At 46.4% G+C, this 144,179-nt stretch overlaps 3 protein-coding genes across 4 annotated transcripts; 1 reads left to right on the top strand and 2 right to left on the bottom strand.

Annotated features, from left to right (window-relative positions):
* The first annotated feature begins 41,866 nt into the window (after positions 1-41,866).
* ZNF598 (zinc finger protein 598, E3 ubiquitin ligase) lies at positions 41,867-54,953 on the top strand. 2 transcript variants are annotated; one of them, XM_040439713.1, is made up of 12 exons: positions 41,867-42,906; positions 46,235-46,347; positions 47,080-47,209; positions 47,803-48,014; positions 48,636-48,853; positions 49,859-49,976; positions 50,111-50,322; positions 50,414-50,510; positions 50,857-51,617; positions 53,281-53,374; positions 53,514-53,658; positions 54,438-54,953. In XM_040439713.1, the coding sequence occupies exons 1-12, from the start codon at positions 42,727-42,729 to the stop codon at positions 54,786-54,788; spliced, it is 2,631 nt and encodes an 876-aa protein (XP_040295647.1). In that variant the 5' UTR covers positions 41,867-42,726; the 3' UTR covers positions 54,789-54,953. The 2 variants fall into 2 exon arrangements, with proteins under 2 accessions (XP_040295647.1, XP_040295646.1); XM_040439712.1 differs by having other exon boundaries at positions 53,236-53,374.
* An 18,750-nt stretch (positions 54,954-73,703) lies between these two features.
* Positions 73,704-114,270, bottom strand: SYNGR3 (synaptogyrin 3). The gene is made up of 4 exons (XM_040440074.1): positions 113,973-114,270; positions 83,309-83,543; positions 82,053-82,195; positions 73,704-77,510 (listed from the first exon to the last, which is right to left on the bottom strand). Exons 1-4 carry the CDS (start codon positions 114,069-114,071, stop codon positions 77,301-77,303), a joined length of 687 nt encoding a protein of 228 aa, XP_040296008.1. The 5' UTR covers positions 114,072-114,270; the 3' UTR covers positions 73,704-77,300.
* An 18,757-nt stretch (positions 114,271-133,027) lies between these two features.
* Positions 133,028-136,374, bottom strand: GFER (growth factor, augmenter of liver regeneration). The gene is made up of 3 exons (XM_040440655.1): positions 136,018-136,374; positions 135,086-135,288; positions 133,028-134,095 (listed from the first exon to the last, which is right to left on the bottom strand). Exons 1-3 carry the CDS (start codon positions 136,219-136,221, stop codon positions 133,933-133,935), a joined length of 570 nt encoding a protein of 189 aa, XP_040296589.1. The 5' UTR covers positions 136,222-136,374; the 3' UTR covers positions 133,028-133,932.
* Positions 136,375-144,179: the final 7,805 nt, after the last annotated feature.

The following is a 144,179-nucleotide window of genomic DNA, read 5'->3' as shown; positions in this document are numbered from 1 at the left end:
AAACAAAAAGGTGATGAACAGCATTTTTTATTCTTTTTTTTTTTCTTAAAAAATTCAATACGTGCATTCTGCCGAACAAACAACAAAACGACTTTATTGTCTAAATAGGGAACATTCATTAAAAGCCAATACAATACACAAGTTCCAATCTGCTGGTAACTTAGTGACCAGGATCAGTTTTGGAATGTAAGAATGTACATATGGAGCGTTGGATGTGGACTTCGAGGAATTGGTGATAGCCAGCAGCAATGGTCTGTCATAGGTGACTGAAGGAAAGTCCATATGAGCTTTGAAGTCTGAATCTTTCTTGGTCTAAGTTCATAAATCAGCGTTGGGGTCTTTGGCCTCGATCCTGAGTCTGCCGGGCCGTAGCTGTGAACGGGACAGGAACTGTAGTGCGGCTCTGCAGAGGACTTTATAGGAGATCTGTCTGAAGTCTTCGCAGCCTATCCATTCAGACATCCTGGGCTTCAAATAAAATGGCTGCGGAGACAGATGGGGTCAAATTGAAATATTGGCATACTTTCTACTTAAAGGGCATCTGTCAGCAGTTTTGCTGAGAAAAATTAAGTTCCGAATCATGCAAATGAGCCTCTAGGAGCAACGGGGGCGTTGCCATTACACCTAGAGGCTCTGCTCTTTCTGCAACTGCCGCGCCCTCTCTACTTTGACAGGGCCAGGTGTGATGATGTTTTTCAGTGCCTGGTCCTGTCAATCATAATGTAGAGGGTGCGGCAGCTGCAGAGAGATCAGAGCCTCTAGGTGTAATGGTAACGCCCCCGTTGCTCCTAGAGGCTCATTTGCAAATATTAAAACTTCATTTTTCTCAGCAATGCGGGCACATGTGAACATGGGACCAACACAGATGCCTTCAGCTGCCAAGCGCACATGTAACAGGTCAGCCAGTGTCATAGGTACAAAACTGCTGACAGATGCCCTTTAACTTCATTGAAAGGGGCTAAACCACAAGCAGGTGCGCCGCTTTCAAAATGAAAAACCATGGCAGTAGCCAGAGTGGTTTCTGCCACTAAATACACAGTGGATCTTGCCTTTGCAATATCACTGTGCGAACAGGGCCTTAGGTTTCTAAACATTTTCAGCTTCTGCAAGTAACATAACGTATGACATGAGTAATATAATGAGTAGTAAGGTATTAGACAATATCGTGGTGGGGGCTCATCTTTGTCAAAAATCCCAGCATGCTCTCCTACAAACGGCGGTTGTCAGATTATTTATAATAGTAGTCGTCACGGTGTGACTAGAGAATATGATGATCGCTGTGAGTAAAGAGAAATGGTTTAATGTTATACTATATCCTAATCATTTCATCATCTCACAGACAATTCCCCAGCGATAGCGGCAGCTCATTACAGCACTCAGTCTGAAGAGGCCATCAATTACTATGTCAGGCATATCCAGAGCTCCCTGGTGCATCATCCAGAGCTCCCTGGTGCATCATCCAGTGCTCCCTGGTGCATCATCCAGTGCTCCCTGGTGCATCATCCAGAGCTCCCTGGTGCTATCCGACATGAAGGTTATTAAAATAAATCTATTAAATAGATTGTGCCTATATTATGGCAGCTCTGCCAGCAAGGGAGCTTTACAATGCAGGGGGCAGAGATCTAATCATTAGCAATTCTATGAGAATTTAACTGATGCCTGTTATTTGGACTCTTCCTCACTGCACAAACATTACTATTTCTCACTGTTCCACTATTACAGGTGCTCTTCAATTCATCTCCATACCACTATTATGGGTTCTGCTTCACACTGGCCTCATCCCCATTGCACCACTATTATAGGTACCCTTCCTCACTGAACTACTATTATGGGGCTCTTCCTTACTACACCAATGTAACAGGGGCTCTTCCTCTCTACACCACTAGTATAGGTTCTGCTTTTCACTGGGCATACATCATTGGCACTCATCCCACTGCTTCACTATTACAGGTGCTCTTCCTCACTGAACTACTATTATGGGTGCTCTTCCTTACTACACCAATTTAATAGGTGCCCTTCCTCTCTACACCTCTAGTGTTCTCACTGAACCAACATTATTGGTACTCATCCCCATTGCACCACTATTATGAGTGCTCTTCCTCCCTGAACTACTATTATGGGTGCTCTTCCTCACTGCTTCCTTCTTATAGCTACTCTTCCATACTGAACTACTATTATGGGTAATTTTTCTTACTGTTATCACTGTTATCACTATTATATACACTTTTCCTCTTTAAACCACTCTTATAGATTCTGTTTATTACTGTGCTAATATTATTGGTACTCTTCACCACTGGATTGCTATTATAGATGCTCTTTCTCATTAAACCACTATTACAGGTGCTCTTCCTTACTTTATCACTATTATAGGTACTCTTCCTCACTGTAACAACATCACTGCTTTAATCTACTACTACAGGGTGGGCCATTTATATGGATACATCTTAATAAAATGGGAATGGTCGGTGATATTAACTTCCTGTTTGTGGTACATTAGTATATGTGAGGGGGGAAACTTTTCAAGATGGGTGGTGACCATGGCGGCCATTTTGAAGTCGGCCATTTTGAATCCAACTTTTGTTTTTTCAATAGGAAGAGGGTCATGTAATACATTTAACTTATTGGGAATTTCACAATAAAAACAATGGTGTGCTTGGTTTTAACGTAACTTTATTCTTTCATGAGTTATTTACACGTTTCTGACCACTTACAAAATGTGTTCAATGTGCTGCCCATTGTGTTGGATTGTCAATGCAACCCTCTTCTCCCACTCTTCACACACTGATAGCAACACCGCAGGAGAAATGCTAGCACAGGCTTCCAGTATCCGTAGTTTCAGGTGCTGCACTTCTCGTATCATCTGAAGGCAATCGTCTATGCTGTGAAGATACGAGATGTGCAGCACCTGAAACTACGGATACTGGAAGCCTGTGCTAGCATTTCTCCTGCGGTGTTGCTATCAGTGTGTGAAGAGTGGGAGAAGAGGGTTGCATTGACAATCCAACACAATGGGCAGCACATTGAACACATTTTGTAAGTGGTCAGAAACGTGTAAATAACTCATGAAAGAATAAAGTTACGTTAAAACCAAGCACACCGTTGTTTTTCTTGTGAAATTCCCAATAAGTTTGATGTGTCAAATGACCCTCTTCCTATTGAAAAAACAAAAGTTGGATTCAAAATGGCCGACTTCAAAATGGCCGCCATGGTCACCACCCATCTTGAAAAGTTTCCCCCCTCACATATACTAATGTGCCACAAACAGGAAGTTAATATCACCAACCATTCCCATTTTATTAAGGTGTATCCATATAAATGGCCCACCCTGTATAATGGTTGCTTTTACTCACTGGGTCACTGAAATAGGTATTCTTTCTGATGGGGCCACTATTCTAGGCACTCTTCTTCACTGAATCACTATTACGGGTACTCTTATTTACTGTACCAATATCAATGCTCACCCTAACTGTACAACGTTTATGGCTACTCTTTTTTACTGATCAATCATTCTAGGTACTGCATGTCGCAGTACAAACATTGCTGCTCTTCCTCACTGCACCACTATTGCAGGTACTTTTCCTCAGTATTTATTTAATGGTACTCTATCATATGTACTCTGCTTTTTATTATACCACTGTACCCGTATGATGAGTTCTCTTTCTTACCAGATCACCATGACACATTTTCATCACTGAACCACTCGTCTACATTTCATCTCTTCCTCATTGTTCCAATATCAATACAAATATCATAAGAAGAAACATAGTTCATTTCTAAATTTTCTCCTTGGCTACCCTTCTCGCTGTACCACGGTTAGAACCTCTCTCTCACCGGGCCTTTATTAAACAAACTCTTCCTCACTGTACCCATATCTAAACGGAAAGCAGTATTATATATCACCATTGCACATTCTCACTGCGTCATCATTGGCACAGCTTTTTTTTTCTCTTTCTTTTGGTCTTCCTTCTCACTGCACCGATATCATTCTCCTTTCTACCAATATCTTGGTTGCTTTTTCTCACTGCACCAATAAAATGACTGCTCTTACTCAGCATTCCAACTGCATCCCTGTCCTTCCTTACTACCTCAGTATCACTAGTAGCTTTATTATTTTCACTCTGCTTCATTGTACCAGTATCACCTGCGCTCTTGCTCACTGAGCCCCTTTACCTGTTGCTTTACTTTGCTAATATACTGTAACTTCGCTACATTCTCTCATATTGTATTATGCATTTTTATGCCGCTGGTTCTATGTAGTTTATATATACGGAATTATCAATTATATGACATGAGATACTTTGATATGAAGCGGACGCAATTGATTTAGCAGGACCGAGTTTATTTAACTCTTTGTGGGCCTCATCTACATGTTAAGGCCACATGCACACGACCGTTGTTTTGGTCCGCATCTGAGCCGCAGTTTTTGGGGCTTGGACGCGGACCCATTCACTTCAATGGGGCCGCAAAAGATGCGGACAGCACTCCGTATGCTGTCCGCATCGGTTGCTCCGTTCCGTGGTCCGCAAAAAATATATAACCTGTCCTATTCTTGTCCGTTTTGTGGACAAGAATAGGCAGTTATATTTATGGCTGTCCGTGCCATTCCGCAAATTGCGGAACGCACACGGACGCCATCCGTGTTTTGCGGATCCGCAACTTGCAGACCGCAAAACACACAACGGTTGTGTGCATGTAGCCTAACTTCCTTCTAGGACAGGTTATAATTTTTTGGCGGACCACGGAACAGAGCAACGGATGCGGACAGCACACGGAGGGCTGTCCGCATCTTTCGCGGCCCCATTAAAGTGAATGGGTCCGCATCCGAGCCGCAAAAACTGCGTCTCAGATGCAGACCAAAACAACGGTGGTGTGCATGTAGCCTAACTCTTGAACAAACAGCTTTGCTATATCCGATATGCTCAGCTCTGGCTGCATATAGATCTACCACTGGTTCAGCTCCTAGAACAATATGGTTGCCCTGTGGTGGGCACTGAACAGTGCTGGCATCTGCGGGCATTGCGCGCCCACCTATCAAGGGCTACATATTGATTTTTACAGTGACCTCTGCTTCCACCCAACTTTGCAAGAAACTAATCTTAGATGAGACTGAATCCATTCTTTTTGTGCAGGCAGCACCACCCTTGTCTATAGGTTGAGTCTGGTATTGCAGCTCAATCTAATGATGCAATACCAGGCACAGCCTATGGACTGAGCCGCATTGTGTGGTCATCTTATTGTGGACATATTGGTTGTCACCCAGCTTTGTCAACCCCTTTAAACAAATGTTACCTGCTTGTCTGTAGTAGTGGGTGTTCTCCATGGCTGGGGATATGACCTGTTCTCCTCCTGCAGATGAAGGAACATGGACAAGATATCATCTCCACTGGGTCTTCTCTCCTGTGCGGACTCTTCAGAACTCCTTAAATGTCTATCTTGGTTCCTCGTCTTCCTCTGCCCATCTTCCAGGCTCCTCACTACTTCTCCTGGCTCTTTTGTGATCCAAGTCTCTTCTGGGCTCCTTTTTCCTTCTCCTGGCTTCATTCTGAACTCCATGTTCTCCTCAAGATCCCGTCTTTCCTTCTCCTCTGTGTTCCTGGTCATCTGGCTCTGGACTTCCGGACTTCCCTCTTCTCCCAGGTCATTGTACAGGTCTTTTTCTAGCCTCTTCTCATCTTGGACTTCATTGAAATTTCTCTCCTCTTCAAAGCTCCTCAGCCTGTTCTCTTCCATCAATTTCTGTATTAACCTCTTCTCTCCTGGATCTGGGGATAACTGAGGTCCTGTACCTTCCCCAATCCAGGGTGTTTTTAATAACCCTGTGTTCTCTTCTTCCCTCTGCTGGATGACCGCCCAGGGGTTTACTTTAGCATCTCTTTTCCATAAGTAAGGTGAGCGGCGGACCCCTATGAGGAGTCCTGAGGCTCTGCCCACGGTGTGGTACCTGGGACCGGCAGAGTGCTTGTACCAGGATGCCCCTGGACAGGGTGCAACTAGAAGTAGGGTCCCTAAAAACCAACAGCTGACAGAGCTCATCAACCAGCCCATAGTGTACCTGTCCAAGACGGGAAGAGAGGAGTTTATTCTGAGTGTCCTCCTGGACTGGTCAAACTGGTATGAGATGAGGAGAAGTACAGGCAGATGTGTTCTCAGGTTCTGTATGGAAGAATGAGGTCTAAGCCTGCTGTAGTCCTCTGTAGTCAGCCTGGAGATGTATCGGATCTGTAACGGAGTCCCTTGTTCCTCCTTATATACAGAGACATATGGGGGGGGAGTCATCACATCATCACTGAGATAGCACTTCAAGGGGAGGGGGAGGTCGCCCAGTGCAGAACGTTCGTTCCTGTTATCCCAAAAATATTGCAACTGTGCAGGACATGGTGGGGGCTGCTACATAGAATATTTCATGGTCAAAGCTCCTGAAAAATCTCCTGCAACTGAACCAGCACCCCAAGTGTGTCCCCTGCACTCCAAGTGTCAGTGTGTCCCCTGTACTCCAAGTGTCAGTGTGTCCCCTGCACTCCAAGTGTCGGTGTGTCCCCTGTACTCCAAGTGTCAGTGTGTCCCCTGCACTCCAAGTGTCCCCTGCACTCCAAGTGTCAGTGTGTCCCCTGCACTCCAAGTGTCAGTGTGTCCCCTGTACTCCAAGTGTCAGTGTGTCCCCTGTACTCCAAGTGTCCCCTGCACTCCAAGTGTCAGTGTGTCCCCTGCACTCCAAGTGTCAGTGTGTCCCCTGTACTCCAAGTGTCAGTGTGTCCCCTGTACTCCAAGTGTCAGTGTGTCCCCTGTACTCCAAGTGTCAGTGTGTCCCCTGTACTCCAAGTGTCAGTGTGTCCCCTGTACTCCAAGTGTCAGTGTGTCCCCTGTACTCCAAGTGTCAGTGTGTCCCCTGTACTCCAAGTGTCAATGTGTCCCCTGTACTCCAAGTGTCAGTGTGTCCCCTGTACTCCAAGTGTCAATGTGTCCCCTGTACTCCAAGTGTCAGTGTGTCCCCTGTACTCCAAGTGTCGGTGTGTCCCCTGTACTCCAAGTGTCAGTGTGTCCCCTGCACTCCAAGTGTCATTGTGTCCCCTGTACTCCAAGTGCCAGTGTGTCCCCTGTACTCCAAGTGTCAATGTGTCCCCTGTACTCCAAGTGTCAGTGTGTCCCCTGTACTCCAAGTGTCGGTGTGTCCCCTGTACTCCAAGTGTCAGTGTGTCCCCTGCACTACAAGTGTCATTGTGTCCCCTGCACTACAAGTGTCATTGTGTCCCCTGTACTCCAAGTGCCAGTGTGTCCCCTGCACTACAAGTGTCATTGTGTCCCCTGTACTCCAAGTGTCGGTGTGTCCCCTGTACTCCAAGTGCCAGTGTGTCCCCTGCACTCCAAGTGTCAGTGTGTCCCCTGCACTCCAAGTGTCAGTGTGTCCCCTGCACTCCAAGTGTCAGTGTGTCCCCTGTACTCCAAGTGTCAGTGTGTCCCCTGTACCCCAAGTGTCAGTGTGTCCCCTGTACTCCAAGTGCCAGTGTGTCCCCTGTACTCCAAGTGTCGGTGTGTCCCCTGTACTCCAAGTGCTGGTGTGTCCCCTGTACTCCAAGTGTCGGTGTGTCCCCTGTACTCCAAGTGCCAGTGTGTCCCCTGTACTCCAAGTGTCGGTGTGTCCCCTGTACTCCAAGTGCTGGTGTGTCCCCTGTACTCCAAGTGTCGGTGTGTCCCCTGTACTCCAAGTGCCAGTGTGTCCCCTGTACTCCAAGTGTCGGTGTGTCCCCTGTACTCCAAGTGTCGGTGTGTCCCCTGTACTCCAAGTGTCGGTGTGTCCCCTGTACTCCAAGTGCTGGTGTGTCCCCTGTACTCCAAGTGTCGGTGTGTCCCCTGTACCCCAAGTGTCAGTGTGTCCCCTGCACTCCAAGTGTCAGTGTGTCCCCTGTACTCCAAGTGCCAGTGTGTCCCCTGTACCCCAAGTGTCAGTGTGTCCCCTGCACCCCAAGTGTCAGTGTGTCCCCTGTACTCCAAATGTCAGTGTGTCCCCTGTACTCCAAATGTCAGTGTGTCCCCTGCACCCCAAGTGTCAGTGTGTCCCCTGTACTCCAAGTGTCGGTGTGTCCCCTGTACTCCAAGTGCCAGTGTGTCCCCTGTACTCCAAGTGTCGGTGTGTCCCCTGTACTCCAAGTGCCAGTGTGTCCCCTGCACTCCAAGTGTCGGTGTGTCCCCTGTACTCCAAGTGTCAGTGTGTCCCCTGTACTCCAAGTGTCAGTGTGTCCCCTGCACTCCAAGTGCCAGTGTGTCCCCTGCACTCCAAGTGCCAGTGTGTCCCCTGTACTCCAAGTGTCAGTGTGTCCCCTGCACTCCAAGTGTCGGTGTGTCCCCTGCACTCCAAGTGTCAGTGTGTCCCCTGCACTCCAAGTGTCAGTGTGTCCCCTGTACTCCAAGTGCTGGTGTGTCCCCTGTACTCCAAGTGCCAGTGTGTCCCCTGTACCCCAAGTGTCAGTGTGTCCCCTGCACTCCAAGTGTCAGTGTGTCCCCTGCACTCCAAGTGCCAGTGTGTCCCCTGTACCCCAAGTGCCAGTGTGTCCCCTGTACCCCAAGTGTCAGTGTGTCCCCTGTACTCCAAGTGTCAGTGTGTCCTCTGCACTCCAAGTATCAGTGTGTCCCCTGTACCCCAAGTGTCAGTGTGTCCTCTGCACTCCAAGTGTCAGTGTGTCCCCTGCACTCCAAGTGCCAGTGTCATTATCCTGTACTCCAAGTGTCAGTGTGTCCCCTGCACTCCAAGTGTTAGTGTCATTATCCTGTACCCCAAGTGTCAGCGTCATTATCCTGTACCCCAAGTGTCAGCGTCATTATCCTGTACCCCAAGTGTCAGCGTCATTATCCTGTACCCCAAGTGTCAGCGTCATTATCCTGTACCCCAAGTGTCAGCGTCATTATCCTGTACCCCAAGTGTCAGTGTCATTATCCTGCACCCCAAGTGTCAGTGTCATTATCCTGCACCCCAAGTGTCAGTGTCATTATCCTGTACCCCAAGTGTCAGTGTCACTATCCTGCACCTTGAGGGTCACTTTCTCATTGCTCTGGAGCACAGACATCAGTGCCCACGGTCTTGTCATCCTCCCTACAGACATCTATATGGCGGTGACTGGTTATGTCTGTCCACGTTCTTCGGATCACTTATGTCCTCCGTACAGTAGATGACAAACCCCATGGCTTGTCAGCTGTGAACAATGACTTCCAGAAGATGTAGCAGTGTGCACTCGGCGCAGGCTTCAATGCGTTCCTCTAGACAATACCACTCGGTAATTACACAGGTTGATTTGTAATTCCTTCTATTGTGGTTGACAATCTGAACACATGTAGAAAACCTCATTATGCTGCAAACAAATAGGTCTGCGCCTCTCTATCTAATAAGAGAAATTATCTCTGAACGTTAAACTTTACAGCGAGACAAAAGATGGCAAATCCAGGCAATAAAACGCCTCTAATTACTCATGGTAATGAAGCCGGATTGTTCGAAATGTCAGCCACATAATACCAGATCATTTACTACATCACAGACAGCTCAGGCTAAATAATACCCAACAGGAAAGAAGACGCTGCGAAGAGTTCTACAACTTTCTAACATACTTTGTGCTTCCATCTGGCACTGTTTTCAAGATCTCTGCTTGCTGTCTGCCTGACCCCCCATCTTTCCTGACTCGCCTGATTTATGTAATAACAATCCTGGAGCATCTGAATTCTGCACTATGCTGTTCCTCTGTTACTCCTCCTCGAAGTGTATGACTAAGTGATGACTGCAGCACTGATATGACAAGGCCAGATTGTGCAGGGCCACTCTCCATTGACAATGGGAATGGTAACCCCCAGTTGGAGGTCTAGTCATACGCTTCCAAGAGGAATAACAGAGGAACTGCTCAATGCAGAATCTTGAATTGCTATTTCATGGGAAACACACGTGTTTACTAAATCTGGCAGGGTCATTCAATAGACTGCTGTCCTGACCATGTCCTGCTCATACAGCTGCTGTCTGTTACAATGTATCAGCCTACGGACAAATATTATACATACTTAGGGCTCATGCACACGAACGTATGTTCTTTCCGTGTCCGTTCAGTTGTTTTTTTTTGCGGACCGTATACGGAACCATTCATTTCAATGGGTCCGCAAAAATAAAATGGAAGTTTCTCCGTGTGCATTCCGTTTCCGTATGTCCGTATTTCCGTTCCGCAAAAAAATAGAACATGTCCTATTATTGTCCGCATTATGGAGAAGGATAGGACTGGTCTATTAGGGGCCAGCTGTTCCCGTCACCCGTATTTTTTGCGGATCCGTTTTTTGCGGACCGCAAAATACATACGGTCGTGTGCATGAGGCCTCATATAGACAAAATACAACCGTAAATCTCTGTGTATGATTTCTGTCTCTATATGAGACTCTACTGAGGTCCACATGTCATCAAAGTTCTCATGGTCTCCTATATTGTACTTAAAGGGGTGGCCCGTTTTAGACAACCCCTTTTAGTTACAAGAGTCCCCAGATAAGCCAATCACAGGGTGTCCACTGCTGGGACCTTAAGTGATCGATCACCTGTAATCCGTTAAAGAACCCAGCAAATAAGTGTTATTCTCCTGCAGTGCCACCACTGGTGAAATGAAGTATTACAAGTTTCTCTTTGATACACAGCACTGTGGGGTCCTCCAGCGTGGATGATAGATGAGGATCCTGAACAGTGACCTCTACCCCTTTATTACATCAAAATACCCTTACAGAATATTTGAAAAATGTTTTTTTTCTGAATCAGACAACCCCTTTAAGGCAGGCTCTAATGTAAACTTACTACATGAATGTACATTTACAGAGCTAGTATAAGGCCTCATGCAGACGACCGTTTTTCGGGTCCGCATTCGAGCCGCAGTATTTGCGTCTCGGGTGCGGACCCATTCACTTCAATGGGGCCGCAAAAGATGCGGACAGCGATCCGTGAGCTGAGACAAAAATAGGCATGTCTACAATGGGCCGCCCGTTCTGTTCTGCAAATTGCGGAAGGCACATGGGCGGCTTCCGTTTTTTGCGGATCCGCGGTTTGCGGACCGCAAAAAACGGCACTGTCGTGTGCATGTAGCCTAAGTGTGTGCTTCTTCCTTGCTCAGAGGCATCTAAAACAATAAATCAGTCAACTTTGACTATGGTCTGTATTACACATTTGCCGCCGTTTTGTGCATACAGCCCCCCTTGTATTATAGCCCCCCTGTCATGTCTATACAGACATGATTGTGGGCTATAATCAAAAACAGCATAGCCTGATCATGTGTTACTCATCTACAGTCTGTAGTTTGCAAGTAGAGGAACCTGAAGGAACAAAAGTAACACAGAACTGCAGGACCAGACTACACAGGATGTGTTTGTAGTCTGTAGCCATGGAGACACAGCTCTTTATACAAGCTATAGACACAAAGGGGGTCATTTATCAACCAATATATGCCACTTTTGGCGTATATTAGGTGCAGATTTTGTCGCAAAGGTGTTTTGCAGCAGAATCTCCTTCTTTCACCCCTTTCATGCTGCTCACACCCTTCCCGAGAAAAGGTAGCGTGGTGTGGGCATGTAAGAGGGCGGACCAGCAGGTCCCTCTCATTTATCATTTTCTACGCCGGTTTTTGGCATAGAAATGGCTTAAACCTACGCTGGCAAGGGAGCTGGCTTAGGTGTAAGCTTGTTGTATGCTGGCGGAACATGCGCCTAAGTTATGTAGCGGCCGGCGCCGGTCTTAATAAATGACCCCAAAAAAGTATTTTTTAATCAAGATTATTTGAAATGTTGCTTCATTTTTTCATTTTAGAGGCAATGAATGGAGCAATCAATCAATCAAACTTATTTGCAAAAGTCTACATACCCTTTAACATTAAAAGCGTATTCCCATCTGAGACAATGAAGGAATATCGCTAGGATATGCCCCCATTGTCTGATAGGTGCGGGTCCCACCGCCTGAGAACGGAGCGGGCAAAGTGGTGGCTGTAGGACTCTGGTCCGGTCTCCGCCAAGCGCTCTCCCCATAGAAGTGAATGGGGGCGCACCGCGCACGACCGGCCACCGCTCCCATTCACTTCTATGGGCCTGACGGAAATAGCCAAGCCAGCCCTTGGCTATTTTCGTCGCCCCCCATAGAAATGAATGGAGGGTGGGTACTCATGCGCAGTTCGCCCTCCACTACTTTCAGGACTCCGTTTAGGAGATAGGTGCGGGTCCCAGCGGTCGGACCCGCACCTATCAGACAATGGGGGCATATCCTAGCGATATTCCCTCATTGTCTGAGATGACGTAACCCCTTTAAAATAGTTTTCCAAGATTCGTTTACTGATGACCTATCCTCAGCATAGGTCATTAGTATCTGATTCGTGAGGGTCCAACACACACCCAGGACCCCCGCTGATCAGCTGGTTGAGAAGGCCCCACGGCCTTTTCTCAGTTTAGCCTAGGCCACGTGATGTCACGATCATCGGTCATATGACCTAGGCGCAGCTCAGCCCCATTGAAGTAAATGCGATAGCAAGCACAGCCACTATACAGTGTACGGTAAGCTGAGAGAAGGCCGCGGCGCTACTGCAAGTGCCAGTACCTTTTCAAAGAGATGATCGCGGGGGGTCACATACTGATTGGTCACTGGTAAAAAAGTCTCGAAAAATCCCTTTAAAGTTTTACAGATGCAGACCCCCACTCTAGAGCCTGCATCTATGTGGCCCCCCGCGACCCGCCTGGTGAAGCAGCCGTTGACCGACACATCCGAGAAAATGATGGTGGCGGTATATGTGAGCGACTCACTCCATTCACTTCTCTTGCTCGCTTGTTTCTGTAGCTCCCATAGAAGTAAATGGAGAGAGCCACGCACATGCACAGCCACCTCTCCATTTATTTTCCATCCCGGGTGGGGGGAATATTGGTGGTCTGACCAGGCGGGTCGGGAGACCCCCACCCCCTTGTCTATTCAGGTGGGAGTGCTAGAGGTGGGACCCACATGCATCAGTCATTGATGGCATATCCTGTGGAGGGTCCTATAGTGTTAGTAGAAACTGAATTAATTTCGGGCATATTTATGGTAAATTAATTAGTTATGAAAAAGTAATATAAATCCTGCTATAATAACGGTCATTCCTAATAGAATGAAATATGGGATCATTAGAAACATCTCCATTTCTCGTCTTTTGGTATTTTTTTCTTCATCCTCTGCTATGAATCATCCTTTGTTCTTTTGTGGTAAATCGGCAGGAATATCGGAGATCTGCTGAAGCTTTTTTAGGCCCCCTGCACACGACCGTTTTTTTCCCCCGTTTACTGGCCGTTTTTTGCGTTCCGTATACGGTCCGTATACGGAACCATTCATTTTAATGGTTCTGCAAAAAAAAACGGAATGTACTCCGCATGCATTCCGTTTCCGTTTTTCCGTCCCGTTTAAAGATAGAACATGTCCTATTATTGCCCGCAAATCACGTTCCGTGGCTCCATTCAAGTCAATGGGTCCGCAAAAAAACTGAGCACATACGGAAATGCATCCGTATGTCTTCCGTTTCCATTCCGTTTTTTGCGGAACCATTTATTGAAAATGTTATGCCCAGCCCAATTTTATCTATGTAATTATTGTATACTGTATATGCCATACGGAAAAACGGAATGGAAAAAACGGAACAGAAACGGAACCACAACGGAAACAAAAAACGAAACAACGGATCCGTGAAAAACGGACCGCAAAACACTGAAAAAGCCATACGGTCGTGTGCAGGAGGCCTAAGGCCTAGTTCACACGAACGTATGGCTTTTATAGTTTTTCGCCGTCCGTTTTTCACGGATCCATTGTTCCGTTTTTGAGTTCCGTTGTGTTTCCGTTTCCTTTCCGTTTTTCCGGTCCGTTTTTCCGTATGCCATGCACAGTATACAGTAATTACATAGAAAAAATTGGGCTGGGCATAACATTTTCAATAGATGGCTCAGAAAAAACGGAACGGATACGGAAGACATACGGATGCATTTCCGTATGTGTTCCATTTTTTTGCGGACCTATTGACTTGAATGGAGCCACGGAACGTGATTTGCGGGCAATAATAGGACATGTTCTATCTTAACGGAACGGAAATACGGAAACGGAATGCATACGGAGTATATTCCGTTTTTTTTGCGGAACCATTGAAATGAATGGTTCCGTATACGGACCTTATTCGGAACACAAAAAAACGGCCCGTACACTCGCAAAAAAAACGTTTGTGTGAACTAGGCCTAAGGCTCCATTCACACGTCCGCAAATGGGTCCGCATCCGTTCCGCAATTTTGCGGAACGGGTGCGGACCCATTTATTTTCTATGGGGACGGAATGGATGCGGACAGCACACAGTGTGCTGTCAGCATCCGCTTTTGCGGAGCGCGGCCCCGATCTTCAGGTCCGCAAAAGATAGAACATGTCCTATTCTTGTCCGCAGCTGCTGGGCGGGTGTGTTGCGGATCCGCAACACACCACGGACGTGTGAATGGAGCCTAATGCTGTGATGCTGGGTTTCTGGAACTCCCCTTAAAGGGGGGAGGGGTGAATCATTATGACAACTTCTGCTTGTAAGCCTTTTTAGGACATATGGATGTCACAGAGTAGCGCTTCCGTTCTGTAGGACCCAACCCGTCCATGAATTACATGGTTGGCTATGCATCTGAATGGGCCTGTGTAATTCTACCTTTCCCCTCTAGTGGCCGCTGCAGGGAAACTGTGTGGTTTAAGGGAAATTCCGCTGAGGTGAAGAGGTTGGCGGAATGTGTATGCCCATTGCCATGGAGGACAGAGGAGAGGTATGTTGGCCCTGCTTATTGCTAAGTGTAGGAGGACTCAGTTCGCTAAGGCCTCATGCATGCCACCGTATTACCGCATTTTTTCTAGATCCCTTGCAGACAGCCTTTCTGCTGCCTGAGGCGAAAACTGAAATGGCGCCCCCCTTCCCAAAGCCAATTTTTTAACCTAATCCCTTCCCTTCAGCCCATGGCCCTTCGGCTGCCCCCAGCTTGGCCCTACCTGGTGCTGTCTGAGGAGATCGCCTCACCTGGCCTCATTGGTGTTACCCCCCTGCTTGCAGACCGCCAACAGCACACGGATCTTATCCTTGTGCTGTCCGCATCTGTGTGGCTGTTCCGCAAATCATAGAACATGTCCTATTCTTGTCTGTTTTGCACACACACACACACACGGCCGGTACCCACATTTTGATGATCCTCAGTTTGCGGACCGCAACATACATAGTGTCGTGTGCAGGAGGCCCTAGACAGTTTAGACAGTCATTACTTCCGTACAAACGCCACATAACCCAACCATTCCCTGTCCAAATTATACCGACATACTTAAAGGGATTGTCCAGGATTGGACAGACGTGGCTGCTTTCTTCCAAAAAACAGTGCCACCTCCTGTCCACGGGCTGAGTATGGTCAGTTGCACTTCAATGGAGCTGAGCTGCAAGACCGGACACAAAACATAGACTGGTGTGGTGCTGTTTTTGGATGAAAGCAGCCATGTTTTTTTAATCCTGGACAACCCCTTTAAAGGGAATGTGTATATATATATACACAGTATACACACATACAGAAAAAGAAGTATATATAGAAAAAGGCAGCACAACTGCAAATCTATCGGTGGTGGGTGGCAATGTAAATGCCCTTGATGTGGGGTCCACAAATCCATATATATATATATATATATATATATATATATATATATATATATAGGCGATCCAGGCATACAGGTTGGGCATCCCTGCTTTAGATCAGCCACATGAATTCAATGCAAGAGTGATGCAAGAGGCATGCTCTGTGACCTGTGTCATTGTGCAGGGAGGGGAAGGAGTTGAGCTGTGGCATCACCTATTGACAACAGTGTGATCCTGTATTATATATATATATATATATATATATAACCTGTTGTTGTAATACTGCCTGATGCCTGAGATGATCATGAGAAGTGTCAGTGTATTATGCAAGTAGGGAGAAATCCGTTAATAAAGCATATCCAGGGGATATGTGGGGAGAAGTCAGTGGGATGCTGCCCGACAACCACTTCTCCCTGTGCCTGGCTTTTATTAAAACTCTCTTCTCTGAAATAATGCAGGATTTGAGAATGGAACACAGCTCTTTGTAAAGCCTGTCAGTAGTTCATGCTTCCTATGGTTGGGGTGGCACGAAATTGCCGACAGGCTCCCTTTAAATACCACCATAAAGTTTACTAAATAAGACTACCATATAGTACCCGCATAACACTGCCATGTATTTCCCACACATAACCGCCACTCAGTGCCCAAATAAAATTGTCATAGATGCCTAAATACCTGTATACCGCCACACAGTACCAACATGGCCAAATTTACTGTTTCCAAGTTTGGTTGGAGGAGGGTGTCTGAAGTCCCTGCACCCCAAAAATTGGGGTCGGCAAGAGAGAGAAGCGGTCTGTGTATGTCGGGTTTAGACACATCAGAGAGTGACTGAGACCCCTGATGAAGCCGAGTTATTACAGTACGTGGTGTAGCACTCGGGGGTGTGGGCTAGTGTTTGTGCACATGATAGTACACGATTGGGATGACTAAGATGATGTCAGGAGCTTCCAAGAATTCTATGTATTTTTGGAGAGGTAGGAACCCTTTCATTGCCGGACACACAGGAAGTCTATCGCTCCTTCCCCGTGGCGCTGATCCTCCCACGGGTTAATGTGCCGCCAATTACCCCATTCAGTGTTCTGACTATTATTGTAAAGGTGACGGCGTGCACCCGGCAAAGTGCACTCTCACAGCTTGTTCCCTGCTATCTGCGGCTCCCCAGCACAACGCCCACTTGATGAATTTCATCGGAGCCATTTCACACCAGTTAATACGATTGTTATGTAATTGACCCGTCTTTTTAGGGAAGGGGGTGGGGGGGGGGGGGGGAAGGTGAAGAGGCTTGCAATAAAGAGATAGGAGTCTACGGGGAAAAACATGGCTGCAAACAGCACCACACCTGTCCGCAGGTTTGGTTGGCTATTGCAGCTTATCTCCATAGAAGTGAATTGGGCTGAACTGCAAAACCAAACGTAACCTGTGATCAGGTGTGGCGCTGTTTTGGGCTAAAATCTGTAGTGTTTTACTAATCCTGGACATCCCCAACTTTACACCACTACTATTAAATATTGTTTTGCAGGTGCAAAAAAAATCATCATATACGAAATAAAATAGTGTCAAAAACTGTGCATTCTGAAATTTGCATCCAAAGTCAGGGTGGAAAACTCACAGATTTTGGAGGCAGATTCAGCAACTGATTTTTCTGACTGTACTGTGTGAACATGATCGATTAGTCAGAGCCTAGTTCACTCTGGAGGACCCAGCATGTCAGTGCATTACACAGCCAGCCCATTGATTTCAATGGAAGCTGTGTAATACTTCATCTCACCTGTGGAGGTGCTGTAGGGAGATGTAACACTTGCTTTTAGGTGACCAATTGCTATGGGTTCTATGTATGCCGTGGTTTAAAAACACAACAGTGACTGAGACCCTGTAATACTTTATCTCACCTGTGGAGGTGCTGTAGGGAAATGTAACACTTGCTTCAGCAGGTTACCAATTGCTATGGGTTCCGTGTATGTTGGGTTTAGACACATCAGAGTCTGACTGAGACCCTGTATTACTTCATTTCACCTGTGGAGGTGCTGTAGGGAAATGTAACACTTGCTTCTCCAGCAGGTTACCGATTGCTATGAGTTCCAGCAGCAGGGCCACCTATGATCAGCTAAAAGGGATAGTCCAAATTAAACTACCCCTTTAAGCAATAGTCTAATGCAGGGATGCTCAACCGGCGGCCCTCCAGCTGTTGCAAAACTACAACTGCCAGCATGCCCTAATTGCTGTAGGCTGTCCAAGAATGCTGGGAGTTGTAGTTTTGTAACAGCCAAAGGGCCGCAGGTTGGGCATCCCTGATGCATTGTTAAAGGGGTAGTCCCAAAATATAAATGCAGCCTCTCCGATCCCTGTTTCCTTCCCGTTCACAAGTGCCACTGACCATAAGACTCTATGGTTTTCCTAAAGGCAGGGGTCTCATACTTGGGACTCTAGTTTGTGCAAACTACAACTCCCAGCAGGCCCTGATAGCCGCAGGCAAGTTTTGGAACAACTGGAGAGTGCAAGCTGAAAATCGCTGCTTTAGAGCATTAAAGGGGTAGAAAACATGGCTCCTTTTTTCCAAAAACAGCACCACTCCAGTCCATGGATTGCGTCTGGAATTGCAGCTTGGCTCAATTGGAGTCAATGACACAGAGCTGCAATACCGCACACAACCTGTGGGCAGGGGTGGTGCTGTTTTTGGAAAAAAAGCCGCCATGTTTTTCTAATCCTGGACAACCCCTTTAAGGGTAAGTTTCATCCTGCAGCAATCCTGCCCCCAGTGGACAGGCTTATTTTCCACTATATAAACAGCATGTTTTTTCCCATGTGCACCAGGTGAGATGTGTCATCGCTTCCTTACGATCGTAGCCGCTTCTTCCAACCATTTTCCACTTCGAGGGCTCTTCAGACATGAATCCCAGCTGCGTCAATAACACATCGGCCGAGGAGGACCCTCCACATTCCTGGATAATGGACAGAAGCTCCTCATATACTTAGGCCTCTTGTACACGAACGTTGTGCATCTGTTCCGTGCATTGGGGACTGCAATTTGCTGCCACACAGTGCAAAATCAGTACCATACAGTGCCCCCAAGGCAATACTAAGAAATTGCCCAAAAAGGCAATTTCCAAATGTTGGAGGGTAACCATAAGACAGTACGGCCCCTTACACACGGGCGAGTTTTCCGCGTGGGTGCAATGCGTGAGGTGAACGCATTGCACCCGCACTGAATCCAGACCCATTCATTTCTATGGGGCTGTGCACATGAGCAGTGATTTTCACGCATCACTTGTGCGTTGCGTGAAAATCGCAGCATGCTCTATGTTGTGCATTTTTCACGCAACACAGGCCCCATAGAAGTGAATGGGGCTGCGTGAAAATCGCAAGCATCCGCAAGCAAGTGCGGATGCGGTGCGATTTTCACGCATGGTTTCTAGGTGATGATCGGGATGGAGACCCAATCATTATTATTTTCCCTTATAACATGGTTATAAGGGAAAATAATAGCATTCTTAATTAGGGATGGAGGGGTTAAAAAATAAAAATAAAAAATTTAACTCACCTCATCCACTTGTTCGCGCTGCCCGGCTCGTCTTCTTTCCTCTTCTTTGATGACCTGGGAGGAAAAGGACCTTTGGTGATGTCACTGCGCTCATCACATGGTCCATCACCATGGCGATGGACCATGTGACAGACCATGTGATGAGCGCTGTGACGTCACCAAAGGTCCTTTTCTCCCAGGTCCTCAAAGAAATTGAAAGAAGAGAAGCCGAGCTGCGCAAACAAGTGGATGAGGTGAGCTTAATAATTTATTTTTATTTTTTAACCGCTCCATCCCTAATTTACTAAGCATTCTGTATTAAGAATGCTATTATTTTCTCTTATAACCATGATATAAGGGAAAATATTAAAATCTACAAAATATCTAACAAAACCCGAACTTCTGTGAAGAAGTCCGGGTTTGGGTCTGGGTACCAAATTCAGTTTTTTCTCACGCGTGTGCAAAATGCATTGCACTTGTGCGAAAAAAACTGAATAACGCAACGCAATCGCATACAAAACTCTCCACACTCGCAGGCAAAATCGCACGATTTTCCCGCGACGCCCCCGGATCCTACCCGGCCCTCACGCGCGACGCCCGTGTGAAAGAGGCCTACCAGGTATGGGGAAAAAAATGTCTGCATGTGGTTTGCCTAGAAGCTAATTTCATCAATCTTTGGGATTCCATATGAAATACAACTGCCCCCCCCCCCCCCTCCTCCTCCATTCCAGCAGCTCAAGGATTAAGGTCGTTCTCCTCATCGCCACCTGCGGCTCTGATAAAAGGCAGACTAAAAACGTACAGATCCCTCTTCAATGCAGCTGGGCCCGCTTCTTCAAGGAACATCATATCCCTACATTACATCAATGTGTAGACATTGCCTCAGAACATTAACCTCTTCAGGACCGGGTACGCTTGGAAGGTAGCATAGCAAATAAATGCCCATCGGACTTAGCCCGGGCATCAAGATACACAAATTGTGGGTGGCACTGCGCTATATATATATATATCATATATGCCAAGCATCTGGGAGGCTTTCGAAATAAAGAAGGAAAGCCTCTTGGACTCCCCGCAGAGATGGCGAATTTCCCAGGTGACGAAGAAACCTCACGGAAAGCGGCGTGTGTCATCAAGCCCATCCCTGGCAACCCCAGGGCTGATGGTATTTCCGTACAGAAGAGGCATGGTTTGTGCTAAAAGGGGTGTGACCTGAAATTAGCACCATGTTCAAAAATTAAAAAATTTCCCCCAGGAAAGTATGGTATATACTGTAGCCGGGGGGCGTCTTTTCGGGTGTGTGAGGTCGGAGTTTGGGGTATGAGCAAAAATTCTGAGAGTGTCTAGTCTGGTTTGGGGTCTGTACTGGTGAGAGGTCTGGTCTAGGGTCTGCAGTCCACACTCGGCTATAATCTGTGGAAGAGGTAAGAAGTGTTCAGTTTCCCTACAGCGCCACCACTGGGGAAAATAAAGCATTACAAAGCTCCTGCTGAAGTCAATGGACTGTCTGTGTAAGGGCTCATTCACACGACCGTGGTTTGGTTACGCTTCCGAGCCGCATTTTTGGCAGCTTGGGTGCGGACTCATTCACTTCAAGGGGGCCGCAAAAGATGCGGACTGGACTCTGTGTGCTGTCCGCATCCGTTGCCCCGCAAAAATTATAGATCATGTCGTATTCTTGTCCGTTTTGCGGACAAGAATAGGCATTTCTATAAAAGGCCGTCTGTTCCGTAAATTGCGGGAAGGCACACGCAATTCGCGAACCGCAAAACACGACACGTTCGTGTGAGCAAGCCCTAAGGAATGGGCATCCCGAGTCCTCCAGAGAGAAGATCCCCACTAATGGTTTAGAGACAAGGATCCGGAACGGAGAGACCCCCCTCACCCATGGTTATACCATGATTGATGTAAAAAAATCTACATCCTATAGGGCAGTACATGACAATCTCTTTCTAACAAAGCTAGAACCAGCCCTGTACCTCACATGGATCCAGAGATCTCCCCATTCATTGCTCCAGTTGCTCTGCTAGATTTATCTTCAGCCTGACAGCTCAGGAAGCGGCGTGTCCTTTCTGCTGCAGCTCTCTCCCTGTAACTGCCAAACATATGGCAGGTGGCAGTTGAAGATTTAAACTGAGCGCGTGTGACCAGCTTAGTGACACGGACAAAAAAATAAGGAAAAGAACAAACAGCAGGTGGCGCTATACAGATACATTTTATTGAATAACTCAGTGGCCGTACTACATTTTTAATTCCATGCAATTACAAAAGTATTCAGATCCAGGTGCTGGTTTTGAAAAAATACAGAATATGTTTTGTGACACAACCCCTTTAATAGGGTTTTCTAAACTAGACACCCCCTATACAGTAGTCACTTGTATACACGGTGTCCAAAATTCTGATTCTATGTTTAGCTCCATTCTCCCTTAGGGCTCATGCACACGACAGTATTTTGCGTTCAGTATACTGGCCGTTTTTTTTGTTCAGTATGCGGTACATATACTGAACCATTCATTTCAATGGTTCGGCAAAAAATACTGAAGTGTCTCCGTGTGCATTCCGTTTCAGTATTTCCGTATTTCCGTACCGTGAAAAGATAGAACATGTCATATTATTGCCCGCAAATCACGGTGCTTGGCTCCATTCAAGTCAATGGGTCCGCAAAAAAAACGGAACACATACGGAAATGCATCCGTATGTCTTCCGTATCTGTTCCGTTTTTGCTGAACCATCTATTGAAAATGTTATGCCCAGCCCAATTTTTTCTATGTAATTACTGTATACTGTATATGGCATACGGAAAAACGGAACGGAAAAACGGAAAGGAAACGGAAACACAACGGAAACAAAAAACTGAACAACGGATCTGTGAAAAACGGACCGCAAAACACTGAAAAAGCCATACTGTCGTGTGCATGAGCCCTTAATCTGAGGATGGGGGGGGTTGTTAATTGCCGGCTGGCAGTGTCTGATACTCAGCCTCTCCATTAGTTCTGCTGGACCTCGGCTCATTTCATGCTAATTGCACTTCGTGACGGCTGATGTGCTCATTTTGACATGAAATCCCATTTTGCATAACTACTATTAGTGGAAGGAGGGGGGGGGGTGATTTCATAGAGTAATTACCTTCGTCACTCCCGACTAATTTGTCCTCTCCGGTGTATTTTCCTGTACGCCTTCACTCAGAGGACACATTACCGTCTATACACAGAGTTTCTCCTATATAAAGCACCATTAACGCCCCCCCCCCCCCCCCCGCTGCTGATAATGGCGGTATCTATCCACCTGCGTCACGTCATGCAGCACTTTTTGAAATTTGACACAATTTGAAGTGGAGGCCGGCCTAGAGATCACTTTGGGAGAGAAATCGTGTCTATACTCTGAATAAGGCTACTTTCACACTTGCAGCAGAGTGATCCGGCAGCAGTTCAGTCGCCGGAACCGCCTGCCGGATCCGGTAAACCGTATGCCAACTGATGGCATTAGTAAGACTGATCAGGATCCTGATCAGTCTTAAAAATGCATTGAAATGCCGGATCCGTCTTTCCGGTGTCGTCCGGCAAAACGGATCCAGCATTTATTTTTTTCACATTTCTTTCGGTCTGACCATGCGCAGACCGGAAGGACGGATCCGGCACTAATACATTCCTATGGAAAAAAATGCCGGATCGGGCATTCAGTTTTTTTGGCCGGAGATGAAACCGTTTTCTCTTTTGCCTGATCAGTCAAAAAGACTGAACTGAAGACATCCTGATGCATCCTGAACGGATTACTCTCCATTCAGAATGCATGGGGATATGCCTGATCAGTTCTTTTCTGGTATTGAGCCCCTAGGACGGAACTCAGTGCCGGAAAAGAATAACGCTAGTGTGAATGTACCAAATTGTGCCATTTCATGAGCCCCCGTGTGTCCTGATGCATTTGGTAAAATCAATGGGGGCGTATCGCTAGGATATGTCCCCATTGTCTTATAGGTGCCGCATCTATATCGAGAACGGAGCCCCGAAAGTGAAGGAGAGCGCACTGCGCATGCGCAGCCGCCCTCTATTTATTTCTATGGGGCTGGCTCGGCTATTGCCGTCTGCCCCATAGAAATGAATGGGAGCATGGGCCGCGCATGCGCAGTGCGCTCTCCTTCACTTCTTTGGAAGAGGCGGGGATTAGTACTTGGTGGTGGACAGACCCCGGAAAATCTGGGGTCCTCCAGCCACAGCGCTCCCCGCTCCGTTCTCAATATAGGTGCGGGTCCCAGCTGTGGGATCCGCACCTATCAGACAAAGGGGGCATATCCTAGCAATATGCCCCCATTGTCTAAGATGGGATAACCCCTTTAAATACAGAAAAGCGTGTGGTGGCTCACCTGTCATGACAGATGGTTTAGGTGCTCTGCTAAAAAGGAGGGTTTTCCCCCAGAAACCCTATAAAGTCAATAGATATGAATAATTTTGTATAGTAGGCACTCTATCATCCAGAACTGTACCCAAATATTGTAATACACCAAAGTATAGTACAAGGATATATCTCCCAGGGGCCAATTGGTTGGATATTTTGGCCACTGGAATATATTCGATAGTATCTGATTTATGTAAAGATTTTTATACATAAAGTTGCTAAAAAGTATATATAATTTATTAGAGTAGTTACCGTATATAAAGGAATTTAAAAAGATGTTTAAAAATATATAAAAACTAGAATATTCCGGATCAGTCAATGAATAATTATGATGCGCTAAGTTCATGTACAGGGATTCAGTTCAGTGATTGTGAGATATAAAAAAGAAAAAATTAGAAAAATGATATTAAAAAAAACGAAGTAAAAAACTATAGGATGAAAAAGTATGTTAAGTCCAGTGCTATAATAATAATAATAATAATAATAATAATAATAATAATAATAATAATAATGATACAAGGTCCAGTGATTGGGATAAATTAATTGTGATACTTTAAAACGTGATGAGAGAGTAGTGGATGCATGGAATAGCCTTCCTGCAGAAGTGGTAGCTGCAAATACAGTGAAGGAGTTTAAGCATGCATGGGATAGGCATAAGGCCATCCTTCATATAAGATAGGGCCGGGGACTATTAATAGGATTCAGTATATTGGGCAGACTGGATGGGCCAAATGGTTCTTATCTGCCGACACATTCTATGTTTCTATGATAAAAATTATAAGGACATGATTTGAATATATAGATATAATCTGCGGGTTGAAAATACTGTTATAGTGATGGTTGGTATTCCAGTAGTGATATAAGCATAAGTAATAATCAAACTGTTTCGCTGTATCAAGTGATAGTGTTTCATGACATTCGAAGTATTTAGTAATGGCTACTATGTAGCTAGATTACCATACAGTTGCTGTGATGCGATCCTCTCCCGGCTCTCTTCTTTCTGCGCTGAATCGGGCTTGGCGTCCCACGTGTTGGCGCGCTTTTACTCCCGGTTATGGCAGTGGACTGTATCGCTTGCCGGATAGTTCAGTTGCTGCAGATTGTGGCTGTGTATAGGGGTTGTAGGAATCTCGCCCCGATTACTTTGCCGAACTATATTCTGCAGCAGGCAATTTACTGTCACTTTTCCTGAAAGAAGAGGCAGCCTTTTTACAGTATGAGAATTGCGTTCATGTATTTTGTAGACGCGTTTCGGGGCTTACATGCCCCTTCCTCAGTGTAATACTTCATTTCTCCTGTGGTGGCGCTGCAGGGAAATTGAACACTTACTGTCATGTTTCCAACAGATTACAGCTGATTGCTGGAGGTTCCAGTAGGAGGACAGTTTATTGTCAAGGGAGCCTTCTAACAAGTAGGGATTGTCTGAAGCTGAAGATCGATGTAGTGTAGACCACGACCTTCATCTTTTGGCTGGAGAGCAAAGAGCATCTCTAGCTCTGGAGGAATGGACACAGTGTAATACTTCATTTCTCCTGTGGTGGCGCTGCAGGGAAATTTAAACACTGCCAGGTTTCCAACAGATTACAGCTGATTGCAGGAGGACACTTTGTGGTCAGCTTCTTGTCAAGGGACAAAGTAGGGATTGTCCAAAGCTGAAGACGGCATCGATGTAGTGTAGACCACGACCTTCATCTTGTGGCTGGAGAGCAAAGAGCGTCTCTTGCTCTGGAGGACCTGTATTACACAATGGATACTGTGTAGGGTTTCCCCCACAGATTACAGCTTATCTCTGGAGGTCTCAGCAGGATGACACTTTCAGGTCAGTTTATTGTCAAGGAAGCCTTAACAAGTAGAGATTTTTTCCAAAGTGGAAAACCCCTTTAAGAAAGCTAAGCGAGGATGTTGCAGAAGATTTGATTGAAAACATGTAAAATGCACCAAATAAACATGACGCAAATCATTCCAATTGCCTGTATGTTTAGATAGGTCATGGTGGACCTTGTGTACACTATGGAGGTGGTCCAGGCCCGATGAATGATGAATAGTCATGACCCAAGAACCACAGAACGAATTACAATGACGTCACAATGAAGGCAATTTGTCATAATGTTTCACTGTTAGACCAGTTAATTAAAATTAATTGGCCTTTGTGCTGTACCGAAGCATTTTTGGTGTCTGTGTAACCTAGTCCTTAAAGGGGTTGCTGGCTTTCGAAATCTCTTTTTTGTTAGAAGGCTTCCCCAACAACAAGCCTGATGAAGGGTATCCCGCTGCTTAGATTCCCAGTGATCTGTTGTGATCTGAGCAGGACCCTGCCAAGAAGTGTTCAAATTCCCTACAGCACCGCCACAGGAGAAGTGGGGAATTACACACAGCCAGCTGAAATGTCTAATTCTATTGTTTCTGTTTCCATTGGAGATAAGTGGCACCAGTAGTGTCTGGCAGCCCCTGCTCTATAAAAAATAACTCCATAGAAGCTGATGTCTATGACGATATTCAGTATTTGTGGGTGATTTAAAATGGGTGTTCAGAATTAGAAGAAAAGGATCCAGAAACAGCGCCATATCTGCCCACCGGCTGTGTCAGGTATTGCAGCTCATCTCTATTCAAATGAATGATGATTGGATGCAGTACCAGACACAGCCAATTGACAAGAGTGGCGCTATATTTGGAACAGAAGCAGATAAGGCTCTGTTCACATCTGCGTCAAAAGATCCACTCATCTGTCGCAGATTCTGATAGTAAGTATAATATCGACGGATGCCACGATGGAACCTGACGGAGCCGATTGGTATCCGGTGTACAATGGATCCGACAGGGCATTGTGGTTTCTGTTATAAGCAGTGCAAGTGTGAACATACACCAGGTCAGGGGACCACTTTAATCTCTTCCTGTCATCCGCCATATATATATAGAGTGGTCAGGAAGGACTGTGGCGTGAGCTCATGGCCGAGCAGTCAGCTGTTGACATCCCACTGGAATTCTGCTGCAACAACCAGGATCGTAGATACGTCCATACCCAGCCATTTACAGTAACTCCCTAGGTGTCAATGGCGACACGATTGTGGGGGTGCCAATTAGTTAATATGGCAACTGGGAGGCTAGCACACCTATTAGGCTCTGCCAGAGGCAGGACTCAACAGAGTGCCTGTCAGTGTTACACAGAATTATTGCAGTGTATTATACCAGCAATCAGCGAGTGGAACAAAAAAAACCGAAAACAAGCTTTAACCCCTTCCCGCCCAGTGCCGTACATGTATGGCACTGCGTGGGTGTTTAAAAACGGTGCCCATTCGTGAGTGCAGCGGGTGCCACAGCTGCTGGGTTCCTGCTGAAGTCTGCGATCGAGGATAACGTCAATCGCAGACATTTTCACCTCCCAGATGCCATGGTCAAATGTGACCACGGCACCTGGGAGCTAAATAACATTGGGAACGCGTGCTCCCAGGCCTGCAAGGGCTACCCCTAGCTGGGATCGGGTGAGCCAGACTGACAGGTATAATACACTGTTGTACAGAAGTATTGCAGTGTATTATACCAGCAATCAGAGAGTGGAACAAAATATAAAGTTAAAAAATATTCAAAACAAAAATCAAAATCAAACACCATTTCCCTATGAAAAATATGTTCTACAATAAAAATAATAATATTTGCTATTACCATCTCCATAACAACCCGATCTATATAATGATCCCATAATTTTACCCACGCAGTGAATTGATTTCTTTTTTAGTTCATCCCACCTCCCAAAAACAGCATAAATATAAAAAAGATCAAAAAGTCAAATGTACTAAGACAGGTCACAGATCAAAAACATCAGCGCCTCATCCAAGGTACAAGCATCACCCAGAAATTTTTTAAAAAAAATTTATGGCAATGCAAAATCTTAAAAAAAAGAAAAATGTAAAAAAAAAATATATATATATAAATCATACCGATCAGCAGACTTGGGCCTCTTGCACACGAACGTGTGCTGCAAATTGCGGTCCGCAATGCAAGGATGCTGCATGCATATCGCGACCCCATTCACTTGAAATGGGGTCCGCGATCCGTCCATCCTGCAAAAAGATAGGACAAGTTCTATCTTTTTGCGGAACGAAAGCACGGAACGGAACCCCACGAAAGCACTCTGTATTGTTTCCGCATCTCCGGAATGCACACGGCCGGTGTCCCGTGTATTGCAGACCCGCCGTATGCGGACCGCAATACGGCCACGGAGGCCTCAAAGTGATCATGTCCTGCATATTGCACATTGGAAGCCGTAACAACTACCCCCCCCCCCCCCCTCATATTTTTTTTTTCCATTCCACTCAAAAAATAAATTTTCCAATACATTATATTTACTCAACACAGCACCAATAAAAATGCAAAAATAAAAATAAAAAAGTTCTTAAAGCAACATCATGCACCATAGAAATTTCCATGACTGCAATAGTAAAAAATGTAAATTTCCCCTCCAGCGGTGCCTCATTTCCATAATTCAGAAATAATAGATGGTATTATCGGCGCAGACGCCCCCGCCATCGATCGTACTGTATGAATAATCCACGTGCCTGTGGGATCCATCTCCGGGGAGGGTCTTTTCATTCGGACTATTATATAGGTCCCATCCCTTAGAAATAGCGACACAGACAATAGATCTCCCATTTTAATTGGATTCGTAGAAGAGACGCTGTCGCTCTCACCACAAAATGACATTTTTACGCTCTGTGACTTCCGCAGCGCCGTCGCCGAGCTCCATTACTTCAGCGCCATCATAAATTCAGTGCGAACGCAAATCATCCCATGAGCCCCCCCCTTCCTCCCCCGGTAATAGACTCGTTTTCCAGTTAGTCCCACTTTACACATGACAGGGCTGTCAGTCTTTCAGGGTGACGCCGCAGCGGAACAATTATCCCAACAGATTGATGTGTCAGGGCTTCGCAGAACATCTCGCGCCGGAGCGCACGTCTTCGTATCGGCGTACTCGAGGGGTTAATTTGTACGGAGAGGATGAAAAAGCAGCAGTCACATGGACGTGTTGGAGACAGAGCGATTCACTCGATGGATAATTCTTCTAATTAGGGCAGGCAAATGCTGCGCTTCAAAGAGCGTCTCCATAGGATATTCAAACGCGGGCGGATAGAAGCGCCGTCAATGTAGAAAAGTTTTGTTTAGTTTTTTTTTTTAACAAAATCACCCATAATACATTTCTCGTGGACTCAAAATTCAGGGTCCTCATGCTCCGTGACAAGGTGGCACCCGGAGGCATCTGCCAAAATGGGCGGGTCTCTGTCTCCAGGCCGGTGAACAACGCACTGCTCCCCCTGCTGGTCAAACTAGGAATAAGAAAACTCTGGCATCATTCATACTGAGCCCACCCATAGGTAATATGGGCAGAGTTCCCCCAGGACTTTATGTAGTTCCACCGGGATGCAGAAATGGTGGACATTCGCAAGAATATGTAAGAGATTGAAAAAAATGTCTGGCAAGACTCTTCTTGACAATGTTTGCCCTGATTAGGCGATCGAAACGCGTAGGTTACATTACTGCACTTTTGCTTACGGAACATAATAAAATCTACCTTCTTTTACAATCCTGGTTTTTATGACTCTTCTTGACAACCCTGAGTAAAAAAAACTGTCAGGTTCCTAGCAACTAGACTGTCCGCCTGGACTCAGGACTTCATCAGGTCCAATATGAGCCCCCGAAAGACGCCTAACTGTGTTTAGTCCATACCAGGGATCAGCAACCTCCAGCTGCTGGGAAACTACAACTCCCAACGTGCACACTTAGGCCTCATGCACACGACCGTTGCTGTGTTCCGTTCCGCAAAATGGGGTTCCGTTGTTCCGTGATCCGTTTCCGTTTTTGTTTCCGTGTGTCTTCCTTTATTTTTGGAGGATCACCAGACATGAAGGAAAGTAAAAAAAAGTCTAAGTCAAGTTTGCCATGCAAATGATAGGAAAAAAACTGACGCGGACGACAATCTTGTGTGCCTCCGCGTTTTTTCACGGTCCCATTGACTTGAATGGGTCCGTGAACCGTTTTCCGTGAAAAAAATAGGACAGGTTATATTTTTTTGACGGACTGGAACCACGGATCACGGACGCGGATGACAAACGGTGCATTAGCCGAGTTTTCAACGGACCCATTGAATGGGTCCTCAGAAAATCACGAAAAACGGACACGAAATAAAACAACGGTCGTGTGCATGAGGCCTTACTCGGCAGTTCTTGCAACTCCCACAGAAGTGAAAGGAGGATTCTGGGGGTTGTAGTTTCAGAACAGCTGGAGCGTGGGAGGTTGCTGATCCCTGGTCTCTAGTGTTTTATAAATCTGCAGAGGGTTTGGTGCCACCTTGTGTTAGAAAGCGGGAACTGCAGTCAAATGCAATTCTTCACCCCCATAAATTTTTATTGCATATTTCAACAATAAAAAACAGTCCCATTATATGAAGACATCACAAATGGCCAGTGTGTAGTACAGTAAATACATATATAAAAGAAAACACAAAGTGGACATAAATATAAAACCCCATTAGCAGTACAGGGGTAGTTAAAAAATGCCATGTGTGACGCTGCAGCTGACATATGACAGATCTGAGGAATGGACCAGATGGGGAAGAGGAGCAGGAGAAAACAGGCGACACACAAAGAGAAAAAATAATATCATAACATGACGATGACCGGCTGTACAGCTAGAGTTGCCACCCGGCCGGTATCTCACTGGCAAGGCCTGTAATTTAGTGGCCCTCCTGGTGCCGGTAAATTTTTTTCTACCGGCCATGTTAATTGCTGGTATTTTCCTGTGCGGACTGCTACTAATGAGCGCGGACCGTGGAGCGGTCATTAGTGCAGCCTTTACCATTACTAGTAATGGGCGCATTATTAATTCTGGGTGGCACTAATGTGGGCATTAATTCTGGGGTGCACTAATGGGGGCATTAATATTACTGGTGGGCATTACTATTACTGGGGGGCACTAATGGGAGCATTAATGTTATTAGGAGCCACAGAATGATTGCGACTTAACACCCCGTGTTAAGCCACGCCCCCACAACCACACCCTCTTTGGGGTGAGGCTTAACTTGGCCAGTATTTTTTATTGGGAAAGGTGGCAACCCTATGTACGGCTCCACAAAAGAGGGGCAAATGTGCGTATATCAACCTTCAGATCCGCTATCCCCAAACCCCAGAGCGCCAGGAGAGGGGTGAATCCTAGAAGCTTGAAGCTGGGATAGGAGTCTAAATAGAGCATCCCAAAAAGGGAGAACTAATGAGTAATACCAAAAGCAAAAAACTCTTGGGCCCTTGTTGGGACCCTCGGGATGAATCAGCAAACACAAATAACGGTCAATTGACCAAAAAAATCTCTTTAGGGGTCCTAACTTAAATATTATAAAACTACATCCTTTATTATTAATTGTTTAAAACAAACCAAAAAGAAAGAAAACACAGAAAAGAAACCAAATGTCTGGTTAAACTGTCGGGGTGTAGCAGGGGACACGTGTCAGTTAGGCCTCGTGCACACGACCGTTGTTTTGGTCCGCATCCGAGCCGCAGTTTTTGCGGCTTGGATGCGGACCCATTCACTTCAATGGGGCCGCAAAAGATGCGGACAGCACTCCGTGTGCGTTCCGCATCCGTTGCTCCGTTCCGTGATCTGCAAAAAAAATATAACCTGTCCTATTCTTGTCCGTTTTGCGGACAAGAGTAGGCAGTTAATGGCTGTCCGTGCCGTTCCGGAACGCACACGGACGCCATCCGTGTTTTGCAGATCCGCAATTTGCGGACCACAAAACACACAACGGTCGTGTGCATGTAGCCTGATACTGATAGTAGCAGCAATAGAGTCAGTGCTTTATGTTATAACTGAGCTCTTTTTTTGGGGGGTGGATTGTGGTGTTGTTGTCTCATCTCCGAACCTCCATTTATTAACACTTTATATACACTGCTTATTCTTTCAGTGTCTAGTGACTTTTTTGGTTTTAAACAATTAATAATAAAGGATGTAGTTTTATAATATTTCAGTGAGTAATGCCGCCACATGTGTGAGGGGGCAACCCTTAACCCGCCTATAGCCAGGGCTCATATGCACAATCCTATAAGGCGTTAAATACAATCTAAGTTGTAATTTCCTACACTGTTCATTGTAGTTAATACAATGGGAGCTCTTAAAGGGGTCCTCTCACTACAGCAAGTGGCATTTGTCATGTAGAGAAAGTTAATACAAGGCACTTACTAATGTATTGTGATTGTCCATGTTGCCCCCTTTGCTGGCTTCATTCATTTTTCCATCACGTTATACACTGCTCGTTTCCATGGTTACGACCACCCTGAAATCCATCAGAGGTGGTCGTGCTTGCACACTATAGGAAAAAGTGCCAACCTCTCTGGTGGCCGGGACCGTGGGAGCGCAGATAGGCTGGTGCTTTTTCCTATAGTGCCCCGTACCCCCTGAAATGATCGGAGAGGCTCGTCGCACATGCGTGCAGCCGCTCCATTCGTTTCTATGAGAGTTCCGGAGATAGCCAAGTACAGCAACTCCCATAGAAATGATTGGAGCGGGCGAGCACCTGTGCAACCGGCCACTTCGGGTATCTCAGGTGGCCTCCAGGGGATACGTGAATGGTGAGGGTCCCAGTGCTAGTACCCCTGTGGACGGGGGATAACTTTTACCTACCGGAATACTCCTTTAAGCATGGAGTTAGGAATATGATACTGTAAAAGAGGAATATCCTGAAAGGACAAGCCTACTATTCTTTTCCATATATCTATCGCTGACCCTTAATAGGCCTGGGTGCTGCTAAGGGAGCGACCTCTCACAAAGAGCTCTCAATATGGAGCCATTGCTGGGTATGCAGATCCCTCCACCATTCTCCGAGGCTAGCGTGATAATAATTCAGATTGGGCACTCCCAAACCTCCCTCTGGAAGAGAAGGGAACATAGCAGCGCCAGAGAGAACTGACCATGAACAGTGCCCGCCAGAAATAACTAAGCATAAACAGTGCCCACCAGAGAGAACTAACCATGAACAGTGCCCACCAGAGAGAACTGACCATGAACAGTGCCCACCAGACAGAACTGACCATAAACAGTGCCCACCAGAGAGAACTGACCATAAACAGTGCCCGCCAGAGAGAACTGACCATAAACAGTGCCCACCAGAGAGAACTGACCATGAACAGTACCCGCCAGAAATAACTAAGCATAAACAGTGCCCACCAGAGAGAACTGACCATGAACAGTGCCCACCAGAGAGAACTGACCATGAACAGTGCCCACCAGAGAGAACTGACCATGAACAGTGCCCACCAGAGAGAACTGACCATGAACAGTGCCCGACAGAGAGAACTGACCATGAACAGTGCCCGCCAGAGAGAACTGACCATGAACAGTGCCCGCCAGAGAGAACTGACCATAAACAGTGCCCACCAGAGAGAACTGACCATGAACAGTGCCCGACAGAGAGAACTGACCATGAACAGTGCCCGCCAGAGAGAACTGACCATAAACAGTGCCCGCCAGAGAGAACTGACCATGAACAGTGCCCACCAGAGAGAACTGACCATGAACAGTGCCCGACAGAGAGAACTGACCATGAACAGTGCCCGCCAGAGAGAACTGACCATGAACAGTGCCCACCAGAGAGAACTGACCATGAACAGTGCCCGCCAGAGAGAACTGATCATGAACAGTGCCCGACAGAGAGAACTGACCATGAACAGTGCCCACCAGAGAGAACTGACCATGAACAGTGCCCACCAGAGAGAACTGACCATGAACAGTGCCCACCAGAGAGAACTGACCATGAACAGTGCCCGACAGAGAGAACTGACCATGAACAGTGCCCGCCAGAGAGAACTGACCATGAACAGTGCCCGACAGAGAGAACTGACCATGAACAGTGCCCGCCAGAGAGAACTGACCATGAACAGTGCCCACCAGAGAGACCTCACCATAAACAGTGCCCACCAGAGAGAACTGACCATGAACAGTGCCCGCCAGAGAGAACTGACCATAAACAGTGCCCGCCAGAGAGAACTGACCATAAACAGTGCCCGCCAGAGAGAACTGACCATGAACAGTGCCCACCAGAGAGAACTGACCATGAACAGTGCCCGCCAGAGAGAACTGACCATAAACAGTGCCCGCCAGAGAGAACTGACCATAAAAAGTGCCCGCCAGAGAGAACTGACCATGAACAGTGCCCACCAGAGAGAACTGACCATGAACAGTACCCGCCAGAGAGAACTGACCAAATACAGGACCCGGCAAAGAGAACTGAGCATAAACAGTGCCCACCAGAGAGAACTGACCATAAACAGTGCCCGCCAGATAGACCTGACCATATACAGTGCCCTCCAGAGAGACCTGACCATATACAGTGCCCGCCAGAGAGACCTGACCATATACAGTGCCCGCCAGAGAGAAGTGACCATATACAGTGTCCGCCAGAGAGACCTCACCATATACAGTGCCCGCCAGAGAGAACTGACCATATACAGTGCCCGCCAGAGAGACCTCACCATAAACAGTGCCCGCCAGAGAGAACTGACCATATACAGTGCCCGCCAGAGAGAACTGACCATATACAGTGTCCGCCAGAGAGACCTCACCATATACAGTGTCCGCCAGAGAGACCTCACCATATACAGTGCCCGCCAGAGAGAACTGACCATATACAGTGCCCGCCAGAGAGAACTGACCATATACAGTGCCCGCCAGAGAGACCTGACCATATACAGTGCCCGCCAGAGAGGACCGACCATATACAGTGCCCGCCAGAGAGAACTGACCATATACAGTGCCCGCCAGAGAGAACTGACCATATACAGTGCCCGCCAGAGAGGACCGACCATATACAGTGCCCGCCAGAGAGACCTCACCATATACAGTGTCCGCCAGAGAGAAGTGACCATATACAGTGTCCGCCAGAGAGAAGTGACCATATACAGTGCCCGCCAGAGAGAAGTGACCATATACAGTGCCCGCCAGAGAGAACTGACCATATACAGTGCCCGCCAGAGAGAACTGACCACATACAGTGTCGGCCAGAGAGACCTCACCATATACAGTGCCCGCCAGAGAGAACTGACCATATACAGTGTCCGCCAGAGAGAAGTGACCATATACAGTGCCCGCCAGAGAGAACTGACCATATACAGTGTCCGCCAGAGAGAACTGACCATATACAGTGCCCGCCAGAGAGACCTCACCATATACAGTGCCCGCCAGAGAGACCTGACCATATACAGTGTCCGCCAGAGAGAACTGACCATATACAGTGCCCGCCAGAGAGAAGTGACCATATACAGTACCCGCCAGAGAGAACTGACCATATACAGTGCCCGCCAGAGAGAACTGACCACATACAGTGCCCGCCAGAGAGAACTGACCATATACAGTGCCCGCCAGAGAGAACTGACCACATACAGTGCCCGCCAGAGAGACCTCACCATATACAGTGTCCGCCAGAGAGACCTCACCATATACAGTGTCCGCCAGAGAGGACCGACCATATACAGTGCCCGCCAGAGAGACCTCACCATATACAGTGTCCGCCAGAGAGACCTCACCATATACAGTGCCCGCCAGAGAGACCTCACCATATACAGTGCCCGCCAGAGAGAACTGACCATATACAGTGCCCGCCAGAGAGACCTGACCATATACAGTGCCCGCCAGAGAGAAGTGACCATATACAGTGCCCGGACAGAGAGACCTCACCATATACAGTGCCCGCCAGAGAGACCTCACCATATACAGTGTCCGCCAGAGAGACCCCACCATATACAGTGTCCGCCAGAGAGAACTGACCATATACAGTGCCCGCCAGAGAGAACTGACCATATACAATGTCCGCCAGAGAGAACTGACCATATACAGTGCCCGCCAGAGAGAACTGACTATATACAGTGCCCACCAGAGAGAACTGACCATATACAGTGCCCGCCAGAGAGACCTCACCATATACAGTGCCCGCCAGAGAGACCTCACCATATACAGTGTCCGCCAGAGAGACCTCACCATATACAGTGTCCGCCAGAGAGAACTGACCATATACAGTGCCCGCCAGAGAGGACCGACCATATACAGTGCCCGCCAGAGAGACTTCACCATATACAGTGCCCGCCAGAGAGAACTGACCATATACAGTGTCGGCCAGAGAGACCTCACCATATACAGTGTCTGCCAGAGAGAACTGACCATATACAGTGTCCGCCAGAGAGAACTGACCATGAACAGTGCCCGCCAGATAGACCTGACCATATACAGTGCCCTCCAGAGAGACCTGACCATATACAGTGCCCGCCAGAGAGACCTGACTATATACAGTGCCCGCCAGAGAGAAGTGACCATATACAGTGTCCGCCAGAGAGACCTCACCATATACAGTGCCCGCCAGAGAGAACTGACCATATACAGTGCCCACCAGAGAGAACTGACCATGAACAGTGCCCGACAGAGAGAACTGACCATGAACAGTGCCCGCCAGAGAGAACTGACCATAAACAGTGCCCGCCAGAGAGAACTGACCATGAACAGTGCCCGACAGAGATAACTGACCATGAACAGTGCCCGACAGAGAGAACTGACCATGAACAGTGCCCGCCAGAGAGAACTGACCATGAACAGTGCCCACCAGAGAGAACTGACCATGAACAGTGCCCGCCAGAGAGAACTGATCATGAACAGTGCCCGACAGAGAGAACTGACCATGAACAGTGCCCACCAGAGAGAACTGACCATGAACAGTGCCCACCAGAGAGAACTGACCATGAACAGTGCCCACCAGAGAGAACTGACCATGAACAGTGCCCGACAGAGAGAACTGACCATGAACAGTGCCCGCCAGAGAGAACTGACCATGAACAGTGCCCGACAGAGAGAACTGACCATGAACAGTGCCCGCCAGAGAGAACTGACCATGAACAGTGCCCACCAGAGAGACCTCACCATAAACAGTGCCCACCAGAGAGAACTGACCATGAACAGTGCCCGCCAGAGAGAACTGACCATAAACAGTGCCCGCCAGAGAGAACTGACCATAAACAGTGCCCGCCAGAGAGAACTGACCATGAACAGTGCCCACCAGAGAGAACTGACCATGAACAGTGCCCGCCAGAGAGAACTGACCATAAACAGTGCCCGCCAGAGAGAACTGACCATAAAAAGTGCCCGCCAGAGAGAACTGACCATGAACAGTGCTCACCAGAGAGAACTGACCATGAACAGTGCCGACAGAGAGAACTGACCATGAACAGTGCCGACAGAGAGAACTGACCATGAACAGTGCCCGCCAGAGAGAACTGACCATGAACAGTGCCCGCCAGATAGACCTGACCATATACAGTGCCCTCCAGAGAGACCTGACCATATACAGTGCCCGCCAGAGAGACCTGACCATATACAGTGCCCGCCAGAGAGAAGTGACCATATACAGTGTCCGCCAGAGAGACCTCACCATATACAGTGCCCGCCAGAGAGAACTGACCATATACAGTGCCCGCCAGAGAGACCTCACCATAAACAGTGCCCGCCAGAGAGAACTGACCATATACAGTGCCCGCCAGAGAGAACTGACCATATACAGTGTCCGCCAGAGAGACCTCACCATATACAGTGTCCGCCAGAGAGACCTCACCATATACAGTGCCCGCCAGAGAGAACTGACCATATACAGTGCCCGCCAGAGAGAACTGACCATATACAGTGCCCGCCAGAGAGACCTGACCATATACAGTGCCCGCCAGAGAGGACCGACCATATACAGTGCCCGCCAGAGAGAACTGACCATATACAGTGCCCGCCAGAGAGAACTGACCATATACAGTGCCGCCAGAGAGGACCGACCATATACAGTGCCCGCCAGAGAGACCTCACCATATACAGTGCCCGCCAGAGAGAACTGACCATATACAGTGCCGCCAGAGAGGACCGACCATATACAGTGTCCGCCAGAGAGACCTCACCATATACAGTGTCCGCCAGAGAGAAGTGACCATATACAGTGCCCGCCAGAGAGAAGTGACCATATACAGTGCCCGCCAGAGAGAACTGACCATATACAGTGCCCGCCAGAGAGAACTGACCACATACAGTGTCGGCCAGAGAGACCTCACCATATACAGTGCCCGCCAGAGAGAACTGACCATATACAGTGTCCGCCAGAGAGACCTCACCATATACAGTGTCCGCCAGAGAGAAGTGACCATATACAGTGCCCGCCAGAGAGAACTGACCATATACAGTGTCCGCCAGAGAGAACTGACCATATACAGTGCCCGCCAGAGAGACCTCACCATATACAGTGCCCGCCAGAGAGACCTGACCATATACAGTGTCCGCCAGAGAGAACTGACCATATACAGTGCCCGCCAGAGAGAAGTCACCATATACAGTACCCGCCAGAGAGAACTGACCATATACAGTGCCCGCCAGAGAGAACTGACCACATACAGTGCCCGCCAGAGAGAACTGACCATATACAGTGCCCGCCAGAGAGAACTGACCACATACAGTGCCCGCCAGAGAGACCTCACCATATACAGTGTCCGCCAGAGAGACCTCACCATATACAGTGTCTGCCAGAGAGACCTCACCATATACAGTGCCCGCCAGAGAGACCTCACCATATACAGTGCCCGCCAGAGAGAACTGACCATATACAGTGTCGGCCAGAGAGACCTCACCATATACAGTGTCCGCCAGAGAGAACTGACCATATACAGTGTCCGCCAGAGAGACCTGACCATATACAGTGCCCGCCAGAGAGGACCGACCATATACAGTGCCCGCCAGAGAGACTTCACCATATACAGTGCCCGCCAGAAAGAACTGACCATATACAGTGTCGGCCAGAGAGACCTCACCATATACAGTGTCCGCCAGAGAGAACCGACCATATACAGTGTCCGCCAGAGAGAACTGACCATATACAGTGCCCGCCAGAGAGACCTCACCATATACAGTGCCCGCCAGAGAGACCTGACCATGAACAGTGCCCGCCAGAGAGACCTGACCATGAACAGTGCCCACCAGAGAGAACTGACCATATACAGTGTCTGCCAGAGAGAACTGACCATATACAGTGCCCGCCAGAGAGACCTGACCATATACAGTGCCCGCCAGAGAGACCTCACCATATACAGTGTCCGCCAGAGAGAACTGACCATATACAGTGCCCGCCAGACAGACCTCACCATATACAGTGCCCACCAGAGAGAAGTGACCATATACAGTGCCCACCAGAGAGACCTCACCATATACAGTGTCCGCCAGAGAGACCTCACCATATACAGTGTCCGCCAGAGAGAAGTGACCATATACAGTGCCCGCCAGAGAGAAGTGACCATATACAGTGCCCGGACAGAGAGACCTCACCATATACAGTGCCCGCCAGAGAGACCTCACCATATACAGTGTCCGCCAGAGAGACCTCACCATATACAGTGTCCGCCAGAGAGACCTCACCATATACAGTGCCCGCCAGAGAGACCTGACCATATACAGTGTCCGCCAGAGAGAACTGACCATATACAGTGCCCGCCAGAGAGAAGTCACCATATACAGTACCCGCCAGAGAGAACTGACCATATACAGTGCCCGCCAGAGAGAACTGACCACATACAGTGCCCGCCAGAGAGAACTGACCATATACAGTGCCCGCCAGAGAGAACTGACCACATACAGTGCCCGCCAGAGAGACCTCACCATATACAGTGTCCGCCAGAGAGACCTCACCATATACAGTGTCCGCCAGAGAGGACCGACCATATACAGTGCCCGCCAGAGAGACCTCACCATATACAGTGTCTGCCAGAGAGACCTCACCATATACAGTGCCCGCCAGAGAGACCTCACCATATACAGTGCCCGCCAGAGAGAACTGACCATATACAGTGTCGGCCAGAGAGACCTCACCATATACAGTGTCCGCCAGAGAGAACTGACCATATACAGTGTCCGCCAGAGAGACCTGACCATATACAGTGCCCGCCAGAGAGGACCGACCATATACAGTGCCCGCCAGAGAGACTTCACCATATACAGTGCCCGCCAGAAAGAACTGACCATATACAGTGTCGGCCAGAGAGACCTCACCATATACAGTGTCCGCCAGAGAGAACCGACCATATACAGTGTCCGCCAGAGAGAACTGACCATATACAGTGCCCGCCAGAGAGACCTCACCATATACAGTGCCCGCCAGAGAGACCTGACCATGAACAGTGCCCGCCAGAGAGACCTGACCATGAACAGTGCCCACCAGAGAGAACTGACCATATACAGTGTCCGCCAGAGAGAACTGACCATATACAGTGCCCGCCAGAGAGAAGTGACCATATACAGTGTCCGCCAGAGAGACCTCACCATATACAGTGTCCGCCAGAGAGAAGTGACCATATACAGTGCCCACCAGAGAGAACTGACCATATACAGTGCCCGCCAGACAGACCTCACCATATACAGTGCCCACCAGAGAGAAGTGACCATATACAGTGCCCACCAGAGAGACCTCACCATATACAGTGTCCGCCAGAGAGACCTCACCATATACAGTGTCCGCCAGAGAGAAGTGACCATATACAGTGCCCGCCAGAGAGAAGTGACCATATACAGTGCCCGGACAGAGAGACCTCACCATATACAGTGTCCGCCAGAGAGACCTCACCATATACAGTGTCCGCCAGAGAGACCTCACCATATACAGTGCCCGCCAGAGAGGACCGACCATATACAGTGCCCGCCAGAGAGAAGTGACCATGTATAAATGTGAATCAGGACAGACGGAGTCTAAAGATGGATCCTATGCACTGCGGTCGCCGTACTGCATTGTGCCCGAGGTTGTATATGTTTGAATAAAGCCCTGACGGGGCCACACGCCGTGTGAAGCAGGTGTAGGTGACACCGAGGAGGGCGGCAGCCATCAGGCGATAAATTGGTTTGTCTTATTTACAGATCTACCGCCACTTTATAGTTTTGTTGTGGCAGCCATTTTTAGCAAAGTAAAAACAGGAGGAACGGCCATTTTTGTTTATTTTGGCATCATGTTCTTCAGTATCAGACTGACCGTCTTACCGTCAGTTACTGAGAGGATAACCCAAAAAGGACAACCACCAATATGGCCACGCTTGCTGGTGTCGCTTTTGTAACTAAATAACAACTTAAATGACCAATGTTTGACTTATTTCTTGAGTCTCTTTTATTGGTATTTGCTGCACAACATTTAATAATCCTTCATCCACCTTATTAGTAAGGTCACAGCATGACAAAATGGCAATTATGCAATGCTCTACCTTCACCAGCAGGGGTCCTCAGAGCACACAGTAGCGTCGAGTCCTCCGGGAGTCAATGAGCGCTGCCTGCAGTGGACACTCTAGACTTGTCTCTAGGACTCTATGGTTCACTTCCTGCGGAATACGTCAGCTGCGTGACGTCTCCTTAGCCGGTAACGTGTGTGCGCTGCTGGGAGCGAGGGGTCGGCTCCGTCTCCACCCGGAGCTTCTGACGTTAGGCGGGGGCTCCTCAACGGCTCCTCCTCCGGTTATCCGTCAACTCAGCGCTCCGTGCTGCTGTCCGGCCCGCACCTCGGCTTCTTCTTCTAACCTGTCCTGTCAGGGTGGCCTCTGCTCCGGGCCTCACTAGAGTGACCTCATCCAGCCACTGGTGCCCCCCAACTGTGGCCTCTCTTGTAAACCCCAGTCACTAGTGTACCCCACTCTCTCTGTGATCACTAGTGTGCCCCACTCCCTGTCTGATCACTAGTGTACCCCACTCTCTCTGTGATCACTAGTGTGCCCCACCCCCTGTCTGATCACTAGTGTGCCCCACTCCCTGTCTGATCACTAGTGTGCCCCACTCCCTGTCTGATCACTAGTGTGCCCCACTCTGTCTGATCACTAGTGTACCCCACTTTCTCTGTGATCACTAGTGTACCCCACTCCCTGTCTGATCACTAGTGTGCCCCACTCTCTCTGTGATCACCAGTGTGCCCCACTCCCTGTCTGATCACCAGTGTGCCCCACTCCCTGTCTGATCACCAGTGTGCCCCACTCCCTGTCTGATCACCAGTGTGCCCCACTCCCTGTCTGATCACCAGTGTGCCCCACTCCCTGTCTGATCACCAGTGTGCCCCACTCTGATCACTAGTGTACCCCACTCTGATCACTAGTGTACCCCACTCTGATCACTAGTGTACCCCACTCTGATCACTAGTGTACCCCACTCTGATCACTAGTGTACCCCACTCTGATCACTAGTGTACCCCACTCTGATCACTAGTGTACCCCACTCTGATCACTAGTGTACCCCACTCTGATCACTAGTGTACCCCTCTGTGATCACCAGTGTACCCCGCTGTCTCTGTGATCACCAGGGCACCCCGCTGTCTCTGTGATCACCAGGGCACCCCGCTGTCTCTGTGATCACCAGGGCACCCCGCTGTCTCTGTGATCACCAGGGCACCCCGCTGTCTCTGTGATCACCAGGGCACCCCGCTGTCTCTGTGATCACCAGGGCACCCCGCTGTCTCTGTGATCACCAGGGCACCCCGCTGTCTCTGTGATCACCAGGGCACCCCGCTGTCTCTGTGATCACCAGGGCACCCCGCTGTCTCTGTGATCACCAGGGCACCCCGCTGTCTCTGTGATCACCAGGGCACCCCGCTGTCTCTGTGATCACCAGGGCACCCCGCTGTCTCTGTGATCACCAGGGCACCCCGCTGTCTCTGTGATCACCAGGGCACCCCGCTGTCTCTGTGATCACCAGGGCACCCCGCTGTCTCTGTGATCACCAGGGCACCCCGCTGTCTCTGTGATCACCAGGGCACCCCGCTGTCTCTGTGATCACCAGGGCACCCCGCTGTCTCTGTGATCACCAGGGCACCCCGCTGTCTCTGTGATCACCAGGGCACCCCGCTGTCTCTGTGATCACCAGGGCACCCCGCTGTCTCTGTGATCACCAGGGCACCCCGCTGTCTCTGTGATCACCAGGGCACCCCGCTGTCTCTGTGATCACCAGGGCACCCCGCTGTCTCTGTGATCACCAGGGCACCCCGCTTTCTGTCTCACTGATCACCAGTGCTCTCCAGCTCTAACTTGAGACCCCCTTACTTGGCCCCCTCTCCCCACCTCCCTTTATCCCTAGTGGGGGTCACCACTGATCAGCAGCGCAGTGTTTGTCTCTCACCCACTGGCCATGGCATCGAAGTCGGGGAAGACGTTGGATCTGGAGGGAAATTGCGTCTTGTGCTGTCAGGAGCTGGATATATTCGCTATTGGGAAATGTGACCACCCCGTGTGCTTCCGCTGCTCCACCAAGATGAGGGTGCTGTGCGAGCAGCGGTATTGTGCTGTGTGCCGGGAGGAGCTGGACAAGGTACGGACAGCTACTGGTTGAGGACTAGAAAATGGTTGTGGTTTACGGTGTCCTGGCTCTTAAAGGGGGACCTTACTGTAGTGTATAAATAGCTACTTTAACATGCCTTTTGTGCTTAGCAGAAGATAGAGGATAAGTGTCCCCCAGTCTCCTGACACCGCTTATCACTTAGAAACCAATGGGATTGACGCGTTAAAAAGTTTGTCCCATTATGACAACTTAAAGGAGTATTCTGGTTGATCAGCGGGGGTCAACTGCTGGGGCTGGAGTCGAATGAAGTGGGGGAAGTGCACACCCATCTGCCAGCTCCAGGAGAACAGGCCCCGTTCTCATGATCAGTTGGGGCCCCAGTGGTTGACTCTCCACTGATCACTTTAAAGGGTATTCAGTTTGGTAAATGTTATCTCCTATGCATAGTATAGGGGATAACTACTAGATCGGTGGGGTTCTACCGCTGGCACCCCCACCAATCAGGAGAACGGGGGCACTGTACCCCCCAAAATGAATGCAGTGGCCGGTCGCACATGTGAATGGCCGCTCCATTCATTTCTATGGGAATTCCGGAGACAGCCAAGTATAGCTCTCCTATATATCCGGAACTCCCATAGGAATGAATGGAGCGCCAAGAAGCATGCCCGACCAGCTGCTCTGTTCATTTCAAGGGGACTGCAGAGCTTACATGGGCCCCCATTCTCGTGATCAGTGGGGGCCCCAGCATTAAGAGATGGGAGATAACTTTTACCAACCGGAATGCCCCTTTAAAGTGATCGGTGGAGATTCGACCACTGGGGCCCCCACCGATCATGAGAACGGGGCCTGTTCTCCCGGGTTGACTGGATGTGGCAGATGTGTGTGTATGTCCCCTACTTCATTAGACTCCAGCCCCAGCAGAAGACCCCCGCTGATCAGACACTTATCAGATAGGGTATAAGTTGTTGTAACGGGACATCCCCTTTAAGAATTCTACCTGTCCAATTGCTGACGGATCGAGCTGTTCTCAAAAATATTTGACACCCCGGCTGATGAAAGAACCCGAACCGTCCTGCACGTCACCGAAATGTTATTAGTGCTTTCTAGGAAGTGGGACGAGGAATGTTCTGCGACACGGGATCGCTATCATGATAGTAGCATGGCTCTTTAAAGGGAACCTCTCAGCAGCACTATGCTGTCCTCACAGAAGGCGGCATAGTGCGGAGACAGGCCGACCGTTTCATGCCCAATCCGGACAGTGACGGACAGGTTTCTTTCCTATGCACAACAGGATAGAAACCTCCCAATCATAGGGTTCATGCACACGACTGTGGTTCTTATCCGAATCTGATCACTTCAGTGGGGCCGCAAAAGATGCAGACAACACACCGTGTACAATGCGAATCCGTATGTCCATCCGCGGCCACGATAAAAAAAAATAGAACCTGTCCTCCTCTTGTCCGTTTTGCTGACAAGAATAGGTAGTTCTAATAGAGGGCAGGACATCCCGTAGTCTGAGGGTCGGGTCAGCGAGCCTCATCGGACTCCTCTCCTTCGCAGTGCGAACGTTTCAGCTTGTCTGTATTGACTGCCATGACAGAAGTGACAGACCGCTTAAATCACTGGGCCTGTCACTACAATACAGCATAGTGCAGGTGAGTGGTTCCCTTTAAGTGGTCACCCAGAGTGCTATAGGCAGCCCGATGTAACGCTGCAGTCGCTGACCCTAGACCCATAGGCAGCCCGATGTAACGCTGCAGTCGCTGACCCTGGACCTATAGGCAGCCCGATGTAACGCTGCAGTCGCTGACCCTAGACCTATAGGCAGCCTGATGTAACGCTGCAGTCGCTGACCCTAGACCTATAGCCACCCCGATGTAACGCTGCAGTCGCTGACCCTAGACCTATAGGCAGCCTGATGTAACGCTGCAGTCGCTGACCCTAGACCTATAGGCAGCCCGATGTAACGCTGCAGTCGCTGACCCTGGACCTATAGCCACCCCGATGTAACGCTGCAGTCGCTGACCCTAGACCTATAGCCACCCTGATGTAACGCTGCAGTCGCTGACCCTAGACCTATAGCCAGCCCGATGTAACGCTGCAGTCGCTGACCCTAGACCCATAGGCAGCCCGATGTAACGCTGCAGTCGCTGACCCTAGACCTATAGCCACCCCGATGTAACGCTGCAGTCGCTGACCCTAGACCTATAGGCAGCCCGATGTAACGCTGCAGTCGCTGACCCTGGACCTATAGGCAGCCTGATGCAACGCTGCAGTCGCTGACACTAGACCTATAGGCAGCCTGATGCAACGCTGCAGTCGCTGACACTAGACCTATAGGCAGCCTGATGTAACGCTGCAGTCGCTGGAGGCAGGAGTTTTGTGCTTGTTCACTTCACATTATATGTATACGGGTTGGTGCTCCATTTTTCTGTCCTCTGAACCCCCTGCTTGCTTACACACGGCCATAGGAATAAAAGGTGCAGCATTAAAACAGTTTTCTGAGACTTATATACTGATGACCTCTCTGTTGGAAAGGTCATCAGTATCTGATTGGCGGAAGTCCTACACCTGCGACCCCCACCAGTCAGCTGTTTTGAAAAAGTAGCGGCGCTCCTCTGAGCGATGTGGCCTTCTCCCTGCTCACCAAGCACAGCGCCCTACATTGTAGAGTGGCCGTGCTTGGTATTGCGTTCATTCAGTTCTATGGGGCTGAGCTGCTTCTAGGCTATGTGACCGATGAGTGTGACGTCACTTTGCCTAGGGAAAGCGGATATTGATGACCTATCTTGAGGAACGGTCATCATTATATAAACCTTGGAAAACCTCATTAACTGTTTCCAGCCACCACCAGAGGATGCTCACTGCATAGGGATTTACATGCCCTCTGAGCTCCCTCTAGTGGCGGCCGCAGTCATCAATTATTTTACCCCATGAAGGGGACCTGTCCCCTCTACTTGCATTCCCCATGCAATAACTTTTTTGGAGCACCTATTCTCATGACTCTGTGTTGTTACTGTTATTCCTGCTTAAAGTTTGTGAATGAATTACTAGCAGTCGGCACTGAATGTCCAGATGGGTGTTACCAGTCTGATACTATCCAATCAGTGCTGCTCATGTCAGGGACACATCTGGTAACACTCATCTGGACCTTCATTACAAACTACTAGTAATTCATAGCTTCTAGCAGGAATAATAGAGACTTGGCACAACATAGCTATAAGAATAGATGCTCCAGAATTATTGTTATACGGGTAATAGAAGTAGTTACTAAATCAGACCTGTCCTTCCCACTGAACGGAATCTGGTTGCATTACTGCGGTATAAACATGTGGCTCCTCTGGCCCTTTCTTCGCAGGTGGTGTTTGTTAAGAAGGTCTCTCCGTTCTTAAGCATCAACACTTCCCAGATGCAGTGCGAGAAGAAACACGACATCTACTTCAGTGATAGCAAACTCTTCTCTCTGTTCAGGTAAGTGAACCGTAAAGGGGATGGCCCACCTCGCTAGGATATTCCCAGAGGTTGGACCCGCACTTACCTCTAGAGTAGCAGTGCGCACCGTGCTCGCCATTCACTGATATCGGATTTACGGAAAGAGCCGCGGGAGCGAGCTCTGCTCCATCCGGAAACTCCCATAGAAGTGAACGTAGAGCACACTGAGCAAGCGCGGCCACCGCTCCATTTACCTCTATGGGAATGCTGGAAATAGCCGGGCCAGCGCTGGACTGTTTTTGGCACTCCCATAGAAGTGAACGGAGGGAGGCTGAGCTTGCGAGGTGTGCCCTCATTCACTTTGGGGACCCACCTCTGACATCGGTGACATTTTCAAGCGGTGTGAGATCGGCTAACCTGTTTAAAGGAACACTCCAAGCAAAACTGACACACTAGTGCAGGGCCTGTGGGGGCGGAACATGGATTCTCTTTGATCTTCTTGGAGTACCTGTGTCATGCTCCTCCCCCTGTACTTTGCCTTTGTTTGAATGGGAATGGCTAGGCTGTTATGAGATTAAAAATAAATGTAAAAAATATGACAGCCGTCTTCCAAAAACTGGGTGGTATTTTATTTTTTTAATTTTTTTTATAAAAATAAAAATCGGACCAGAACACATGGTCTCTGTGACGGCTGTGATCTAGTGATGGGATAATGGCCTCGTGATGTGGTGTTCAGACTGCGTCCTCAGCTTTCTTGTTTCTCCTTTTCAGGCGGTTGCTACAACATGAATGTGACCTGTGCCCTGAGATGAGACCCTTCCACGCCTTTGCTGACCTAGAACAGCACATGAGGAAACATCACGAGCTCTTCTGCTGTAAACTCTGCTTAAGGCACTTGAAGGTGAGCCATCTTCCATCTGGCACCTTACTCAGGTCGGCTTCCGTTTTGAAGCCTGCAAATGTAGGAAAACCGCTCTGGCCAAATTCACACAGGGAGGTTTGATGCATTTTCGTTTAAACCGATGGCAGAAATGAATCCTAAGGCCTCTTTCACACGAGCGAGTTTTCTGTCCGGGTGCGATGCGTGAAGCAAACGCATAGCATCCGGGACTGAATCCTGGCCCATCCATTTCAATGTGGTCTGTGCACATTACGCATTTCACGCATCATTTCTGCTTTCAGGAAAAATGGCAGCATGTTCTATATTTTGCATTTTTCATGCAGCGCTGGTTCCATAGAAGGGAATGGGGCTTCAGTGAAAAACGGATTGAATCTGGATGCAATGCATTTTTTACTGATGGTTGCAGGTAGATGGAGATTTTTTTCCAGTTAGTGAGCACGTCAGGTGTAGCAGCGCGGCCATAGAAATAAATGGGATCGCACTGCAACTTTCATGTTGCCGCGACTTAAGAGGGGAAAAAAACTCAAAAACGGCACCAAACTTCTTTGTATGAACACAGCCTGATAATTACATGTGCTCTTCGCCACTTCCAGAATTTTACTTATGAGAGGAAGTGGTATTCACGCAAGGAACTGGCTCGTCACCGCATCCAAGGCGACCCCGAGGACACGTCCCACCGCGGCCATCCTCTCTGCAAGTTCTGTGACGAACGTTACCTTGACAACGATGAGCTGCTAAAGCATTTACGCAGGGACCACTATTTCTGCCACTTCTGCGACTCTGATGGTGCCCAGGAATACTACAGGTAGGTGAGAGAGAATGAACCTTGCGCATAGTAGGTTATTAGTGGACCCCCTCTGGTCATACAGGAGTATCGTATCCTAGCCATATGCCATCACTGTGGTGGGAAAAGAGATTTATAGGAGTTCTCACTTCCGCAAATGGCATTTATCATGTAGACAAAGTTAAAGGGGTTTTCCAAGACTTTTCTACTGATCGGTAGGGGTCCGACACCCAGGACCCCCGCCTATCAGCTGTTTGAGAAGGCACTGGCACTCAAAGTAGCAGTGCAGCCTTCTCTCAGCTCACCTAGCACAGCATAGTACATCGTATAGCGGCGGTGCTTGGTATTGCCATTCAACCCCATTCACTTCCATGCGGCTGAGCTGCGCCTAGGTCATGTGGCCGATGAAATTGACGTCACCAGCCTAGGCTAAGTGAAGAGAAGGCCACAGCATTACTGCGAGTGCCAGTGACTTCTCAGACAGCTGATTGGCAGGAGTCTCGGGTGTTGGATCACAGCCTATCAGATACCGATGAGCTATCCAGAGGATAGGTCATCAGTACAAAAGTCTTGGAAAACCCCTGGCATCAAGCTGTTTTCTGTATGTTTATGCTGGCGGTATATATTTATTTTCTCTTACAGTGACTACTCTTTCCTGCGGGAACACTTCCGTGAGAGTCACTTTCTGTGTGAGGAGGGACGGTGCAGCACAGAGCAGTTCACACACGCCTTTCGGAGTGACATTGACTACAAGGCCCACAAGACCTCATGCCACAGCAAGAACCGCGCTGAGGCCCGCCAGAACCGCCAGATCGATATTCAGTTCAGCTACGCACCCAGACATAATCGCAGGGCTGAGGGTAACCACTACTGGCTCATACATCTGTGCTGAAAGGGATTGTCCAAGATCTTAGTATTGATGGCCTATCCTCAGGATCATTATCTGTTCGGCAGTGAACGGGGGGCAACATAGCAGTTATCACCTCTGCCCACCACACGGTGGACTGAGCCGCGTAGTTCCAGCTTTGGAGCTACTTGGGAACTGCTGATCAACGGGTACAAGGTGTTGGAGTCTCACCAGTCAGATATTGCCGGCCTAGGATAGCCCATCACTACTAAATATCCTGGACCACCCCTTGACGTTTTAGGGTACTTTCACACTAGCGTTTTTCTTTTCCGGCCCTGAGTTCCGTCCTAGGGGCTCAAATCCGGAAAATAACTGATCAGTTTTATCCTAATGCATTCTGAATGGAGAGTAATCTCTCAGTTCAGTCTTTTTGACTGATCAGGCTTTTCAGAAAACCGTAGCATGTTACCCGGCCAAAAATCCTGAACACTTTGACTGAACGCCGGATCCGGCCTTTTTCCCATTGACTTGCATTAACGCCGGATCCGGCGCTGTGTGTTCCGTCAAACCGGATCCGGCTTTTGCATGTTAAACCCGAAAAATGTGAAAAAAAAGTTAAAGTCCATAAATGGCGGATCCGTTTTTTCCAATGCATTTTTTCATTGTGATCAAAATCCTGATCAGGATTCAAATGTAATCCGTTTTCACATGTTTTTCTGGATTCAAACAACGCTAGTGTGAAAGTAGCCTTACTCTGTTACTTCTATTTTGTTACAGTCAAGCTCCTTTAATCCAGCACCTCTGAGGAAGGTGCCAGATTATCAGACATTCTGGTTTACTGCACGCTTAAAATATACAAGACTCTAACCATGTTATTTAGGGGGGGATTTACTCACTGGTCTTTTGCGCTTGTGAAATTCCACATCATATTAACGTTCTGTGCCAGAGTCTCAAACTTCTTTATTAAAAACTGTTGTATTAAGGAAATATTTGACTGCGTTTCTGTTTTACCATTCAGGTACAGTTGGAGGGGAAGATTATGAAGAGGTGGATCGATTTAACAGGCAGGCAAGAACAACAAGGGGGGTAGCACGTGGAGGTCTGCAGAACCGTAGGGGAAGCTGGAGATATAAAAGGTAAGCAGTGACACTCGATTTTATTTTTTTGCAAAGTTTCTTAATATTTTTTATTTTTTTTTTGAAGCTCTGAAGCAGTACAGGGGGTTGTCATGGCATGCTTACCCTTTAATGGTTGTCTTTCTGCATCGCAGGGAAGAGGAGGATCGTGAAGTTGCTGCTGCAGTGAGAGCATCTGTTGCAGCCAGAAGACAAGAAGAAGTTGGGAGGAAACAAGCACTTGAAAATGGCGATGGATCGAAAAGTAGGATGGAGGACTCCAGGGATCCTGAGGAAGGGCGCAAAGTGAAACCTATCCCCAAACCTATCCCCAAACCCATCCCCAAACCCTCTGGTGATGCCACAGGTGACTGAGTTTTTTTTTATGCAGTTTCAGAGACCAGCGCATTTTCCTTGATCAGGACAGATGCTATAACAATCTGCAAATCCTTCCCTAGGTCCAAAAGAACTGAATATGATGTCAAACGCTTCCAACCGGGTATTGAATCCAGAGGATTTCCCTGCCTTTGGTTCTGCAGTGACGGTACCGATGAGGTATGACGCTGTGTCTTCTCCTGTGGCTCTGCATTCTCTCGACACTTGTACACAGTCTATATGATTCTCTCCCTGCCTACAGCCTGTGTGATCTGTCCACCTTGGATGCTTTTCCCCTTTCTACTCTCTGATCTGATGTGTACAATCTCCTTCCACTCCCTGCTGCTGTCTCTAACATTGAGAGAAGGGAGGGGGAGAGCAGAGAAAGCCTTCAGAAACAGAGCTCTCATGGATTTGTCAGATTCAGCAGTACCAGTAGCTAGGTGAAGGGCATACACACTGGAGGAGCAAAATGGTAGGACTGGTCATTCTCTTTAAACTTCTGTTTATTTCTTTGCATTTGCAGTGCTCCAAAACCAGCTCCTGTTAAACTGAAGGAAGAAGATTTTCCAAGTCTATCCTCCACCTCAAGCTCTTCCTCGGCATCGACCTTCCCTGCTGGGCTGACATACTCTACTCGGTCCACTAATGCCTTCATGGAGGAGGATTTCCCAGCCTTGGTGTCTAACAAGAATCTCTGTAAACCACTGTCTGCTGTCACTTCTGCGTGGGCAGCGTCTTCCTCTAAAAGTGCCCCAAAAACCCCTTCTACTGTTGCTGCTTCAAGCAAAATATCCAAGAAAGCTTCCCAACCACACATCCCAAAGGCCTCCAACAAGAAAGTTCACAAGCCTCCCTCCTTCTCCGAAGATGAAGATGACAGCACAGGGGTAACAGCACAGGAATTCCGTAATGCTCCGACCATGATGGATATCTCTAAGCTGCTGACTGCTCCAAGCGGGAAAGGCAGCAAGAAAAAGCGAATGGGGTCAGAGAAGCCCAGCAGTCCAGCCACGGTTCAGACTATGGAAGACAGGTTAACGAGTTTATCCCTCAAAGAGAATGCCAGCGAGATTGAGCGCACCCCCACACTGCCCGCTACTTCCATCCTCAGTGATAAGTCGAATACAGTGGTTAATGGCGAGAAAAAGGTTCCAGACAAAGGAAGCGGCTATAAAGACCCCCCTGGGTTAAAGAACTTTACTGATTCAGGTCCAAAGTACTCTGCATCAGATGAAGACTTTCCAGCTTTGGTGAACAGTAGCATGCTGAGGAAGCCACCACCAGGTAAAGTGCCTCATTAGTGTCCGGTAACTCATCAGTGGTGGTCTCTCGGGATAAGTCCGAAGACTGGGAGTCTGCAGTGCGGATTAGGGCTGCAGATATCAATTATTTTAGTAATCAAGTATTCTACCGAATTATCCAACGATTAATTGAGTACTCTAATAAGAAAAAAGCTAATTAAAGGAACGTTTTCCCTTATAAAAACTCAGAGGATAGATCATCAGTTAAAACAAACTGTAGAACCCTTCCTATAAACAGATAAATAAAATTAGGTGTAAAAAAAAAAAAATTTTTAAAAAGAAGAATTAGTCCAAGAAACTCCTCCGATAACAAGCTTAGGCTACTTTCACACTGGCGTTTAAGTTTTACAGTATTGAGATCCGTCATAGGGTCTCAATACTGTAAAAAACAACACGTTCAATTTTGCCCCAATTCATTGTCAAGGGGGACAAAACTGAACTGAACAGAACGGAATCCTCCAAAATGCATTCCGTTGCGTTCCCAGACCGGAGAGCAAACCGTATGATCAGGCATGACCCACAATGCAAGTCAATGGGGACGGATCCGACACAATAGAAAACAGATCAGTCCTCCATTGACTTTCAGCGGAGCTAATGACGAATCCATCTTGGCAATGTTAAAGATAATACAACCGGATCCGTTCATAACTGATGCAGACGGTTGTATTATCAGTAACAGAAGCGGTTTTGCTGAACCCTGCCGGATCCAGTAATAACGCTGGTGTGAATGGACCCTTAGGTGGTTTATTGATGTGAAAAGTCAATTTATTTGCGCTTAGTTGCGTAGAGTTCTTGGGTCAAAACAGGACATGGCAAAGTATAAAGACGACTAAATATAGTAATATGTTATAAAATGTGATTATACAACAAATAAATACAAAAAATATATATATATACTTAAGCGGGCAGCACAGCTAATATGTTCACATCCGCACTGCATAGGGACTACCCCTTTAAATGATACATGCCCTACTAATGGCAGACTAGATGGCGCAGTTGCACCTTAGGCTGTAAAATAAACAGTTTGTTAAAGCATTGTTCGCACCTTAGGCATTTATAGCTGGTCTCTTGAATGGAGGTCCCCCTGACACCCACCCTACCAGGTCAGGGCTAATTCATACGACCATGCTTGATCTGGGAAGCACAGACTGACCGTGGTTCCCATGGCCTGACTGCATCGTAATGAATTATTATATTTATGCAGGGCAATTGTACTGTACTCACATGGTGATGTGGCCCGTGATCAGATAAGAACTGACTGAATCATCACTATGGGGACATTCAGTCAACATAAGGCCTGTGTTTCCTGGACTAGGCACGGTCGGGGGCGAATCAGCCCTAAGGCGGCCCCTGCCTCAAGGTAGAGAATGGATGGAGAGCTAGCCATTCCATTCACTTCTATGGGTGCAGTTGAAACGGCTCGATCGGCAGAACGGGGTGTGGGGGACTTCTGCAATATATTTCTAATGTAGGAATGCCCCTTTAAACATTGCTAGCCCTTCCTTAGATTGTTTGATTGGTGGTGTCCAAACATATTACCATCCATTGAACTTGTGAGGAATCGGAATGATTGTTGTTGTTGGTGCTTTTCCTCTTTGTAGGATTTTCTCCGGTAGTGACCGCCGCTCCTTTGCCTCCTCCTCCAGGATTGTCCTCATCTGTTGGGAAACCTCCTCCAGGATTTACCAGTGTCTCATCTATGTCTCCTCCTCCGCAGCCACCCACCAAACCAGTGAAGGAGTAAGTAGAATTCATGTGTGTCCACCCCCCCCCCCCCCCCCCTTCCCCAGCCAGTTACTTGGACAAGGGCACTTGGTGTGAAGCAACCAATTCAGTATTAAACCTGGATAACACGGTCATTGGCTTTTTACTTTCTTAGGGCCTCATTCTGCACCAGGACGTACCTCGTACCTGAAAACTTCCAGCAGAGAAACATTCACCTCATCAACTCCATCAGAGATTACCTGCACAGCGACGAGTCCCAGTTCAATGAATTTAAATCCCATTCTGGCAAGTTTAGACAGGTAAGTACTGAGCCTGTACCGCATGCGGCTACGGAATATTAGGGGCACTTTCCATTGTTCGCCAAGCTTTATAGTTTAGCCACATGTCATGAAATTTAGTTACCAGCATCTGAATTCATTACAGGGATCCTGAGAAGGAAGGGGCCACGTTGCCGGTGTAGTGCTGCACCCCCCTGGCCACCCAGCTCTGCAGGGTACTGCATCCTAATAAGGCTGTGCTCTAGTAACCAGTGAATGGTGGTGGGACGCCGCTGTGGTGTAGTGCTGCCTCCCTTTTTAATGATTTTACCTCCACTGAGGTGTCCTGGGCACCATGCTGTCTGTGGAGTAGCAGTATGGCCCCCATTCAAATGCACAGCTGGGCGGAGGGAGCGCCGCTGTGTGGGAAAAACTTGGTACTGCGGTTCCTTATTCTCAGGATTGGCAGGTGTCCTAGAGGTCAGACCACCACCAGTCATAAAGAGTTGGCATATCTTTGATATAGGAATACCTCTTTAAACCTGGAACAAAGTGTGCTTTAACCTCTGGCTATAGGCTGGCAGGGAATGCTGGGAGTTGTAGTTTCCCCAAATATTGGCTAACCAATTCCTGATATTACCCATACCAGTAACAGAGAGACAGTAATAAGTTGGGGTCTGCCTTTCTCTGGATCCACATTGCAGGATATTAGCCTGAACTGGATGGACTTTTACAAACCGTAGCTGTGTGATCAGATTTGGCGACGTTTTAGTTTTTCATTGGTTTAAAACCTCACGTATCTTCTCGTTATGTTCTTCAAGGGACTGATCTCCGCCTCCGAGTATTACAGAAGCTGCCGTCAACTTCTCGGGGAGAACTTCAGCCTGATCTTCAACGAGCTGCTGGTGCTTCTTCCGGACAACGGTAAACAGCAGGAGCTGCTCGCTGCCCACCAAGAGCTCCGACTGGAGCAGAAGCAAAGTTCCAATAAGTCCAAGAAGAGCAAGAAAGCCGCCTGGAAAACGGACTCCAGCTCCCCCGAACTGGATTACTCCACCTGTCCCTCCTGCAGCCAGGTGCTGGCCCCCCAGGACGTTGCCCATCACAAGACGTTGCACCTTGAAGACAATGACTTCCCCTCGCTCCAGGCCATCAGCCGGATCATCAGTTAGGCTCTGGAGCACCTACCCCAGGTTTTGGGTGTGCACTTAAAAGGAAAGAGGAAAAAATATATATATAAATGCACCAAAAATACCAGTAATAGTAAAAGTGGAAATGTGGGCAACGCCAGACAGCAATATGGCCGCCCGGTGATAATAAAGTAAATTATTACGGTACTGAGTGGCCGAATCAGTGATATGATGACGGTGGTGTATGTGGAGGGCTCAGAGTTGGTGCTACCCTCTGAAAAGAGTGACCGTGCCAGCCGGAGGCCGAACTGCAGCAACTAGTGACTACCACGTCCGATGGCACAAGGCGCGGCTTATTTTACGTTGCAGAGTCTGCCAAGAGTCGCTGTTGAATAGGCGGGATCATGTTTTGCTTCACCGTATGCATCTTGTTTCTTTTTGGGCCCATTTCTACATAATCAGGTTTTTGTTCATTGATGCATAATTGGTTTTACGGCCCGCCATCCAGTGATTATTATAATTTTTTTGTGGACGCCGGTGCCTTCTGGCCACTGGATTGATATTTTGTGTGTTAAAGGGACCCTAGGCCCCGTAATCTGTATTATCTACAATTGTTGGGGGGTTAAATGCAGTCTGCTGCTACCTGTTATCCGCCATTACTAGCTGGCGAGAGGCTGACCGCACTGTGCCTCCGATAAGGAGAAGTCCAGAGTAACTCCTGCCCCTATGGCTTCATGCACACGGCTGTTGTGCGGCCGTTCTGTACATTGGGGACCGCATTTGCGGTACCCAATGCACGGGCAACATCCGTGCAGCGGGCCGGACCCATTCAACTTGAATGGGTCCGCACCACAAAAAAATATGACATGTCATATTTATTTGCGGTGCGGAACAACGGAAAGAAACACCACGGAAGCACTCCATAGTGCTTCCGGTGTTCCGTTCCGCATCTCCGGACCCATTCCGTGATGCGTGGTGCACGTGGCCGTGGATTGCAGATCCTCCATTTGCGGGCTGCAATACGGCCGCACAACGGCTGTGTGCATGAGGCCTATGGGTGAGGCTGCGGCCAGCGGCTCATCTTATTACGCTCCTGCACCTTTATCCGTTAGTTCTGTGACGTGAAGCCGTTTTCATCACCGTGTCATATTGAGAACCACAGCCCTGGGCAAAGGGAGCTGCCTAGGGGGTTATTCACACAGCAATAAAGCCTGATTGTCTACTGAAACAATATGCAACTTGTATGTTCACTGACGACAAGCAAAATGAGGAAGCAAAATTATATATACAGGGAGTGCAGAATTATTAGACAAGTTGTATTTTTGAGGATTCATTTTATTATTGAACAACAACCATGTTCTCAATGAACCCAAAAAACTCATTAATATCAAAGCTGAATATTTTTGGAAGTAGTTTTTAGTTTGTTTTTAGTTTTAGCTATTTTAGGGGGATATCTGTGTGTGCAGGTGACTATTACTGTGCATAATTATTAGGCAACTTAACAAAAAACAAATATATACCCATTTCAATTATTTATTTTTACCAGTGAAACCAATATAACATCTCAACATTCACAAATATACATTTCTGACATTCAAAAACAAAACAAAAACAAATCAGTGACCAATTTAGCCACCTTTCTTTGCAAGGACACTCAAAAGCCTGCCATCCATGGATTCTGTTTTGATCTGTTCACCATCAACATTGCGTGCAGCAGCAACCACAGCCTCCCAGACACTGTTCAGAGAGGTGTACTGTTTTCCCTCCTTGTAAATCTCACATTTGATGATGGACCACAGGTTCTCAATGGGGTTCAGATCAGGTGAACAAGGAGGCCATGTCATTAGATTTTCTTCTTTTATACCCTTTCTTGCCAGCCACGCTGTGGAGTACTTGGACGCGTGTGATGGAGCATTGTCCTGCATGAAAATCATGTTTTTCTTGAAGGATGCAGACTTCTTCCTGTACCACTGCTTGAAGAAGGTGTCTTCCAGAAACTGGCAGTAGGACTGGGAGTTGAGCTTGACTCCATCCTCAACCCGAAAAGGCCCCACAAGCTCATCTTTGATGATACCAGCCCAAACCAGTACTCCACCTCCACCTTGCTGGCGTCTGAGTCGGACTGGAGCTCTCTGCCCTTTACCAATCCAGCCACGGACCCATCCATCTGGCCCATCAAGACTCACTCTCATTTCATCAGTCCATAAAACCTTGAGATATTTCTTGGCCCAGTCTTGACGTTTCAGCTTGTGTGTCTTGTTCAGTGGTGGTCGTCTTTCAGCCTTTCTTACCTTGGCCATGTCTCTGAGTATTGCACACCTTGTGCTTTTGGGCACTCCAGTGATGTTGCAGCTCTGAAATATGGCCAAACTGGTGGCAAGTGGCATCTTGGCAGCTGCACGCTTGACTTTTCTCAGTTCATGGGCAGTTATTTTGCGCCTTGGTTTTTCCACACGCTTCTTGCGACCCTGTTGACTATTTTGAATGAAACGCTTGATTGTTCGATGATCACGCTTCAGAAGCTTTGCAATTTTAAGAGTGCTGCATCCCTCTGCAAGATATCTCACTATTTTTGACTTTTCTGAGCCTGTCAAGTCCTTCTTTTGACCCATTTTGCCAAAGGAAAGGAAGTTGCCTAATAATTATGCACACCTGATATAGGGTGTTGATGTCATTAGACCACACCCCTTCTCATTACAGAGATGCACATCACCTAATATGCTTAATTGGTAATAGGCTTTCGAGCCTATACAGCTTGGAGTAAGACAACATGCATAAAGAGGATGATGTGGTCAAAATACTCATTTGCCTAATAATTCTGCACGCAGTGTGTGTATGTATGTGTATATATATATATATATATATATATATATATATATATATATATATATATATATATATATATATATATATATATATATATACACATTTTATTATCTATCTTAGGGCTGATTCACATTCGCCTTTTAAAAGGGTTTTCCAAGATTTTCATACTGATGACCTGTCCGACAGCTGCCGAGGGATTTTGGAGCAGATATTGTTATCCCAAATTTTTATTTTTTTTAAAAAAAATTGGTTTATTTTCTCCTGTGGGGGCAGTGTCACAAACTGTAATATGGTTTCCAAATGTTTGCCTCAGCCTGCCTAGCTGCAATGCATGGGTTGGGATGATGGTATCATGTGCTCCAAATCCCCTGTTACCTACTGTGTTATATACTTGTGTTATATCCTGTGTAAGAAGGTACAAGGAATCATCGTGGATGATAGTTACGTGTCACCGAGGTTCCTGGCCTCGGTGGAGTAAGAGCTGGTTTTTATGTGTCAGCAGCAGTTGCTGTTTGACACTTGGAACTTAGTATGGCTGTAATAGCTGATCCGGGACGGCTCTTACTGGGAGTAGTCAAAGTGCTGGGTGGGTGACTACTCCCCGCGTTCCAGGCCGGGTTTTGCCGGGCATAAACCAGCCCCCCAGCACATTTTCCGCAGTCCCTTGGTACCTCTCCCGATCATCGAGGTACGTTTTAGCGTATCGCTATGGACCTCATAGGCCCAGTACCGAAATCCGCTAGAGGACACAACACATCTTGGTCGTCCTAGACTACGCCACTCGGTACCTGTAGGCGGTGCCACTGCGACATACATCGGCTAAACTGATAGCTAAGGAGCTAATGGAGATGTTCTCCCGAGTTGGGCTACCTAAAGAGCTTCTGACTGACCAGGGGACCCTTTTTATGTCCAAGGTGATGAGGGAACTCTGTAAGTTGCTCCACATAAAACAGCTACGGATGTCCGTTTACCATCCGCAAACAGACAGTCTGGTAGAATGGTTTAACCAAACATTAAAAAATATGTTGAAAAGGTAGTGTCTAAAGATGAGAAAGGGCAGAAGGAGGTCCCAGTCCATCTCATGATCGCAGTGCGAGATGTACCCCAGACCTCTACTGGGTTCTCGCCCTTCGAACTGCTATATGGCAGACACCCTCCGGTCTCTTGGACGTGGCCAAAGAGGCGTGGGAACAACAAACAACCCACTCCACATAAAAGTGTAATTGACTACGTTACCCAGATGCAAGATCGGATAGAGATAGTGTTGCGTCTTGTTAGGGAGCATATGGAGGCAGCTCAGCGAGCCCAGAGTCTGGTCTATAATCGGCAGGCTCGGGTCCAGATCTTTAACCCGGGTGATTGGGTTTTGGTTCTGGTACCGACCATGGACAGTAAGTTCCTGGCTAGGTGGCAGGGGCACTACAAGGTACTCGAGAAAGTTGGAGATGTGAACTACAATATTCACCAGCCAGGGCGGCGAAAGCCAGAGCAGATCTACCATGTTAATTTACTTAAGCCGTGGAAGGATAGGGAGACCTCTACGGAAGACAGCCCGCGTCCCGGTTTTCTAGGGGAAGCGGTACCGACCCTTCTGTCTGATGCAAGGGAAGCGGTTGCCGCTGTAAAAGTTGCTGACAGCCTCTCCTCTAAACAGACTCAGGAGGCCAGGGAGTTCGTTAGTCGGAACACGGATGTGTTCTCGGACCTCCCTGGACGCACTTCCATAATCCAGCATGACACGGTCACTGAGCCTCAGGCAAAAGTCAGATGAAAACCATACCAGGTGCCCGAGGCTCGGCGACAGGCCATATCTGAGGAAGTGCAGTTAATGCTGCAACTAGATGTCATTGAGAAGTCCAAAAGTGAGTGGGTCAGTCTTATAGTATTGATACCCAAGCCGGACGGGACGTTGCTGTTTTGTATCGATTTTTGTAAACTGAACGAGATTTCCAAATTCGATGCGTATCCCATGCCCCGGGTAGATGAGCTTATCAAGAGGTTAGGACAAACCCGATATTTTTCTGTTTTGGACCTCACCAATGGGTACTGGGAGGTGCCCTTAACGGAGGCTGCCAAAGAGAAAACTGCCTTCATCACACCTGAAGGGCTGTATTAGTACAAGGTATTATCCTTTGGTCTGCATAGCGCGCCCGCTAATTTTCAACGGCTTATGGACATTGTGTTTCGTCCACATCGTTGGAACGCCTCGGCTTACCTGGACGATATTGTCATCCACAGTACCGATTGGGAAAGTCACCTACCCAAAGTGCAGGCTGTAGTGGACTCCCTTCGGAAGGCGGGACTAACCGCTGACCCAAAAAAATGTGCAATAGGGTTAGAGGAGACTAAGTACCTGGGGTATGTCATTGGTTGGGCATGGAGTCATCAAACCCCAAGTGAACAAAATAGAGACTATACAGGGGGGGGACGTAGCTAAAACAGCGATTTTACATGCCAAACCATGGGCAAACTGAGCAAAGAGAGAAGCAAGGACCCGGAGAGTACCCCACGGGTCAAGAATCCCAAGGGGATATGAATAAATACTTCCAGAAGAAGTTGTCTTTAGCGGCCGAGCGCTGTAAAATGGCGGCTGCAGACTACAGTGAAGCAGCTCACGAGGAAGAAGACTCAGATGGCGCGAGCTCGTGCACCCACTCTGAAGCGCATGGTGGGGAAGACCCGATGCCCATCACCAGATCCTTCCTGAAGCACACGCTGGCGCAAGCCTTAACCCCAGTAATGAAGGAGCTGGCCGATATAAAGTCAGAGGTAAAGCACATGGGGCACAGAGTGGAGGCTTTGGAAGAATCTCAAGCTGCAATAGTCCAGCATAGCAAAGGGATGCAATCTCAAGTGCAATCACTTCGCTCGCAGATTAACAACGCTTACCTATATCTTGAAGATCAAGAGAATCGGAGAAGGAGAAAAAATGTGAGGTTGAGGGGCATACCCAAATCTATTTCAGCTGAAGAGCTGACGGAAGCGGTCCGACGCATATTCGCCATGTTGCTGGGGCCGGATCGTGCAGACACTATCACGATAGAAAGAGCCCACAGGGCACTGAGACTGAAACCTCTGGCGGGTGATCCTCCCAGGGACACTGTCTGCGCATTGCTAAACTATTTGGACACTGCGAAAGTCCTAAAAGCAGCAAGAGATCGGGAAGAAATCCTGCTTGACGACCATAAGATTCTGCTATTCCAAGATTTGGCCGCAAGCACTCTGGCAGAGTCCTTCGCCCGCTCACGTCGGAGCAGAGATCCAGGAAGCACCCCATTAGATGGCTGTTCCCTTTCGGTTTGAGCACTACCATCAACGGGAGACAGATCCTTGTGAGACACCCTGATGATCTACCCAAGATATGGGAAGCACTAGATATCGCACCTTGGCTCTTGGTCGCAGACTTAGAAGAACTTCCCCAGCTGACCATCCCTTCTCCATGGCATCGGTTGACAAAGTTCAAGTCTCCAAAGAAGAGAGCGGATCCAGCAGACTGAGGTTCCACACGTGAGACTCTTGTGAAAATGCTTTAACATCTTGCATTTTAGGTCCGATTGGAGGGACTCAAAAGCACAGTTACTGGTTTTCAGATGTAATTAACGTAATGTTTGTGATTGCATCAATTTCCTATAGTGGCATTTAGAAGTTTGCCCAGTTTATGGTTTACCATTATTCTCATAACTGACTATATAATTGGCTTGGTTATTCTTTCTTAGAATTGTATAGATCTTTGAGGGCTCTGGTGTGGAACCTTGGGGGTAGATCGGGCAATGTAACCTCCGAGTCCGTATGAAGCTGTCTTGGCCCGTCCCCTGGGGCGATACCCCAGAGCCTTCAATACAGACCTGTATTAAGTAGCCTTAGGCAGGTTACACTCATCCTAAGCCGCGGTCGTGGTGCTCCGAATATGACCTTGGCTCACACCACTAAGTTACCACCCCCAACATTCTTTTCTCTTTATCTTGCCTCGTTCATACGCAGATTTGCGTCTCGGAGGTGTCTACACCTCTATTTTAGGTTGACACTTGTATATGGTTTACTTTTAGTTTTTAAGTCGGTTAGGATCTTTATACTATTGCTAGCCTCTAACATCAAACAACTCTCAAATGGCTAAGGTCACAGTAGTGACACTTAATGTGAACGGGATGAACATACAGCAAACCCGTATAGTCAGATATATCATATGCTTAGGAAGGAGAAAGCAGATATAGCTTTTCTTCAAGAAACTCACTTCAGACATCTCCATGTACCCAGCCTGTTGAACAAACATTTCACTGACTGGCACCATGCTACATACTCATCAGCAGCGAGGGGAGTATCAATAGGGATAGGTAAAAATGTCCCTTTAATTATGTCGGCTAAACTAGTAGATCCAGAAGGAAGATACATGTTTATTAAGGGTAAGATCCTGAACTCTGAACTTGTATGCTCCTAACACTAAGCAGGTTATTTGGTTGACCCAGACATTAGATATCCTGAAATCTTTCACTGAGGGAACACTCATCATGGTCGGAGACTTCAACCTGGCCTTAGATTTTTCTAAGGACTCCACCTCCAAGTCTGTCTCCGTATCTCTAAAACAAATTTGCAAGCTCCAAATAGGGTTAGCGGAATTGGGAGTATCTGATGTATTGAGAGTTTTTAATCCAGGGGACAGGGATTATACTTACCATTCCCGAGTCCACAAGTCTTATCAACGGCTGGATTATTTATTCCTCTCAAATAATGCTCTCCCTTCAGTCATAAGCACTTCAATAGGCTCTATAACAGTATCGGACCATGCCCCAGTAAGTTTGCAAATGAGGCTTCAGAATATAGCATGGTCTTGGAGGCTAAATACCACTCTAATCGAAAATGCGCTTAATAAGGAACATATAAAGGAGAGGATTTTTGAATACTTTAGAAATAATGATACCCCCCAACCTATCCAGAACAATATTATGGGAGGCCCAAAAAACTGTTATTAGGGGAGAAAGGATTAGCCGAGGTACCAAGGTAAAAAGACAAAAAACAAAAAAAAATTGATTCCCTTCTTCTACGGATCTCCACCTTAGAAAAAGAACATAAGTCTACTTTGTCAGAAGATACACAAAATGCTCTTAAAGGGAACCTGTCATCAATTTTGTGCTGCCCATACTAACGGCAGTATAAAGTAGAGACCGGTGAGTTGATTTCAGCGCTCTGTCATTTATAAGTAAAAAGTAAGTGGTTGCCGAGAACCAACATCACAATCATTGCAGACCGGGCCTGGAAAAGAGTCATGGCCACCTGAGAAGAGTCATGAATTCCTGCTCTCCTGCCCACCTGCTGATGACTGACCACCTTCTACCTAGTTTTCTACCTAGGAGAGAACTGCCAATCATCAGCAGATGGGTGAGAGAGCAGGAGATTATAATAACCAGGACTCTTCTCAGGTAGATCTGACTCTTCTCAAGGCCTGGGCTGCAATGATTATGATGCTGGTTCTCGGCAACCACTTACTTTTAGCTCATGAGTGACACGTCGCTGACATCAGCATTTCTGTCACTATTTTATGCCGCCCTCAGTGAGGTCAGCATAAAGTTGATGACAGGTTCACTTTAACCTTTTACGTTCCCAATTGAAAGACACGTTAAATGTCATATCAGCTAAGACCTTACAGTCATTGCGTTTGAAATATTACTCACATGGTGACAAAGGTTCTAAATTAATGTCCTCCCTTCTGAAAGCTCAGAGAAATAAAACCTTTTATTAGTGCTATTAAATCTAAGGAAGGCAATAGATTGACCACGACCCCTGCCGTAGAAGAGGAATTTTGTAGATTTTATAAATAACTATATAACCTTGAGGAACACTCGTATGTACCTGGGAATAACCCCCCTCCTTTACAAAAACATATCAACTCCTTCCTTCAATCTATCAAAATCCTAACTATTTCTGAGGAAGGGAAGAATAGCCTTTTATCACCCTTCACGGAATTGGAGGTGGAGAAAATACTTAATACTATACCGTCTGGGAAAAGTCCTGGCCCTGATGGGTTTCCTATCACTTACTATAAAAAAAATTCAAGGAAGTTTTGATCCCACACTTCACTAAAATGTGCAACTCTCTGATGTCGGGCTCCACCCTCAGTCCACAGGCTCAATCGGCTCACATCACCATTACACATAAAGAAGGGAAGGACCCTGAGGAGTGTGGTAGCTATCGACCCATTTCGCTTCTTAACACGGATTTGAAATGGTGGGCGAAGCTGTGGAGTCAACGCATCTCTAAATGACTCCCTGAATTGATAGGAGAAGAACAGGTGGGATTTGTACCCGGCAGACATAACCTTAGCAGAGTATTACATGCAAGAGAAGAAGACACCATTAGTACTATTAGGAACAGATGCTGAAAAGGCGTTCGACAGAGTTAACTGGCTGTATATGAAATCCAGCTTGGAAGCTTTTGGCTTCCCTACGCAACTCATTGATGCCATTTTCTCTCTCTACTCAGCACCTTCTGCAAGAGCGCTAGTTAACGGGACTCTGTCGGACGCCTTTCAGATTAGAAACGGTACTAGACACGGTTGCCCCCTCTCTCCTACTCTTTTTATTCTGACCCTGGAGACTCTTCTCTTGAAATTCAGACAATCTCCTAATATCAAGGGGGTACAGGTAGGAGTCGTCACACATAAAATGGCAGCGTTTGCCGATGACCTTTTGCTACTGATAACTAATCCCAAGGAAGCGATGCCCCATGTATTGGAGATTTTCACATTTTTTGGAACTGTCTCTAATTTTTAAATAAATATGGAGAAGTCTGAAGCCCTTGGAGTACCGTTTGATCATACTCAAAGGAAATACATTATTGGGTTGACCCCATTCAAATGGCCCCCTGAGGCTATTAAATATTTAGGAATTTTAGTACCTGCTAACCCAAAACTCCTCTTTACGCACCCTTAGTAAATAAAATACAAACCTTCCTTTCCAGAGCCACAGTGCCAAATTTGTGGTTGGTTGGGGAAAAAGAATGTTTTAACCACATATGTCCTCCCACAAATTATGTATACTTTCCGATCTCTCCCAATATCCGTCCCGAGGACGTTCCTCAATAAAATTAAGATGATTATTGGGAAGTTCCTGTGGGCCGGTGGAAGAGCCAGACTGTCCTTCTCCCTCCTTACAAGGCGGAGGAGGCAAGGTCGTATCTCCTTACCGGATCTGTCCGTATGTACTCAAGCCATACATTTAGATAGGTGGGTTGCCTTGTCCAGACCATATCCATTTCCCATTCATATAGCTATGGAAAGAGCTTTACTAGGGAGGAACAGAGAACATCTTCTCTGGAGTTACAACAAAGCACCCAATAGACAAAAAGTAATCAGTGAGCTCACAAGTTGTACTATTAAACACTGTTATGCTTCTGAGTTGCAAACGTCTCTCTCCCCTAATGCCTCTTCCTTTACTCCCGCATGTGCTCTCGGCTCACCCCATCTCCAGATCGAATGTTTGGATGGATGTCCAAGAATGTAGATTGGGCGATCTTACTCGATTGTCGCCGAGCTCTGATTATTACACCACCCTCACAGGAGGCCACCTATCTGGGGAAAAATGTGATCCAGGGGTGGGATTTTCGAGAGCACGTGCGCCAGGTTCAAAAAGTCTGATTTCCTCCCTCTTCCGGACCCGACCTGGTTGGAGAATTATGTTTTTGCTTCCTTCCATTCCCACAAAGTGCCTATCGTTAATTTACAGGCAACTGCTGACCTGTAGAGATCAACAGACCCCGGCATATTTAAGGGAGTGGGAGAGAGAACTAAACATCACGATAAACGAATCAGATAAGGTGTTTGTATTATCTCATTCACATGGTTTCTCCAGATGCATTAGGGTTCAGGAAAATTCCGTGAAGATACTTACTAGATGGTATCGTCCTCCAGACTTCCTTCATAGGATTAACCTGATTACTTCTAACAAGTGCTGGAGATGTTCTGATGGAGTGGGCAACATCTCTCCTATTTGGTGGTTTTGCCCGGCATTGCAGCAAACATTTCTGGCATGAGGTCGAGACTGACGTTAATAAGGTTTGTCACTCCCAAATTAAACTCTCGGGCCCTCTGGTACTGTTGAGGCTTCCTGAGAAGGATTTTAGGCCGAAATAAAGCTTCTCTTGCTACGCATATGATCACTGCAGCAAAACTTCTTATCCCAATTAAATGGAGGGAGACAGACCCCCCACACACACTTTAACTATGTGGTATGAGAAAATGAACTTGGCTCTCTCACATGGATGAGAGATATGCTTCAGTTTAAGGGTATGTTCTTCAGAGATGTCCACAACATAACACTGAAAGCAATGGCAATGTCATCCTCATTAGTTCACCCGAATTAGAGGTTTATTTCGAGTAAGCAATATAATTGTACTCTAAATAGATGAGATCCGAGCTGACTTTTGTTGGTATGAGTTTATTTTTGGTTTGTTTGTCCTTTTATAATATGCCCGATAAAAATGGGATAAGACCAACAAGTGGAGATAATTCCATTTGCCAAATTCTACTTAAGGTAACAGTCAACATTAGCGTGATTGGTAGAGTTGGATGACTCTAGCTTGTTGTACCTATACTCTTACCCTTTATTAGTTCCTCATGCCATTTCGGCGTAATGGGTTGGTCTTATGGCCATGTAACTACAAAGTCGGAGATATGATTTAATGGTCTTCAATTGTGTTATATTCTCTGATGTACACTATTGTGTTATACAGTGTTTTTGTTATAAAAAACTTGACATAAATAAAGATTTACAAAAAACAAACAAAAAATAAATAAATAAAAAATAAAGACGATGCGAAATTGGCCTCGACCCGTCACCACCAGTCATTTCTGGGAATGGTGGGCTATTATATGAGGTGTGTCCCCCTCTTTGCTACGGTGGCTGCCCCATTGACAGGGCTCTTGAAGGGACACAAGTCAGTGATGGTTCGCTGGGAAGAGGCTTTCTCCGCTTTGAAGTTGGCCCTGTGCGGGTCCCCGGTTTTGTGACGCCTGACCTCAAAAGGGAGTTTATAGCGCAGACCAATGCCTCCGAAGTAGGCCTGTACTGTCTCAGGAAGTCATCGGGGAGGAGCATCGTAAGCTCACCCCAGACGAGACCTGGTATAGTTTAGTGGAGAGAGAGTGCCTGGCTACCAAGTGGGCACTCGAGTCTCTCCGCTACTATTTGTTGGGGAGAACATTCCGCCTGGTGACCGACCACTCCCCTCTCAAGTGGATGAGCCAGGCCAAAGACAGAAATGCTCTGGTGACCAGGTGGTTTCTCTCCCTACAAAATTTAAAGGGGTTATCTGAGTTATATATATTTCTTACAATGTGCCTTATAACATACCACATAATACTTTTGTAATGTAGTGTTTTTAGCGATATTATCAGGTTTCTTCAGCGCTGCTGCGGGTCACGTGACCCCCGACGTCATCCACCAGGCTCCTGTGGTGACGTGTACAGGGTGTGGCCCTGCTCTGTACACCAGACGTCCGAGCCTGGGTGCTCGCCCCCCTCTCTCTGTATCTTGCTGCCGGCCAGGCTCCTGTGAAGGATCGCGCATGTGCCATTCCTACCAGTGCCGGCTGTCATGTCAAAACAACAGTGGTCCTGTCAGATACTGCTTGGATGGTCGGACCCAAAAGCCACCCTGTCCATACACCTAAAAGTAAAAAAGATGGCCGCCAGCTTCTTACTCCAGTATGCTTTAGCTTCCACCTCCCCACTCGGGGCGCCACCCCAACCTCAGTGTATGCCCGCAATGGAGCACGAATAGAGCTATTTTTGAGGGGACCTCATGCCCTAAGGGCGTCTGTTCAGGCTGTAACTCTTTTACATGTGTCAGCGCCTCCCGCGCTGTGGTAGTAGCCGCGTCTGTGTTATCTCTGCGTGTGTACTGAAACGCGGGAGTCCCGGTACTCACACATACAAATCACGGAGCCAGACTGAGGATGACGGGTCAATGAGCCTCGAGCTGATATTTAGGGAAGCCCCCTGTGCATATAGAGGTGGATGGAGTCAGGATGCCCGGAGAGCCTTCTTCCTCACCTCCATACTCCATGCCCCCCAGACACCCAAAAGTAAATATATCTCCAAATATATGTTCATATTAGAATATATATACACACACTATATACTCCTGTCCTCTCTGTACTGCTGTATGTACATATATCTCTAGAAGTATACAGGACAGGTGTTTATATATACACTCACCTAAAGAATTATTAGGAACACCTGTTCTATTTCTCATTAATGCAATTATCTAGTCAACCAATCACATGGCAGTTGCTTCAATGCATTTAGGGGGTGGTCCTGGTCAAGACAATCTCCTGAACTCCAAACTGAATGTCAGAATGGGAAAGAAAGGTGATTTAAGCAATTTTGAGCGTGGCATGGTTGTTGGTGCCAGACGGGCCGGTCTGAGTATTTCACAATCTGCTCAGTTACTGGGATTTTCACGCACAACCATTTCTAGGGTTTACAAAGAATGGTGTGAAAAGGGAAAAACATCCAGTATGCGGCAGTCCTGTGGGCGAAAATGCCTTGTGGATGCTAGAGGTCAGAGGAGAATGGGCCGACTGATTCAAGCTGATAGAAGAGCAACGTTGACTGAAATAACCACTCGTTACAACCGAGGTCTGCAGCAAAGCATTTGTGAAGCCACAACACGCACAACCTTGAGGCGGATGGGCTACAACAGCAGAAGACCCCACCGGGTACCACTCATCTCCACTACAAATAGGAAAATAAAAAAAAAAAAAAAAAAAAAAAAAAAAAAAAAAAAAAAAAAAAAAAAAAAAAAAAAAAAAAAAAAAAAAAAAAAAAAAAAAAAAAAAAAAAAAAAAAAAAAAAAAAAAAAAAAAAAAAAAAAAAAAAAAAAAAAAAAAAAAAAAAAAAAAAAAAAAAAAAAAAAAAAAAAAAAAAAAAAAAAAAAAAAAAAAAAAAAAAAAAAAAAAAAAAAAAAAAAAAAAAAAAAAAAAAAAAAAAAAAAAAAAAAAAAAAAAAAAAAAAAAAAAAAAAAAAAAAAAAAAAAAAAAAAAAAAAAAAAAAAAAAAAAAAAAAAAAAAAAAAAAAAAAAAAAAAAAAAAAAAAAAAAAAAAAAAAAAAAAAAAAAAAAAAAAAAAAAAAAAAAAAAAAAAAAAAAAAAAAAAAAAAAAAAAAAAAAAAAAAAAAAAAAAAAAAAAAAAAAAAAAAAAAAAAAAAAAAAAAAAAAAAAAAAAAAAAAAAAAAAAAAAAAAAAAAAAAAAAAAAAAAAAAAAAAAAAAAAAAAAAAAAAAAAAAAAAAAAAAAAAAAAAAAAAAAAAAAAAAAAAAAAAAAAAAAAAAAAAAAAAAAAAAAAAAAAAAAAAAAAAAAAAAAAAAAAAAAAAAAAAAAAAAAAAAAAAAAAAAAAAAAAAAAAAAAAAAAAAAAAAAAAAAAAAAAAAAAAAAAAAAAAAAAAAAAAAAAAAAAAAAAAAAAAAAAAAAAAAAAAAAAAAAAAAAAAAAAAAAAAAAAAAAAAAAAAAAAAAAAAAAAAAAAAAAAAAAAAAAAAAAAAAAAAAAAAAAAAAAAAAAAAAAAAAAAAAAAAAAAAAAAAAAAAAAAAAAAAAAAAAAAAAAAAAAAAAAAAAAAAAAAAAAAAAAAAAAAAAAAAAAAAAAAAAAAAAAAAAAAAAAAAAAAAAAAAAAAAAAAAAAAAAAAAAAAAAAAAAAAAAAAAAAAAAAAAAAAAAAAAAAAAAAAAAAAAAAAAAAAAAAAAAAAAAAAAAAAAAAAAAAAAAAAAAAAAAAAAAAAAAAAAAAAAAAAAAAAAAAAAAAAAAAAAAAAAAAAAAAAAAAAAAAAAAAAAAAAAAAAAAAAAAAAAAAAAAAAAAAAAAAAAAAAAAAAAAAAAAAAAAAAAAAAAAAAAAAAAAAAAAAAAAAAAAAAAAAAAAAAAAAAAAAAAAAAAAAAAAAAAAAAAAAAAAAAAAAAAAAAAAAAAAAAAAAAAAAAAAAAAAAAAAAAAAAAAAAAAAAAAAAAAAAAAAAAAAAAAAAAAAAAAAAAAAAAAAAAAAAAAAAAAAAAAAAAAAAAAAAAAAAAAAAAAAAAAAAAAAAAAAAAAAAAAAAAAAAAAAAAAAAAAAAAAAAAAAAAAAAAAAAAAAAAAAAAAAAAAAAAAAAAAAAAAAAAAAAAAAAAAAAAAAAAAAAAAAAAAAAAAAAAAAAAAAAAAAAAAAAAAAAAAAAAAAAAAAAAAAAAAAAAAAAAAAAAAAAAAAAAAAAAAAAAAAAAAAAAAAAAAAAAAAAAAAAAAAAAAAAAAAAAAAAAAAAAAAAAAAAAAAAAAAAAAAAAAAAAAAAAAAAAAAAAAAAAAAAAAAAAAAAAAAAAAAAAAAAAAAAAAAAAAAAAAAAAAAAAAAAAAAAAAAAAAAAAAAAAAAAAAAAAAAAAAAAAAAAAAAAAAAAAAAAAAAAAAAAAAAAAAAAAAAAAAAAAAAAAAAAAAAAAAAAAAAAAAAAAAAAAAAAAAAAAAAAAAAAAAAAAAAAAAAAAAAAAAAAAAAAAAAAAAAAAAAAAAAAAAAAAAAAAAAAAAAAAAAAAAAAAAAAAAAAAAAAAAAAAAAAAAAAAAAAAAAAAAAAAAAAAAAAAAAAAAAAAAAAAAAAAAAAAAAAAAAAAAAAAAAAAAAAAAAAAAAAAAAAAAAAAAAAAAAAAAAAAAAAAAAAAAAAAAAAAAAAAAAAAAAAAAAAAAAAAAAAAAAAAAAAAAAAAAAAAAAAAAAAAAAAAAAAAAAAAAAAAAAAAAAAAAAAAAAAAAAAAAAAAAAAAAAAAAAAAAAAAAAAAAAAAAAAAAAAAAAAAAAAAAAAAAAAAAAAAAAAAAAAAAAAAAAAAAAAAAAAAAAAAAAAAAAAAAAAAAAAAAAAAAAAAAAAAAAAAAAAAAAAAAAAAAAAAAAAAAAAAAAAAAAAAAAAAAAAAAAAAAAAAAAAAAAAAAAAAAAAAAAAAAAAAAAAAAAAAAAAAAAAAAAAAAAAAAAAAAAAAAAAAAAAAAAAAAAAAAAAAAAAAAAAAAAAAAAAAAAAAAAAAAAAAAAAAAAAAAAAAAAAAAAAAAAAAAAAAAAAAAAAAAAAAAAAAAAAAAAAAAAAAAAAAAAAAAAAAAAAAAAAAAAAAAAAAAAAAAAAAAAAAAAAAAAAAAAAAAAAAAAAAAAAAAAAAAAAAAAAAAAAAAAAAAAAAAAAAAAAAAAAAAAAAAAAAAAAAAAAAAAAAAAAAAAAAAAAAAAAAAAAAAAAAAAAAAAAAAAAAAAAAAAAAAAAAAAAAAAAAAAAAAAAAAAAAAAAAAAAAAAAAAAAAAAAAAAAAAAAAAAAAAAAAAAAAAAAAAAAAAAAAAAAAAAAAAAAAAAAAAAAAAAAAAAAAAAAAAAAAAAAAAAAAAAAAAAAAAAAAAAAAAAAAAAAAAAAAAAAAAAAAAAAAAAAAAAAAAAAAAAAAAAAAAAAAAAAAAAAAAAAAAAAAAAAAAAAAAAAAAAAAAAAAAAAAAAAAAAAAAAAAAAAAAAAAAAAAAAAAAAAAAAAAAAAAAAAAAAAAAAAAAAAAAAAAAAAAAAAAAAAAAAAAAAAAAAAAAGAGGCTACAATTTGCACGAGCTCACCAAAATTGGACTGTTGAAGACTGGAAAAATGTTGCCTGGTCTGATGAGTCTCGATTTCTGTTGAGACATTCAAATGGTAGAGTCCGAATTTGGCGTAAACAGAATGAGAACATGTATCCATCCTCTGATGGCTACTTCCAGCAGGATAATGCACCATGTCACAAAGCTCCAATCATTTCAAATTGGTTTCTTGAACATGACAATGAGTTCACTGGACTAAAATGGCCCCACAGTCACCAGATCTCAACCCAATAGAGCATCTTTGGGATGTGGTGGAACGGGAGCTTCGTGCCCTGGATGTGCATCCCTCAAATCTCCATCAACTGCAAGATGCTATCCTATCAATATGGGCCAACATTTCTAAAGAATGCTATCAGCACCTTGTGGAATCAATGCCACGTAGAATTAAGGCAGTTCTGAAGGCAAAAGGGGGTCCAACACCGGATTAGTATGGTGTTCCTAATAATTCTTTAGGTGAGTGTATATATATATATATATATACATACACACACTATATACTCCCATCCTGTATACTGCTGTATGTATTTATATCCAGCAGTATAAAGGACAGGTGTATATAGTGTGTATATATATATATCATCATGTGTGAATAAACACTGAAGTTTGAATTACGAACTTGTATTTTGCCTCTGTACTGCGGCGGCCGCTTCTCCTAACTACCGGAGCGAATCCCCACACCTGGTATTTACATTGCAAATTTGGACATTTGTTTATAATAGTTTTTTCCCCCATTTGGTTGTCACAGCCCCGCCCCTTCCTCAGATATCAGTGATTTATAAAATCGTGCCCTGACCTGTAGCGCTACGGCTGGGTTTACACGTTGCGGATGAATTTCAGTAAAACAGGGGCAACTCCGCATGTAAACTCGGCCCGAAGTTCAAAACAAATCACAAACTTTATTGATAAAATGGACATTGACAGTTTTTAAAAAAAATTATTTTATTATTACTCCATCATAGGAAGGAGACATGAGGTACGACGTGCCTGTGATGTCTCCATAAAAATGGCTGCCAGTAGATGACCGATACACTTGATGATGTCCGGCACAGTCCGGATCGCGCTGTTCTGTTCTCCTGCAGTATTGAACCTATTAATGTTGTACGATTGTGAACTCCATCTGTCGTGTAATGTTGCGCACCATGTGACCTGTTGGACCCGTGATCGAATGGCATTGTTTCAGCTGTTGTGGCAGTGAAGGGGTTAACACCGCGTTGTTACAAGCGCTCCTTCGGCTTCTCCTCCGGGGGCAAGAACCAAATGTATGAAGTGCACGGGGCAAATAAAAAAAACATATCACTTCCTCTGGTTTTACATGGCTGTGTTTTGTGTGTTATAGTGAAGACCTGCAGTATTACCTGTCAGCCCACTAGGTGGCGCTGTGATTCCATTTTGATCAGGGATGCTCAACCTGCGGTCCTCTAGCTGTTGTAAAACTACAACTCCCACCATGCCCTTCTGTAGGCTGATAGCTGTAGGCTGTCAGGAATGATGGGAGTTGTAGTTTTGCAACAGCTGGAGGGCCGCAAGTGGAGCATGCCTGATTTTAATCATTCTGGGGTGTCCCACCCATGCCTTGTAAGAGAATTGTACCCAATATGTAGCAGAGCTCAGTTTGTTATGCCAGTTTCCATAGGACTGCAGGAATTCAGCTTTCAGTTTACAGAGGAAATGACAAATTTTGCTCTGCTACATCTGTATAAACTGTGCCCCCCTCTTCCATGATATCCTTATGTCCTATTTAAAGGGATTTAGTGAGATTAACCATTACCATCACTTACCAGACAGGAAAGAGTTGTTTTTTTCCAGGACCAGTGCCACCCTTGTCCACTGGCTGGTTCTGGTATTGCAGCTCATTGGCATTCATTGAAATCCAGTCCCTTTAACCCTTGCCCTCCAACCACTTTATAGTCATGTGAATACTTTTTATGTATTTTTTTATTTTTTTCAAAAACTGTGCCACCCACTGGCTGGTTTTGGTATTGCAGCTCATCACCATTCATTTGAATACATCCTTTATTAGGACCACACAGTCAGGTGAAGAATATTATTCAGAAACGGCGCCACCCTTGTCCACTGGCTGGTTCCGGTAGTGCGGCTCATTACCATTTACTTAAGAGGGCATTCTGGTTGTTAGAAGTTATGCCCTATCCACAGGATAGGGGATAAGTATTAGATCAGTGGGGGTCCTACCGCTGGGGTCCCGTACCCCTTGAAGCCCACTGAAATGAACGGAGTGGCCGATGGGCATGGGTGCGGCCGCTCCATTCATTTCTATGGGAGTTCTGGAGATAGCCGAGTACAGTGCTCCAAAATCTACGCAACTCCCATAGAAATGAATTGATCCCCTATCCACGTCTAACAACCGGAATACCCCTTTAAACCCCACCTGCAGCCAAGTGAGCATCTCTTTCAACCACAGTGCCACCCACTGGTTGTTTCTGGTATTGCATCTCATCCGCAATCATTGGAATACAATCCACGTGACCCCCACCTGCCCTTAGTAGGGGGAGAATAATTTAGTCAGCACTCGTCTTCCATTTAATCTTCTCTTTATAATATTTCATAATGTACAGAAAACAAGTTACATTTCCGACACGAGACGCTACTGAAAACGCACAATCACAGATTGTTCTTTCAGGAGATACGATATATACAGATAGCTGTAAACATGTCACACTTGTCCAGACACACACAGACCACACTGTAGAACTGACGCGTTTGTGAACCGTTTTTTTTCCAATACGGAAATGGCGATGCGTATGTGGCGACCGGCAACCGTGAGTATAATAACTGTGCCGAGAAAAAAAAAAAAAAACAGTGGCGAGGCTACTCATCCGGCCAGATTGTGACCTACCTGTGGCGGGACATCGGGAGCTAGTGCCATCACTGAGACATGAGGCGCGATAAGCCTCTTACCTCAATGGCGATAAACCGATCAAAATACGTCAGGGCAGGATGGGAGTTGTAGTTTTGCAAAAAAAAATATTACAAGAAAAAATAATCCCAATGCTATAAAAATAGACTAGCATTAGAATAGAGAGCTATGAAGTAAGGGAACCTCCTTAGGTCCGTTCTGTTCTTCCGCCCTTGTGTCAGCCATTTCTCCCCATCAATGAGGAGGGCAGGAGTAGTAGTCGCACCACGACCTGTAGGCTATAAGGTCCCAAAGTGCACCTTAACATGAGAGGACGTCTCTGCTATAGAATTTGCATCAGGGTCCTAAAGATTAAGGGCGGCGGAAAAATTCATTTAGATTTTGGCACATTTTCCGCGCCGATTTCTGCCTGCAGAGCGCCTCCCAATGGTTTTACTAGGAATTGCATGAATGTCGTTTATATTTTTCGCATGCGTGCTGTCACCACTAGGGGGAGCCCACTGCCTGTGGATTTCTACAGCTGGTACTGAACTCAATCTGTAAGCATTGCGCTCCCTCTAGTGGTGGCTGCAGGTAAAGGCTGTGACTGTTAAGGGAAATTTTCCACTTTGGGGGTCCTCCTCTCTATGGTTGGAAGGTTTATTTGTGCTTCCAGATTCAGCTGTTTCTACAATGATACATTTAGCTAGAAAGGGCGACACCATGCACTGGACACACGTCATCCGACAGGCACATAAACTAAATTTCAACAGACTGGTTTTCATATTGAGGCTGTTAAAGGGGTTGTCTAATGTTTTTTTTCCCATAGAGACAGTGCCACCCTTGCCTATAGGCCATGTCTGGTATTGCAGCCCATTCATGTGGATACTGCAGCACAGACACGGCCTATGGGCAAGAGCAGTGCTGTTTCTGGAAAAAAAAAAGCAGCCATGTTTTTCTAACCTCCTACAACCCCTTTAAAATGAATAACCGCATGGTGACAACATCCAGTGTTCCCTCTAAGAAGCTCTCCTTGAATAATATATTGCTAGCTATAGTTTGCTACATGTTTCCATAAGGCTGCATAGGACTACAAAGGGTCAATTTTTACCCCTAAACCCTGGGACAGCATGCTCCTGGTGATATGGGTGCCCCTGCCAGCTTCCCGTTGCTTGGCAACATTACACATTCATTAGTATAGACTGCTACATATTGTCTATATTATACTCTAGAGCTACATTCTCAATTCTGCTGGTTGCCATTGGAAACAGTCAGCAAGCATGTCATCTGAAACTCCCCACCTTAACACCTGGGGGACAGTTTTTCCTGCGTCAGATTACCATATATCCCAGGAACTCTGGGAGATTTCAGCCTTGAAGTCAGCAGAATTGAGAATGCAGCTCTGGAGTAATTGGATCAATTTAGGAAAGCAATGGTTTCTTTTAACTACGTGCAAAGTCAAAACTGGTCACAAGATTGCGCAGTCGTGCTCCTTGCTAAAACATGGTTAGGGTTATGTAGAATACTTTTATGGGCCACTTCCTAATTTTTCGACAGTCAAAAATTTGTGACCATTGTTTCGTGGGAGATTTCAGCATCTCATTCTGTCCAGCACTGTCTGGGTTATTGATTACAATTTCTACAATAGATTTCACAGCCTGAAACACCAGTATCGGTAAACCAATGACATCATCGAGGTATGTGTCACACTGTATAGCACGCCTCAATGATGTCAGCAGCTCCTAGAAATCTGACAGGTCGCCTGGGTTACATCCTATTGCTTGCTTGGATAGGTCTTTGGATAATTTTGCCGTCAGCATACCACCTCCCGTCCCACCAAGCACCAAAATATTTTTTCATTTTATTTTTGTCTTTTAATAATCTCATCCCCCTTTCAAAAAATGTCATTGATTTCTTCCCAAAAATGTTGCCACGTGTCTCCTTTCCCGATAATGGCATATTCCACTCTTCCCGCTGAGGGCGCCACATTGTCTTTCCTCACTTCTAGTGAAAGGGGTGTCTGGTTTACAAAAATTATTTTTCGAATATCCATAGATAGGGTGGGGGTGCCCCGCTATTCAGAAACCTCATCTAGTAGCCAGAGAGGAGAGTGACTATATAAAACATCTCTCTGGAGGACCCACTATGTCCATTAAAGAGAAATGGGATGTAATACTTCATTTCTCCTGGGGTGGCACTGTAGGGTAATTCAATAGTTGATCATAGGTTTTCCCACAGACTACAGGTAGTCACTAGGGGGGGTCTCAGCTTATGGTTTGGGGGAAAAGGATTGTCCAAAGTCTGCCATATTACGTTAGGAGCTGTCACAGCATTATCCCTGTTACAGGAGGAATATTCTCAGAAGCCGAATGTTCTGATATAATACAAAAACCTGAGTGTATGAATGATGATAAAAACGACTTATACTAATATTCTACTCTGTTTTGCCCACTGTGTATAGATCAGATCAGGTTATATAAAATTATCCTATATGACATAAAAGTAAATACAACTATCTAGTGTCCTTCTGGATAGTATGTGCCTTTTTAAAGGGAAGCTGCCAGATCTCCTATCTGAGAGTATCATCAGATAGAGGAAGAGATGCTGAACTCGGGGATATATAATTTTCTATGGTTTCATTTACAATTTTCATGTAAAACGCTGCCTAAATGCTGCCTGCTTCTGAGCCTGTGAGTCCTGCTTCCCCCCGCCCACGCACAGTGATTGGTCTGTCAATCACTTCTGTGTGGGCGGAGTAAGTAGGACTCACAGGCTCAGAAGCAGGCAGCATTTAGGCAGCGTTTTACATGAAAATTGTAAATGAAACTATAGAAAACTATATATCCCCGAGTTCAGCATCACTTCCTCTATCCACTGCTGCCTTCAAATCAGACGTCTGACAGATTCACTTTAAGAGGGGTGCCAGGTTAGACCTCTTGAGTTGGTTTTATTGAACTGTTAACCCCCTTTGTCCTCTGCTATTAGCTGTAGTCCAATAACGAGTAGAGGCCTACCTTAGAGGGAACACCTTGTAAATAAAATTAAAAAAAGTTAAAAGTAAAAAAAAAAAGCAAAAACAGGAAAACCTTTTTGAAGTGATCACAAACAAGCAATCATTGTCACAGTACAGAGTGCACTGTACATCTAACTACGGGGATCATTCCGGTAATCACATCTAGAATGTACAGCAGGATACGGTAGTCACTCGATGCTCTGCACTGTATCAGTACACTTGTTATATCTGCATCCAAACATCCGGGGTCCACCCGTCTCCATCAGTACGAGGGTGCTTGGTATCCCTTGGGGCTGACGTCTGCGTTCTCGGTGAAAGGAGGACTTTGATAGGTTTCTGTAGTTTCAATACCGCTGCCTGTGGGGTAGCCCGGGTATCCGGCGTTGGGTCCAGGGGCGAAGTTGTCCGTGGCAAACAGGGACATATCAGTTCCTAGGCGGAATCTCTGGAAAGCTTTCAGAGCCATACAAGCCTGGGAGAGAGGGTATGTTAAAGGGTTAATAATGGGTTAAAAGGCAGAAAGGTAGGCAACAGAGGGTTAATAAAAGTCAGTGGCAATACAAATCGACACAGGAGATTAATAAGCTGGATATTATAAGAAACATTGCACGCATCACTTTGGAAGGCAAGGGCGCAGTTAAAGGGAAGGCGGCCATTTTGAAATGGTGAGATCCGGAGACAATCTTTTTTTTTTTTATATTTGTATATTGCCTTTAGCCATTACGACCAATGTGGCTTAGGGTCCATTCACACATCCGTGTGTGTTTGGCGGATCCGCAAAACACGGACAGCGGCAAAGTGCGTTCCGCATTTTGCGGACTGCACATTGCCGGCACTAAGAGAATATGCCTATTCTTGTCCGCTATTGTGGACAAGAATAGGACATGTTCTATTTTTTTCAGGATCGGAATTGCGGACCCGGAAGCGTGGGCCATGGATGGGTCCGCAATTCCGTTCCGCAAAATGCGGAATGGAATTGCGGATGTGTGAATGGAGCCTTAGGGTAATAAGTCCTAGAATATGTCCTAGATGGGGAAATATAGTGATATGGAAGACTATAGATGGGATGTATCCTAGGAAATGAGGTCATTTAAAGGGAGACTCCATTTTCACTTATACATTAGACGTCCTACAGAATTCCCACTGAATCTGCATTCTCAGGCATTTGTAATACGTTTTGGGATGCTGCTCAGTGATACAGGTGACAGCTGGTCAGTGACCACCATCAGATCTAGCTGCTCACGGTGGGGATCATGATGGTCATACTGGTAGCAGCCCTGGCAGGGTGGGGGGAGGGGTTTGTGCATATTTACCCCAAAGCAGGCAAATTTGGGGTGTTTTGGGGATGGGACTTGATGTCCAGAGTTATGGATTATATCCCTTTAGGCTCCATTCACACGTCCGCAATTTCGTTCTGCATTTTGTGGAACGGAATTGCGGACCCATTCATTCCTATGGGGCAGCACGATGTGCTGCCCGGACACGGAATTGCGGATCCGCACTTCCGGGTCCGCAAAAAATAGAACGTGTCCTATTCTTGTCCGCAATTGCGGACAAGAACAGGCATATTCTATTAGTGCCGGCAATGTGCGGTCCGCAAAATGCGGAACGCACATTGCCGCTTTCCGTGTTTTGTGGATCCGCGGCTCCGTGTATCCGCAAAACACGTTGCGGACGTGTGAATGGAGCCTTAAGGAAATATTCATGCTATGGACGTATACAAGGGGGATATAGTGGCTGACCGATGGGCGGTGAAAATCATCTTCTGCTATGTCATAGATACAGGTAATGGGTGACGTCCGTGATCTGTGACTACCACTGATTTATAACATGATGGAGCCCCTTTGACACTGCTCAGAGGTTTGTTACGCAGCATTCTCAGCACAGTGCCATTGATTTCAATGGGCCATCGCCTTGAATGTTGTACCTAAAACAGAAATCTCTACACTATACCAAAGGACTTAAATGTTTCTAAAGTCCTGGAAATCAGTGCTGCACCGATGTGATCCTCTTGCCTGTATCTGCGACCAGTCAGATGATCACTTTGTATGGATTTCCCCTTTAAATGCTTGAAAAAGAGTTTGTTAGTCCGGGTTAAGAACGCACAGGCGACATAGAGGCAGGGGGGATGCGAGGAGGGGGGATAATCCTCTGCTCCTCTTCACCAAAGGCTAAGCGGTTAAATCTGTCCAGGGCACATAGTGATATAAACGCCTGAAATAGGAAAAGAGCATTAAACATATACAGGGATGCCCGGTCACAAATCCAAAATTCCAGTAATCCAGAAAGTCTGGTGATCCAGAAGGGCGGTAGTAAGAAATGTGCTCAGAGAACATTCTATAGAAAGTGCTTTAGCCAGCCGGGGGGCGACAATGAATTATGTGGCTGAATTATGGTCATTCCGGTAGTTTGGGCAACAAAACCACAGACTAACGGCCGATAATAATGTGATGACGGTCATCAGTCATACATTCACATGGTAGTCACATGCGCAATATAAAGCTGGAGTGCACATGATGTCCTCTGATACATAGAGGGTAAAGGGGTTGTCCAGGATTAGAAAAACATGTCTGCCTTCTTCCAAAAACAGGACCGCAACTACCCACAGGTTGTGTCTGGTATTGCAGCTCCACTGAAGTGATTGAAGTTGAGCTGCAATACCACACACAACCTGTGGGCAGGTGTGGCACTGTTTTTGGAAGAAAGCAGCCATTTGCTTCTAATCCTGTGCAATCCCTTTAAGGCCTGTATTTTTAACGGCCTAAAAAGTGTCAATTACTCCACCAACCTATCTTCAGCATGCATGGTTGGGTGGAGAAGTCCAATGGATCTTGACCTCTAAAGACATTATTCCACCACCCTGTCTTTACCATACATTGTTGAGTAAAGAAGTTCAATAGATCATGACCTTTTAAGATATTATTCTGCCACCTTGTCTTCAGCATACATGGTTGGGTGGAGAAGTCCAATTAATCTTGACCTTCTTAGACATTACTCCACCAACCTGTCTTCAACATGCATCGTTGGGTGAGAAGTCCAATGGATCTTGACCTTCTAAGACATTACTCCACCAGCCTGTGTTCATCATACATGGTTGGGTGGAGAAGTCCAGTGGATCTTGACCTCCTAAGACATGACTCCACCACTATGTCTTCACCATGTATGTTTGGGTGGAGAAGTCCTGTGGATCTTGACCTCCTAAGACATTACTCCACAGCCTGTCTTCATCATACTTGGTTGGGTAGAGAAGTCCATTGGATCTTGAGTTCACCATATCCAGCATAGCCGGATACTGCCATGCACCGCCTAATCCTTATTGACTATAAATGGATCTGACTGGGATCCGGACGCTTTCTGGCATCAATGGCGGCTTTGGGGCTCAAAATGGCAGAAACCAACCAGATCCCAAACATGGACACAGACCGAATACGGATTCTTCACTAAGGGTACTTTCACACTAGCGTTATTAGAATCTGGCAGGCAGTTCCGGCAACGGTATTTAAATTTTTCCAAAAATCAAAAGCGAAATTAGCTCCTCCTATGTCCCGGCGCATGCGCAGGCCGGAAAACCGATGCGGCAAATTACACAACACTTGGTACCGGATCTGGCATTAATGCATCTCTATTTTGTCCAGTCAAATACCGTAAAGGGGACGGAGCGGAAAACATCCTGATGCAAACTGAACGGATTGCTTTCCATTCAGAATGCATTGGAACAAAACTGATGCGTTTCTTTGAGGTATTGAAACCCTTTACCGGATTTCAATACCGGAAAAGAATAACGCTAGTGTGAAAGTACCCTAACATCTTTATTTATGAAACACAGATGTCAAGTGGACACGGAAATGAGAACGGGGCCTTAGGCTGGGCAATGAAATGTCAACCGAATATGTTATCATGGTCAACTTAAGGGACACTTCCATCATAAATGGGTGTTTTATTTTAGAATTTTTGAATGTTTTTCTTTTTCATTTCAGCCATACTATGAGAATTACATACAGAATAATATCCTTCTGTAGTAGAGAGCAAAGAGAGCTAAAACTCCTATATAGATGGGTAATCCATTGTCAGATGACCGCTGTTGTAAAGGGGGGATGTTATCTGCAGGATAATCCTTGTGATGACAGTAGGTGTAGAATGGGGAATAACAGTATGTCAGCTCTATTGTTCTCTTAATAGGCCTTTATAAAGATGGCCGCGGAAGAGCATTGCATTGATCGGTGTAACGTGATGCTCTAATGGAGTTACTACAGGGGTCCGCAAAAAAAAAAACTGATGCGGCATCCGTTTTTTTTGGAGGATCCGTTTTTTTTCCACAGATCCCTTGTAATAAATGCCTATCCTTGTCTGCAAATGTGAAAAAAGTAGGACATGCACAATTTTTTTTGCTGAAGGGAAACATGGACGACGGACACGGAACACAAACGGATGAACTATCAGCATTTTTTTGCTGACCCATTGAAATGAATGGGTTCCCCATCCTATCCGCAAAAAAAAAACGGAACGGAGGCCGAGAAAAACAACTGTCGTGTGCATGAGGCCTTACAGACACGGATAGGACTGTTCTATTAGGGGCCATCTGTTCCGTTCCACAAAATACGGAATGCACACAGATGTCATCCTTATTTTTTGCGGACCGCAAAATGCATACGGTCGTGTGCAAGAGGCCTTACTCATATATAACTATAGCACTTTATGGTGTATGCTGCAGCATGATGCTATTAGCTTTGCACGGTATGGCGACATTAATTCAGTTTATGGCATGTATCACTATATGATGCTATTACTTTTTGCATTGTATGGCGATAATTATTCAGTTTATGATATGTTGCCTTTTTTGTTTGATGATATCACCTATTCACTTTTTCTGAACACAAGAAGGAAAAGGCCCCGTCACCGATGACTCTGCCTCCTCATCACTTCACCGGATCCTTCAATTCCATACAGGTTCCAGTAAAATGTTACCCAGATATAAAACTGAAGGCATCAGAAGCCTACAGGACGAGGCACTCACCCAGGAGATAATGGAGAAGAAGGAGAAGGCAATGGCGGCTCTCGCAGCATCGGCCGCTTGGTCTACTGCCGGCACTTTAGGTGTCCTTTGCCATTGGTTGGCCAAGAAGCAGAAGCACACAAACCAGAGGAAGCTCCACAGCCCTGTGCCAAACAGAGATGAGAAAGATGACGGGTTATACATTGCAATAGGCAAGGCTTTGTTAGATCTAGTGCTAGGCCTGAGGGGGCGGAGCATGACACACTGGAGAGATTATTGGTGTCATGCTCCGCCCCCAGGCCTAACACAGCTTTGCCTGGAGTGTTCCTACCCGTGCTTGACATCTGATCGTTATAGGCGTTAATAAATCGTAAAATGTCACCAACTCCAGCTTTTACTTTATGATTTATGCAACGGAAACGCCGTCGTGTTGAAACCACAGATTTCATGATAAAAATCTATAAAAAGAGGAAGAAACTGCGTGGAGGGGGTGAGGGGGGCAGATAGTCTACAACGGCTATAAAGTGTTAGACAATGATCATAGAGTTGAGACTACAACCCCCAGCATGTGCTGAGTTGGCATGGTGGGGCCCCATTCTGATGCTGGGTGGCCACACCTATCCTCCATGATCCATAATGTCAGCGGAGAGAGGATCACAGGTTCTCTGCCCCATTAAAGGGATACAGCCAGCCTGGCCTGGGCCCTCTCTCCCCAGGGGCCCCATAGCTTGCTCCGGAACTCGCAGCTGAAGTTTCCATTTGCGCCTCTAAATGGGAAACCAACACGCGGGGACTAAAATAAACCCCTTGCCGCGGTTCAGAGCAACGGCTCCAGCGGCGAGGGTCGGGGCCCGCGTTAAAGCTATTAGGAAAACAAGACGTAATTACAGCGTACGGCGGGTACGACGCCAGTAAACAGCGAGGGACGGAGGGCGCAGACACAGCCGCCAATTTAGGGGAGTCGCTGAAACTCTATATCACAACAAAACTACCGCTAAATGTCTATGATTATACCGAGGAAATATCTCATTACTCTGTCCCACTCTGTAAGGGGATTGCTGTGCTGTTCCACAGTGCAAAAGTTAAGCGGGGGAGGAACAATTTCATTTATATGTTCTCTGTCATTTTACATGTCTGAAACTTGTAGGACGCCAACATGATCCTTATACCACAACCCAATTCATACCCACTAGGAGAAACCCCACCGCCAACAGGGCACAATAAAGGCTCACAGTAGGTCACCCACCGCCTGCTGGCACTGGTGCTGATGTACTAACCTGAGAAGCCCATATCCAGAATGACCGCTTTTTTCCTGTCCTTGACGCTGCTGATTTGGGGAAAATTAATGTCCAGAATGATGAAGAACACGCAGGCGAAAAAGGCGATGATCCCGACAGAGATAGCGTAGTTACAAGCGTCTTCATTTCTGTTGTAGACACAGTGCAGCTGCGGGCTGTCGATGTTTATATAACCTTCATTTACTATAGAGCCAAAGACGACCACGGAGAAAACCTGAAAAGGTTAATAACATCTGGTTACCAGCGGCCACCAAATCTGCTTGTCACAGATACCTCTACTTCTGGAGCGCCCCCTATAACAGCAGTCTGGATGTGAAGTCTGGAGCGCCCCCTATAACAGCAGTCTGGATGTGTAGTCTGGAGCGCCCCCTATAACAGCAGTCTGGATGTGTATTCTGGAGCGCCCCCTATAAGAGCAGTCTGGATGTGTAGTCTGGAGCGCCCCCTATAAGAGCAGTCTGGATGTGTAGTGTGGAGCGCCCCCCTATAACAGCAGTCTGGATGTGTAGTCTGGGGCGCCCCCTATAACAGCAGTCTGGATGTGTAGTCTGGTGCGCCCCCTATAACAGCAGTCTGGATGTGTAGTCTGGAGCGCCCCCTAAAACAGCAGTCTGAATGTGTAGTCTGGAGCGCCCCCTATAACAGCAGTCTGTGTAGTCTGGAGCGCCCCCTATAACAGCAGTCTGGATGTGTAGTCTGGAGCGCCCCCTATAACAGCAGTCTGGATGTGTAGTGTGGAGCGCCCTCTATAACAGCAGTCTGGATGTGTAGTCTGGTGCGCCCCCTATCACAGCAGTCTGGATGTGTAGTCTGGAGCGCCCCCTATAACAGCAGTCTGGATGTGTAGTCTGGAGCACCCCCTATAACAGCAGTCTGGATGTGTAGTCTGGAGCGCTCCCTATAACAGCAGTCTGGATGTGTAGTGTGGGGCGCCCTCTATAACAGCAGTCTGGATGTGTAGTCTGCAGCTCCCCCTATAACAGCAGTCTGGATGTGTAGTCTGGAGCGCCCCCTATAACAGCAGTCTGTGTAGTCTGGAGCGCCCCCTATTGCAGCAGTCTCGTTGTGTAGTCTGCAGCGCCCCTATAACAGCAGTCTGGATGTGTAGTCTGGAGCGCCGCCTATAACAGCAGTCTGGATGTGTAGTCTGCAGCTCCCCCTATAACAGCAGTCTGGATGTGTAGTCTGGAGCGCCCCCTATAACAGCAGTCTGGATGTGTAGTCTGCAGCTCCCCCTATAACAGCAGTCTGGATGTGTAGTCTGGAGCGCCGCCTATAACAGCAGTCTGGATGTGTAGTCTGGAGCGCCCCCTATAACAGCAGTCTGGATGTGTAGACTGGAGCGCCCCCTATAACAGCAGTCTGGATGTGTAGACTGGAGCGCCCGCTATAACAGCAGTCTGGATGTGTAGTCTGGTGCGCCCCCTATCACAGCAGTCTGGATGTGTAGTCTGGTGCGCCCCCTATAACAGCAGTCTGGATGTGTAGTCTGGAGCACCCCCTATAGCAGCAGTCTGGATGTGTAATCTGGAGCGCCCCCTATAACAGCAGTCTGGATGTGTAGTCTGGAGCGCCCCCTATAACAGCAGTCTGGATGTGTAGTCTGGAGCGCCCCCTATAACAGAAGTCTGGATGTGTAGTCTGGAGCACTCCCTATAACAGCAGTCTGGATGTGTAGTGTGGAGCGCCCCCTATAACAGCAGTCTGGATGTGTAGTCGGCAGCGCCCCCTATAACAGCAGTCTGGATGTGTAGTCTGGAGCGCCCCCTATAACAGCAGTCTGGATGTGTAGACTGGAGCGCCCGCTATAACAGCAGTCTGGATGTGTAGACTGGAGCGCCCGCTATAACAGCAGTCTGGATGTGTAGTCTGGAGCGCCCCCTATAACAGCAGTCTGGATGTGTAGTGTGGAGCGCCCCCTATAACAGCAGTCTGGATGTGTAGTGTGGAGCGCCCTCAGGCTACTTTCACACTAGCGTTCGGGTGTCCGCTCGTGCGCACCGTTTGAAGGGGCTCACGAGCGGCCCCGAACGCATCCGTCTGGCCCCAATGCATTCTCAGTGGAGGCGGATCCACTGAGAATGCATTCGCCTGCCAGCGTTCAGCCTCCGCTCCGCTCAGTGAGCGGACACCTGAACGCTGCTTGCAGCGTTCGGGTGTCCGCCTGGCCGTGCAGAGGCGAGCGGATCCGTCCAGACTTACAATGTAAGTCAATGGGGACGGATCAGCTTGAAGATGACACAATATGGCTCAATCTTCAAGCGGATCCGTTCCCCATTGACTTTCAATGTAAAGTCTGAACGGATCCGCTCAGACATCTTTCACACTTAGAAAATTTTCTAAGTTTTAATGCAGACGCATCCGTTCTGAACGGATGCGAACGTCTGCATTATCGGAGCGGATCCGTCTGATGAAACATCAGACGGATCCGCTCCGAACGCTAGTGTAAAAGTAGCCTAACAGCAGTCTGGATGTGTAGTCTGGAGCGCACCCTATAACAGCAGTCTGGATGTGTAGTCTGGAGCGCCCCCTATAACAGCAGTCTGGATGTGTAGTCTGGAGCACCCCCTATAACAGCAGTCTGGATGTGTAGTGTGGAGCGCCCTCTATATAACAGCAGTCTGGATGTGTAGTCTGGAGCGCCCCCTATAACAGCAGTCTGGATGTGTAGTCTGGAGCGCCCTCTATATAACAGCAGTCTGGATGTGTAGTCTGGAGCGCCCCCTATAACAGCAGTCTGGATGTGTAGTCTGGTGCGCCCCCTATAACAGCAGTCTGGATGTGTAGTCTGGAGCGCAGCCTATAACAGTAGTCTGGATTTTTAGTGTGGAGCGCCCTCTATAACAGCAGTCTGGATGTGTAGTCTGGAGCGCCCCCTATAACAGCAGTCTGGATGTGTAGTCTGGAGCGCCCCCTTTAACAGCAGTCTGGATGTGTAGTCTGGAGCACTCCCTATAACAGCAGTCTGGATGTGTAGTCTGGAGCACTCCCTATAACAGCAGTCTGGATGTGTAGTCTGGAGCGCCCCCTATAACAGCAGTCTGGATGTGTAGTGTGGAGTGACCCCTATAACAGCAGTCTGGATGTGTAGTCTGGAGCACCCCCTATAACAGCAGTCTGGATGTGTAGTCTGGAGCGCCCCCTTTAACAGCAGTCTGGATGTGTAGTCTGGAGCACCCCCTATAACAGCAGTCTGGATGTGTAATCTGGAGCGCCCCCTATAACAGCAGTCTGGATGTGTAGTGTGGAGCGCCCTCTATAACAGCAGTCTGGATGTGTAGTCTGGTGCGCCCCCTATAACAGCAGTCTGGATGTGTAGTCTGGAGCGCCCTCTATAACAGCAGTCTGGATGTGTAGTCTGGTGCGCCCTCTATAACAGCAGTCTGGATGTGTAGTCTGGAGCGCCCCCGATAACAGCAGTCTGGATGTGTAGTCTGGAACACCCCCTATAACAGCAGTCTGGGTGTGTAGTCTGAAGCACCGCCTATAACAGCAGTCTGGGTGTGTAGTCTGGAGCGCCCCCGATAACAGCAGTCTGGATGTGTATTCTGGAACACCCCCTATAACAGCAGTCTGGGTGTGTAGTCTGAAGCACCGCCTATAACAGCAGTCTGGGTGTGTACTCTGGAGCACCCCCTATAACAGCAGTCTGGATGTGTAGTCTGGAGCACCCCCTATAACAGCAGTCTGGGTGTGTAGTCTGGAGCGCCCCCTGTAACAGCAGTCTGGATGTGTAGTCTGGAGCGCCCCCTATAACAGCAGTCTGGATGTGTAGTCTGGAGCGCCCCCTATCACAGCAGTCTGGATGTGTAGTCTGGTGCGCCCCCTATAACAGCAGTCTGGATGTGTAGTGTGGAGCGCCGCCTATAACAGCAATCTGGATGTGTAGTGTGGAGCGCCCCCTATAACAGCAGTCTGGATGTGTAGTCTGGAGCACCCCCTATAACAGCAGTCTGGATGTGTAGTCTGGAGCGCCCCCTGTAACAGCAGTCTGGATGTGTAGTCTGGAGCGCCCCCTATAACAGCAGTCTGGATGTGTAGTCTGGAGCGCCCCCTATAACAGCAGTCTGGATGTGTAGTCTGGTGCGCCCCCTATAACAGCAGTCTGGATGTGTAGTGTGGAGCGCCCCCTGTAACAGCAGTCTGGATGTGTAGTCTGGAGCGCCCCCTATAACAGCAGTCTGGATGTGTAGTGTGGAGCGCCCCCTGTAACAGCAGTCTGGATGTGTAGTCTGGAGCGCCCCCTATAACAGCAGTCTGGATGTGTAGTCTGGAGCGCCCCCTGTAACAGCAGTCAGGATGTGTAGTCTGGAGCGCCCCCTATAACAGCAGTCTGGATGTGTAGTCTGGAGCGCCCCCTTTAACAGCAGTCTGGATGTGTAGTCTGGAGCGCCCTCTATAACAGCAGTCTGGATGTGTAGTCTGCAGCTCCCCCTATAACAGCAGTCTGGATGTGTAGTCTGGAGCGCCCCCGATAACAGCAGTCTGGATGTGTATTCTGGAACACCCCCTATAACAGCAGTCTGGGTGTGTAGTCTGAAGCACCGCCTATAACAGCAGTCTGGGTGTGTACTCTGGAGCACCCCCTATAACAGCAGTCTGGATGTGTAGTCTGGAGCACCCCCTATAACAGCAGTCTGGGTGTGTAGTCTGCAGCTCCCCCTATAACAGCAGTCTGGGTGTGTAGTCTGGAGCGCCCCCTATAACAGCAGTCTGGATGTGTAGTCTGGAGCGCCCCCTATAACAGCAGTCTGGATGTGTAGTCTGGTGCGCCCCCTATAACAGCAGTCTGGATGTGTAGTCTGGAGCGCCCCCTATAACAGCAGTCTGGATGTGTAGTCTGGAGCGCCCCCTGTAACAGCAGTCTGGATGTGTAGTCTGGAGCGCCCCCTATAACAGCAGTCTGGATGTGTAGTCTGGAGCGCCCCCTATAACAGCAGTCTGGATGTGTAGTCTGGTGCGCCCCCTATAACAGCAGTCTGGATGTGTAGTGTGGAGCGCCCCCTGTAACAGCAGTCTGGATGTGTAGTCTGGAGCGCCCCCTATAACAGCAGTCTGGATGTGTAGTCCGGAGCGCCCCCATATAACAGCAGTCTGGATGTGCAGTCTGGAGCGCCCCCTATAACAGCAGTCTGGATGTGTAGACTCGACAGTAGAGTTCCCCTTTACATGATATACTGTATTACCACTGGCAGTCACAGGGAATTTACAGACTGCAGGCTAAAGGGGAATTTTGTTTTGTGTGATGTATTTTAACCTTTTCATTTCATGGCACTGCAGGAAAGTGGAAAATTTGTTACCTGAAATTTTCCTTTCCTGGAGGCAGTAGGCCGCACACACATAGGGGGGTTAATGACTTATTAACTGCCGGATAGAATAGGCACAGTTTTATTAGCAGTTTAAACAGTTAACTAATTAGCTCCTGTATAAATTACTGTAAGTGGAAACACTGCTTGTATTGTATGTAGCAAAAATAAATTCATTAGGGTGGGATTATTGCGCTGCCTACGGACTCCAGGAAATGAAAATTTCAGGTAACAAATGTTCCACTTCCTGATTGTCCTACGGCAGCACACACATCTGGCATTCCGTAGCAGTAATATAGGTGGGTATTTGAAACAAACGCCATGTATCAGAGCGTGTAGCACTTTCTGTTTGTTTGTGTGTTCTAAAGCGCTCCTGATGATTTGGTTGCACACCTAATAGCAACCAAAGAAACGCGTCGAGCGAGTCAGGCTACTACCCTGAATGAGATAGGGCAGAGCCTTAATATAAGAAGTGACACATTTATGTAGCCAGTTGTATCAGCTTATAGACAAGGGTTTGCAGACCAATAGAGATTGTTTCTAGGTTACTTGTTGTATGTTGGGGGTAGGTGGAGGAGCGCTCAATACAATAAGTCCCTTGGTAATATACACAGTGGTCTGAGTGGCTGACAATATACTCACACCTGGTGAATACGCCACCTAGGACGGTCTATATGTTTTTTATCTACAGTCAGGTCCATAAATATTGGGACATCGACACAATTGTAACATTTTTGGCTCTATACACCACCACAATGGATTTGAAATGAAACGAACAAGATGTGCTTTACCTGCAGACTGTCAGCTTTAATTTGAGGGTATTTACATCCAAATCAGGTGAACGGTGCAGGAATTACAGCAGTTTGCATATGTGCCTCCCACTTGTTAAGGGAACAAAAGTAATGGGACAGAATAATAATCATAAATAAAACTTCCACTCCTTAATACTTGGTTGCAAATCCTTTGCAGTCAATTACAGCCTGAAGTCTGGAACGCATAGACATCACCAGACGCTGGGTTTCATCCCTGGTGATGCTCTGCCAGGCCTCTACTGCAACTGTCTTCAGTTCCTCCTTGTTCTTGGGGCATTTTCCCTTCAGTTTTGTCTTTAGCAAGTGAAATGCTCAATCGGATTCAGGTCCGGTGATTGACTTGGCCATTACATAACATTCCACTTCTTTTCCTTTAAAAAACTCTTTGGTTGCTTTTGCAGTATGATTTGGGTCATTGTCCATCTGCACTGTGAAGCGCCGTCCAATGAGTTCTGAAGCATTTGGCTGAATATGAGCAGATAATATTGCCCGAAACACTTCAGAATTCATCCTGCTGCTTTTGTCAGCAGTCACATCATCAATAAATACAAGAGAACCAGTTCCATTGGCAGCCATACATGCCCACGCCATGACACTACCACCACCATGCTTCACTGATGAGGTGGTATGCTTAGGATCATGAGCAGTTCCTTTCCTTCTCCATACTCTTCTCTTCCCATCACTCTGGTACAAGTTGATCTTGGTCTCATCTGTCCATAGGATGTTGTTCCAGAACTGTGAAGGCTTTTTTAGATGTTGTTTGGCAAACTCTAATCTGGCCTTCCTGTTTTTGAGGCTCACCAATGGTTTACATCTTGTGGTGAACCCTCTGTATTCACTGGTGAAGTCTTCTCTTGATTGTTGACTTTAAGACACATACACCTACCTCCTTGAGAGTGTTCTTGATCTGGCCAACTGTTGTGAAGGGTGTTTTCTTCACCAGGGAAAGAATTCTTCGGTCATCCACCACAGTTGTTTCCCGTGGTCTTCCGGGTCTTTTGGTGTTGCTGAGCTCACCGGTGCGTTCCTTCTTTTTAAGAACAGTTGTTTTGGCCAGGCCTAATGTTTTTGCTATCTCTCTGATGGGTTTGTTTTGTTTTTTCAGCCTAATGACGGCTTGCTTCACTGATAGTGACGGCTCTTTGGATCTCATCTTGAGAGTTGACAGCAACAGATTACAAATGCAAATAGCACACTAGAAATGACCTCTGGACCTTTTATCTGCTCATTGTAATTGGGATAATGAGGGAATAACACACACCTGGCCATGGAACAGCCGAGAAGCCAATTGTCCCATTACTTTTGGTTCCTTAACAAGTGGGGGGCACATATAGAAACTGTTGTAATTCCTGCACCGTTCACCTGATTTGGATGTAAATGCCCTGAAATTAAAGCTGACAGTCTGCAGGTAAAGCACATCTTGTTCGTTTAATTTCAAATCCATTGTGGTGGTGTATAGAGACAAAAATGTTAGAATTGTGTCGATGTCCCAATATTTATGGACCTGACTGTATACATGTAGTTGAAAATACCCACATCTTTTAATAATTTGAATAAAAGTTATATTTTAGCGACAACACTTTAATAGTTAAACATTGATCCAAAGATACATGTCCTTTTTCTGCCCATGATGCGGCCGTAGATCTGGTAGAATGTGCTCTAGTATTTAGGGGAGACTCTAACCCTTCTGCCGCGTAGCATTGTTGTATTATAGACTTGATACAACGGGATAAAGTAGATTTGCTTGCCTTTTTACACCTTGAAATTGAAGAAAAAGTGCCTCTGATTGACAAAAACTCTTAGTTTGATGAATATAAGAGAGAACTGATCTTTTTACATCAAATAGAAAAATATTATCATTTGACTCATGCTCGCCAGAAACTGATATTGCTGGAAGTACAATCTCTTGGTTCATATTAATAGTAGATGAAACCTTTGGTAGAAACCCTGGCATGGTTCTTAATACTGTGGCTTCTGGAATAAATAAGGTTCTTTACAGGATAATGCTTGTAACTCACTAATTCTTCTTGCTGAAGTAATAGCGACTAGGAACAGAGGTTTATAGGACACATGTTTTATTTGAGAATTCTCCAAGGGTTTCAAATGGAGGTAAACATAGATGTTTCAGAACTATGGAGAGGTCCCAGGACGACACCGGAGCATGACACACAGGTTTCATTTTAGACAGAGCTCTGAAAAATCTGGAAATAAATGGCTCTCGAGTAAAGCGTCCATCTAGGTTGGCATTGGTAGCCGTAAAAATGAACCTTAAGCGTATTTGGTTTGAGGCCTTCCTGCAAAAACTGAAGAATTGAGGCTAATTGATTTGGAGATCTTATTTCTTTCAAACAACATGAAAAGAAAATTGATCAAACACGAGTATAGATTTTTGTTGTAGACGGTTTTCTGGAAGCCAAAAGTGTAGTTATTACTTCGTCAGATAAACTTTTTTCTTTTAAAGTTTGGATGAAGAAATCCCTCTTGAGTTAGCAGGTCCTGGCGAAGTGGTAGCTTCTAAAGCCTGCCTCTCGAAAGAGTTAAACCAGGCCCCGCGGGGCCAGTATGGTAATATCGCAATGGCTTCCGCTTTGTCGTCTCTGATCTTTCCCAGGACTCGAGGAATGAGAGGCAGAGGTGGAAAGACGTAAATTAATATCCCTGTCCAGGAGATGGAAAGACCGTCTAGAGTCAGGGGATGATTCATCCTGTTCAGAGAACCAGAAACTTTCGATTTTGGCGTTTTGTCTTGTTGCCATGACATCTAGGGTTGGTGTTCCCGTTCTGTGAACAATCTGCAAGAATAGCTCTTGATCTAGAGACCATTCTCCTGGAGGCAACAATCTCCTGCTCAAATGATCTGCTCTCACATTGAGCTCTCCTTTTATATGAACCGCTGAGATTGATTTTAGGTAAATGTCTGCCCATTTCATTATCCTTTGCTAGGAGACAATTCTTCGTTCCTCCCTGCTTGTTCAGGTAATAGACGGCAGAGATGTTGTCTGACTGGACTCTTGAACATCTTGACGATGAAGCTCCGGAAGAAAATGAGACAAGGCCAGCCTGATGGCTCTGAGTTCCTTCATGCTCGAGGATAGGTGTAGATCGTTTTTGGACCATACCCCCTGCGCCTATTTGGTCCCTACATGAGCACCCCAGCCCAAGTTTGAAGCATCCATAGTGAGGACTATCACGAAAATAATGACTGGAGATCACAAATTCTCGAATTTGCAAATATATGACGAATATTCGGCCAAATATTCGCCCAAATATTCACGAAATATCGCAAACTCGAATATTGCCCCTGCCACTCATCACTGCTCGTTCTTCCGCGAGCACTTCTTCTAAAGCATGTTTTGCCGTGAATTCTTTTAAAAGTTGGAAATTAATTGGAGATTTGTTTATGTTTATCGCAAACCGTTCTTTTGGAGTTTGCTTGAGTTCCAGGGAATATCCGTGGATAATAGTCGAACGCACCCAAGCGTCTGAGAATGTCTGAAGCCAGGTTGTGACATAGTATTTTAGCCTTCCTCCTACAGGATATATCTCTTGCCTGGCATCATAAGATAGACCCTTTATCAAAAGGTTTCTTTTTGGGGATAAATTTAGAATTCTTATCCTCTTTTCTCCTTCTTTGGGAAGTGAAGGCACGAAAATGTCTCTGTGTTCTGGATGCTACAGTAGTTTGAGATCTCTGAGGTCTAGAATATATCTTCCGAGCAGAACGAGGAAAAGAGACACCTTTGTTTTCATTCAAAGATTTTAAAATTGGTTCTAATTGTGGACCAAAAAATGATGAGGGCTGAAAAGGAAGGGAACAACAATGACATTTGGATGGGACATCCCCATTCCATTCTTTAATCCATAGGGCTCTTCTAGCAGCATTGGATAAAGCCAGGGATCTGGAAGAGAACTTTGAAGTATCCAACGAGGTATGACATAAAAAATCAGTCGCTGATTTCATTAGGGTACGTTCACACTAGTGTTTTTCTTTTCCGGCACTGAGTTCCGTCCTAGGGGCTCAATACCGGAAAAGAACTGATCAGTTTTATCCTAATGCATTCTAAATGGAGAGCGATCCGTTCAGGATGCATCAGGATGTCTTCAGTTCAGTCTTTTTGACTGATCAGGACAGAGATAAAACGTTTTATCTTCGGCCAAAAAAACTGAATGCCGGCATTTTTTTTCCATAGGAATGTATTAGTGCCGGATACGTCCTTCCGGTCTGCGCATGGTCAGACCGAAAGAAATGTGAAAAAAATAAATGCCGGATCCGTTTTTCCGGATGACACTGGAAAGACGGATCCGGCATTTCAATACATTTTTCTGACTGATCAGGCATTTTTCAGACTGATCATGATCCTGATCAGTCTTACAAATGCCATCAATTGGCATACGTTTTGATAGATCCAGCAGGCAGTTCCGGCGCAAGTGTGTAAGTAGCCTAAGGGTACTTTCACACTATTTTGCCGTGCCGCCGGACCGACGCTCCGTCCCCATTGACTATAATGGGGACGGGGGCGTAGCTCCGGCGCATCACGTCAGTGCACGGCAAGCAATCCATTCAGGATGCATCAGGATGTCTTCAGTTCAGTCTTTTTCACTGATCACGACACGTCAGTGCATGGCGAGCAATCCATTCAGGATGCACCGGCAGTGCACGGTGAGAGGCCGCCGGACTAAAAAGTCGGACATGCAGTACTTTTAGTCCGGCGGCCTCTCGCCGTGCACTGCTGTGCTGCGTCGGAGCTATGCCCCCATCCCCATTATAGTCAATGGGGACGGATCGGCGGTCTGGCGGCACGGCGATATAGCGGTAGGACGGATCCGACAGAGTGAACAACCTGTCAGATCCGTCCTGCCGCTAGTGTGAAAGTAGCCTTTAGTGGTATATTTTCAAGGATTTGCCCTCTAGAAACTCCTTCTTCAATATCTTGTGTTAGTTGAGGAAGCCATCATCTCAAAGCCCTTGCTACTGGGATAGAAGAAAGGGACGACTTGACCGCCATGGAAGACATAGCATAAGCTTTTTTTTTAAAAGGTTATCTGATTTCCCGGTCCATGGGATCTTTTAGGAGAGAAGATTCTTCTGCAGGAAAGATGGATTTTTTGCAAAGCCTAGCCACTGCTAAATCCACTTTTGGTGGTAACTCCCATTCACTAGTTGCTTCTGGATTTAATTTCTAGGTAGAGTTGAATCTAGCTCCCGGATCTATCCTCTTTTCAGGCTTTATCCCAATCCTTTTTAAGCCAGCTACTAATTAATGGATGAGTGGGTAGTAGCACTTTTTCTTTAACAGAAGGAAAATAAAATAGCTGCTCTTTCTTTGATTTATCCTTTATCTGATTCAACAGCCTGTTTGACAGCTTTAATCAATGTGGAAATGTTATCTTTGTTTAATAAATACATATCTTCCATGGATACATCATCAGAAGAAGAAAGAGAAAGCACGTCTCCCTCTGAATATTCAGAGCTATTTGAAGGATCCTCTGGGACAGGGGAAATAAAATTCCTTTTCTTTTTAGATTTAGCAGCAGAAAAAGCAACTTTCATTTCAGCGAAGGTTCCAGAAAGCTGGAGGTGTTTGAGACATGTGCTTTCTCAACAAAAAAATAATATGAGACACAGGTAACATGTTTTCAAGGATGGAGAGTGGTATCCAAAGCTACCTTACAGCCAGAGAGGGTTCCGCTGCCCGGCAGAGCGCGGCAACCTAAGGGACAAGACGGACTTTTAAACTTTCAAATCTCGTGGGTCCCGGGCATGCGCAGAGCGAAGTAACTCCGCATCCAATTCGTGCCTGCGCAGAATGACGCCTCGACACCGCCGCCGCTACCATCTTGGATCCCCTAAGTATTGCGAACAGAAACATCCACTTACCCACAGTTCACGAGAGAACCTCCGGTGATATTCAGGCTGATATGTCTAGATCAGGCATGCTCAACTTGTTGCAAAACTACAACTCCCATCATTCCCGGACAGCCTACAGCTATCAGCCTACAGAAGGGCATGGTGGGAGTTGTAGTTTTACAACAGCTGGAGGGCCGCAGGTTGAGCATCCCTGGACTCTAGAGGATAGCAAGAGCTCCCTGCTTCAATCCAAACCACTTTCCGCTTGTTCACCCTGCAGGGGTTAATGGCCGAGGGATACATGTATACAGCACAGGGTGAGAGGTTGCAAGCTGAGGGACCCCCTCCCCCCAAAAAAGGGTATGCAATAACGGCACGTCACCCAATATGGAACCTTAGGGATATAGGGTTCAGTCAGTAGAAAGGTAAAGAGACAAAAATAATACAAGGAGTGTTTCCACTTACGGTAATTTATACAGGAGCTAATTGGTTAACTGTTTAAACTGCTAATTAAACTGTGTCTCTTCTGACCAGCAGTTAAGGAGTCATTAACCCCCTATGTGTGTGCTGCCGTAGGACGATCGGAAAATTAGGATTTAAAGGGGAAATTCACCCGACACTTATCCATGGGATCGGTGAGCGCCGCCATCTTTCACCCTCAATGCTTCACTTCGCCGCTTGCACAGATGACTAAGTGTGAAAGCGTCTTTAGTGCGGCCTATTTTTATTTTAGCGACTTCTCACTTCGCCGCAGTCTCACTCTCTGTGACGCACTCCCAGAGCCGGAAGCTGGCGCTCTGAATCTTATTATCATTTTCCTTACTTTTCCTCTCAGAACCCACCATGTCCAGAAATGCCCGCTCCCCCCTCTGTATTGTATGATTGGCATATGTGCCATGCAGGAAAGCTGCCTGACAACCTCTGTGGGAGCCGGAATAACAGCCATATTGGTTGTCATCCAACTTCCACGTGGACAAATAGGACTGAGAACATTTGTGAACTAAAAGAGGACACCTCAAGGACATGTATGGACTTAGAAATGCCTTTTAAAGGGGAACTCTTCTTTTAAAGGGAGTTTCCCCACTTTAAATATTAAAGGACCTGCACACCTTTCACCCTATGGGCCCTCTAAACAATACAAGTGGGTGCCCTTGTTTTATTTTAGAATGATGCATGATAATAGCTCAATTCCAAAATCTTCCCGATTACCAAGAGTCCCCCTTTACTGGTCATGTGCCGCTTTATAGTCAATCACATGGCATATGAGCAATCCGATCATGTAACTGGATGATAAACTGCACCTAGCTAGTTGAGTAGGACTCTTCTCTGCCTGTGACTTTAAATTCAATCCACTTAGGGTCCACCTATGCTTAGCACTGGCACCGCCCCTGCTTAAATCTTAAAGGGCAACACTCCTTAAAAGCTGTACTGAATTAATTTCATTTTGTTGGGCCTACAAAATAGATTAGACTACAGATTCTTCTCATTGGACATCTTTGGCCTCGCAGGTCATGTTTTTGTAGGGGGGTTTCAAAAATATTCCTTGGGGAAAAAAATTCACAGCAGAGTGAGAGAGGGGTGTAGCATGTCGCCGATCCCTAACAGCATCGCATTTTACACTCTGATGACAAGGAAAGAGCATCTCTGTCTTATCTATAGAAAATGTAAGATATGTGTGAAGTCAGCCGCCCTGCACATTCCTTCTTCTCAACACACCGGGACAGCCAATAGGTCATGGTCTCCAACCTGTCTTTCTCCATCTGCTGCAAAACTACAAGCCCCATCATCCCCTGACAGCCCAAGGATTAATACGATAGGGGGAAAAAATACCTGAACAATACCAACTCACACAACTGATGTGTTTGTTACAGTGTATCAGTGTGTGGACTATCTCACAGAGGATTCCCTATTATGGCTTTTTCAGTGTTTTGCGGGCCGTTTTTAACGGATCAGTTTTTCTGTTTTTTGTTTCAGTAGTGTTTCCAGTTCCGTTCCATTTTTCCGTATTGCATAGGGTACTTTCCCACTAGCGTTTTTGTTTTCCGGTATTGAGTTCAGTCACAGGGGCTCAATACCGGAAAAAAACTGATCAGTTTTATCCTAATGCATTCTGAATGGAGAGCAATCCGTTCAGGATGCATCAGTTCAGTCCCTCTTACGTTTTTTGGAACGGAGAAAATAGCGCAGCATGCTGCAGTTTTCTCTCCGGCCAAAAATACTGATCACTTGCCGGAATGCTGGATTACATTGAAGTGTATTAGTGCCGGATCCAACATTAAGTGTTCCGGCAAAACGGATTCGGCTTTCCGGTCTGCGCATCCGCAGAACTTTAAAAATTAATACCGGATCCGTTTTTCCGGATGACACCGGAGAGACTGATCCGGTATTTCAATGCATTTGTCAGACGGATCAGGATCCGGATCCTTCTGACAAATGGCATCAGTTTACGTCCGGATTGCCGGCGACGGAACTGCCTGCCGGAATCCTCTGCCGCAAGTGTGAAAGTACCCTTATACAGTAATTACATAGAAAAAATTGGGTTGGGCATAACATTTTCAATAGATGGTTCCTCAAAAACGGAACGGATGCAGAAGACATACGGAGTACATTCCGTATGTGTTCAGTTTTTTTTGCGGATCCATTGACTTGAATGGAGCCACGGAACGTGATTTGCGGGCAATAATAGGACATGTTCTATCTTTTAAAGGAACGGAAAAACGGAAATCCGGAAACGGAATGCATACGGAGTACATTCCGGTTTTTTTTGCGGAACCGTTGAAATGAATAGTTCCGTATACAGACCGTATACGGAAGGCCAAAAATCGGCCTGTATACGGAACGTAAAAAACATTTGTGTGAATGAGCCCTTAGGGCTCGTTCACACGACCTTATATCTTTTTCAGTGTTTTGCGGGCCGTTTTTCCCGGATCCATTTTTCAGGTTTTTTTTTTCAGTAGTGTTTCCGGTTCTGTTCCAGTTTTCCGTTCCGTTTTTCCATATGGCATATACAGTATACAGTAATTACATAGAAAAAATTGGGCTGGGCATAACATTTTCAATAGATGGTTCCGCAAAAACAGAACGGATACGGAAGACATACGGAGTACATTCTGTATGTGTTCCGTTTTTTTTTTGCGGACCCATTGACTTGAATGGAGCCACGGAATGTGATTTGCGGGCAATAATAGGACATGTTCTATGTTTCAACGGACCGGAAAAACGGAAATACGGAAACAGAATGCATACGGACTACATTCCGTTTTTTTTGCGGAACCATTGAAATGAATGGTTCCGTATACGGACCGCACACAGAACGCAAAAAACAGCCCGTATATGGAACGCAAAAAACCTTCGTGTGAACGAGCCCTTAGGCACAAGGTCACAAACCCTCAGCTGTGCGAGCGGGACTAGGTAAAAATGGATTTACAGCCAACAAGAATGCAGAAAATATGTAAAAAATTCACAATCGTTCTAAGATTTACAAAAACTCAGAACATTAGTCCCCTCAAATGACCCTATTAGTGGCCTGATTGCTGGACCGGTCCAAGGGGGGCCAGGTTCTTTCTCTGTTAGGAAAGAACACTGGGGCTGGCTTTACATACATTTCCTGGTCATGTTATTTCTGCATTAGCCCATTTAGCCCTGAAATACTTTGTGCTGCTGTGAATATTCTGATAAACTAGGTTACTATAAGGAAATGGTAGCAAACATTACTTCACTGCAGTAGAGCAGGAATCCTCTCTGCCTAGGACTTTAAATTCAACCCAATTAGGGTCCACCCCTGCTTATCACTAACACTGCCCCTGCTTAAGTTGTTCAGGGCAATACTCCTTAATGGGGTTATCCAACCACTATAATGACCCCTATAAATTCCTAGGCCCCTCCTATACATTATACTTACCTGCTCCCTGGCATGTGCGTCACTCTGGATCCCTGCACGGCCAGGAGTCTCGTCCTACTATTGGCTGCTCCCCCCATCACCGGATGTTTTGATCCGAGTGACGGGGAAGTGCAGCGGCGGCCGCGCAGAGATCCGGAGATACGTGGGTGTCATGGAGCAGGTAAGTATAATGTATCAGAGAGGCCCCGGCATTAAGGGGGGGGGGGGGGGTCATTATAGGGGTTGGACCCCTTTAAGGGTCGATTCACACGTCCGCAATTTGGGTCCGGATCCGTTCATTTTCAATGGGGACGGAAAAGATGTGTGCTGTCCGCATCCATATTTCCGGTCCGCAGCCCCGAACTACCGGTCCGCGGCTCCACAAAAAATAGAACATGTCCTATTCTTGTCCGCAGCTGCGGACAAGAATAGGCATTTCTGTTGGGGTGCCGGGGGGGTGTTTTGCTGATCCGCAATTTACGGATCCGCAAAACACTGCAGACGTGTGAATGGACCCTAAAGGGGTATTCCCATCTGGGACATTGATGGCATATAGCCAGGATATTCCATTAATGTCAGATAGCGGAGGGTCTCACTTCAGAAAAGGACCCCTGAAGTAACACCCCTGAAGTAACCAGAAAGCAGCGGCACATGCACGGTGACCCTCCATTCACCGCTATGGGAGTTCTGAAAATAGGCGGGCATGCTTGCACCACTATTTTCAGAACTGTCAGAGAAATCAATGGAGATTCACTTCAGGGGCCACTTTCTCTAGATAGGAGCGGGTCCCAGAGGTGGTACCTGCACCCATCTGACATTGATAGCATATCCTAGCGATATGCCACATGGACTATAACCTCTTTAAAAGCTATGAACACCTTTGGGGCAATTTCTTTTTATGATTGCATTTTACTCATTTTGGGCTAAAGTAATTTTTTCTACTGTTTTTCCTTAAAAATGTTTAGCCGTTTTTTGGGATACAAGGGTCAAAAAAATCAGCAGAATATTACTTCTCAATCCTGTCATCTGACGGCTCATGTGAAGCCTTATCTCTGATATCCTGACCTCAAAAACACTCATTATAGCTAAAGTTTTATCAAACTGAAAACAATAGATGAATAATCTAAATAGAATAAATAATTGAATATAGAATAAAAATATAGAAAAAATAAAATAAATAAATAAATGTAAAATAAATAAAAAATACCGAATAAATAATTGTTTATGAGTTCAAAGATCAGAGATAAGGCTTCACATGAGTCGTCAGCTGACTTGACTGAGAAGTGATACTCTGCAGACAGATTTTTAACCCTTGTATTTCAAAAACGGCTAAACATTTTTAACAAACACCAATTGAAAAAATTATTTTTCGCACAAAATGAGTAAAATGCAATCCTAAAAAAATTGCCTCGAAGGTGTCCATAGGCTGTTCTCCATTCAATCTACTTTGTTGGGCCTCCAGAAGAGAGCAGACTGCTGATCCCTCTCAGTGGACGTCTTTGGCGTCACACCTGTCCGCAGGTTGATCATGGTATTGCAGCTCAGTCCCATTTACTTCAATGGTGCAGGTCTGAATACAGATAGAACAGTCGAGGCAAAAAGCAAAAATATATAATCAGAACCGATGCTTGTTGATTCTTTGGCAGCCAACTGGTTAAAAAGCGTCAGACAGTCAATGAGTCATGTTCGGCGTTTCAGTTCCCATCTGGAAATCTGCCAAATATCCCATTTGCATATTTAATTTTACGCTTATGTCTCAGTTTTTGGTAATTGAAGATGGCCCGGAGCTCTGAGCATGCAAGATAAATATTAGAACTCGGGAAGGCAATTTCACTGATGGGCTGAACATCACACAATGGAAGCGCAAATGTGAATAATTGCGTAAAAGAGAAAAAAAATCGAAATAAATATATGTGGGGGTCCAGTTTGTACCCACCGTAATGACCCTGATAGTTCAAATGTATGCTGCGTCTTGATAAAAGGATGGCCTTGATGTCCAGACCTTCTTAAAGGGATGGTGCCTGTTAGAGAGTTGATGTCTAGGCTCTGTAAAAGGGGCGTGGCCTGATGTCAAAGGGACAGTATAGCCTCAAAGGGTTGGAAAAAAGGAAAGTCCTGATGGTACGAGCTGCTAAAAGGGATAGAGCGAGCTTGAAAAAGGATAACACTACTGATGACGGGGGGTTAGGCTTGTTGAAAAAGGGATATTATTGAGCATATCCACCTAATAGAGATGACACTTAATAGAAAAAAGGAGAGCCCTGATGTCTATACCCTACAAAGGGGTGGAGCTTGTTGATTTATGGGATAATCCTGATGCCTAGACCCCTCCTAAAAGGGGCAGCAATTGTTGTAAAAGGGATAACCTTGCTAGGATCTCCATAACAGGGAGGGGGTATTGCTCATTACAATAGGTGAACATGAACTGAATGCGTAAGTGAGTTGGCAGGAATCATACCTTAGGCCTGTATTACACCAACCGATTATTTGACCAATATCTGTCCAATCAGACCAATAGTTGGTGTGTATGACGAAAGATCTGTGTGTGTAATAGGCCATCTGACCAACTATAATCTGTCAGATAATCTGTTGGTGTAATACAGGCCTTAGAGTCTAATATCCTCACTGCCAAAGCAATCAATCCATTCCAGACTGGAAAATCAATAGGGATCTTCTCCAGAGGGAAAGTGACTCCATGTGACGTGTTCTCAACGATTATCAGACGAGAACCTCAGAGGTCCTGCTGTACACAGCGGAGGGATCACTCCCATCATTATTACATGACTTTTTTTAAATTTCATATCATAAATAAAATTCCCCCAACGTAACTGATGTGACCACTGGACGGAACGGAAAGGTTCTGGTAGCAATTTCTGGATCTGTATTTTAAGTGAGAAGTTAAAGTGTATCTGAAGGACTGGACTTTCTATCTAAAATTAGGGGTTTTCCACCCTTATCTCTCTATCTATCTATCTATCTATCTATTATCTATCTCATATCTATCTATCTATCTATCTATCTATCTATCTATTATCTATCTAATATCTATCTATCTATCTCATATCTATCTATTATCTATCTCATATCTATCTATTATCTATCTCATATCTATCTATCTATCTATCTATCTATCTATCTATCTATCTATCTATCTATCTATCTATCTATTATCTATCTCCTATCTATCTATCTATCTATCTATCTATCTATCTATCTATTATCTTCTATCTATCTATCTATCTATCTATCTATCTATCTATCTATCTATCTATTATCTATCTATCTCATATCTATCTATCTATCTATCTATCTATCTATCTATCTATTATCTTCTATCTATCTATCTATCTATCTATCTATCTATTATCTATCTATTATCTATCTAATATCTATCTATCTATTATCTATCTAATATCTATCTATCTCTCTATCTATCTATCTATCTGTCTATCTATCTCATATCTATCTATCTATCTATCTATCTATCTATCTATCTATCTATCTATCTATTATCTATCTCCTATCTATCTATCTATCTATCTATCTATCTATCTATTATCTTCTATCTATCTATCTATCTATCTATCTATCTATCTATCTATCTAATATCTATCTATCATCTATCTATCTATCTATCTATCTATCTATCTATCTCATATCTATCTATCTATCTATCTATAATATCTATCTAATTAAAATCAGCTTTATTGGCAGGACTAAATACATATTAGCATTGCTAAAGCAAGTGGAAAATAATTGGGCAGGGCTGGGGGATGGGGACACGTCCAGGGCGGGGGTCTAGGAGTCCATGGTATATCAGGCTCCTCTCAGTCTATGGCAGGCAGTAATATATTGTGCTGCTATGGACGCTGTGTTCTCCTCTTCCCCCAACAGTATGGAGAGTCTCTCTTCTTCCTTCTTGGAGGAAGAGTCTGGGAAGAGATCAGACAGTCTCCTGAAGTGGGTGTCCGTCATGGCTGAGTATCTATCTATCTATCTATCTATCTATCTATCTATCTATCTATCTATCTATCTATCTATCTATCTATCTATCTCTCTATCTCCTATCTATCTATCGTACAGAGGTAGCAATCACTGCCGGGGCTTGGTGTCTAAGAGACCTAAAGGCCCCATAGGGGGCATAACTACTGTGTGCAAAGGGCACTGGGCGGGGTGAGGGGCGTGGCTTAGTGTAAAAAAATAAATAAATCTAAGCACGCCGCTGATAATGTCCCTCCTTAGGCTTTTTAAAAGTTGGGGGTATTGAAAAGTATCGGTATCAGTATGTGCCCCCAGCCTTCAACTGTGTGACTAGTGAGACCCCTGGATGTCTACATGAAGGTCTGACAGTGTCACCTACCTGCAGTGGCAGCTGTTGCTAAGCAACAGTCCAACTGCTTAGAAACACGGCAGCCATGCACGTATAACATGCATCACATCCATTTGCAGAATCAATGTTTATCTCTCTTTTTTAGCTCCATTTTAGTATATTCTGCAGAGTGAATGTGTCTGGTTGCTTAGCAACCATTTCCCAGGGTGGCCACCATTTGACTATATGTCGCTGTGTATCCAGAGGTGGTCACAGGAAGTATTACCTGCCTCTCCTTGCTACTAAAATCCGTCTACGTCCCTTTTGGGCACCAAATTGTCTACGAACATTACAAGATATTCTGCGTGTTTCAACCCCCCCTACCCCCCCCCCCCCCCCCACATACACACACACACACTTATTTGCAATATCTCTGTTTGCTGTAAGTGAATGGGAACAATCTTGTTTACATCCCAAGGCTGAAACTCCTATAAGCCTCGTATGTATGGATGCTCTGCTGTGCCTGTGCTCTGGTGCTCCGGTGTATCGATGGGGTACTCACCAATCATACTTTGACGGCCTATCCTAAGGAGATGCTGTAGTATCCTGAAGCAAGGGTAGTTTGGACCATGAATGTTTGTGGACATTTGCCCCTATTGCTACTGTGAAAAGCCATCAACTCCATACTTTATTGCACTTTGAAGGGTTAACTTGCACTGTGATCTATACTGTTATGTGCACTTATACTGTTTTATATTGTTGAACTGCATTGTATAAGTATATTGTAATATATCCTGTTCATTTGTCCTGTTATTGCCGTATATCTGCACTGCACTGTGGAAAGGGTTAATGCACAGCCAGCTAATACTGAGAGACTTTGGGACTTTCTATCTATGCACCAAGAAGCTAGTAATCTTCCACAGTTACTATAATTGACTGTGCAAAGTTTGTGAAAGCAAAAGCCAGACACACTAACCTTTTGAATGTCTGTTTTTGCTCTGTAGTTTATGTCTGAAGACGGATTTATGTCTGGAAAAATTCATTCCCATAGACTTGCATTGAAACTCCATACAAGTCTACGACAGACAGAAATTCTAACAATGTTTCTGTTTAGGCTGCGCTTCTCCACTCCTCCCACTAGAACAGGGATCAGCAACCTCCGGCACTCCAGGTGTTCTGAAACTACAACTCCCAGAGTGCTCCATTCACTTCTATGGGAGAACAGCTGAGCATGTTTGCATGATGGGAGTTGTAGTTTCACAGCGGCTGGAGTGTCAAAGTTTGCTGATCACTGCACTAGAAGGTTCTAATTCAGCTTTAGTCAGAGCCCCTAGTTGTCTGTAAATGACCAGTGTTTAGTAGGAGAGACTCTATCAGTCTACGTGAGTGACCAGAAGAAGATGCTGAGATGGGAATACTGAGCCACAGACCCCCGATTACCAGCCTGTTAACCAAGGAGCCAGCCAGACGACTGAGCCACAAACCCTGGGCCACCACCCTGGGCCACAAACCCTGGTCGCCACCACTGCCTGTAGAGTTTTGCACTTGAGTTCCTGCAGTACAGAAGCACACGGGTTTACTGACTCTCTGGACTTATTTCCCATTGGGGTGCTCCATGCCTTACCATCCCTTCTGGAGAGCAGCAACACATGTGTAACGCCCCAGAGTGGCATTACCACTCCTACGCCCTGCTTCAATCTGTGTATGCTAATATCATGTCAACTATGCATTTATTTCAGGTCCTATACACTGTGCATTTCTAATGTTTGTAACTGTTATGTTTAAATGTAATGTGCCTGGTTCACCAGCAGGTGGCAGCAAATACGGCAGAGCTACAGTTAGGTAGAATGGAGCTTTCCATTCAGTTCTAACCCCCCTCTGTGGAGGAGTGGGCGAGTCCCACTTCCTGCAGGAAGGGTGGGGATCAGTTTTAGTTGGTCTAGCTTACCCCCTGCTAGGGGGAGGAGGGTCTGCTGGACATGCCCAAGCCAAGTCAGCCAGAGCACCTTCAGCTCTGCTGGATGTGGAGGCCACAGCTTAGAGCCTCAGGGGCCAGGAGGAGAGTTCCATGGCATAATTAAGAGACAGATTACAAAGAGAGAAGTTGCAGCATAAAGAATAAGCTAAGTTATAGCGCAAGCCTGTCAGCACAGAAGAGCCAGAGAGCAACAGATGTAGCAGAGTTGAGTTTGCCTGCCAGAGTTTTAATGCCAAAGCCTGCTGGGACCGAGACAAAGTTTGAAGATTGTGTCTGATGAAAGTTTATCAAAGAAAAGCTGCTTTTTAACTACATCTTAAGGTCTGGACTCAAGTTATTATTTTATCCCTCAATTTGTCTGCTTCGGAGTCAATGCCTGGGGTCCAACCGTATCCAGGTAGGAGCACCGTGACACTCACTTACACTAGAAGGGACATTTTAGGCTACCCTATACCACTCTGCCATTCCTACACCTGGGTACCGCCACCATTACAAAAGGGGCCCTGGGAATTGGTGTTCGTTGCACATGGTGACACCTCAACGGCGTCCGCGGGACCCAGCGTAGCCTTGGGGCCACCCCAAACCCAGCCACTGCAATGCCACAGAGGAAGGGAGGAGATAAGGCTGGCTGGAACGAGACAGCAGGACCTATGCATTTGTAAGAAGCTTGGGTGACTCTGTGACAAAAGTTCCATAGCCGCTAATGATGGCTGCTGTAATCTTTTGGACACGGCTTCTTGAGGAAGAAAAGATCAGGCTCAGGACTAGCTGATTTCTCTGCAGATAGGCTTTGATTTTTGCATCCATAATACACGTACGACAGGGAAATAGTGACTTTTATTTCATTGTTCTTTGCAGAGGGAGTTCTTTTTCCCAAGCGTTTACCTGCCCCACGGCATTAACAAACAGGTAATTGCTATGCACCAAGGGAACTGAGAGCAGGCAGCACCTGAAAGGCTTCCAAACGCTCATTTTATCATTCATAGGTCATAGACAAACAAGAACATTCCTTTAATCCGGCTTCCCGTAGTTCAGAAATTCAGAACAGGAAAACCAGGAGCAGCAGACTGACTCCCAGAGGGGACACTCCGTCCGTCTGGGACCACAATGCAAAACCCGATAAGGGCAAATAAAAATTTAAAGGGAAGATTTATGCCATCAAATGACTCCCAGCGCTTGGCACACATAATATTGCTGCCCAGTTCCTCCCCCTTTGCCCTGATTAGCAGCCTTTTGCCATCCTGGTAACCACATATAAACCTGGCGCATTTGACATTCATTCCCAGCGCATGCACAGTAAGTGAGCCCTGTGGCCACAGCAGGAAGTGCACCAAGCATGTGCTGGGCACGAACGGCGCATGTAGAAAATCATTAACCAAAATTGCGACGTGCATACCAGGGTGGGGCTGTCAGGGCAAATGGAGGGGAGCTGGGCAGGGTATGCAAGTCGGATATGTCATGAGCGGTGACAGGTCCACGTTAGAGTACCTGCACACGAATTTCCGTGCAGATTTCTGTGCGGTTTTTGGTGCAGATTTGATGCGGTTTTGCCGCAGATCTTACCCTTCATTGGAAAAGGGTGAAATCTGCACGCCAGGTCAATTTGCGCATGGAAAAAAATCCGCAAACTGTACACTTTGCTGGCACTGTACTACAATGTCGTTTTTCCACACGGGAACCCGCATGGCGTATTCCGCAATGTGTGCAGGTGGCTTTAAAGGGCTATTCCCATCTTGGACATTGGGAGCATATCGCTTAGGATCGCTCTGGGACCCGCACCTATACTTAGAACGGAGCTCGCAAAGTGAAAGAGAGTGGGCCACACATGCGCAGCTACCCTCCATTCATTTCTATAGGACTGCTGAAAATAGCTGAGTGGCATACACATCTGTTATCAGAAGTCCCATTGAAACTAATGAAGCGGTGCGCGGTGTGCTTCCAATTAGTTTCAATGGGACTTCCGAGAATATCCGAGTGCATGGCTCGGCTACTTTCAGCAGTCCCATAGAAATGAATGGAGGGCGGCCAATCACGATCAGTGTACCCACCAGCACTTTGCGGGCTCTGTTCTAAGTATAGGTGCCGGTCCGGGAGGTAGGACCCACATCTATCAGACATGAGGGGCATATCCTAGCGATATGCTCCCAATATCCAAGATGGGAATACCCATTTAAGTTGCAGGGTGACTTCAGACATGTTGCAGATTTTGGCGCAGATTTGCTGCGGAATTTACCCTTGCATTGCCTCTTACACAGCCATCACCCAGCTTTCCCGTAGTCCAGAATGTTACACCCCCTTTGCTATATATGTATAACTAGTCATCTTTGTCATTGAGGACCCTAGAAAAGCTGGGTGACACCCCCTGCAGTTGCTGTAGCGGCTGCATATTTTCCTCATCCAGCTTTCCTAGGACCGGATACACCTTGCTCTGACTCTGTGCTATGCAGAGCTTCAGCACTGGTGTCGTTCCCAGTTGTGGGATTTGTATCCGACCAATAGGAAGCCGCGATATTCACTGGTGTCATGGCCGCACGGAATGCCTCAACTGGCGGCTGACTTGGCTCCTGTTTCCAGGAAGACAGCGAGGTGTTGCCTGAAATACAGGCAGCAATTTCATACGCACAAGCTCCTGGAGTATCACACCTCCATGAAGCAGAGCCCAATGTGTTCTTGGCTTCTTCCCCTTTAAAGCCATCTTAATATATACACAACCCCTTAATAACGCCATCTGGTACTGAACTATTATAAGGCTATAATGGACGGTGTATTATGATCCCCTGCAACAACATTCAAATGACATTGCATGGATATAAACTAAGGTCCTAACAAATCAATCAGTCCATGGGCTATTTCACAGCAGAGCGGCCTAGGCCCGGATTATTCACGCTGCAGTTACGCGCAGTTCATTGCGTGCTGGGTAAAGGCTGCACTACTGGGATGCTCAGAGACTGTGTCTTCTCTGGCGTATGGATTGTCATGGACGTAGCGCTATACCGCAGGGCAGAACACAATACAGAGGAGATTTAGAGACCAAAGCCAGGAAGCAGGGGAGCAGTTGCCCCTGGCAGCCAATCAGATTTCCGCTCTCATTGTAAAGAGGCTCTTTGGAGGATGAGAGCTGGGAGCTGATTGGTTGCTAGGGGCAATGGCTCCCAGTTACTCACTCACTCACAACAATCACCGGAAATCTAATTTCCCAGTCTGAGACACGCGTGTTATGGGAAAGACAATTAACCCTAGGGGCCTAATGACATGACTTTGCCTTTTGCAGCTGTCTTGTGAAAATCGTGGCACAAAATGCAAAACGGCTGCAGGGTGAAAATCAAACCCATGAATAACATGCAGCTTCCATTCAGATACATACAGAAATGGTATCCACAATATGGAAACCCACTCAGTAAAAATGGGGGGCTGGTCACACATTTAGGGTCACTTCCATAACTATTTCGCCCTTTTCGGTTACCCGCTAGTCATGGTAACAACACATGGCCTGAGTGTTTTCTTAAAGGGGTCAGTCTGTTAGTCATGGTAACAACACATGTGTTTTCTTAAAGGGATCAGCCCACTAGTCATGGTAACAACATATGGCCTGAGTGTTTCCTAAAAGGGGGTTGTCCGTTAGTCATGGTAAGAGCGCATGACCTTAGTGTTTCCTTAAAGGGGTTCGTCCGTTAGTCATGGCAACAGCACATGGCCTCAGTGTTTCCTTACAGGGGTTCGCTTACCGGAGCCTCTTCGTGCAGATGATCGGCGGAGTTAACGGGGGGCAGACCCCTGCCAATCTAAAATTTATCAATAAATCTCAATCCCAGAGAACCACTTTAAAGGGGTATTCCAGACACACACATTTATCACCTCTCCAGTGGACAGCTTTCAGGCTCAGCCCGGGGACCCCCATCGGACTCCTGTCTGCCACATCCCCACGACTGCGGTGAGGAGGAGTTTGAATAGAGCAGCATTCGAGCATGATGGAAGACATGCTGGGGGAGTCAGATCACTAGGGTCCCCATTTCCAGTAGTCGAACCACCACCTGTTTAATATTTATTACATATGCAGTGAATAACTGATAACTGTATGGGGCTGGAATACCCCTTTAAAAGGGAAAATGGGGCAATCGCAAAGAATGTTCTAGAACTTTATCCCATATGGAAACATCGAGGTTGCTTGTGCCCAAGAAGGAGATCAGATCTCATTCTCGTACTCTGTGTGCCGCCATATGGTGCCTCTATGATACAGCATGAGATAAAACATGGATTAAGTTGGAGGCTACACACAGTATTAGTATCTGGGCGCACCGGACCACCTGACCCACTAGCCCCCCATACTAGGCTTTGCTGTAAGGAATGATAACTACCATATAGGCCCATTAGCTCAGCGGTCATGATAGATCTCAATAGAAATGCACCACTCAAGGCGGAATTCCCCTTTAAGTACTTTACTCAGCCAAATTAGAACATCTGCTGGAAATAGGAAACTGTCTGAATGTTCTTATTAATCATGTTTGGAAAGTACCAAGGCACTGTAAAATCAGAAGGGTACACACCCATTATAATCACAGCGTCAACCGAACGCTCTGCCGTCTCCTGATTCGGGCACGGTAGCTATGTAGCTATACAGGTCCAAAGCTAGCAGCCGCACTCGCATCCTGGTGCCACATACCAGCCCCCCTGCCTCATCAGACAGCACCCAGCGTGGCAGGGTGGTCCGGGTCTGTTACAGATTTTGCATTGGTGTCCAGGATACTTCAGATTAGTGGAGCCCCTCGCTGCAGCCACTTGGCGGTCTAAAGCAATATTAGCAACCAGTTCGATATCAGCTTTAGGGCTCATGCACACGAACGTTGTTTGGGTCCGCATCCGATCCACATTTTTTGGATGTGGACCCATTCACTTCAATGGGGGTGCAAAAGATGCGGACGGCACCCCCACAAATAAAAATAGAACATGTCTTAGTCTTGTGCGTATAGGATAGGACTGGTCTATTGAGGGACAGACTTTCCGTTCCGCAAAATGCAGAACGCACACGGCCAGTGTGTAGGAGGCCTTATCCAGATCTTAAAGGGATCCGCTCATTACAAGCCCCTTTACTAGGTTACTATATAGATTTCCTAATATCTCTTAAATTAGTCAATTTACACTGAGGATGAGATTTCTTCAGATCTCGTGGAAAAAAATGCAAGCAATTCTGCGGCGGCGAATCTGCAGCGTTTTCATCCTGTATGGACATATTCATAAGCCTGTTAGTGGACTACTCCTGTAAAGGGAGTAAATCCAGTAATAGTAATTTATTAAAGGGGTATCCATACAATAGAAATGTAAGGCATATTCACAGGAAATGCCGCTAAAGGTGGAGCCCCCAATAAGTGCCCCCCCAGCGTGACTTATAACCGGTCACAATAGTGAGGAGAAACAGGAAAGAGTTGGCCACATTGTCTGGTTTAGTAAATGCTTTCATTCCCTATAACAATGCTGAAACATCTTTTCTTAAAACTCTGCTATCCTCTTTTATTCCTCCCGGAAATACTGTATGTACTAAATGACCATATCACCGGGTTTTACAATTCTTTTCTATGGTGTGTTTCCCTACACAGTCTGTTCAATCAATGCTGACTTTATCAGACTGTACAGGGATACACACCATAGAGAAGGAGGCTTGTAACACCCAGCTGCCAAGTTAATCACCCATTTTCAGGAAGAATAAAAGAGGAATGGCGCAATGCAGTGTATTAATAAACAACAATGCAGCATTGTTTTTTTCGGGGGGGGGGGGGGGGGGGGGATACAACCACTAAAACAGACATGTCAGAGAAAGGGCCGGCCTGCTTTAAAATGATATCCGCTTCTTAAGAGCATGTCCTTTGTAGTTCCAAAATTCTGCACTGATAACTTGCATAATATATTGTTCTAGCAGGCTTGGCTCTCATTTTCTGAGACAGAGCTCCAAATCCCCTGCATGGCCATAGAGTTAAATCAGGCATGCTCAACCTGCGGCCCTCCAGCTGTTGCAAAATGACAACTCCCAGCATGCCCGAACAGCCCACAGCTATCAGCTTACAGCAGGGCATTGTGGGAGTTGTAGTTTTACAATACAACAGCTGGAGGGCCGCAGGTGGAGCATGCCTGAGTTAAATGATATAATTCTCTATGCCTGCAGCTGCCCCTAGAGGGAGCTCAAGAGCTTACTGCATACTGTTTGTACCATAGAAATCAATTATTTAGTAGGCAGTGAGCTCTTGAGCTCCCCCTAGCGGTGGCTGTAGGCAGAATATATTCATATCTATTTTCTATGCTGGGGATTTTGGAGCTCTGTATCAGGAAAACTGACCGCTATAAAGATATATTAAGAAATGAGTCAGCACAGAATGTCAGAGCAGATAGCCAGAATGTAAAATGTGGCCTAATGAGCTTCAACTTACTTAAAATACAATTGAATGTTCCATGCATCTTCTTCAGTCCTGCAGCCATTCCATTCCTAAACCCGCTGAAAACCCCATTGATCAGACTGTCTGCATTGATCCAACCATCCTATTGTCCATTCCTTAGGGGGCCCACTGTCGATTCCATGATGTGTCCAAATCAATCAAGGCGCTAATGAATAGTCATATCTGGGAAATTCGGGAGGGTTAATAATAACCTATTCCTGGATCTCCAGCAAATTTTCGTGAAACTGAAAGGAAACTGGCAAGAGATGACCTGCAGCAGGTGAGGGCATGGGAGGGTAGAGCGACAGGTAACCTCAATTCTGGATCTAGCCCCATGTATTCGCACAGGCCACAATGCACGGTCATTATCACACAGCAAACACCGTACTATTCTCACTGCTCCTTGTGCACACAGAGCTCATCCTCCTCCTCCCATCTGATCACGACCCCATCTGTAGTGTTGATCGAAGGGGGAGCCATAGAAATGTCTGCTAACCCCTTATTATTCTCCGTCGGAAGTCACTCTATCGATATAACATATTCAAGCCCTTATTATAGAAGGGTATACCCTAAGCACATCCTTAAGTATGAAATGGCATACTTAAAACATAGGATGAGAAAACCGGATTGTAAAGTGGTATAACAAGAGCATGTCCTTATTATAGGATGGTTTACTGTGTGCCCATAGGACAGAATGGTATATCATATTTATCCCCTTAGAACAGAACGTGTGCCATAAGCATGTCCCTCGAACAATACGGTATAACACGAGCACGTCTGTAAACCAGGATGGTGTAGCTGAGCAGAATCTAATTTTGAACAAAAGCATGCCCTAAGAGAAGAAGGCATAACATAATCATGTCCTAGAGATGGTATAGGCATAATGTCCTTGTTGTGTAATGGTATAATATAAGCTTGTCCTTAGTACATAATGGTAATAATATTAGCAGTTCTTTGGTATGTAATGGTATAATATAAGCATGTCCTTAGTATATAATGGTATGATATTAGAATTCCCTTCATAAATAATGGTATAATATAAGCATGTTCTCAGTAAATAATGGTATAATATAAATATGGTCTTAGTATATAATGGTATAATATAAGCATGACCTAAGAATAAAATGGCATAATATAAGCCTATCTATATAATATAATGATATAAGAATGGTCTTAGTATATAATGGTATAATATTAGCATTTCCTTCGTATATAATGGTATAATATAAGTATGATCTTAGTATATAATGTAAGCATGCCCTTAGTATATACTCGTATAATATTAGCATCTCCTTACCATCTAACGTAAGTATGCCCTTAGTATATAAGCATGTCCTTACCATATAATGGTATGATATATACACATGCTCTTTGTACTGTATATAATGGTATAATATGTTATTAGTATAGAACGGTATAATATAAGCATGCCTTTAGTATGTAATATAATCATGTTCTCAGTGTATAATGGTATAATATCAGTATATAATATATGCATATCTTTAGTATATGACAGAATAAGCATGTCCTTAGTGCAGTATGTAATGGTATAATACAGGATGGATATAACATAGGCATGCCTTTAGTATATGACGGTATAATATAATACCATGTATCCCTATCCACTTGCTATATTCAGCCTCCCCACCAGCCAGTGCATGCTCAGCTTTGATCATACATTTATATTCACAGCCCGTACCACGCAGCACAGGTGAATGGGGGGGCACAAGGTGAATGGGGTGACTCCGGCACCCTGGTTATAGCGCCCTCATTAGACACCTATGGGGAGGACCACCGCCTCTGGACAGATGTTGCCACCAGTATCATGCAGACTATGCCATAGCTGTTTTGCATGGCAGACAGGAGTGTCTATTGTCTGTGCACTGCTAATAGGTGGCCATCACAATGGACCTCACCAGCCCAGGGTGCTTGATATAGGGGTGTCTATAGCACCCTATTATAATGCTACCATACTGGGGGGGGGCAGAGATTCATGGTATCATCCTATAGATCAGCTGATTGCATTGCTGCCACTGTCTGCTGTACATTAGGTCCATGCATGGCTGACAATGAGTGGTCCTCACTTACCCAGGATGCTATCCTCAGGATGGTCTGGGGTTGCTTCAGGAATTCTATAGGATCAAAGCCTGCTCCTGCTCTGCCAGCTCCAAATGAAGCTCCTTCCATGTCTGCAGAGTCACTGCTCAGCACCTGCTTCCTCTCCTGGTCCTCTAGCCCCTGCAGGTTGGTATGCAGCCCCCCTGCCCTTGGTAGGATCCCTCTGCCTGTCTGCCTGTCAGTCAGTCCTTCCTTCACCCTCCCCTCCTCTCTCTCCCTCTTGCAGACCCTTCCTCTTCTTTGCACCCAGTCTCTCTCCCTATGCTCTAGCAGTCTGTGCCTATGGTGCTGTGTGTGTACTACATCCTCATCTGTGGCACCTCCTCCCCCCTCCCTTCTCTCTCCCCTGCCATATATTTCATTCTCCTCCTCCCTTCCTCATCATCTTCTTTTTTTTCCTTATCATCCTCCACACAGTTCCTCTCCTTATCTCCCCCTTCACACCATCATCATCCCTCCTACTGTACCCAATCATTTGCAAATGCCACCTTCACACTGGCATCAATAGGTTAAGGTGGCACCAAGGTAGATGAGCCACTGCCTTAGCCACTGCTGGGTGTATTAAATGAGCACTGTAGGGTAAGGGTACTTTCACGCTTGCGTTTTTCTTTTCTGGCATAGAGTTCCGTCACAGGGGCTCAATACTGATCAGTTTTATCCCCATGCATGCTGAATGGAGAGCAATCCGTTCAGGATGCATCAGGATGTCTTCAGTTCAGTCTTTTTGACTGATCAGGACAGAGATAAAACCGCAGCATGCTACGGTTTTATCTCCGGCGAAAAAAAACTGAAGACTTGCCTGAATGACGGATCCGGCATTTTTCCCCATAGGAATGTATTAGTGCCGGATTGCAGGATCCGTCCTTCCGGTTTGCGCATGCGCAGACCGGTAAAAATTTGAAAAAAGGTACAAGACGGATCCGTCTGTCCGCATGACAAATGTCACAAATGCTTTCAGTCACATCCAGATCGGCGGATCCGGCGGGCACTTCCGACGACGGAACTGCTTGCCGGATCACACTGCCGCAAGTGTGAAAATAGCCTAAGGATACCACTGTGATCACAATGTTTCAATTTCCGCTAGTGTTACAATGTTTCAATTTCTAGTAGTGTTACAATGTTACAATTCCTACAATCCACTTAAGCAGATATTTTCCTACTACGTAAATTTTGTTCCAATGGGAAAATTGTTTTAATCGATCAATAGTCAGTGACTAAGGACATGTTTAGATGGAACAGATTTCCATTGGTCAGAATAAATCATTTCTACCCCATAGACTCATCTGTAATCAATAGGGCTCCTTGCCATTGGTCGCACGGACTAAATTATTTTAAAGGGGTTGTCTCATCGGAGACATTGGTGACATATTGCTAGGATATGCCACCAATGTCAGATAAGTGCGGGTCCCACCTTGCATCTCTAGAACGAGAACGAACTGCGTACACACGGCTACCCTCCATTTATTTCTATGGGAATCCGGAATATTTCCGGCAGTCCCACAGAGGTCAATGGAGGGTGCTTTCGTTCACTATGGAAGCCCCTTTCTAGTGATAGGTGTGGGTCCCAGAGGTGGGACCCGCACCTATCTCACATTGGTGCCATAGCCTAACGCAGGGGTCAGCAACCTTTGGCACTCCAGCTGCTGTGAAACTACAACTCCCAGCATGCAAACATGCTCTGCTATTCTTATAACTCCCATAGAAGTGAATGAAGCATTCTGGGAGTTGTAGTTTCTGAACAGCTGGCGTGCCGGAGGTGGCTGATCCCTGGCCTAACGATATGCCACCAATATCTCAGATGTCACAGCCCCTTTAACGTATATATTTGTTCCAATAATTTGGAACCTGATAGTCTGTAATTTCTGTGACACTGCTTTTACATAGGTTTTTCATGTTGTTTTTCTGCACTTTTGAGGTTTTTTTTTTAATTTTGCAGGGTTTCTTAGCAAAATAAACACAAGCTTCAGATGTTAGCTGTAGGTCTATAGTTTATGTTTATTAGGTGATCTTTTTTGTGTTTGGCTTCTTTAAAAAAAAACGCAGCACGTTGTAGCTCTTGATGCCTTTTCAGGCGTTTTCTCAACACCTTCTCTATAGGAGATGGTCACCATGAAAAAAAAAATGCTAGTAGTAAGATACCCTGTGTGCCAAAAAATGCCACAAAAATACAGCAAAAAGAAAAACATTTTTTTCCACATTTGTTTTATTTTACAAAATTCCACCATAACATCTTATCATAATAACACAATTATAACCCAACCACCGACCCACCACTTGGAGGAAGAGAAAGAGAGGAGACAGCAAATAAAATATATAAAAAACGGAAGTGTCAGAAAAACAGAGTTCCCTATAACTTTTTTCTGAGGCCCTATTATCGGGGAGTTAGTTATACTCTCATATTTATACATCTGCTTAGATAACTCGAGCCATGCTTGATAAGGTTGTCCTTTCGATGACATCCCCTTCCTAGCGGTTAATAATCACATAAGAAAAAAAATGAAAACCTATTACCCCAACTATTACCGGGGAATGTAAAGAGGTTGCTAAATAAGCAGAAAAAGACATCTAGTTCCAATTTAAGTCCCATTTAAAGGGGTTATCCGAACCCTGAAATGCCCCGCCACCCCCATATGCCCGGGCCCCTCACACACAATGTACTTACCTGGCTCCCCGGCACCCGCACCGCTCCTGGTCCCCACACGGCCGCTGCTGCTTCTCCCCGTGCGCGGATGAAAGCTTCCGGTGTCGGGGGGGAGGGGGACAGCCAAAGGCATGCAGTGATGGGGACGAGCCTCCCTAGCATCGGGGGTGATGCCAGGGAGGCTCGTCCTCGCCTGCTATTGGCTGCTCCCCCCCAACAACAGATGTTTTCATGATGGCACGGGGAGAAGCAGCGGCAGCCAACCAGGGACCAGGAGTGGCGCAAGGAGCAGGATGCCAGGTAAGTACATTGTGTGTGAGGGCCCCATATGGGGGAGGGCATTTTAGGGGTCGGATAACCCCTGTGACACAGTGAGGGGTGGTGTCTGGCAAGGAAGGTATTTTCCTCCCAGCATGTGAGGCTGGGCTGGAGGTTAAATACCGGACCGGATTTTAAGTGCCGGTCCGGGTTTTGGCAGCACCTGGTTGTCCTTAAATAGGCAGCTGGGCTCAGCAGAGATGTCTCTGTTTTTGGGATCTAGGGCTTTGTGCCGTGCTGGAGGGCTGAGAGCCGCACGCTGGGGAAACAGGCCCCCTAAAGCCTGCTGGGGACTACTGGGGGCATAACTGCCAGCAAGGTGACTTGTGTTATATTAACTTTCCATTGTGTGTGAATTAACACCAAGACTGCAAAGTTACGTGATGTTTTGTGCAATTGCCTCAAGTGTGAATTAACACTGAAGTTTTTTGCGTTAAGAACTTGTATGCTGCCTCTGGACTGCGCCCGCTTACCCTATCTACCAGAGCAGAACCCCACACCCCTTTAACCTTCTAAATTGATAAAACTCCCGGTTTCCACAACCGCCTACAATACTACTCGGACACAGCCAAAACATACCCAACCCACACAGTTATTTTTGGAACTTCCAAACAGTGATGGTCAGTTTGCAATGTTCGCCAGCGAACACATGCAGGCTGCCATCTTGACTCACCCGTCCAGTGGTGATGCACAGGTAAGCCCTTACCTGTGCCTGAGCCGGGAGCCGGTCTGAAATCAAATGCTGTCACCGGGAGCAGGCAGTTCCAAGAACAGCCGCCGGGGGCCTTCATCGGGCTGTTCTCGGAACTGCCTGCTCCCGGTGACCGCATTTGATTTCAGACCGGCTCCCGGGACAGGTAAGGGCTTACCTGTGCATCGCCGGACGGGTGAGTCAAGATGGCAGCCCGCATGTGTTTGCTGGCGAACACTGCGAACAGACCATAACTGCTCCCAAAGTGATGGATAGAGGGTGACTTCACTTCAGGGGACCCGCAGTGATATGCTATCAAAGTCTGAGATGAGAATACCCCTTTAAACCTTTAGAATGCAGAGATTTATCTCCCAATTGAGGATTATACCGACTATAAGGCCAGGACTACACGATGACATTTGTCGCGCAACAAAAAGGGTGCAACTACCCCGCGATATTCATGTCGCGCCAATATTGCACAACATATTTTGTAATGATAGTAAATGGCGTTGCACGGCAACATGCAACAAGCTGCAACTGTCGTTAAATTGGATTTTTGTGCGACTGTTGTGTTGCAGTTGCAGCATGTTGCCTGTTGCATGTTGCAGTGCAACACCATTGACTATCATTTCAAAAAATGTCGTCTGATATTGGTGAGACATGAATGTCGCAGTGTAGTTGCACCCTTTGTGTCGCACGACTTATTGTTGCGTAACAAATGTCATCATGTATCCCGAGCCTAAAGGGGAAACAGAGAAATTGTTTCTAGTTTTATGCTACATTTGACAAACATTTGGAATAATGCATTTTCCCCTATACTCTCCCGGCTGTAATTGAGCATGTTTTCATTCTGGTGTTTTTACAGCCTCAAAAAAAAGTTTGTGCAATTTTGGGTGCTCAGGGATCCTTAAAGGGTTTTTACCGAGATTTTAATACTGATGACCTATCCTCTGTGAGTGCTGTGGCCTACTCCGTGCTCACCAGGCACAGGGCCAGGCTCGGACTGGCCCACCGGGGAGGCGGGGGGATTTCTCGGTAGGCCCCCGGTCTCCTGCGCCAGAGATAAGATGGAGGAGTAATTATTTCTCCTTTTTCAGGAGAGATAATTATTGTAGCCACTAGGTGGCAGTATCGCACAGTGATCAGCCTCCTACTGGTGTAAATTGTACAGGAGGCCCTGCAGTGTCTTCTAGACTTCTGGGGCTGCTGGCAGTGAAGGAGGAGAGAACATATCTGGCCATCCTCCTGCCCTCCCTGCTGTCAGGAAACTGTGGCTGCTGGAGAGAAGGACTCCTGTGCGGTGCTAGGCTGATTTCTCAGGTGTGTGACAGTAGTGAGCTGTAGGAGACTGTAAGGGGGAAATAGGGGATTTGCTTATAGCAGACTCAGATCTGTGTATGTGTGCTGCTCTCTGCAGAGTTCAGAGTGGCATTGTGAGGACTCTGCCCTAGGTTCTCCCCAATGGCTCTGCTATAGGTGCACCTGCATAAGTGCCCCAGCTCCAGATGCCCACCCAATGCCCCCACTCTAAAAGCACCCCTAATATTGAACCTTCTCCAGTTGCCCCCCTAATAACCCTGCAGATGCTCCAGGATCACCACTATTACCCTGACTCAGGCAACACCTAATGCCTCTGCTTTAGGGGAGCCCCCATAAGTGCCCCAGCTCCAGATGCCCCCACTCTAACTGCACCGCTAATATTGCCTCTTCTCCAGTTACCCCTGCTCCAGGATCCCCACTATTACCCTGCCTCAGGTGACCCTAATGCCTCTGTTTCAGTTATGACCCTCTGTTTGTGCCCTTTGCTCTCGTTGCTCCTCTAGCGCCTTTGCTTGGGCTTTGTTAAAGGTTATGACCTGCAAAGGGGGTTGGACTTATGCCTGAAAAATTCTGCACAGTGCGTCACATTCTCCAGTATTGACACGTATGGTTTACATGGCGGCAGTGATGATATTCCATATTTACAGGCATCACTGCTGCCATGTAAAGAGATACTGGTGGTGGAGTGGTGGAGCATTTAAAGGGGTTGTCCAGGTTTTCAAGTTATCCTCTCCACACCATAGGGCATAACTATATGATTAGTGGGGTCCGATTCGGCGACCCCCACTGATCCCATAGAAATTAATGGGAGCATGGGCCGTGCATGGGAGCAGCGCTTGGTGGTGGACGGACTCTGGGAAATCCAGGGTCCTCCAGCCACAGTGATCCCTGCTTCGTTCTTGTTGTAGGTGCGGGTCCCAGTGGTAGGACCCGCACCTATCAGACAATGGGGGCATATCCTAGCCATATGCCCCCATTGTCTGAGATGGGAATTTAATACAAGGCACTTACTAATGTAGTGTTATTGTCCATATTGCCTCCTTTCCATCACATTATACACAGCACGTATCCGTGGTTACGACCACCCTGCAATCCAGCAGTGGTGGCCGTACTTACACACTATAGGGAAAGGCTGGAAGTACGCATAGGCCAACACCTTTACCTATAGTGTGCAAGCACGGCCACCGCTGCTGGATTACACGATGGTAATAACCACGGATACGTGCTGTGTATAATGCGATGGAAAGCAGCCAATATGGACAATCACAATACATTAGTAAGTGCCTTGTATTAACTTTCTCTACATAATAAATGCCACTTGTTGAGGTCAGGCCGCCCCTTTATGTCTGCTACACTAGGTTAGGCAAAAAATGTCTTGGTGCGTACATTGCGTGTTTCCTATGTGTGATGGGAACTGCATGTGTCTTGTTTCTGACTGACTTAAGAGCAGGATATCCATATATGTGTAAGGCTACTTTCACACTTGCGGTAGCAGGGTCCGGCAGGATATTCCAGTGGGGGAACAGCCTGCCAGATCCGTGCTTACGCTAGCCCACTGTGCCGTGAACATGCCGAGAGGCGGACGGACAAAAACTACAGCGGACTTCCGGCGGAACGGTGGGCTAGCGTTAGCACAGGTGCGGCAGGCTGTTCCCCCGCCAGAACATCATGCCGGACCCTGCTACTGCAAGTGTGAAAGTAGCCTAAATCCTGCCACATGTATGTTTGTGCATTGTGCTGTGAATGTCGGCCATCATACTCCATCTGTAATATTCCTGTTATCACTGTAAGGGCTCATGAACACGACCGTTGGATGCTTTGCAGTCTGCAAATTGCGGATCCGTAAAACATAGATATCGGGTGTGTGCATTCCACATTATGCGGAACAGAACAGCCTCTGATAGAACAGTCCTATCCTTGTCTGTGATGTGGACAGTAATAGGACAGGTTCTATCATTTTGCAGAACGGCCATGCGGACATACAGACATGGAATGCACACCGAGTCATTTCCTTTTTTTGCAGCCCCATTGAAGTGAATGGTTTCACATACAGGCCACAAAAAAAATAATAATGATACGGACACGGAAAAAAAATATAAGTTTGTGTGCAGGAGCCCTAAGGTGGGCCCCCAGAATCAGTTACACTGGTGGGCCCTAGGTACCCCAGTCCGACACTGCACAGGGCCGTACATTGTATAGCGGCTGTGCTTGGTATTGCAGCTCAGCTCCATTCACCGCTATTGGGCTGTGCTGTGCCTCGGCCATGTGATCGATGAATGTGTCGTCATATGGCCTAGGGAAAGCAGCGAGAAGGCCGTGGCGGTACTGTGAGCACCACTGCTCATCAACGGGGGTCCCGGGTGTCAGACCCCCACCGATCAGAAACTGATGACCTATCCAGAATCAATAATAGTCCTTGTGCTGGACATGAGGCAGAGCTCGACAGCAAAGCCTGGACAGCTGCCATATTTTACATGTCAGACCACAAGCACAGCTAATAGTTAGATTTTTGGTGAGCCCGCTCAGTGGTAGCGCCCTTGCTTAAAGGGTATGTATACTTTTACAACCAGTTAGGGAAACTTTGAAAATACAGTAGTTACATAATAAATACAGTTGAAAATAGCCTTAATTAAAAATCTCCTACCGTTTTGTGTATGCAGCTCCTATGCAGACCTGAGTTTCTCTGTGGCTACAGACTACAAATAAACCCTGTGTAAGGCCTCATGCACACAAAGGTATTTTCTTTCCGTGACCGTATGCAATGGGTCCGCACAAAAAAAACACAAAAGTTACTCCGTGTGCATTCCGTATGTCCGTGCCGCAAAAAAAATAGAACCTGTCCTATTATTGTCTGCATAACGGACAAGGACAGAACTGTTCTATCAGGGGCCGGCTGTTCCGTTCTGCAAAATATGGAATGCACACGGACGTCATCTGTATTTTTTGCGGATCCGTGTTTTGCGGACCGCAAAATACATACGGTCGTGTGCATGAGGCCTAAATCTGATCCCGCGCTTGTGTCACTGGTACTCCACTCCCCACTTCTTGCTAACCTACAGTAAAGAGGGGCATCAAAAAATGCAAAGTTGCCCCAACAGGTGGGTAGTTCGGTAGGGTAAAGTCTAGAGCAATGATGCCCAAACTGCGGCCCTTCAGCTGTTGCAAAACTACAACTTCCATCGTGCCCGGACAGCCTACAGCTATCGGGGAATGCTGGGAGTTGTAGTTTTGCAACAGCTGGAGGGCCGCAGGTTGGGCATCCCTGGTCTAGAGGATGGGAAGACGGAGCAGTTGGTATTTTCCTGCACTTTTCTCACTTTCCCGGGTCCTTTCTGCTCTGTTTGCTTCTCCTCTGCTTAATGATGATTTTTCCCCGGGCTCTGTATTATAATATTATTGCCACTTATATATTATAATTAGTGCAGGACAGGACAGGCGTGATCTGTAAGGCAAGGCCAGGAAAATCCCAGGTTCCAGCAACTAATTAAGAAACTGGGACGGGAGCGCTAATTTTACTCTTCAGCATTCTGTTTCCATCTAGTTTTCACAATTATTAGCAGCTCATATCCATACATTGATCCCTGGCCGCAATAGATCAAACCCAAAGACATCATTTTGGTGGAGGGCGGGATACAGAATATGCTTTCAATTAAAGGGGTTGTCCCACCATAACCTATCCACGACTTAGATGACGCGCTCAACATGGACTGCGGCACCTAAGGGATTAAATTCAATCGCAACCCGACCATTACAGCGGGGGTGCCAGCTCTATGATGCAGCTGACAACCGCAAGCGATGGTGCGGCCACAGCTCTGGATACTGCTCCATCTCTGCGCAGTCATAGTACAGCGCTGTGCATTAGTGGTACGCCACAGAGCAGGAAGGGGTTAAAAGGGTCCTCTAACCATGAGATGATCCCAGATGCCCACCAGCAATCAGATGTGATCTTTGTGGGGAAATCTGGCAGTAAGTGTTTAGTTTCCCTGCAGCGCCACCACAGGAGAAATTAGGTATTACACAGTGTCCATTCATATGATGGGATGTGTGTATGATGCAGGACAAGGACAGGTCCTCCAGAGCGAGAGACACTCTTTATAGCCGCTTTCCACTCCGGATAATGGATGAAGGCCCTGAATAAGAGACACCACATAGAGTTTAATGGATAAGACAGATCGGGGGGTCACGGCTGATTTTTAGCGATACGACCGGCCTCAGACAGACATGTGGGCATCAGGAAGGGTCACATTAGGATACAGTAGAGGGTTGGTGGGATATCTACAGCCGCTTAGGCAGACACTGGAAGTAAAAGCATCTGTTGTGTGTCACAGGGGGCATTAGAGGTGTCTGATCTATTGCCTCGAAGCCACAGCATGATGTGTAACAGCATTACCCAGGAGCCAGGTTTATCTTCATGCAGCCGCGGTGACTCACCTCCTCTGATCAGGAGAAGACTTCCTGGAGATCCTGTGCTTTATGACGAGCAACGTCTCCCCTGGAGATCAATGGCGGTTTCTAATGCCGCACTTCTAAATTGGCGCTGACACTTCCATATTATATGTTTACGGCCTGTCATATAGAGGGCGGCACGAGATGCAATAAATATACTCAAGAGTCCCATAGAGGCATTGTACGGCAGACATTGTGTATTAAGGGGGTCGTTCTTCAGACAACATACATTAAAAAAAATAAAAAATCTATTCATGAAGCAGGAGGATCAGGATGAACAATGCTATGGGACCATCATCCCTGCTGCAGAAAGGCATGGAAGTGATGGAGATTACAACAAAACATGAACTTTAAGGGTACATGCCCACGTTCAGGATTCATGTGCGGAGCATCCGCACTGAAATCCGCAGGTGTTCGCAGGCAAATCTGTGCGGTCAATCCGCATCAATTGGTGCAGATTTGCATGCGGATTTGCGTGCGGTCTCGGTGCGGATTTTACTAAGTGAATGAAGAAAATCCGGTCAGGAAAAATAAAATAAATTGACCTGCTGCGGATTTTAAAATCCGCTCCGCAGGTCAAAATCCGCGCGGAAAGAATCCGCATCGTGTGCACTGAGAATTTCAAATTCTCATAGAATACAATGTACATGACCTACAGTGCGGATTTTCCGCAGGCAAATCCGCACGCAATCCTGATCGTGTGCATTTAGCCTAAGGGGCACGACAAAGTGAAAGCTTCCCTGAGCCCCGCCCCAGTGCACCAGAGTTTTTCTTAGAGTGTACCTTTAAGGCCTCATGCACACGACCGTTCCGTTTTTTGCGGTCCGCAAACCGCGGATCCACAAAAAACTGAAGCCGCCTGTGTGCCTTCCGCAATTTGCGGAATGGAACGGGCGGCCCATTGTAGAAATGCCTATTCTTGTCCGCAAAACGAATAGGACATGCTATATTTTTTTTGCGGGGCCACAGAACGGAGCAAAGGATGCGGACAGCACATGGAGTGCTGTCCGCATCTTTTGCGGCCCCATTGAAATGAATGGGTCCGCACCCCAGCCGCAAAAACTGTTTATATATAAAATTCTCTCTGCCTGCAGCCACCACTGGGGGGAGCTCAGGTGCTGACTGCAAGCTGCTGACTCATTGAACTTGTGAGAGAAGGATTTATGATTTTATGAATATATAATGAGAATATTCTGTAGTACACATTTCTGTCCACTAGATGGCTGCAAACCATATGTATGAGAAGGTCAATGAGGGAGGGGGAAGAGGGGATTCTGAAACCACTCCTATCAGGTTAAGGAGCCAATAGCCTCTTCTTAAGGAACACCCCTTTTGTGATGTCATGTCTGCTATTTAAGTGAATGTACTGTGAATAAAAGGCTCTCTCGCCTGCCCTCTTCTACCATGGCTAAAGGAGGATGAGAAGATGCTTTCATGAAACCACCTAGTGTCTGGTCTCATTATAAAGCAGTATGCTGTACACATACTTATTCTTCTAATTGATTTGGCACCATACAAAGAAGAAGGAGAGTCGCATGAATTGCGACGACAAACTCAATAACACTATAGAGTGCAGTGAGCTCCCTCTAGTGGTGGCTTCAGGTAGCGAGAATGATATAATGCACTTTATGCAGGAGATTTGGAGCTCTGTATCAGAACGATATAAAGATATTACATAAAAATGAAATGGTCTTCAACAGTGGACGTCCAGCTACCTGTGTAAACCTTTTTGGGATCTGCAAATATGGTCTGTTTTTTCTTGCAAGCAGTTCCTCTTTTGCAGAGCCAGTATATCAGTCGTTTTATTTCCTCTTTTTAGATAACAATAGCTGCGTTTTGGTCAAAATCTATTTCCTGTTCGCAGTTATGAACACAAGAGAATGCACTGCACAAAATATTACAATGACATTCATGTATTCAGAGTCTGATAATCCAGAAAGCCTTATAATCCAAGGGCATCCAGTGGAATGGACAGAGCTATGTATATGATTGGAGAAAAGTATGCTACTATGCCTGTGTAATAGTAATGGAGGCTGACAGAAGCCATGTAGGGTATGGGCTCTGAGGACGACAAAGGATAGTGACCCCCGACTCATCAACGCCTGCTGGATTGCAACCATGGCTGGATTATCAGGTCACTTTCCAGCATGCCAGATTACCAAGATTTCTGGAGCAGATGACGATGATTCACATGCGTTTCCAGTAAAACCAGTATTATACAATATGAAATCTGTCTGGTGATGATGGTGGTTATGGCTTTGTGACAAGACAAATGTGAAAGTAAAAATCCTGCTGGGACTCATCCAGAATAAACAAGCGCCCATGTACCCGGATCCTTTATAACACTACCTGATATTACAGTGATTAAAGTCCCTTCCAGTAGAACTGCGCGAGGTCTGGGGGCACACAGCAGTGTAAACTATGGGGGCACACGGCTGTGTAAACTATGGGTGCACACGGCAGTGTAAACTATGGGGGCACACGGCAGTGTAAACTATGGGGGCACACGGCAGTGTAAACTATGGGGTCACACGGCAGTGTAAACTATGGGGGCACACAGCAGTGTAAACTATGGGGGCACACGGCAGTGTAAACTATGGGGGCACACGGCAGTGTAAACTATGGGGGCACACGGCAGTGTAAACTATGGGGGCACACAGCAGTGTAAACTATGGGGTCACAGCAGTGTAAACTATGGGGGCACACAGCAGTGTAAACTATGGGGGCACACGGCAGTGTAAACTATGGGGGCACACGGCAGTGTAAACTATGGGGGCACACGGCAGTGTAAACTATGGGGGCACACGGCAGTGTAAACTATGGGGGCACACGGCAGTGTAAACTATGGGGGCACACGGCAGTGTAAACTATGGGGGCACACGGCAGTGTAAACTATGGGGTCACACGGCAGTGTAAACTATGGGGTCACACGGCAGTGTAAACTATGGGGTCACAGCAGTGTAAACTATGGGGTCACACAGCAGTGTAAACTATGGGGGCACACGGCAGTGTAAACTATGGGGTCACACGGCAGTGTAAACTATGGGGGCACACGGCAGTGTAAACTATGGGGGCACACGGCAGTGTAAACTATGGGGGCACACGGCAGTGTAAACTATGGGGTCACACAGCAGTGTAAACTATGGGGGCACACGGCAGTGTAAACTATGGGGGCACACAGCAGTGTAAACTATGGGGGCACACAGCTGTGTAAACTATGGGGTCACACGGCAGTGTAAACTATGGGGTCACACGGCAGTGTAAACTATGGGGTCACACGGCAGTGTAAACTATGGGGTCACACGGCAGTGTAAACTATGGGGGCACACGGCAGTGTAAACTATGGGGGCACACGGCAGTGTAAACTATGGGGGCACACGGCAGTGTAAACTATGGTGGCACTCAGCAGTGTAAACTATGGGAACATGCAAAGGTGTAAATGATGGCGGCACGCAGCAGCAAAAACTATGGGGTCATGTAACAGTGTAAACTATGGTGACACACCAGTGTAAGCTATGGGAACATGCAACTGTGTAAATCATGGTGGCACACAGTAGTGTAAATTATGGCAGCCCACGACAATGTGAGGTATGGACCACACACCAGTGTAAACCAGGGGTCAGCAACCTCAACAGTTGTGAAACCACAACTTCCAGCTCCATTCACTTCTATGGGAACTTTGAGATCATCCGCACAGGTGTGCATGCTGGGAGTCATAGTTTCATCACAGCTGGAGTGCCGAACTTTGTGCTGATCCCTGGTGTAAACTATAGGGGATATGCATCAGTGTAAACTATGGGGGGTACGCATGAGTGTAAACTATGGGGGGTATGCATCAGTGTAAACTATAGGGGGTACACATCAGTGTAAACTATGAGGGGTACGCATCAGTGTAAACTATGGGGGGTACGCATGAGTGTAAACTATGGGGGGTACGCATGAGTGTAAACTATGGGGGGTATGCATCAGTGTAAACTATAGGGGGTACACATCAGTGTAAACTATGAGGGGTACGCATCAGTGTAAACTATGGGGGCACAAAGCAGTGGTAGGATTCAAAAAAAAATGTTGCGTACCTCTTATGTGTTAAAACATAAGGGGTTAAATAAGAATGAATAATGTATGCCCCCTAGTAGAGGCTTGTATAGATTTCGGTGCACATGTAGATGTTTTCCTATCATTTATAGTTGCTATTTTCCCACCACAGGCCAAACATAAGACAGGGAAGATCTAACGGCAGATCACACAACTGCTGTCCCTGGGGTGTCATCTGCTGCTGCCACCTGCTGTCTGACACAGCACAACAAATCATACTGAACATTCACGGAAAAGATTAATATATGAAATATATAACACATATGTCCTCTACAGTCTGACAACTTTATAATGACCACATGTAGTAACAATAGCAATACTTCAAATTCACTACCACAGTATTCATCAGTATACAGACAAGGAGAGTCTACATAAACAGTTCTGTCAGTAAGACATGACTTACCCTGTACTGTATTGTACTCCAGAGCTGCACTCACTATTCTGCTGGTGCAGTCACTGTGTACATACATTACATTACTTATCCTGTACTGATCCTGAGTTACATCCTGTATTATACTCCAGAGCTGCACTCACTATTCTGCTGGTGCAGTCACTGTGTACATACATTACATTACTTATCCTGTACTGATCCTGAGTTACATCCTGTATTATACTCCAGAGCTGCACTCACTATTCTGCTGGTGCAGTCACTGTGTACATACATTACTTATCCTGTACTGATCCTCAGTTACATCCTGTATTATACTCCAGAGCTGCACTCACTATTCTGCTGGTGCAGTCACTGTGTACATACATTACATTACTTATCCTGTACTGATCCTGAGTTACATCCTGTATTATACTCCAGAGCTGCACTCACTATTCTGCTGGTGCAGTCACTGTGTACATACATTACTTATCCTGTACTGATCCTGAGTTACATCCTGTATTATACTCCAGAGCTGCACTCACTATTCTGCTGGTGCAGTCACTGTGTACATACATTACATTACTTATCCTGTACTGATCCTGAGTTACATCCTGTATTACACTCCAGAGCTGCACTCACTATTCTGCTGGTGCAGTCACTGTGTACATACATTACATTACTTATCCTGTACTGATCCTGAGTTACATCCTGTATTATACTCCAGAGCTGCACTCACTATTCTGCTGGTGAAGTCACTGTGTACAGACATTACATTACTTATCCTGTACTGATCCTGAGTTACATCCTGTATTATACTCCAGAGCTGCACTCACTATTCTGCTGGTGCAGTCACTGTGTACATACATTACTTATCCTGTACTGATCCTGAGTTACATCCTGTATTATACTCCAGAGCTGCACTCACTATTCTACTGGTGCAGTCACTGTGTACATACATTACATTACTTATCCTGAGTTACATCCTGTATTATACTCCAGAGCTGCACTCACTATTCTGCTGGTTTCTAGTTTTTGACCATCCACACAAGATTTATAGAAATATGATTTTTATCATCTGTATCGTGCGGTGTTTGTGCAGATATCGCTTTCTACCGTCTGTCTACGCTGTGTAGATGAGCGCTCTCTATTATCAGCCATGTCAGTTTAGAGAGAGACCGTGAAATAGAAGATCCTAGAGACCTCCCGATGTAGTCACTGTCAGATCCGGTGCCTTGGTGACAGGACACGGGGGCGCTGCGGATTCGGCGGCGGTTCAGTGATGACGCTGATGTGACGGAGAGGGGAAGAGAGAAGCCAGGATCGCACGCTGGGAGGCAGACCCGTTACCATGTCACCCATCTCAGCTCCTCACACTGGAGACGCGGTTGCTATGGGAGACCTGGAGCCACCGACACGACGTGTCAAAGGGACGTGAGCAGTCAGATGTGATAAATGGTGGACTCCGCATTCCTACAGCGACACGGCTGCAGAAACCAAGATTTATCTCTGACCGGAACGTGTTCTTCGAGGGGAACCGATTCCTGACGAAATCTGCCGAGTGATGCAGCAATATAACCCTGTATGATCAGGAGCCTGGGAAAGCTGGGTAATACCTTCCTGGAAGTTGTCATGGCGGCCATATTGGTGGTCACCCAACTTTCCCAGAAACAGATATAAACCATGTCAGGAAAACCATTCAGTACAGTACGGTATTAACCTGTTCATGGCCGTGCTCCCTACATGTATGGCGTGAGCTAGGGGGCTTTAAACCCACAGCACGGGTATAAAGCTCCTGAGATCTAGTGCGCCAGGTCGAGGTCCCGGCTCTCAGAGACGGCCAGGGGCCCCGAGCAGCAGCGACCTCCCTATCTATATAGCCGTGCTTCACCTGAATAAAACGCTGCTTTTCTTTTGTTGATCCAAGGCTGCATTTCTGAGTTATGGCACGTTTTTCCAATATGCAGATTAGGCCTTTGGTGCAATGAGGGCATCACCATTGCTCTTGTTGCATCCAAGCACCTGCCCCTTTCTATGGCCTGCCCATCCCTCGCTGCGGCCCTGTCAATCAAAGCAGAGAGGGCGTGGCTTGAATGGGACAAGGCCATGTGACCGATGAAAGTGACATCACTGTATTGCTGAGGCCTCTTCAAGGGAGACGGACCCCCACCAATAAAATACATACGCCAGGGATCGATCTGGTCCAATACAATCCACATGAGGCCTAAGAACAGGGACCCCTGCAGTTTTACTAGTAGTCCTATCTCAATAGATGGGGGTCCCACACTGGTCTTGAGAATGGGGCCACATCTCGTGCCCCCTGTGAATGGAGAGGTGGTGCTCGTGCGGCTCTCTCCATTCACTTCTATGGGAGCCTGTCTAGAAGTGAATGGAGGACATACGCGGTTGCCCCTCCATTCACAGCGCCCCCCAGAGTAGGGTTCCGCACCTACAGATAACGCTGTGCATGTCTATGGCCAGAGTACCCCTTTACCTTCCTGATATTTGTGAAGTTGCAATTAGCAGAAGATAATGAATTGATCCCAGATTTTATTAAGTTGCGTCACGTTTCCATAAAACAAAGTATCAAACACGCGCACCAGGTAGCAGCACATGAAAATAGATCATTGCAAATGGCGGCACTCGTAGAAAATATGGCAGGAGTGGAGAATACAGATCATATATACAGCTATATGTGCTTATATCAGTAGAGCTGAGGGAAAGGCACGAGCAGCAAATCCAGTGAAATTATGTGTATGACTGAGACCTCATGCCGTTGTCCAGCTGAACCCGTATTGTGGCCCACGAGCAGCGGGTCCGCAATATGCGGGCACCGGCTGTGTGCTCACCGCATCACGGATGTGGACCCATTCACTTGAATAGGTCCGCAATCCAGAAGGTCCGGTGCGGAACGGAGGCACGGAACCTCCACGTAGATTCCCTCCGCATTGCAAAAAATCCTTTTTTTTTGTGGTGCAGACGGATCACGAACCTATTCGCGTTAAACTGAAACAGAAACTGCGCAAATGTTGCCCGTGCTTTCGGGAACTGCAAACTGCAGTCCCCAATGCACGGAACGGCTGTGCGCATGAGGCCTAACGTTTGGGTAATGCTCATCTTATGGCAGTATTTAAAGGGGTATTCCCATCTTAAAAAGTGATGGCGAGCCAACCAGCTGTGCAGAGATGTGGACTGGGGGCCTCATCACTTTATATGATGGGGAATATCCCATGATCAGTGGCTCCAGCGTGGAATCACTGCCTGAACACCAGCTCTGCTCCTCCCCCATGCTTTACACTGCAGCTATCCTCATTCAGACTGGCTGTTGTGTACAAACATCATCACGAGCTCACCAAGAAGAGAAAGATTATCAACTACAAGCATCAAAACCACCAGGAAGGAAACTACATTGGATACAGAGATATAGCAGAGTCAGTCGGGCGCAGTCGCTGCATTGAAGGCCTGAACACACAGCCACCGCGGCAGCGGCCATCTTGGCCGTACATTCCCAGTGTAGGCCCAGTCTTCGTGCTGCTGAATACAAGATGACCCGTTTCTTCAGTATTCATCTATAGACCGGGTTTGCAATGAATAGAGTCTTGCTTGGTCGCCTTACTCTTTTAATCCTCAATTCAAAACCCAATTTTGCCTTGAGCTGAAGCCCTGCATGACATGAGGCAGACTGGCTGCATGGTCCATATAGATAAGACTGGTTGTCAGGCAGAGTATCCCTAGCAACTGGACTGTCAGACAAGACCCATAGGCTTAAAGAGGCTCTGACACCAGGAAGAAGAGAAGAGGCTCGGGAGCGTGTAGTGCACCAGGCCCTACCTTAGGGGGCAGTATTAGGCCTCATTCAGACAACTGTAGCATGGTGCGTTTCACCGCCCGTACTGGGTTCAGTTCACATTGCATTTCTCATGTAGGTCTGAAGGGTCAAAACATGCGCTGGCGCGGGTTTGCTTATGTCTTTATCCTTTTCTTCTTTACCTTGCAAAGATGTGTGCTGAACTCAATGTTTTTGCCAATTTGTGGGCGTATACACCGAAAAAACAAGATGTGAACTGAGCCTTGAAGGGGTCTTCTAGCAGTAAAATATAGATAACTTATCAATCTCGGACCAGTGGAGGTTCAAAACCTGAAACCCCCCCACTGATCAGCTGTTTAAAGAGGCCGCGGAGCTCCGGTAAATACTGCGGCCTCCTCACAGCTTACCTAGAACAGCGCCACACATTGTATAGTGACTGTGCTTGGTACTGCAGCTCAGGCCCATTCACTTAAACAGGAGTGATGTACATGACATCATTGGCCTAGGAAAAGTTGATTGGCGGTAGTGCCAGGATATTGATGACTTATCCTGAGGATAGGACATCAATATTCTAGTCCACACTACACAGGTCTAATGACCATTACACGTTACAGCATATTAGATCTCTACGACGCTGTCAGAGGGGTATTCTGGTTATGTGATATTGATGACCTACCCTATTTCAGATCGGTGGCGGTCCGACTCTTGGCACTCCTGCCGGTCAGCTAGCTGAAGACGCTGCTGTGCTAGCGCCAGAGCTTCATTCACTTCAATGGTAACCTGCATGCCGTCTACATTGTAGCGGTGGTGCAGCAATTACAGCTTCCTCTCCCGTTGAACAGAATGAACGGCTGTAATTACATTCTACCGCCACTACACCGTAGACGGTGTGCAGGTAAATACCGAAGAGGACGCACCTCTCACACTAGCACCGCAGCCCTTACAGCTGATCAGTGGGGGGGGGAGGGGGGGGGGGGTGCAGAGCGTTAGACCTTCACCACTCTTAAAGTGATGACCTATCCTGAGGGCAAATCATCAGTTTCATAGTTTCATGAAACTGGAACACCCCTTTAACTTGAGTCAGCCCGGAATTTGCAGCGCCAATACTGACACTAAGATGCGCGCTTCTCGTCTTAGGCCTCTTTCACACAAGCGTGACGGATTAGCTCCGGATGCGTTCAGTGAAACTCGCACCATTTTGCAAGCAAGTTCAGTCAGTTTTGTCTGCGATTGCATGCAGTTGTTTCCGCGGGTGCTATACGTTCAGTGCGGGTGCTATACGTTCACGTCACGCATTGAACCCGCGCGGAAAACTCGCTCGTGTGAAAGGGGCCTTAATCAGAAAACGTATTCATATGATGAAGTGGGGGGTGAGGTGGCCCTCCGTTACCCCGACACATGTGCACTGGGGGTGAGGTTACCACTTAAAAATATAAGGGAGATATGTATCAAAACCGACGCAAACGATGTCTATAGCAACTAATTAGGGGTCACTAAAAAAATTAGGAAAAAAATCTGGAATTTACACTTGGTCATTTATAAAAAATGGCGGCGGTTCAGACTCCCGTGGACATGCTTCTATGATAATCAAATGACAGAAATTTGGGCAACTAACAATCTGCATGACCTCACCTCCGGAGCATGTACATGGATTTCCGCAAGCCTCATTCAGATGTCTGGGACAGTCAGCAAAATTGACCGTAATGGGATCTGCCCTGGTGGCCAGGAGCATTGCATTCTTAGTGCCACCTGTGGCGGACCTGACACGGCTGAAATGTGTCAGTGGTCACATGATTTACTGCAAATAACTCAGTGGCTTTGCAGGCAACACAGCTGTTTTCTGGAAGAAAAAAAAATCACGCAGCCACTAAACCAATTCATAAACCGCGGCGCCTCGTGTCATGTATGTAGGGGAAATAGCAATGTCCACCGCCTGCAATGGAAAAACGATCATCTGTCTCGGACGGCCGACCGCTTACCAAAGTGATTTTCTGGCGCATGGAGAAGTCACTCTATGACATTTCCACTCAGTAGTATAGAGGGTATAATGATCGTCATCGGGGTGAATATTTAGGAATAAGCCCCCGTGTGTGCGGCCGTCACAAGCAGATTGAGAAAACACAAAGAAATATCGAATAATCTGAACCTTCCCGATGTAAAATGGAATCCCACGTCCACGTCGTCTTACAAATTCCACCAAAAGTATGAAAATAGACAAAAACAAAGAAGGAGGTAAGCAGCGCGTCAGTCACAGGACCCGTCCTTCCAGCCGTCTCGCCATCGCTCATCCACTTTGGAGCAGTCAAATTCATCCTTGCCCAGCTTCCTATTGACGTCATTGTGTAGCCTGCACATCCACTGTGACAGGTTGTGTCCGCTACTGGTGTCCGGCTGCGCGTGCGAGAGCCTGCAAACACGGAAAAAAAGAGACATTCAGCAATCGAAGGGCTGGTGACGGAATCTAGATCGTCAGGCAGAAAATCCACAGTGCAATACAGCAAGTCACGGCATGGAACCTTAAAGGGGCTGTACAGCTAGGGCTAATCACCCATGTTATAGGGTTATTCCAGTTTTATGAAATTCATGACCTATCCTCAATATCTGATCAGTGGGGGTCCGACTATCAGCTGTTTGAAGAGCAGTCGGCGCACAGGATGACACTGCGCGTCATCACAGAGGTGCGGTGTAATTACAAGTGCTTGTTCTAGCTGCAAGCGAGAGACCGCGTGCAGTGTAATCCTGAAGAGGAGGTAGTGCTTGGCGTCGGACCCCCACCGATCAGATATTGATGACCTATCCTGAGGCATTTTACACGTCTGGCGCTTGGCTGTTTTCTGCAGGTGAAATTCTTCAGCAATTCTGAACCAAAATCCACACGACTCGGAGGCGATTTGCTGCTGTGGATTCTGGGGGAAATTTCCCAGTGACTACAATGGGCAGAGCTGTCTCCCTCTGTATGTAGCCTTCTCGGGGAGTCCGGGGACCCCGCTTCTTCAAACAGGCGGGGATCTCGATGGGGGACCCCAAGGATAGCAGAAAAATCCCATTGAGATTTATAATCAGTATGAACGAGGACACTGCTCTGTAGAGGAGTCCTCAGGGACTAAGAAGGGACCATGCATGAGATGTGAACTTGAAGGAGATGTCCAGAATGAGGAAAAACATGGCTGCTTTCCTCTAACTCAGCGCCGCGCCCGTCCATGGGTTGTGTCTGGTACTGCAGATCCGCTGAGTTGGGCTAGGCTGCAATACCACACACAAGGTGTGGACCAGCGTGGCGTTATTTTAAGAAGAAAAATACCATGTCCTGTACAACCCCTTTAATGGCCTTTATAATAGCTGAGGGCCGTAAGCCACCGGAGGGCCCGCTCAGCGAGAGGCAGGGGACGGCACCCACCTGTCTCTCAGATCCTCCGCACATTCTTCGCAGGGATAAAACTTGGAGAAGATATTAATGAAGCTTTTCATTTCTAGCTGCTGTTTGTTGGAGGGGAGGTCGGGGTAATAGGCCGCCATGGTGTGCAGGAAGGACCAGGTACTGCGGCCAAGCGCTTCTCGATCTAGTGGACACTCAGCGGGGCGCTCCTTATCCTCAACTTCCTGGAAGGAAAGAATGCAAGTCAGCAAGAAAATTGTTAAACGGCAGGGCCCGGGATACGGTCGCCCCTTCCCCTCGGGACGCGGCAGGGCCCGGGATACGGTCGCCCCTTCCCCTCGGGACGCGGCAGGGCCCGGGATACGGTCGCCCCTTCCCCTCGGGACGCGGCAGGGCCCGGGATACGGTCGCCCCTTCCCCTCGGGACGCGGCAGGGCCCGGGATACGGTCGCCCCTTCCCCTCGGGACGCGGCAGGGCCCGGGATACGGTCGCCCCTTCCCCTCGGGACGCGGCAGGGCCCGGGATACGGTCGCCCCTTCCCCTCGGGACGCGGCAGGGCCCGGGATACGGTCGCCCCTTCCCCTCGGGACGCGGCAGGGCCCGGGATACGGTCGCCCCTTCCCCTCGGGACGCGGCAGGGCCCGGGATACGGTCGCCCCTTCCCCTCGGGACGCGGCAGGGCCCGGGATACGGTCGCCCCTTCCCCTCGGGACGCGGCAGGGCCCGGGATACGGTCGCCCCTTCCCCTCAGGACCCGGAATATGCTCGACCCCTTCAGGACCCGGCAGGTTATGGTCTGTAGAGGCCAATTTAAAGCGTTTTCAATAGCAACCAATCAGATCGCTGCTTCCATTTTCTAGCCTCCCTGTCACAGCTGCATTCTGACTGGTTGCTATGGGTGACGCCAAACCAGCTTCCCGTCACCCCTCGCCGTCCTCGGGTCACCCCTCACCTCGGAGGCCGGGCTCTGTCTCCTCTGTTCCCTCATCCAGCTCTTGAAGTCCATACACGCCCGGCACGGCTTTTTGGGCTTTGCCTCTCCCTCCTTGCCGCCCCCATCCTGCTTCACCCCCGGGATAGCGAACGGGAACCCGCTGAGAGGATTGGAAGGCTGCCGGTCACTGGGCGCCGCCATGTTGCCAAGAGAGCAAAGCATGCCGGGAGCTCACACTGACAGGCGGAGGACTGTTAACCCGTGTCTGACCAGGCCGCGGTGGGAGCCCCTGTAGACGGCCTCTGCTCTCTAGAGGGGGCGGGACTGTTGGGACTTGTAGTTCCACAGATGTAATATCTATAGGGTCAGGCCTCTGTTAGTTGGTAGACATTGAAAAGGCTTCTAATCCTCTGCTCTACGTAATGATACAGGATGACCAGCAGAGGGCGCTCACTGATCACTCCATTGCTTCTTTAACCCCTTAGTGGTGCCTTTCAGCCTCCAGGACACAAATGGTGGAATTTTTCTGAAGTGTAAAATGCGACAATTTTCTTAATCTTTTTGACGTGATAAAAATTTGCTGCAATGATGGGGAAAAAAACACCAAAACGATGGCATCAGAAATAAAAAATTCCACCCAGGATTTTTAGGGCACCATGTAATGGAGTAGCAGAGCGCAAAAAAAACAACAAACATGCGATTTTTGAAGTAATTATAAAAATGAGGGTCATCAGTATCAGATGGGTGGGGGTCCTACTGTTGGCGGTGGCACCGATCCACTTTGGGAAGTGGCTGTGCCCGGCAGTGCAGCTCATAGCAGATAGATTGGGCTGGATTCTCAAGCGTTCCTTTAACCCCTTCAGGATTGGGTCATTTTCCGTTTTTTTCATATTCGTTTTTTACTCCCAGCCTGCCCAGGGCCATAACATTTTTATTTTTCCATTCCCATAGCCGCAGGAGAAGTAGTATTTTCTGATGGCACCATTTACAGTTGCATAGAACGTAGTGGGAAGCGGGAAAATAATTTCAAATGGGGTGGAATTATAAAAAAAAAAACACAATTCCTCCACAGTTTTACGGGTTTTGTTTATATGCCGTTCCCTGTGCAGTAAAACCGACCCCTTACCTTCATTCTCTGGGTCAGTACGATTACAACGCTACCACGTATGGATAGTTTTTCATGCGTTTTAATACTGGGGGGGAAAAAATAAAAACTTTGGAAAAAACTATTTTTTTTTCTGTGCATCTCCATTAGGCTTGAGGGAATCGAGCTTTATAGATCCGAAGTTGATTCGTTCTGTTTCCGTACAGCATTAAAATGTATTGGCCTCGCGTAGGCAAAATTCGTATCGCCCGAAGTCACGCGAGACTGGTGAATTACCACGCACGGTATTCCTATCTGCATTTAAAAAAATTTTTTTTTAATAAGAATCTGAAGTGGGCTTTACCCGCCAGTACCAAACCGGACTTCGGATTCCTATTTTAAAATGTTTTTAAATACGCAGATAGGAATACCGTGGTAATTCACCAGTCTCGCGCGACTTCGGATGATACGAAATTTTGCCTACGCTGAGCCAATACATTTTAATACTGAAGTTTAGTTGTTCAGTGGCTTACCAATTCTGTATTATGGATAGAGGTGCTCAGCAGTGACGGCCAGTTCGCCGTGTTCGCCCATGAACACATGCGGGCTGCCATCTTAACTCACAAGTCCGGCGAGGCACAGGTAAGCCCTTACCTGTGCCGCGAGCCGGTCTGAAACAAATGGGGTCACCGGGAGCAGGCAGTTTCCGAGAACAGCCGCCGGGGGCCTTCATCGGGCTGTTCTCGGAACTGCCCGCTCCCGGTGACCGCACTTGTTTTCAGACCGGCTCGTGGCACAGGCACCGGTAAGGACTTACCTGTGCATCGCCGGACGGGCGAGTCTACCTTACTAAAGATGTCAGTCCGCATGTGTTCACGGGCGAAGACGGCGAACTGGCCATCACTGGTGCTCAGTCACCTTTACACTCAGAAACCTTTGGGTACGAAAAAATGTAATATGAAAAGATGTGATGGCGCAATCTCCTCTGGTATAGAATGGAATGATAAATAATTGCTTTGGATTAAAAAATAATTTTTATTAATGACATAAAAACAGGAAAAGTCTTATATGCTGGTAGAAATAGAATGTATTCAGAGTGACGTATGGTCACTGATGGGGGATTGTCCTCTCTCTAAGGATCTCGTAAATTGGTGTACTATATGTTTCAATGATGGTGTGACTTATCTTTTACCTGAATGCGATATTATTATCGAAAATAAACTGAAAAATAGAGTGCTTAGGTACATAAAGTGTTATGCGTAGGCTGAGTACATATAGATGCTGCGTAGGGTTAAATATACAAAGAGCTACGTGCAAGCTAGGTATATGAATAGGCTTGGTTCAAAGTGCTGCGTGCAAGCTGGGTACATGAAAGTGCTGCGTGCAAGGTGGGTACATGAAAGTGCTGCGTGCAAGGTGGGTACATGAAAGTGCTGCGTGCAAGGTGGGTACATGAAAGTGCTGCGTGCAAGGTGGGTACATGAAAGTGCTGCGTGCAAGGTGGGTACATGAAAGTGCTGCGTGCAAGCTGGGTACATGAAAGTGCTGCGTGCAAGCTGGGTACATGAAAGTGCTGCGTGCAAGGTGGGTACATGAAAGTGCTGCGTGCAAGCTGGGTACATGAAAGTGCTGCGTGCAAGCTGGGTACATGAAAGTGCTGCGTGCAAGGTGGGTACATGAAAGTGCTGCGTGCAAGGTGGGTACATGAAAGTGCTGCGTGCAAGGTGGGTACATGAAAGTGCTGCGTGCAAGGTGGGTACATGAAAGTGCTGCGTGCAAGGTGGGTACATGAAAGTGCTGCGTGCAAGGTGGGTACATGAAAGTGCTGCGTGCAAGCTGGGTACATGAAAGTGCTGCGTGCAAGCTGGGTACATGAAAGTGCTGCATACAAGCTGGGTACATGAAAGTGCTGCGTGCAAGCTGGGTACATGAAAGTGCTGCGTGCAAGCTGGGTACATGAAAGTGCTGCGTGCAAGCTGGGTACATGAAAGTGCTGCGTGCAAGCTGGGTACATGAAAGTGCTGCGTGCAAGCTGGGTACATGAAAGTGCTGCGTGCAAGCTGGGTACACAAAAATATGTTGCGTATACAGGCTATGTATGCGTAAATCGTTGGTTTCGGTACATACGAATCTTGGATGCAGGTACACTGGAATAAAGCCCAAATATTGTATGTGATAGGGTAAAAAGTTACATTGAGATATAGGCATTTATCACAGAAGTTGAATGTCTGCCTATTATATCAACACCAGAAGAATTGCTGTATGTTAGAAGATGGGAATTTCAGATAATAGTCCTCACTCTGTAAGGAGAAATCAGTACCTCACACTTCGCTGGTTGCGTTGTACTCAAAGTTCTCGTATCTATGTTCTCATGTTTGGTTGCTGGTGGACAGTTCAATATTTTTTTATATATATGCTAGACTGTGTCTACTTCAAGATGGCTTGTATTCAATTGCAGCCTGCGTTAAAGCTAATAAGGAGAGATTGAGTACGTTACCGCTCCACGCCGCTTTGTTCTTTGCTTTGTCCTGCAAGGACCTATGCGGCGTCCCACGTGGTCACTCGCTTTATCACGCGGCGTCCCACGTGGTCACTCGCTTTATCGCGCGGCGTCCCACGAGGTCACTCGCTTTATTACGCGGCGTCCCACGTGGTCACTCGCTTTATCACGCGGCGTCCCACGTGGTCACTCGCTTTATCACGCGGCGTCCCACGTGGTCACTCGCTTTATCACGCGGCGTCCCACGTGGTCACTCGCTTTATCACGCGGCGTCCCACGAGGTTACTCGCTTTATTACGCGGCGTCCCACGTGGTCACTCGCTTTATCACGCGGCGTCCCACGTGGTCACTCGCTTTATCACGCGGCGTCCCACGTGGTCACTCGCTTTATCACGCGGCGTCCCACGTGGTCACTCGCTTTATCATGCGGCGTCCCACTTGGTCACTCGCTTTATCACGCGGCGTCCCGCGTGACATTGGCGGGGCGATGCGTCACTCGTTCCGGGATTCCTGATAGGTCTTCTTGTAACTTCTAGATTTGGGGGACAATGCGGCTGTTGTTAATATCACGTAGTATACAGTTAGTTGAGCGATAAACCGCAGCGATTTGTAGTTATCCCGGGCCTTTGTATTTCTTACAGTTTCTTTATAGCAGACGCGTTTCGGGGTGAATTCCTGCCCCTTCCTCAGTGGTTAATAGTTGTATACCGGAAACAAGTGAGGGGTTTTTAAATAGTTTTCTTCAAGGGGGTGTTGCCTGGATTAAATTGGGTCATTCCCAAATCCTGGACTGGATACTTAATTTTGGGCATATGGAGGCCAATAGTAGTATTCAGATTCTGTTACATTTTAATACTGTACGGAAACAACATTACCGACAAAGTTTTTGAACGAATCGACTTCGGATCTGTGACGAGACCAATCTCGCCACATTGCATTGGAGAAGCCTGGTTGCCCGCCTGCTTCCTTTAGACCAGGGGTGCACAACCTGCGGCCCGTGGGCCGCATGCGGCCCCCAGAGCCATGGTTTGCGGCCCCCGCCCTGCTGGGCAGAAACACAGCTGATCCTGCAATCAGCTGTGTTTCTGCACAGAGCACCGCACAGCAGATGGATCACAGGTTTTGCTCGTGCACTGTAGCAGGAGCAGAAAGGGTCCCCGGCTATTAGTGAGAGCGGGGAAGCCGAGCAGAAGACAGAAGCGCTTTATTAGCGCTTCTGCCTTCTCCTCTATGAGCGCTCTGCAGTGTAGACCCAGCGATCACGTGATTTCTGGGTGTCTCGGGAATAGAGGAGCGCTGCCCTGGTACAAAGCCTCCGCAGCAGGCTGGTTTCCTTGTAACTGGGGCTCCTTTGGATGCTCCAGTTACAGTGGAAATAGTACAAAAAAAAGCAGTGGCCGGACTGAGGGGGGGCGGAGCCTCCTTTAGGGGAGGCCCCCATGACGGGGGTTTGGTTTAGTGAGCTGGGGGGGGGGGGGGAGTGGTCGGGCTAGGGGAGAGGGAGGGGGCTTTGGCAAGGAGAAAGGTTAGGATAGGTTAGGTGGTGTGAGGGGGTGGAGTTAGGGGGTTAAATAGGCAGGGAAGAGGAAGGCTTGGGGCCATTTTAGGTAGAGAGAAAAAGCTGGTACATCACCGGAGAGATGGAGCGTCTGGAGGCCATGATCGGCGAGTTGCGGGCAGCGGCTGAGGTGAGAGGCCCAGCGTGGGCTCAGGAGCAGATCCAGCTGCTGCTGGGGGGGCCGAGTGAGGTGTCCGTCTTGCCTCACTCACCTGTGTTACGGCTGCGGCGGGCCAGGCCGCCGGCGCGCCTTTCCCCATCGACTTTCCCCCCTCGGGCTCAGCGCCGTATTAGGAGCCCCTCCCGGGACCCTCCACGTCGGGTGCCGCCGACACCAGCTTCCTCTAGGCCCCGGCGTTGGAGGAATCCTCATTGTAGGCGGAGCCTTGTGGGTGGCCGTGCCCGGCCATCCACTCCTGCAAGCGCGATGGCGTGGGAGCGGGACCGGGTACTGCGGGCGCCTCTGTAACTCCTGGCACAGGGGCGGCCCCTCGGCGTGGGAGGTCAGGCATTCAGCTCAGGGCTGCTGCATGTGGATCCGGTGGTAGCAGCAGGCCCCAGGTTGCAAGCAGCACGAGAGGCTCCGCCCCCAGGAGCAGTTATGATGACATTGTTAACCCCGGCGTCCCTGGTTTGCATAGAGCCAGGGGACAGGAATCGACCGAGCCCAGGAGATGGGAGGAGGTCCGGACCGTGGAGGGATCCTGTTGCAACGCGCGTTCCTGCCCTGCCAGGAGGCAGGGTGAGGAAGAAGGTTCCAGCGGCATGGTCTATCCGGGAGAGGACGTCCCTGGTCCCAGCGGGTCCAGGGGACAGAGAGACGGCGACAGCGTGACGCAGAGGAGGGATCTTCAGGAGTCAGGACTTGCGGCTGATGGGAACACAGCGCCCAGGCAGCCAGGTGAGATTGCATGGGGTCCACTTGCGCAGGTAGTGCAGGGTGTGGGAGCTGGGGTGGGGGGTGTCTCCCAGTTAGAGTTGAGTAAGGGCCTGGGGCAATTGTTGGGGGGTCTGGCGGGGTTGGTTGCTAGTTGGGGGTTGAATGGGGGGACGCCGTTACAGGCCTGGGGCGTGCAAGGTTTGGCTGCGAGCACAGGGTCGTCGGTGGAGCCGCAGCGGGGGTTGCCGTGTGTGGGGGGTGTCGGTACAGACGCAGGCGGGAACGGAGGGGGAGGAGGATTCTGTTCGGGTTGATGATAAGGCAAAAGGGGAGGTTTATGTTTGCTTAGAGGGTCCATTGGGGGCGCATTTGAAGTCGGAGGTGAGGGAGAGGATTTGGAAGGGGGAATATGTGGAGATATTTTCCTTGCTTCCTTTGGAACGCTTCAGACTGGATAGGGTGCGGGTGATGGGGGTGCGATAGGGGGTGATGGTTTTGGAAAAGGGGGTGACGCCGGTTCGGCTGGAAAGGATGCAACCGTACTTAGATAGGTACCCCAATAGGGAGGCGGCGGGTTTGTTGGTTTTGGGTTTTGCGGAAGGTTTTCGAATTCCGTTTGTTCCGGGTGAGGCGGTGTTGCTCAGGAAGAATTTGCGGTCTGCTAGGGAGCATCCGGAGGTGGTGGGGGAGAAGTTGGGGAAGGAGGTGATGCTGGGGCGGATGGCGGGTCCGTTTTTAGAGCCACCGGTTTACAATTTGCGGGTGTCACCGCTGGGGGTTGTACCTAAGAAAGAGGTGAATAAGTTTCGCCTGATTCATCATCTGTCGTTCCCGAGGGGCTCATCGGTCAATGATGGTATTGACCCGGCGGTTTGTTCTGTAGTATATACATCGTTTGACGCGGCGGTCGGTTGGGTGAGGCGTTTTGGGGCGGGAGCGTTGATAGCAAAGACGGATATTGAGGCGGCGTTTAGGTTGTTGCCGGTTCATCCGGACTGTCAGCATTTGTTGGGATGTTTTTGGGATGGGGGGTTCTTTGTGGATCGGTGTTTACCCATGGGGTGTTCATTGTCGTGCGCTTACTTTGAAACTTTCAGCTCGTTTTTGGAGTGGGCAGTTGTGGACTCGTCGGGTTGTGAATCGCTGATTCATTACCTGGATGATTTTATGTGTATAGGCCCCCCGGGGTCGCCGGTTTGCGCATTATTGTTGGCAATTTTGAGCTCAGTTTTTGAGAGGTTTGGGGTCCCGCTGGCGGAAGGTAAGACGGTGGGGCCGGTAACAGAATTGAGTTTCCTTGGCATAGTGATTGACTCGGTGAGGATGGAGTGTCGGTTGCCGGGCGATAAGCTGGTAGATCTAAAAGGTTTGGTGGCTAGGGCGATTCGGGCAAAAAAGTTGCAGTTGAGGGAGCTTCAGTCGCTGTTGGGGAAGCTTAATTTCGCTTGCCGGATAATGCCCATGGGGCGAGTGTTCTGTAGGCGGTTGGCGCAGGCAACCGGGGGGGGTGGTGGCTCCGCATTATTATATTCGGTTGGGTAGGGAGCTGCGGGCGGACTTGCAGGTTTGGAGTTCTTTTCTGGACCAGTACAACGGTCGCTCGCTGTTTATGGGGGGAGTTGTTGAGGCGTTTGATTTTGAGTTATTCACGGATGCGGCGGGGGGTTCAGGTTTTGGGGCTTTTTGTGGAGATCAATGGTGCGCTGGAGTGTGGCCAGCTGTCTGGGTGAAGAATCTGGCTTTGTTGGAATTGTTCCCTATTGTGCTGGCGGTTGTGTTGTGGGGAGAGCGGTTCCGGGACAGAAAGGTTCGTTTTCACTGCGACAACATGGGGGTGGTTCAGGTGATAAATGGGCTGTCGGCATCGTCGCCATTGGTGGTGCGGCTGCTGCAGCGGTTAGTGTTAGAGTGCTTGTCACTTAATGCTTGGGTTGTAGCAGTGCATGTGCCGGGGGTTGACAATTGTATTGCTGACGCCCTTTCTCGTTCGCAGTGGAATCGTTTTCGGCAGTTGGCTCCGGAGGCGGAGGCGGTTGGATTGGAGTGTCCGGGTTGCCTGTGGGAGCTGCTGGAGGAGCATTGATGGGGCTTATTCGGGCGTCATTAGCTCCGGGTACGTGGGATACGTATATGAGGGCTTGGAGGGTGTGGGAGGACT

This window comes from Bufo bufo, chromosome 7 (genome assembly GCF_905171765.1).
Source record: "Bufo bufo chromosome 7, aBufBuf1.1, whole genome shotgun sequence".
In the NCBI taxonomy this organism is placed as follows: Eukaryota; Metazoa; Chordata; class Amphibia; order Anura; family Bufonidae; genus Bufo; species Bufo bufo.
The sequence above is the reverse complement of the archived record's forward strand: the minus strand, read 5'-3'. Positions and strand labels throughout refer to the sequence as shown.

Excerpts from the sequence above, each read along its gene's own strand:
- ZNF598 (XM_040439712.1), top strand. The coding sequence starts at position 42,727 with ATGGCATCGAAGTCGGGGAAGACGTTGGATCTGGAGGGAAATTGCGTC. Across the intron at positions 48,854-49,858 it reads ACATAATCGCAGGGCTGAGG|GTACAGTTGGAGGGGAAGAT; the intron begins GTAACCACTACT and ends TTTACCATTCAG. Across the intron at positions 49,977-50,110 it reads GGAAGCTGGAGATATAAAAG|GGAAGAGGAGGATCGTGAAG; the intron begins GTAAGCAGTGAC and ends TCTGCATCGCAG.
- GFER (XM_040440655.1), bottom strand. The coding sequence starts at position 136,221 with ATGCTTTGCTCTCTTGGCAACATGGCGGCGCCCAGTGACCGGCAGCCT. Across the intron at positions 135,289-136,017 it reads GACAGAGCCCGGCCTCCGAG|GAAGTTGAGGATAAGGAGCG; the intron begins GTGAGGGGTGAC and ends CTTTCCTTCCAG. Across the intron at positions 134,096-135,085 it reads GCGGAGGATCTGAGAGACAG|GCTCTCGCACGCGCAGCCGG; the intron begins GTGGGTGCCGTC and ends CCGTGTTTGCAG.
- SYNGR3 (XM_040440074.1), bottom strand. The coding sequence starts at position 114,071 with ATGGAAGGAGCTTCATTTGGAGCTGGCAGAGCAGGAGCAGGCTTTGAT. Across the intron at positions 83,544-113,972 it reads TCCTGAGGATAGCATCCTGG|GTTTTCTCCGTGGTCGTCTT; the intron begins GTAAGTGAGGAC and ends TAACCTTTTCAG. Across the intron at positions 82,196-83,308 it reads TCTGGATATGGGCTTCTCAG|GGCTGTGGAGCTTCCTCTGG; the intron begins GTTAGTACATCA and ends TGTTTGGCACAG.